The following is a 144,179-nucleotide window of genomic DNA, read 5'->3' as shown; positions in this document are numbered from 1 at the left end:
AAACCAAGATAAAAAAAATCTTCTATAATAAGACCAGTCAAATATCCTATATATACACACATAACATCCTTCCTCGAGGATGGTTTCTGGCCTACAAAAAAATAATATATTCATACCTTCCAGCAAATGCTACTGGGGGACCATACACCATTGCCTGGGTAACTGCAGCTCTTCCAAAAAAATCTAACCTAATGCACACTAAACAAACCCCTCTTGGTGGGAGGTTTAAACAAACATACACTACTCTCACTGCTTATTATAACAAAAATAATTCCCCTGGACTATTATCTAAGACAAAATACATAGCATTAGCTGCATCTATGGTGGGGGTTCCGGGTCTTGCTATAAATAATAACAAAAATCTTAATACAATGGCCTGTGTTTTAGCAAAAGGACTAAATGAAACATCTCGAGCGCTCTCAGCCTTAAATGCTAAACAAAAACAACTAAAAAACGCTGTCTTAAAAAATAGAGCCGCTATTAATTATCTCTTATTGTGACACAATCTAAAATATAAAACCTTAAAAAAAATATACTGCTTCAACCTCACTGATAATTCTGTGGTAATTAAAGACAAAATTAGTGCCTTACAACGATTGACACAGACATTAAAAAAATCATCTGGCTTAAACTTGTCCTGATTAACTTCCTGGCTTCCCAATTTTAGATAGTTAAAACAATTATTTTATATGATTGTTCTGTTTTATTTTATAGGGATTATGGTTTGTTTCTATATTCAATATATACCGGTTTATATCGCATCTATCTTCAGGCCTAAGATAAATCAAATAATTTTACAAACAAAAAAAGCTAAAAATACTAAATTTGTGTTAAGTCAAATTAAATGGAGCAATCATAATTAATAATAATTATGAATGCTCCAGAGGAGGGAAATGTAAGGTTCGACCTAAAAACTACTATGCAAAGCCTAAGCAAAAGTGAATGTTATGTGACGAATGTCCATCTGCAATGATAAGGAGCAGACAGTCTTAGATAAAAAAAAGCTTAAAAACAAAAACAGAATCAGAGGTACTAAAACAAAGACCTCATTAAAATACTAAAAATCACACCCCTAGATAAAAAAGATATATGCTAATAAAACATATATATATGTTAATAAGATACATAGCTAAAACACAGATATAGAGACATGCTCAATAAAAAACTCCTTGCGTCACTCCTTTATAACCAATTAACAAACAAAGATACATATAAAAATTCAAACCCTTATATATAAAAGGCTTAATATTACATATCTAGTGTGCTTGTTCAGTGAGATTATCCCACTTACACCTTTTATTGCTAGCAATAAATCTTTTTTATACTTTCACCCCTAATATCTTTATTGGCCTTTACATACCAGACACAAACCCAGACTTGAGCTGGGGCCTAACAGTTTCATTTGGAAATTTTCAAAATAAAACATTTGGATTGTTTGTAACAATATTCTGTTGTTTTACCTTCTGCAGAACATTTCCAAATGTCTATTTTTATTCCAAAACAAAGTAACATTCTTTTAGAATGAGATCTTATGTAATGATTTGGAGCTGTTCTAAGACTAAGCTCGTCCAAAGGAATAAGTTGTTTTTACTTTTTGTATGATACAGCAACAAGGAACATAGAAAGGGCTACATGGATGCTGGGACTTTGCCTTCCTTGACTGCCCATGAACAAGCTGTGTACCTATTTCATCCAAGCTTGTGACCACCTGCATGTAATTGCATCTTGTAGCCACTACTCAAGTATCATTGAGTCCTAAAGATATTGAATCCCATCAGTTAAGGTTCCACTTTCTTCTCATTTCCTTTCCCAGTGCCCACCCCTTCTGTGCTTCTCACTCCTTGAAAGAATATTTAATACTAGCTACAGTCTGCCTCCTAAGACAGTAATGGTCTTGGCTCTCTGCCCTCTTCAGAAATCAGTGAAGAAGCAGAATGTATTATTTCAAAAGCTGTAGAGATGTTCTTAAAGCTCTGCCTGGCAGTTCCTGGGCAGTATACATTTAGGCATTAATCTGTTCTATCTCCTATATAAAAGATTCCTGCCAATGTCAGAGTGGGATTCAGACCTATCAGAGTATACCATAATGTAGAAGCAAAGGTGGGGTTGTAAAAGTATCCTTACCCCATCTCTAGTCTGTGTACTGATCTAGATAACCAAATGGAAGTATTCAACTTTTTCTTCCTTTAAAAAAACTGTTTGCTCTAAAGAGTAAGAACACTTTTTGACTGCAAATTTGAAACACACCAAACATCCTTTCTAATCAAAGGTACAAAAGCCCATGGAATTTGCTGTCACAGATTGTTACAGAAGCAAATACTTTAATAAATTTTTAAAGCATTGATCTCTCTGGCTAAGAATCATATCTGCTATTTTATACAGCTAGTGTGAAACTAGTCCCCTGCATCAGGTATAAACTCAGCTGGGGTCAGAAGAATACCAACCCCCTTCCCTCCTGACTTATGCATAGTACAATTAGGTGCATGATGAAAGGGGATGTTTTTATTCTTTTTGGAGCAATCAATATTGGCCACCATCCAGAACGTCAAGTGATCTGTTCCAGTTTAGAAGCCTTTACATTATTCCCCATTTAAACATCATGGTTCTTGTAAACAGAAGAGGAAAAATTATAGCTCCATGTTTCATGTATCTCTCTTAATATCTTCATAGTTTCATAGTTGGTAGGGTCAGAAGGGACCTGAGCAGATCATCAAGTCTGACCCCCTGCCATGGGCAGGAAAGAATGCTGGGGTCAAATGACCCCGGCTAGGTGATTGTCTAGCCTCCTTTTAAACACCCTCAGGTTAGGAGTGTGCACCACTTCCCTTGGAAGTTGGTTCCAGATCCTAGCCACTTGATCTTTTCATGTTAAGATACTGAAGAGGTTGGTCCACTTCACTTAGCTATGTATGAACTTTTTAATAGGTATTGCTGAACCCTTTCAATATTACAGAGGCATTTTTTCTTTTCTCCAACTCTATTCTAGTCCATTCCATTTTGGATGCATCTGCATGTCACCCTACATCGCTGTAGCGATGCGCTACAGTGACATAGCAATCACGTGCATCTACATGTCACTGGCAGCTACTTTATCGTAGCAGCACACTCTCATTTTAGCATGCCACTACAGCAAAGTAGCGGCTAAAACTAACTGTGCGCCATGCATACAGCACAGTATGGACAATTACTGTGCCATGTTTTAGTACTTCCAAAGTGAGTACTAAAGCATGGTGCAGTAACACCATCACCATAGGGCAATGTGTAGATGCACCCTCCAGTTCTTAAACCAAACTGATCACACTAATATCTGAGCACCTCTGAGATTAAGCCGTGAAAACAGGCATGGCTGTATGTTTATTTATATGGATTAAACAACATGACATTTATCACACGTTTGTTTTCTCGTCGTCTTCCTAAGGGAGATGGGTTTTCACAAGAGTCAATGACATTAATGGGCATTTCTGTGAAACTGGGATTTTACCCCATGATTCTGCAAGAATATCGATGAATACATTTTTCTGTGCTCAGGTACCTGTCCTTATCAAAGTGATTTGTTCCAATTCACACATTTAAGAATCAGTGTTTAAATGCAACATGAGCAAATCATTCTACATGTGTTCACTTTGGGCCATGAGCAATGTGTATCAACAAAATATTTGACTACCATACACTTGAAGCTTTCTTTGACATCCCTTTTGTTTCTTCTGCTATTGCCAAATGGGGGCTTCCAAGACCTCAAAAGGATGTGCAACTGTGACCTGTCTGGAATAGCAAGGTAGTATAACTAAATGGTACAACAAAAATGTTTTTAAAAGTGCGTGCGTGCGTGCGTGTGTGCGCATGCGCACAGGTATGCATGTCTGTGCACATACGCAGTTCTTGGCTATGCATACATACTTTTCAGCTAGCTTGGGTGCAAATGTATATCTTTGGAGAAAAGACCCAACCTGGTATTCCTTGAAGAGTGCCCACCTATAAATTACAATATAATTAGCTCCCCTATACAGAATATAGTGCATACATTTTTTTAATATTATTCTTACAAGATAGAAATTCAGTTAATGATATTGTGTAAAATCTGGAATTGGAGAATAATTTAAATCAGTCCAACCTAAACACAGGAAATCAAACATATGGGCAGGTACAATTTATTATTATATCAGTGAATTGCTTTTCTAAATTATCAAGGTATTGCTTACAGAGAAAGCCACTGTTACATTCTCCAGGGTCCTCTTTGGAAAGTCTGATTCTTTTAGTTAGTTTTATTCTGTTTGTTTTTACTTGTTTTCATTATTTTTTGTCCCTGTGAGTAATGTTGAATGTTTATCAACAATAAATTTTATTTCCCTCAAGTCATCCCAGTTACAAAGCTGATACAAATCCCTCTAAATCTTTCTTGCCACTTGATGTGCATTCATTACTCTTCCCAATGCTCTGTCACCAGCCAACCATTTAACTAGTTTACAGTCAGTTCGAGTAATTTATGCAGATTGGAAATTGCCAAAGTAGTTCAAAAGCCTGCAGGCATCCCACCTGATACTACCTCAAATAAATGTGGTCCTTTCCCTGTCAAATAAACTTGTGTTGTGAATTTACCGTTTCCATCTGCAACCCCTGCTTTTATTTTGCCTCTAATTCAAGAATTAGTTGTTTGTAAAGATCCTCATCAATCACCCAAGTATTCCATTGTAGTTTATACAGTGCTTCAGATGAGCATATTCTTGCAAAATAAATAAATAAAATAAAACCAGTAATTATGGCAAATGATGAAAATGTGGCAGTAAATAGGCGATTTTTAGGACTTAATTAAGAAAAGCCCTAACCTGTGACAGAACTGACTGTCACATGGGAGTGATAAATTCAGCAATAAATCTAAGAGAAAATATTCAGGCATAACTCGGTGAACATTCAGCATTCCTGCAAGCTTTTTATCAGTGGGTAGCTCTGAGTTGCCTATATGGGATGTGTTTGATTTCAGTCAAGTTCCTAGCAAACAAGCATTCCCAATAAAAGAGTGTTATTATTACCTGGTGTTGATTGGCAAACTTGTTAGCAAATTGGCAATGAGTCTCTTAGATTAACAGGACAGATAAAAGCACAGGTTGAGATCAAGAACTGTCCAAGTTGAGATCAAGAACTTTGGTTTGGCAGAGTGACAGGTTTGGAATAACCAATTCAATGGATAGCTGTAGATGGCTTTTTTCTCTAGGGCTTTTCACATGACACCAGCACTAAATATAGAGGTAAAAGATATTAACAAGACAGAACAAGGAAAAATAATAATTACTACATTGGTCATTTGAATTCAAGTGGTGTTTTTAGTATAATAATCAGTTTGTATATAAGCAGCAAACAGACATGCAGATGAGCTAATCTATAAATAGAGCTCAGTGTGACATTGCTGAGAATGAGGAGTTATGACTTAAAAATATAATATACACTTGCTTAACTGTGTGATATTATCCTTCTCAAGGGGAAATAGAACATCAAAACAGTGACTTGAATATGAAGAATCTCTGCAAGGGCTCAGATGCAATAGCCAGATAAGTAGCCATAGAGGAGCTACTAATTTGGTAACAAATAATACGGCAAAATCTACACTTCCCAAATATTGGAATACCTTAAATCCTAAAGCTACTGGTCTAAGAGAAGAAAGAGCAGGGACTGGCCTACCAGCACTCAATAGCTCTTTGTCTGGCTGCAGCAAGAAAGCATGTCCCTACCTTTTGAGAGATGCAAATAAGATGAACCTATTGAGTTGTTTTTTTCAGTTTTTTGGAGGGTGTGTGGGAGGGAAGGCAGAGAGAGAAAATAAATATAGGTAATACTGTTGTCTTAATCCATTTTCCTAGATGCTGTGTTCCGTTTTGGCAAATAAATGCTGTTTTGATCAAGCTGTTTTGAATCATTTTAGTCAGCTACTGTTATACGTCCGCGGAACAAAAAGTCAAAAAAGGCCATAGCTCCATTGCAAACATCAGGGTCCCATCAGGCTAGTACAGTTAATGTATACCAGTTTATGCAATCCATAGTATACCAGCAAGTGGTACGATTAGTATCATACCTGGCCAACATTGATTCCACAGCCTGAAGAACCAGGTACCTGTGTGGATACCTTTAGAAGTGTTATATATAAATTGATACATTTGCCCGGGCATTAGAGAAAGGAACAGCAGATCAGTAGATTAAGAAGGGTCTATAAATAAACAAGATTTAACCTATTATAGTTTAACTCTTTGTTCTTTTGAGACTAACACAGTACCCGTTACAGCTAGGTCAACTGGGTGGCCTCCATCTTTGGAACACAGTGAAGTACCTCAGCCACTGCCCTGCTGAAGCAGAAGGACACTAGACACATATGAACCTATTGGATTAATACAGATGGTAAACAGCAGGGCCACAATGTAGTGATCCAGCCTGAACCTGATAGGACTGTGCGATTCTGCTCAGAGAGGAAGAAGGTATAAAAATTGGTCACCAGTGAGGTATGTTTAAGAGGGACAAAGGGGAAACTAAGGTATGGCTTGCCAAGCATCTGTGGAAAGCAAATTGCTTCTGTAATGGCATTTTAGTACTTTACTTGGAGGCCAAAATTGTAAAGTAAAGCTTATAAGGACAAGGAATGATAGTTTACCACTTGCCACCTTTCAAGTTATCCTTGAAACTAGTGGTTTTCAACTTGTGGTCCTCAGACCCCTGGGGGTTTACAGTCTATGTCTAAGGAGTCTGCAAAAGATTACTATGATTAATCAAAAGTATGTGAATACCCATCCTTACAATCCAAAGGGGTCCATTCAAAATTTCCAAAGGGGTCTGCACATCCATTCAAAATTTTTAGGGGTCCACAAATGAAAAAAGGTTGAAAACCACTGCTTTAAACAGAGCCAACCTAAGGAAAAATGTCACCCTGCGTGAACTATATTTTGGGGCCTCCCCGGTGCACTATTGGTGTCCCATGCCGGTTGGTGGTGCTGCTGCAGGCAGAGGCAGGCAGGCAGAGACACAGAATGCAGTCTGGCAGGGAAGCAGAGTGACAAGGCACACCAGGCAGGCAGGCAGGCAATGTTGCTGCCACTGCATGACCCAGTTCTTCCTGAGCAGTGACTGGAGGCAGGAGGTAGGCTGGGCTGGGCACTGCTCCTCCTGCCTGGGGTGGAGATTGCCAGCTTGGGACAGGGTAGAGAGAGAGCACTGCTGTGAGCACAGGCTGCTCACACATGTGTGTGCATGTGTCTGTGCGTGTGGTGTCCCCCTGCCCACAGTGCCCTGGGCAGCCACAAAACACCCACCCTTAAGGGCAACTCTGCCTCTAAATACTAGCTCTTCTCCCAGAATCATAGTTGTAGCCCAGAAAATACCTTTGGTCATTTCCAGTCCTCTACCTTATACAGTCTCTCAGAAAGCTATTAATCTGGAGAAACAGAAATAAGAGAAAATCGTTTCCTCTTCAGATCGTTAAGAAGTAACACCCTCAGGAAACAAGTCATCATTGTAAATTAACCTTGCCTTGTTTGTTCCCCTATCCCAATCAAGCTTAACGTATGTTTAATACAAATGTTTACATTATATTAGATTTTCTAAAAAATACTTGATAAGCATTAAGGACTCTTGATATTAAGGAGGTAATACCCCCCACATTTGGAATGTCTTTTTAAACAAAGGAAACACCAAATTATAGCCTTCAGAGTCAGTAAAGTGCTATAAAGATGATGAGAGAGCTGACAACAAACCAAAGTGGTCCGGGGCAGGGCGGGGGTGTCTCAAACCTATGTAAGACATAGGGCCTCTTTAGGGAAATGGGATGAGCAGCAGCAATGCTCCATGTGTCTGCGTAAAGAGTATTGTGTAAAGAGTATGTGTCCGTGTAAAGAGTAAAGAGTATTGTACTCTTCCCTTTACCATGCACTGCCAATATGAACTCATATGCAAAAGCTTAGAGCCAGGACTTCCTCCTTAGAATATTGGTACTGAGTGAACCTCTCACCCACTGTGATCCAAGCAACATCCAAGCAGCTGTTTCTACTGCATGTTTGCTGTGTCCTGTTCATAAATACTACTAAGTAACCCCATACAGCGAAGGCACCCATTAAAATATAGGGATGTCTCGGGAATATAGGGAAGTCATTGGTTGCAGTCTGGAGTCATGGAGGTGCTGTACTACTCCAGTGGGAGCTCTTGTAGCCATAATGCTTTTGACAGTGCTTGGGTATTCAGGGAAGGAACAGTAAATGCTGCATCTCTTATATAATTGTGCATGCTGTCTTCTCTACAACTAGCTATACTCAGCCCTCCTTTCTTCAGGATCACATTAAACCTATATACAACATTTCCTTGCATGCCATCCACACACGCCTTTTTCCCAAAATTGGATGTGTGTCATAAGTGGTAGGGGAGAGGGGTAGAAGGGAAGCATGTGACTAGGATGGTAAATGATCTAACCTACAGGAAACCAGATACGCAACTTCCTGCCTTGTAGGTCAGGACAACAGAAAGGGTCTGGGAATCTGTATTGTGGGTATCTTTATCACAGCCTGGAAAGTCTATTGCAACCCCTGTCTTCCCCCCCTGAAATTGGACACAAGCTATAAAAGATTTGGATGTATCTGTGTGAATTTATAAAGTTCCACTACATCATGAATATACAGGATAAGAAAATACAGGAAAATACAGGATAAGAAATTGTATAACAACTCTTAACAGCTAATTTGCAGTATTCTGAGTTTGTTTTCTCATATTTTGGAACTCTTGTTCAAAAAATAAAGCCAGTTCTCAGTCAAAGGCCTTGCCTGTATGGTGACGGAGAGATGTATTCAACCTTTCCTGGACCCTGAGTTTGCTCACTGGCTTGCATACCTCCCTTGAAACCTTACTTGTCCAACCAGGAAGTCATCACACACTGACTCAAAGCAAATTTTAATCCACATATTTTTCCTTTTTCATGTAGTTTGTAATCACTAGACATTATTTTATAAGCAATCTAATTAATTAGGCCTTTGTGTGCTAGTACAGACCTATTAAACCATATGATTTTCAGGATTTCAATAGTCATTTTTACTACTGGTTATAAAAATTCCATGCCATAATCATTTTTAAATTCACATTAACTTGAATGTCTGGGAAAGAAGCTAAAGTTCAGGCTAACAGGGCTAAAATAAAAAAATACTTCCTCCTATCCTTATAGGCCTAGATATTAGGGCTGTGTGAGGCTTCGGACCGTGCTTCGGAACCAGAGACGTTTCGGATGCTTCAGCGTCTGAAGCAGCACGTCTAGATCGAAATGCTGGCTTCTTTAGGCTTTCTGAAGTGGTTTGGAGCTTCCGAACTGCTTCGGAAAAGCTTTGGAGCCACCTTGGAGATCCGACCATAGGGTATAATGGGGAATCAATGCAATATCTATAACTTTGTTGTTTTTTGTCTGATTTGGATGAAACTTGTAGGAGTGTTAGCCTCTGTTAAGAGCATAAAGCATGCCAAGTTTCAAGAAGATCAGTATAGGGCTACGGGGGACACTGCACCCCAAATTCTTGAAAGCAAAACTCATGTCACGTGTATGTGTTTGTCCAATAGTGGGCTTTCACCCCAAAAGTCCCGCCCCTATCTGTGGTAGAGGCTTGTCTCTATTGATCTAGGTGTCATCAATCCTTGGAGCTCATCATTTGTCTAAGCAGGTTTTTTTTTTCTTTATCTTCTACACCAAGACAACTTTAGCACCTTGGCTAGCAAGCCGAAGTCCACCATGACATCTTGCTGGCCCCTCCCACATGCCCGTGATCTCTCCTGCCATGACTTTTTGTCATGGGAGAAAATAGGATGCCAGTGTGTGCGGGTCTTGATGCTTTGGCTCTTGCAATTTGTCTTAGTGTAGTGATGGCTCCTCCAACCCCTACATCTTCGCCCATTCCACCGGGTGGTAATTCAGTTGTCTCCACAATCTGCCTTTGAGCAGTACAAAAAACCCACTCCTTGGGTCTCTAGGACTGGTCAATCAGTATCCCCAATGGGCCTGGTTGTACCTTGCCTGGCTGTAACCTGGCACAGACCTGGCCAGTAATCCTAGCCATTCTTTTTTCCTGTCTTAGTGTGTTTATAGCTATCAGGGCAATATCTGGGGTGACTTTCTTCCCACCCTAATGAAAAGGAGAACAAAAAAAAAACACACTGGCACTTCTTCTGCCCTTATAGTCCCGACTTTGCGGTACCCTTTTTCTTCAGCACTGCTATTAGGGTCTTTACGGTACCTTCTAACTGACTCCCAGCAGTTTTTCTCTGGGGGCATTTCCTTCAGAGCACTCTTCCCTGGCAGCTCCCTCCACAGAGTTGCTTCCCTTAAGCCCGGTCTCCCATGCTTCCTCAGCACCTCCAGCTCTCCCTCCTGTCTTGCTGCCTGAGTCAGTCTCTTCTGGTTTCCTGTGTCCCTCTTTTGCCTGCCCCACATCTCCTTTTATCGTGAAGTTCCAGCTGACTCCCCCTCCCCTCCTGAAACACCAGGTGAAGAAGGAGCCCTGTGATGTCCTTTGCAATACAGGTGGGGCCATTTTATTTCTCTGGGGCTCTTCCCTCCTCACAGTGTTACACCAATGGGGGAGGGGTTGAAAACTGCAGGGGAAGTATCCCCTGGTGGGACCACAAAGCCTGCCAAGTTTCAAGAAGATTGGTGCAGGGGTTTGGGGGGAACTGCACCCCAAATTCTTGAAAGTATAACTCATGTCACATGTATGTTTTAAGCCACAGTGGGGTCAAAACTGCAGAGGTGGTGGCCCCTGCTCAGGCCACAAAGCTTTCTAAGTTTCAAAGAAATAAGTGTAGCGGTTTGGAGGGAACTTCACCTCAAGGTGCAGACAAGGAAAACTCGTGACATGGGTGACACTGTGTGTGTTAAGGCACAGCGGGGTGAAAGCTGCAGGGGTGGTAGCCCCTGCTGCAGCCACGAAGCCTGCCAGCTGTTGAGGAGATAGATGCTGGGGCTTCTGGGTTCTGGGGTCCTGCACCTTAATCTGCTGACAGGCAAAACTCATGACATGGGTGCTTGTGCAATTGTGTCTGTCTCTGTCTTGGGGCAGTTGATTGTCTGTATTGATTATTTCCTCTCCTTAGTCTGTGGTTTTGTAGGTGTTAATGAGTTAAAGAGCAATGATTAACACCTACAAAACCACAAACTAAGGAGAGGAAATAATCAGTACAGACAATCAACTGCCCCAAGACAGAGACAGACACAATTGCACAAGCATCCATGTCACGAGTTTTGCTTGTCCACAGCTTGAGGTGCAGTTTCCCCCCAAGCCCCTGGACCTATCTTCTTGAAACTTGGCAGGCTTTGTGGCCTCACCAGGGGCCACCACTCCTGCAGTTTTCACCCCACTGGGCTTAACACATACACGTGACATGAGTTTTGCTTTCAAGAATTTAGGGTGTAGTTCCTCCCGAACCCCTGCACCGATCTTCTTGAAACTTGCCAGGCTCCATGCTCTCAACACAGGTTGCCACCCCTGTAAGGTTCATCCAAATAAGACAAAAAAAAGTTATAGATATTTCATTGATTTAATCTGAAGCAGCTGGATCCAAAGCCGGATCGAATAGCTGCCTACTTGCACTAGATATATGCATGAGTAGATAATCTTTCATTAGCTACTCAATTTTTAAAAACCAGATTAATATCACCTATTAGCACCTCAGCCCCATTTTGCCTTTACCAGACCTCCATTAAAAGACCCATTATTAAGTCAGTCACAAAACTCAGCAAGAAGTTAGTTTTTCTTTCTATGCATATGGAATTATTTGAGAAAGCAGACTTGCCTGCTTTGTTTAAAGTGGAACCTTGACACTAACTAACAACATTTATTTTAACAATCTTTAATATGTATCAAAGGGTGCTGACAGACATGCAGGCTCCCACTCTATCTCATGGCACTTCACATATAGCTGCATGAGTTACAGTGGCCCCGCTGGCCAAATAGATATTCACCTGTTGGGTCAGGGGGGAGGAGGAGTGGGAAATTGAGCTCCACTTTGGATCCAATCAAGGTGAGGAGTCTGCCTGCAACCCCTCTTCCTTAGCCCTGTCCCCCACCTCCCCACTCCCAACTCTGTGGCTCTCTACAGGAAGAGAAGGGGGAGAGGGGAAGAGTCAGCTGTGGGCTGGGGTTTGCCCAGCCTCAGCTGCTGCAGGTGTGGGAGGGGGCTGAGGGGAGCCTTGAGATGGACAGCTCCTATCCACCCCTCCCCACTCCCCGCAGCTCAAACTGGGCAAACCCCAACCTACAGCTCAATCCCCCAGCCTTCTCCTCCCTCCCTTCCTGCAGGCAGCACCAAGGGCAGGGCTGGGCTGCTGCAGTCCAGCCCCGATCACGCAACGGGTTCACTTTAGGGAAAAGAGTTCTCTAAGGTGCTCCAAAGTGGAGCACCTGCATCTGATCTCTAATTTGATGAGGATTAATTTCTTGTGTAATGTTCACTTTAAAAGTGCTCTGCAGCCATGCACGTGTGTCATGGCAGAGCTATAGAGCACTTTCAGAGGACCACTCGGGTGACAAATGTAACTTCTGCCTGTGCCCATAGGGACTACCAATGATTCTGGTTTTCTCTGATTAAAAAAACCAAAACCCCACATTTTTCTGTGATTAAAACAAAATGCCATATGAATCCAAATAATATATAGTGGTGTTTTGTTTTAATCATGGAAAACTGTGGATTTTGGGGAGGAGGGGTTTAAATCAGAGAATGTTGGGGGGGCGGGGGTTTAATCAGAGAAAACCATGACCCATGGTGGCTACTCTGGACTTAGAGTAATACAATTGAAAGCCAAATCAGTTCAGTCATATCAAAGGACTTTTGGGTGTACAAAAAGTATAAGATTGGATCCTATATTGGAGGGTGGGGGAGGGGGGGTTGCTTCAAAGCAGCAGTGTAATGTGAAAAGTTTCCACAAACATTTCCTTCTTTTGTGGAAAAACCCACTCAGACCCCCTTCTTCAGCAACGTAGTCAATGGAACTCTGCATGCATGGACTAAAATAGGAATGGGTCTAAAAGCTCTGGCCCTACAGACATCTCCCCCAACACAATGACTGTATGTTAGCCCCACCCACACAGAACTCTTCACAGGATCAAAGTCTAAGAAAAAAATTGTACCTGTATTGTCCAATGCTTTCAACACCAAGCTAATCATTTCTCTTAGTATGCTGAACAAAGCATTTACTCTGTTTAAACAAAGTAGAAAATATAATTAAAGTTAAAAACACAATAAAAACCATTAAAATAAGAGATCCAAATGAGGGAGGGAGGCTTTCCCTTGAAACAAGCTCTTTTCAGCATTGGCAGGAATTTTAAGCCAGTGGTTAATAGGTTAATTTCAAATTCTTGCAGTCTAGCAGTATGAACACATATTTTATTCATCCTATATTTTGCTGGTCCATGCTTTAGGTTGATAATTACCTTGTTTTTACCTAGAGTTGATTTTCCAAGCTCTTAATGATGTTTCCAACTTGTGATAAGGTTTTGAAAGGAGACCCTAGCTTTAATACTCCAAAACACTAAGTCATAATTCACCCTTCATTAATAAACATATTATAAATTTCCAAGTTGGCTTTCTATCCTCCTCATTAGTAATAGCTTAGGGGCAACACAGTCAGAATGTGTGTAATCTATCTTCAGGTCCTTGTGCTTTGATGGTGATGATGAGGCATACAAAGTCTCTTGGCTAGTTTGCATGGTAAAGGGCACTGCTGGCAGGTGGCTGGTTGAAGATCAGAAACCTCCTTTCCAGAGTCAGCAAGGGCAAACACTTCTCAGTGACATGAATAGGCAATGAGAGATATATTAAATATACTTAAATAATCCTTTATTCTCTTTTGAAAATAAGTTTCAAATTCTGTACTAGCCAGTTTTGGGGCATAGCATTTCTCATTGTGTTATTTTGTCCTGATTCCTTGCAAACTGAATGTTTAACACATCACTACTCTTAAAAATTCTAGCAGTGCACAACAGAAAGTTTCAAAGCTGTTCAAAAAAAACCAATTAATTTTCTTTAAATTCTTTTCAGTTTTAGATTCTACCTGCATATCATTTACCTACTGTATTTCCTGTGCAAAATGGAACAAAAGTATTTGAATTATGCATAAATCTTCTTAAAATGCATTTTGTGATAAAATGTTTTATATTATTAAGCATTGTAAAGTTATTACTGCACATCACTTTTATTATGTAGCTCATTTTAAATGGGGCAGAATATTTTAATAGTCTAAGAAAAGTCATAGTTTATAGCTTAAACTGGAGATCTATGTGTAATTTTTTTCCATAAAATATGCATGAATGATTTTCAGCCCCATTTAACTAATGTGTTTTGGAAAGACTTTACAATAGTAAATGCAACAAACTTCAGTCAAGACAGAAAGTAATACATAAGTGTGATTAATAGCAACCTTTTCTTCGTTTTACAGAAGTTCAGATTTTGAAACATCAATCACTTTAGGTAGATAGCCTTGATATTATCATGCAGTGTAACATAGCTATATCCATTAGAAGGTTAAGTGTAGAACTGCAAATTATGTCAGAAAATGAAACTGTCAAAACATCATAAACTACGGACAGTTTGTTTACCAAAGGCAAAAAAAATTGCAAGCGCTCTTAAATTAACTAGAAGAGTAATCAGGAATTGGCTATCAGCTGCTGTATAGATGAGTATAGAATTAAGTGTTCTCTCTCTCTGTCTTTCTCTCTCTAGGTCTTACAGGCCTAGATTTCTTCCTGCACCAAGCTCTATTAAGTGCCGAATACCAATTATGAAAGGCTCTAAAGAACTTACTTATGTTTCCCTTATTCTCTGTGCCAGTATCTACTAGGTCCTGTTTTCTACGCCCCTTCGTACTGCGCACACTGTAAAAGAGTAACTAACCCACAGAAAGCATGGGCTTGCTTCTGCTTTCATTGGAGCCAGTACAAACAATTAAGTTGCCACTTTGCAAATAATGAATTAGACAGACAGAAAGGATCATAAAAATAACACTAGTTTTAAATTTTTCTGGTCAGAATTGTCAAGGTGTTTTCACTTAGGAAGCAGGTGTCTAAAAATCTGCATCACAAATAAAAGAGGTGTTGAAAAGAAGTGTCTTAATAAGTGTTAATAATATGTTAGTTTCTCAGTTCCTTAATTACAGTTATCCTTTAGAATTGCCATCTTTCACAGCAGACATGGGGCCAAATACTGCTCATCTGTCTTATGCTTGAACCACTATGTTTAAATAAAATCCCAGGGTAAGGCTAGGAAGATTTGCTCCCTTTTAGTGTAGTGAATAACAGTTTCTGTAAGCAAACACTATATAAAATCACTAAGCAAAATTATGTATTTGTTGACACACATATGTAAGGATATCCTGACATTCTTGGTTTCCATTCTTTACAATAAGAAGTGAAAACACCATATTGTGAAGTTAATGCTATAGTTTGTTTAATGGGAGCCAAAACTTCATTTAAAAAACAAAACATTACTTCTCATAAAGAGGTAGAAGGAAAAAAGGTGAAGTCCTGTGTCATGGAAGGAATCTAACTCGCACAATGACAGTGCATAATGTAATATGTATTAATTTGTCCCATATTCATGACTTTATCTTGACCTTGATACATCACCCTAAGGGCACTGGGTAGTGATGTCATCATACCTGTTTGATTTTTGCACTCCCACAAGCAGTTTGATAATGGTCCCCTGTGGCCTTGGACTGGAACTATTGAAACAAATATGAATTAAAGTATATATATCTAAAATAGTTATTAGATAAATAACATGCTGGAGTACAATCTACCAAGTAGCATTTGAATAGGTAGGGCTAGAGTTCAGATCTGAGATTCAATTTCATAAGACCAGGAAGAAGGATTTTGGATTAAAGGAATATAAATTAAAGGCTTTGGTTATGTCCAACATCTACCACAAATCTATGATACAAGATGTAGAATTTTAAATTTTGACTCCAAAAGCAGATGTCTTTTCTATGTGCTCTGTAAAGTTTCTATTTGCTCCCAGCTAGTAAACCCAGAACTCAGCCCCAACTGGGATGCACTGGTATGACATACCAGCACCTATGTCAGGTATCTTTCTTGACATAGATGAGAATAGGATGGGATTCAATACTGACAAGTGTGAGGTACTGCACCTAGGGAGAAAGCACCAGCAGCATACCTATAGGCTGGGGAACTCTCTTTTTATCAGCACAGATGAAGAAAAGGATCTTGGAGTCATTATTGATTCCAAGGTGAACATGGGCTGCCAATGTGAGGACGCAGTCAGTACGGCTAAGTGCACCTTGTGATGTATCCACAGATGCGTCACGAGCAGGTCCAAGGAGGTGATCCTCCCCCTCTATGCGACATTGGTCAGGCTGCAGTTGGAGTACTGCATCCAGTTCTGGGCACCGCACTTAAGGAGGGATGTGGACAACATCAAGAGGGTCCAGAGGAGGGCCACTTGCATGGTCAGGGGGCAGCAGGGCAGGCCCTATGAAGAGAGGCTACGGGACCTGAACCTGTTCAGCCTCCACAAGAGAAGGCTGAGAGGGGATCTGGTGGCCGTCTATAAACTTACCAAGGGAGACCAGGGGAGAATGGGAGAGAGTCTCTGTTTCCCCGAGCACTACCAGGAGTAACTAGGAATAACGGCCACAAGTTGATTAAGAGTAGGTTCAGGCTAGACATCAGAAAGCACTACTTCACAGTCAGGGTGCCTAGGATCTGGAACCAACTTCCAAGGAAAGTGGTGCTTGCTCCTACCCTGGGGGTCTTCAAAAGGAGGCTACATAGACACCTAGCCGGGGTCATTTGACCCCAGCATTCTTTCCTGCCCATGGCAGGGGGTTGGACTTGATGATCTGATTAGGTCCCTTCTAACCCTACCAACTATGAAACTATAAGTTTTGCACTTTACTCTAAGCACCCTAGGTTAGGTCGGGAGTGAACAGAACATAAGTTTGCCTGGGGAGGGAGAGGGGGGAAACATAGGCTGTATTCACTGGCCAAGGCTAGCAGATTGGGGGTACCCTCACATGCATCCCAGGAGGCTGCCAATGAATGCCAAGCCCAGCTGAACAGCCAAGCAGCTGGGCTACCCCTAATTGGCCAATGTGGCCCCTCTCCTCAGCCCTGCCCTGCCCCCACCAGTGGTCAGCTGCCAGCAGCAGCTGGGTAAAAGGGGTTCCCCCCAAAATGTGCTGGTTCAGGTCTATGGGAACAGAGCTGGGCCCATGTGGCAGTGGCCTCTGCTCCCTCCCTGCCCATCCTGACTGATAGGGGTAGGCAGAAGCCAGGAGCTGCACAGCTGTCAGCTGAGCCAGGCAGTGGTAGTGGGGAATGAGGGAGTGGAGTATTTTATTCGGGTGTTTGACTCTGATCCAAGCAGGTGTGTTTGAACTAAGTGGAATGTTGGAAGGATAGTAAATGACTACTAAAAAGAATCAGTAAGCAAAACTGTTCTAATTAGGGAGCTGACAAATCTGGACTACCTCCACCATATACCAGACATCAGTAATATCTACTGAAAGGATATGTGAATCTCAGGTCTGGGGGACCCACGCAGTGGGAGCCTCTCAGGGGCTGAGGCTGGGCTCATGCAGTGGGGGCCTCTGCTCCCTCCCCCCTGCCCCCTGCTCAGCCTGGCTGACAACCCCGGCTCCTGCCTGCTCCTGTCAGTGGTGGCTGGGCAGTGAGGGATGGGTGAGGAAGCAGAGGCCCCTGCCACATGGTCCCAGCCCCAGTCCCCCCAAATCTGAGCCAACACACCTGGAGGGGCCTTCATGGCAGGGGCCTCTGCTCCCCAATCCTGCCACACCACTTGGCCATGGCTAACAGGGACAAAATGGGAAGATACTCTTTTAGCATTTGTGTACATGATCCATTGCTAACAGTATATTGGGCAGATGCCTGTTAAATTTACTCTGTAAAATTTGCTCCAAAAGCTGCATTATTGCTTTTATAAGCTATCATGTTAGGGAGGGTCCATTATTCCAGTATTTTATTAAGAATTTAAGTAATGTATCTATTAGTTCTTAATATATTCCATATATAATAAATATATTAATTTGATATGGCCATGTTATATTTTAATATATGTACACGCATTACATGTGAATAATACATATATCCACACTAAAGGACAATTTAAAATGCATCATATAGTGCAACCGATTTCAAAGTCTGAAGTACTCCTTAAAAATCTGTGGTAGAGAATGGCTTGATAGAAACACCAAATGAGCATAGATCAAAAAATAAGATCTGATTAAAAAAAATCTCATAGCAAGAAGTCTCATTTAAATTTGAATTATATTCCCTAAGATAATTGTTTAAATTTTGCACTAAAGAAAAAGAAATACTGGGATGGAATTAGTGGGAACATATTTTTGCAATGAGTTTTTGACAGCTTTTTACAGTGAGTCTGAAAGGCTATTAAAGATATTAATTATCTTCAGATTAAGATATGAATTTATAATATGTATAAAGTCTATTTGATGAGAAAGTATAAGCATTGTAGAATGCATGTCCTTAAATTATGCCTTTTTAACTGTCTTCAGTATTACCTGAAAATATAAGACTTGCATCTTTATATCCAACAATAGCAGTGTTTTGTTAACCTTAAAACTGATAATAAGATAAAATTATTATTACTGAATTATTGGGTACTCAGGCTCATGGCACTATTAAAGTCCTTGGAAATGTCACCATTACTCTTACTCAGAGTCAGAAAATCACCTGTGCAATTAGTATACTGCTGATTTAAAAAGTTATCAGTGGGCAAGTCTACACATGAAATCTAATTCAACACAATAAACTTCAGTGTAGTTCATGCCAGAGTTTATTGCTCCTGGATTCAGCATTTACATGTGCACCTGGGATTGAGGCATGTTGAGCTGGGGCGGAGCAGCCCTGGCTGTCTGGAGGCCCCAGGGGTCAGCCTGCCAGCCCAGGGCTGCTCTGACTTTACTACAGAGCTGTTACTTTACTACAGAGCTAATTAGTCAGCTCCTCAGTAAATATCTCATGTAGATGTGCCCACGGATACCATTTTTTTCAGTCACTGTATATGCTAATGTAATGTTTCTGCATATAATTTTGTCCTTGTCTTCCCACTTCCACTTTAAATATTTCAAGTTCCTTAAACTGCATATACTTACCCACATGAGTAACTTTCTACAGTCTCAGGGAATTCCATGGGATGATAAAGTAGATCTTGGCCCCAGGATGGAATAAGATGTGAATTAAATACTCATTCACTGTCACAACATTAACTGGTATGTGTAGTCCAGAATTTCATCTTAAATTATCCCTTGCTTATACCCACTGTAATATGCAGCACTAAAAATAACTTGTTGAATGCACATGCTTCATATTTGAATCTTAATCCCAGAGAGATTTCCATCTTAAACACTTTGTAGCTATATCACTATTGAAAATTTTAATTTTACCCTGTGTGAAACTATCAGTTCCTAGGGGCCTGTATGCCAGATGAGTACACTAATCTAATAAACCTTTACTGAGCTTTAGTAAGCATTTAAATAATGAAGGTTTTAATACCCACTAAACATAGCCCACCTCTTTCTTGTACTGTGATAGAAGTAGAACCATGTTGGCACTTATTTTCTCATAGGTTGTTAAGCTTGTTCTATGAATACATTGCAAATTATGTAACATCAGCAGGACAACATTTGCTATGAAAGAAAATAAAAAGGACCGTTGCATCTTCATGAAATGTACTACTTGTATCTTTTCATGATACTGTGATATTGAAAAATTAAAATGCTACACCCAATTCTTTCTAATTATGCAGCAGTTACTATGAAATGTTACTATGTCTAAAATACACTGTATAAAAGCTTATTCTTCTGTGCTAAAACATTTATTCTCTGTATGTACGCTTATCTAATTATTACACAGTGCTTAACCAAAACACAATTGATTGCATTCTTTATGTATGCAGTGGGGTTTTTAAAATGTTTGGGGACTGTTTTAAAAAATATGGCAAGAGATTTTTCCCATAAGCAATCTGGGTGAATTTGGTTGTGTGCATCCATTAACTGAATATTAGAATCATTGGGCACCTATACACAAGTGTAGAGGCTGCTCTGAAATTCCAGCGCATCGGAACAAACTCGACTAATCGAGTCTGCTGGAGCATGGCAACAGCTGTACTCCAGCAGTCTCCCGCATGTCATGTATCAGCATCCTTGCACTTAAAAATGGCAGCGGTGCCATTTGACCTAAAGCTCATCAAATGAGCTCATCAAATGAGCTTTAGGTCAAGTGCCCCCACCATCATTTTTAAGTGCAGGGATGCTGATACAGGAAATGCAAGGGCGCTTTAATTAGAGAGACTCTCGGGGCTTTAATTAAAGCACCATACCCTCCACCCTCGAAGCACATGTAAAAATGCCCATTTTTGTCACGTTACATCTTGTTACATCAATCCTGCCAAGATTTTATAGAAAATGTACATTGTCTCAGTAAATTAATATGGTTAATGCAACTGTATAACAATCTGTCAAGTAGTAAGATAGCAGAACATTCAGCTGATATGTTTTCCTCCTATAGTATGGTTACTGAATGCCTTCTAGCAGTGGGAAGGAACATCTTTTAAAAGTAATATATTTTTACTATTAATGGACTTATTTAATTTACTAATATACATATAAAAATAAAAATGTATTAATTATATATAGGACCTACTTAAATTGTGGTTTTGTGATTTTTGTGGTGGTTTCCATAATCACTGGAAAAATGGTATTTCCTACAACTTTGTATGGAATCACCCCCCAAAAAATTTAAGCTTACCAGACTATAAAGAAGGAGTGGCAATCCCTGCAGCCATACAGTATGTGTTTTGAGAGAGACCTACTGAGAGGCTGAGCTAGTGACATAGGCTCAGTGAAGGCACTAGTCAGGAAAGTGAAAAAGTTTCAGTGCCAGCTCTTAAGCCAGAAGCAATACTCTAGCAATGCCACAGTCTGAAGATGAGTTAAAAGAAATCCAAGAAAGCTAAATACATTTCAGCTCAGGATCACATAAGGCAGCTCCTTGTAGGAACCTTGCATGCAGATGGTGGTAAATTGTTTTGTTCATCGTGCAGTGTGGCTTTGGATATGTCAAAAAAAAACACCCCAGCATTAATTGCTGGGGTTTTGGTTGTAGCTGTGTTGGTCTAAGGACATAAACAAGCAAGGTTCTTTGAGCAGATGTAATATCTTTTATTAGACCAACTGAGGCCTAATAAAAGATATCACATCGACTCAAAGAACCTTGCCTGCCCAGCATTAATTGGGCATTTAGAGTGAAAGGCTGCTGCAGAGGCTGAAGGTCAGAGCAAGAAACAAGCGACTATGTCCTCAATCTTGAAAAGAACCACTGAAAGCAGTTTGACAAGAAGAGAGGCTACATTTGCACTAGAGAAGGCATTCATGGCCACCAACATTCCTCTGGAGAAAATGGCTAACTCTAAATTAAGGGACTTCTTGAACAATTACATACCAAATGCTGGCATTTTCCTATGTGCAAACCATCTTTGCCAAGATACCTACCAGAAGTAATTTCTTCACATGTTAAGGCTGCAAAACCTCCAGTGGCAGAATATGAATCAATCTTGATTGTAGCAGACAAAGCAACAGATGCACAAGATAACTATGTCCTGCACATTTTATTTGTACCTGGGAGCTGGACAGACTGCAACCTGGCTGTTTTTCAAACAGAGTCGGTTCATCTCACATCTGTCAATTTTTCTACCATGGCACAAGCTGTAGTGAAGGCTGTTGTAAACTATGTCTTAGAATTTAACAAGATCTCAGCATTTCTGACTGATAACGCAATGTATATGTGCAAAGCTTTCTCTAACGTGCTTGATAGAATGATGCCCAATGCAATTCATGTCACCTGCAATGCACACATCCTTTCTGGCCCCCAGGCACAAGGGGGAATGGCCCAAGGCTCAGGTGGTAGCCACCTGCCCTCTGGGCTCTGCCCCCTAGATGCCCCCACCCCACAGCCACCCTCTCTGGGGCAATAACAGACTGAGTATATAGTCTGAGCATTGGGGAAGCAGGTTTTTTATTGTTGGATGGTGGGGAGGGTGGTGGAGGGTTGTGAGGGCAATAATTTTTTTTTTGGTTTCACCCATGTGCATTTCCTGAGAGTGGTGCTGGGAGTAGGCAGGGGTAGGGGGTGTGTGGATGGTGGGGCAGGTGGGCTTGAGTGGGGAGTTCAGGAGGGGAGGCTTGGGCCACACCTAGTGCCTTGGCCCCCACTGGTGGGTACACATCTGTCCTGGGGGCTGGGCAGGAGGTGGGGGAAGCATGCTGGGGCCAGCAGGCCCGGCACCATGGCAGGGTGCTGGTTCCTGCTGGCAGGGGCCTGGCTGGAGCAGTGGGGGTGCTGGGCACCACTGGCAGGGGCAGGGCTAGGGGCAGCCATGGCACAGGGAGGTAGGATGGGCAGGGAGGGAGCTGGCACATGTTGCCCCTGCATTGGGCACTTGGCTCCTGGGCAGGGAAGGGACTGGCTAGAGATCAGAGCTTCCAAGATGCTAAGTGCTGGCAACTGGCCTTTGCTTCAACATGACTGCCTAGTGTTGGCAGCCATGTGGCTGGAGGCTGGAGCTCCCCTGATTGTCCACAAGGGCAAATGGCAAGGCTGAAGGGATTTGGAACTAACTTCAGTGCCAAGTGCGCTAACTTCAGATCCAAGTCCATGCACATATAGACACCGGCCAAAACTTGCTTAGTGCACAGTAAATTTAGTCATGCTTTAATACACGTGTAGATGCCCCCAAAGAGTATGAAGTACTATCAGCAGTTTGTGTGCAAGGAGCTTGAAACCATACCAAGCACACAGCACATGCTTAAACTACGTGATCTCTTAACTAACACAGGGCAACATTGAAGATCAAGGTAAATTTGTGGCTAAAAATGTTATCCAGTTCACGGAGCTTCTAATGTGGTTTGAAAATCAGAATGTTTTGACCTACCAAGCATGCAACAAGCTGGTGGATTTGATAAGCTGTGCCAAAGACATGGCATCTCAACAACTTTCAAATTGTCAACGTGAAAACCAGCAGACAAGAACTGTTCCAGGCAATAGCTACAAAGTTGAATCAGTACTACAAGTACAATCAGTCACTACCAACAACTGGCTGCCTCCTTTCTTAGTTCACATTTTGATCCAAATCAGGTACCTTATATGAGTTTTGACTCTCAGCTACTAAAATCAATCCCTCAATGGCAGAAAGAGCATGACAGGGAATGTGCTGCTTACATTAACTTTGTCAAAGGCTGCCAGATGCCTTTGACTGTGACTGTTTTTGGAGTCTGTGTCTGATCAGTTTCTACATCTATACAACTTGGCAAAACACTGCCTTACCATTCAACCAATTCTTTGGACACAGAATGTGCAATCTCAGTGTATGGACAAGTGTTCACACCACAGAGCCAAGTATGTCAGCTGCAACTGCTGGTGAAGGCTGCCTTGAACAACTAACAGGGATTGTTTCTATCAAGGTTAGTATTATTTAGCATTACTAAACTTTTTGTAGAACATTAATAATAAATTATGATCATATAGTTACGATGCATATTGTGTATGCGCCCGTCTGACTTCGAATGCCCGCTCGCGTGCCGCCTTGGTCCGGGCAGTACAGGGTGTACGCTCTCTAGTGTCGTGGGTTCCCTGAGGTGGGAATCGGTTGTTCCTCTGGCCTTCCCCGAACTCCCCTGCCACATCTTTGAATGTTATATCAGTGTGGGGTTTGGCCTCAAAGTTTCCCTCAGGGATGACCATGCCACTTGCGGGATGTTCATGGGGCTCCACCTCCCCTACACCCCAGTCTTATGTCAACCTCTGGTGTGGTGCCAGATCTTGACATGGCAGCCTCTCCAGTGCAGATATTCCTGCCCAGTCGTATCCTCCTATGTTCTTGGGGAAAGATAATTAGCTGACCCGGGCTCTAGGCCTGCGATCCTCTTGAGCCAGTTGGCTCTCCTCTTGGGGTCCGAGGTTACCCCTGTCAACCAGGGGTAAAGGAATAAAACAAAAAAAGAAACTAAAAGAAGGGACCCAAAAGGTCTCCCTATCCAGCATCTCAACGGTTGGCTTTCTCAGCCTTCTTGCTTGAATTTGGCAGTGCTCCCCTGATGCTGGTCCCCCAGGGCTCCCCTCTCTTCTCCACCCCTAGCCCAGCTCCCCAACCTGGTACCTGGGAGCAGTCAAGTGCGGACACCTTTGCTTCCACAAGGTTGGCTTCAGCCTCTCCCTTGAGCTAATTGTCCTGGTTGCGCCACTACTCGGCGCTTCCTGCGATGCACCCCCTCAGCAGCACTAAGGGGAAGTCCCTCCCAGCACTCTGCCCCTCCTGGGGCTCGATCTTAGTGCCCCCAGTGTGAGGAGCTCACGGTGCTCCTCCAGCTGCCTGTCGCTCAGGCATTTCAAATTCGCACCGGTCCCGCCTACTACCGGCACAGAGAGTCTCTGCCTCCTCATTGGCTCTCCCTTCCCTTCTGCCATCAGCCATTTTTATTCCTGCCAGCCAATGCATCCTCCCGCCGGCCTTAATTGCATAAACGTGTGGCTTGTAAACCACGCGGACTTTTCTTTTAGATCTTCTAGCACCGCTCCTCTTGCAGGTAAGTAACTGTTTTATATTTCTTTCTTTATTTCACCGTTTCTCCCTGCGTCGAGTCCCACAAGTGGGACTTCCTGGCCCCTCCTCTCACTATCTGTGGGACAGTGTATAAATTTATATTCATAATATATTTCAATTTAGATTTAAATTTAATACTTAGATTTAAATTTAGTATTTAGATACTTCATAATTTATAATTATAAGATAATTTATTTGATATTCCCATGGCTATTTAATTATGCCATGGTTTTTGTCTCTTGGTCAATCAGTAGCAAGGTGCAGCGTTGCTGGGCTCCCTTAGCAAATCAGTAGTGAGAAGTGAGGGCTCACCACAAAAAAACCACAACATTGGCTCCATACACCTTGAGTGACCCACAAAGATCCCTTTGTCTTGCTGCAATTTAGGTAGGTCCCTACTTATATAGTGTTCTTCATCTACAGGTGAAAAGGTATTTTATCTATGTGGGTAAGTACTACAGATACTTAAGCATTATAGATTAATCAGTTTTGTAGGTGAGGAGTGGAGTTATGGAGAAGCTATCTAGCTTGCCCAGTACTAAAGAGCAAGTCAATGGTGGAGTGAATGGAGGAATTTACAACAACTTCTGAGGAGAAATAGTGATTCTGTTCTGTCACACCGTACTCCCCAGCCTGCTGCTGAGGTGATACAGCTAAAAAAGGCATAAGCCCTTATTTAGGGCATATTGTAAAATTACAGGCTAGCATTTATTGAACAATATAATTTTAAATAAAATCTTATATTCATTTACTGTCTCGAGCTATTATACTGTCTCAAGCTCTATCACAGTAAAATAGTACTTCAAAATTAAACAGGTACAACAAATGCTGAGATAAATTCTACTGTAAGATACTCAGGCACAATTCCCCCTGGCTGCAATTGGAGTCAATCACAGATGTTTTGGGCTAAATCTACACTACATCTATGCCACACTAAAGAGAGAACGCCTAAGACCCTTCCAGATATTAAAGCAATGACGTAATTGAGATTGAAGGCATTTTATGCCCCATGCCAACATCTTGCCTCTTGTCATGCCAGCTGTGCATGGCAAGAGGCATGATGTTTGGGGTGGGACATAAAATTCCTCCAGTCTCAATCATGACATTGCAGGGCTACCCCAGCACTGTTCTGCAGAATGGACAACAGGTGTCTCTGTCCTGGACCCAGGGCTGCCGTCAGCCTGAACCCAAGTGATTCTTGGGCTCAGGCTGAGGGGTAGCCCTGGGACCTCGGGCTGTTTGGTATCAGTGCTGACAATTAGCTGATGGTCAGCCCTGCCCTGGACAGCCCTGGGTTCATTTTCAGGCCTGGACCTGGTGTTAACAATCAAATGATTGTAAGCACTGCCCCATGACAGCCCCAAGCCAGTTCAAGATCCACAGCTGTCCAGGGCCTGGGCCAACAAACAGCTGATTGTCACCCCCAACCCCTGAGTGTGGTATAAGGGCTCCCAGCTCCAGGGATTTGAAATCTGTGTCCAGCAGCTCTGGCAGAGTTTAAAGTCCTCAGGACATGAAGTCCTTCAGCTTTGCCCATCAGGAGCCTCATCCTCTATGCCAGGCAGCCCTGGTGAGTGCAGGATTTAAACTCCTTGTGGTGGGAATCCCCTTAACCCCCCCAGCTAGGAGCCTGCAGGTCAGACCTACAGCCAGTCAGAGAATGAAAGCTGTCTTGGGGCTCGTGCTCAGTACTGGCCCTGAGGCTGCCCTGGGCCAGCTGAAGATAGGCCAGTGCTAACAATCTTCTCAGTGTAGGGTGACCATATGTCCTGGTTTAGCCAATACAGTCCCAGATTTCAGAGGCTGGTCCTGGGTGGCTCTTGATAATTATAATGGGAGTCCCAGAAGTGCAGGGTGTAATCTGGCCAGGAGCTGGAACGTGATGGAGCACCTTACAGGCAGGCCTGCCACCACCGCTGTCTGCCTGGCATGCCACCCTGCCCCCACTGACTTGTGAGAGTATGTGGGCAGGGGGTAGGAAGGGAGGGGGCAGTGTCCTACATGTCCTGGATTTCCTTATGGTCAGCCTATGTCAGCACCACCAATTGGAGACCAAGGGCTGTCCAGGGCTGATTCTAACAATCAGCTGGTTGTCAAGTATCTACCCCCAACAGCCCTGGTGTGTGGACATGCCACACATTTAATTTAAGGGACCATACAAACTAGCCATAAAAAAATGTTCTACATTATATCTGTAACATTTTTATGGCTAGTTTGATATTTTATAGTGTCTTAAATTGGTTGCACATGCACACATTCACCATTTATGGTGCAATTAACACTTTAATCATGTCATAAGTGTAATGTGCTAGGAACCTAGGAGTGTTTCTGGGCATGTGCTGACAGCTGCTTAGATGACTATATTGGCTCATTCCATGCATATAGCTTGGAAGTGAGTTAAGTGGAATCAGATTCATAGAGATGCTCCCAAGTGTGGCATAGAATTAGTGAAGACATGCCCTAAGTGAAGAATTTTGTGTATTTTCTCTCATTGTCACCCAAGGTATTGTTTATGACATCCATGGGAATGTTTCACCCTTTCAACTTAGTTTTATAATTTTACCTCATGATAACCATGATATAGCAGAAGGTCGATGGTCATAATATATTTCTCAGATGTTTATTCTTATTCCCAATTTTCCCGACCCATGTAACTATACTAGGTAATACACTGTAGGCATCATCACACTCTGCACTTCATAACAATCTGAAGAAACACAAAGCTGTGGAAAGCAAAATTTCTTCTGGCCACAAGCAACATCAGACGTTCTCCCAAGCAATATGTTGCCTATGACCCACAGGCTGGAGACTGCTTCCCAGAATCACTCAAGTCATGGGAGGCTTTGCTACATACTTTAGTAGAAGCACAACTGTGCCTGCAAACTGGAAGAAATAACTACCCATTAAATAATACACTAGCATATACAACCAGTACCTATTTGCTGCATAATTACATAGTGCATAAATGTAATTAAAGAGACACTACAAATTGTCAATCTAAAGAAACAATACCCATTTTTAAACTGCATGCAGATTTAAAGTTTATCTCAATAGGCTATCAACAGATGGAGTGTTGTGTTTAGCACATTACTTTAGAGTTTCTAAATTTGCCTGATGGGAATTCCATTACCTGCACCAGCTGTACAGGTGACCTCTCTGACTCCAGCTTGCCAGGCTCTGAATATATGAGGCAGCCCTGGCATGTTTTAAAATACAGTATATGCAAATAGGGAAATATTTGACACATCACTATAGTGCCTATTTAAAATGCATGCTATCTATTTTAGCCGATTCACCTGTATTTTTAAAGTGTCTTACAATACCTATGCAGTACAGTGCCTTAATATGTTTTTTTTTATTTGAATTTAAATGCTCTTTTTTTGGTCATTAAATTCTGAAATAAGCATTGGGAAAAGTATACATGTATTGATTTAGGGCCTAATCTTGCAAAGCATCAAGCTCTTGACTCCTAACCTAACTCCCAGATGAGGCAAAGGTATTCAGCAGCAGTGGAAAAACTCAACATCTGGCAAGTTTAGGGCTTTATTATGCAAGAAATATGAAAGATCAATTTCTCTAATGCCATCCGACATATTATAATCTGAACCCTGCATAAATTTCATTTACAAATGTATGTGCCCTAGATTGTGACAAGGTTTGTCTGACCAGCATGTAAAGCATTTCCTGATCTAACACACCTCCTTGGTGCCAAGATCTGCCTCTGGTATGCCTTCTGCAAGTGACCTGCTTCCCTGCTGTCCTATCAGTTGGTTCTGGAAATACTCAGGGGCCGCGTCTATATGAGATGTTGACTGTGCAGTAGCCTGTGACTACTGGGCAGTACCATCGCGTGGCAGGAAGCATGACGCAATGGTACTGCACAGTAGTCATGAGCTACTGCGTAGACACCGTCACAAAATAGTCATTTCTTGGCACGACTGCATAGTAGATCTAGTTACTGCACAGTCATTTAGTACTTGTTCATACAAGTTTACAATGTTTATACAAGTACTAAATGACTGTGCAGTGATGACTGCATCTCATGTAAATATGGGCAGGGTGTTAGGAAAGAAATGAACCTGGAGCACAAGGGGCACCAACCAACCCAAGGGAGAGAATTGTGGGATAGAACTATGAGAGGATTAGGAGCTGGCAGAAGGTCACATCGCTTTGTGGGGTAAGAGATCAGCAAATAGAAAGTTGTTGAATCTCTGTTGCATAAGAGAGTAAGGACTGACAAATTTAGAATAAATAAGGACTTCATTTTCAGAGGGGGCATCACTGTGAGAAGTATAGGGTTAATTTAAGCACCAGATGCCTAAATACCATTTCACTGAACTGCTAGATGAAATGCCAGTTTTACTGTTAACACTAACCTCAACAGACTCCAAAGATCTTCCCAGTCTCTGAGATGTAATAGATATCCCCTGGCTAGTCTTGTCCCTTCTTTATTACTCTCAGTATTGGGGAATTTAAAAAAATGCATTTACAATCACTCTTAAAAGTGTCATGCTGTAATAATTCTAATCTAAATTTATAAGGATCAAGTGACTACTTAAGGAAAGTATTCTATGGACATGGCTGAAACAGTTCATAGTTTACAATGGTCCAGAAAATGTAATGAGAGATTGTGCTTGCAGACTGTAAAAATGAAGTAAAAACTTGTGATAACTACTGTCAGTTTGAAATATCAATATCAAATCTTGAATTTAGCACCATCCAGGAAGTGGCTACAACATTTTTTACTATGAAATCTGGAGCTGGAGAAAGTTTTAAGCACTTTCAGAACTTTGATATTTATATGTGGAAAAAAAACCTATTCCTATTTGATTCATTCTGAACAATATTTTTGGTTTATGCTAAAAACCCATTAAAATGGACACAGGTTTATCTGCCTTTAAAAATACCTTTTGGTGCTAGTGGTTTAATCCCTACTCAGACAAAGAATGGTGAAGCTACCTGTACACCAAATTGCATTCTTAACACATGACAAGGCAAACACAAGATAATGGAACCCAGGTGTTAGACTAATTTCTAATTTAACCATAAATGAAGAAAAGAGAAATATTAATCTTCAGTGCAAGTTGTTGTGGTATTACAGAATCCATCATAATGAAGAAGTGACCCCACTTTGCACAAAGGTTAACTGTACAAATGGTACTGCATTGACAAAAATGTTAATGAGTTTGTGTGGCAGCAGGTAAGCAAGAGCTGGCAGAAGGAAACTATTGTGATAGGCAGATAATTACAATGGAAGTCATGTCTTGGGTAATGACTAGGATTCACATCACATATCTTTTCAGTCACAGTACAATTTCTCTAGCTCTGTTTATGGTAATCTATGGGATTATTTGACAGCAAGGTGACATTTTGACTTTGGAACAAATTTCTTTCATAGACAGCGCAATTACTCACTGATATGGTGACATTCAATTAGACACAGCACTGCTGTGTAATTTAGATTTTAGAAAATATACAAATATTTGGTATATTTTTCATTAATACATGAGGTCCTTTCATTCTTAACATTCTGTTCTCCTTATGCTAAAAGCTTTGATCTTTTTAATATGCAGTGTTTGAGAGAAATTAAACAATTATGAATGTTTAACCATTTGACTACTATGAGGAAAGAAAAAAAATTACAAGAGGAATCAAGAAGGAGGAAACAATAATATACATTACCTGGGAACCTGTATCAGAGTTTTAAACTTTCTGAAGTAGTAATAAATATATCACATACTTTTCAAAAGAGTGCTCTTTTTTATTTAATTCTAGATTCAATGTGTTAGATTCTTAGCTATAACTCCAGCCAGTGTTCTTTGTCTCAGCACCACGGATCAGCCTGGATTCTCTGACACAGAGGAAGCCTCAGGTGGTGAAACAAATCTATGCCACCAATCCTTCCCCTTACAAGGGAGTTTTCAAGAGCAGGAATGGAGTATAAATGGCATGAACCTCTGATGCTTCCCCAGATTTTTGGTATTATGGGAAACTTACGGTGTGACTGTGTATGTTTCATTCTAGGAACAGAATTTAAAGGTAATGCTGTAGTGAAAAGTCAGCACTTCATATGTAAGTAGGGTGGCCATCATAGAGGACATTCCAGTTTTCTGCTACTCTGCCCTCTGTTCTCTATTCATACAAAACCTGACACCTTTATCTCCTCTATTTTTCTCTTTCCTGCCATGTTTTCTCTTCAAGAGAAAAATAGAGGACATAAAGGCATCCGGTTTCATATCTATAGAGGACAGAGGAGAACCAGACTGTCCTCCCTGATGGCTACCCAATATGTAAGTAAAGCATGGTAACCCAATTCAGTGAATTAATTGCTCATAAGTGGGTGCAGATACACATGCAATTCATTCAAAGCAAAAAACTCTGGAGCAGTTTAAGCCAGAGTAAACTACTTCTGGGTATAGCATCTCCACGTGCACTGGGGACAGCAGCAATTTGAGCTGGGGTAAAGCCAGGGCTGCTCCTGCCCTGCTCTGCCCCAGGCTCTGGGTGGCAGCATCAGGCAATGGAGGGGCTGGCTTGTGCATGGGGCTAATGAAAGTGTGGAGCTGTGTGGCAGACAGGAGTCTGGCCCCCTGCTGGCTAAGCTTATCAGGCTTAATTTATGCCAATTGTCAGCGTCTACACATGTTTAATCACAGTTAATTACTTCTGTAATTAACTTCTGTAATTAACTGTCAGGGACAGTACCATTTTACAGAGGTGTTAATTAGTTCACTGTGGCCTAATACCATTGTACATATAGATAGTGATGCCTTACCCTGCAGCTAATTAGTCTATTCTGGAGTAAAGTGCATGTAATGACATGGCCAGTGATAAACACTATTTTGGCACATAGGCTGCAGTTTTTAAGAACTGTATTTGCCCTTTGATATTGTCTGAGAAATGCTGCATACAAACAAATTTCACTATCTTGGTTATTCAACATTCATTCTTCTCACATCATTTGACTCTGATGTTAGTTGCTCCTTTTCCCTTAGTCAAAACTGTGGCAACCCAAAATTTGTTTTGTATGGTAGTGTTACATCTCTGGAATGTAAAAAACTGGAAGAAACAAAACTATATAAAAGGACATTGTTTTCAAAAAGAAGTTTGAAAGGAAGTGTAACTACAGTGGGAGCAAAAATCTGCTTAGAAGTCACCAAAAGGTTCACAAGTAATTAGCCCAACTCTTTGTAGTGTTGATTTTTTACCATATGTTTTATTATATGTTCAACTGTTTCATATATCTATTATATGTTCAACTATGTTTCATATAAATGACCATTATTTTAAGATACCAAATGCAACCATAAATCAGCAATCAGTACAAAGAAAAAGTAACTGCTTTTAACAGTGTCTGCATTATTCTTTGTATTGAATGTAGGTTTAAGCTGTTATAGTGGAATGGCTTAGAAAGTTGGCTTAGGTAACTTATTTATAATCATGATGCAGAAAAACACAGTTTGCTATTGGTATGCTATTATTTCTACTTCTGCTTGGTAATTTGTGACTTGAATGAATAAAGCCTAAAGTTTTAATAGGATAGGATAATATCTCACTATATTTTTCTCTCCAAGTAGACAAGTTAGGTTAGTTAGTTAGTAGACTGAGTACAGCCTACATGTGCTCTTACCCTGCTCTGACCACCTGCAGCAGCCGGGGGAAGCTGTAGGAGTTGGCAAGGGGCATGGGGCCAGTCTCAATGCACACAGGGCCAGGAGAGCTATGCCAGCTGCAGCAGCATCTGTTTCCTGGCTCCATGCACAGGGCTGGGAGACAGCTGCCCCTGCAGCAGGCAGAGCTCTCCTGGCCCTGTGCCCAACAGGACACACAGCTCCCAGCAAGCCCCCTGCCAGGTGGGTCTTCCCTGCCCTACAGGGGGTTCACTGGGAGTTGTTCCAGGTGTGGCTCACTGGCAGCTGCCTCCTCTGGTGAGGAGGAGGCTTCTGCAGGGAACAGGCAGGAGCTGGAAACCCAAGCCCTTCCCACTCCCTGGAGCAGCCATCTCCAGGCTGTGCAGAGCTGCTCCAAGTGGCAGGGTTGCCTTCAAGAGCTGCCAGCTCTGTGCTAGGAGCCAGGAGAGGGAACAGAGAGCTCCCCAGTCCTGGTGCTGATCAGCCCTTCCCCCTGCAACCCTGCTCCTTGGGGGAGCCAGGAGCTGAACAGTGCCAGGACCAGGGACAGAGAGCTCCTTGTCTTCTGTGACCCCCTGCTGCCTAGGCTGACTGGGAGAAAATTTGCTCCTTGCTCCCTGTCAGTTTCTACACAAGTGCTACTGCACAGTTAATCTAGTACCTGTATTTACGGGTACTATCTTACTGTGCAGTAGCCTAATTTAGTACTCAGTAAATGCACCACACGTGTAGATGTTGACAATTTACTGTGTAGTAGATTAGTCTACTGCACAGTAAAGCATCTCATGTAGACATGCCCAGCGTGTAACACCTTGATGAGCACTCAATCCCTAATGTCTTTGACCAATAGAAAGCTTATGTAGCTGGCTGCCCTAAAACTTAAGTTTTAAGGCTGTAAACAGACATCCTGTTTAGGGGCATCCTGGTTGCTCCAAGTCAAAATCCAAGAGAAAAGAGGATTCAGCCTTTTACACATCTTTCAAGCTGCATTTCTGACCTTCTGTCAGCAGGTGGCCAGAGTGAGCACTCAGCCTGACAGGTTTATTCCTGAAACAACTGGCAGTTAACTTAAATGACCCATGAATAATTTACAGAATTGCACAGCATTGTTCCAGGGGAAAAAAAAAATACTTTTTATCTTGCATACTTTACTGGCACTTGAAGTGGGACAATGGACTGGTACGTCTGTAGATTCCTAGGGCAGAAGTTTTTCTCCTGGGAGAAATGCTACATCTATTGACACTCAAAGACTACAGGGCTAAGTCTAGGGTCTCCTTGCCTACTTTCTCAAGTTATATGGCCCCCAACCAGTGGAAAGCCACTGATAGGTCAGATCTCGGTAGTGCAGTCTGAGCAAGATTTTGTCTCAGAGTGAGAGTTGGCTTCTTAACTAATTCTTGGCAGATCAGATCTTTACATTTCTGTTAGATTACATATATGCTTTAAAAAAAAGCATTTATAACTGTAAACATAGACCTCCTGTAGCCTAATGCACAAGCTTGCATTAGGCAAGAAAGAAAAAACAAAGTCAAGGGTAGATTAATTTGGGTGACAAATAGCTGGTATACCTGTCAGAGATCAGAAGAGACAAATCCCCTCAGTTCTGTAATCTCTGCTTGAGAAAGTCAATCTTATGATAAGGAAGGACTCAGGCTGAAAAAAAAAGGCACCTGAAGTAGGACTTGGATGGATTGAGTGACCTAAAGTGATCAAAATCAGGTGTGTATCCTGACAACCTCTAAAGCTCTGATCTGCTGCTGTTTAACCCTAGAATTGCCTAAAATCCAGAGATGACCTTGTTTCTTACTTTTATGTTCCTTTAGCTGCTATGCGCATGCAGACATTTCAATCTCAACTGGCCTAAGCAGCTCAGAACCTCCTTACTAGGATCTATTAATCTCCTCGCTGGGATCTATGAATTAGGCCCTTTTCCACTTAGGCTCCTCCACTGAGGAGTTTTATCTGTCAAATGTCCTCTGAGCATCCCTGTTACACTCCTAGCAGATCAAATCTACTTAAAATGCAGCAGCAGCAATTTTAAGTGGTAATGATCTTACTGTGTTTTTACTGCATGAAAGCAGGGCAGCTTTCTTTGAAATAGTTCAGTAGTTAGAGCACTCACGCAGAATGTAGAAACCCCAGCTTCAGTCCCATGATGGGCTGAAGGGATACAAACACACAGGTTCTACTTTTGAGGTTCTTGGTCCCTTAGTGGGACCCAGAATTTTGTATAAGGTGCCGAAGCTCCCTCCATAATATATGGGGACAATGACGTGCCTCAGAATAAGATCCATGGAAGTCAGCTTCTGAGTGGTCAACTCAGCATGCCAGGTGGATGAGTGAAAAGTCATGTAAAGATGACAAAGATGTAAATGCTGAGAATGAAGCTTTATCTTAAACTCACAGTATCCAAGTTAGATGCTTAGGCTCCCTGCACAATGGATAGGGACAAGTAGCATGGGCACCACAAGAGTGCACAGAGTAGGGAGCCACCTAAGGTGATCTGTTGGCAATAGGGAATGCTTAGGAGAATTTCTTAAACTCAAGCCCTCTCTATGACTCCACTGCCTCTTGTTGGCTTTCTCTCTATGAATCTACGCACTCTGCATTCACAGCCACGAACCATATCCTAGAGTTAGATGCCTTTATTTCCCATACAGTGCAGAGATCAGTCATTTCTTTCAAAGAGCATACAGAAAAGGAGCTCCCAGTCTCCCAATAGCAAAGTGTTTAAAATCCTCAACCACTATGTGGAAGACATGATCATAATTGTTCCTTCTGCCAGAAGGATTTTGGACCCACATCTTCCAGAAGACTGCCTTAAACACCAAACTATATTATAGTCCAGAGGAAAGTGGAGGGGGCAATTCCAATCTCTCCTGTTGAATCTGTTCCACTTTGCATGAATTAAAATCAAATTTCCAGTGGGCTAGAAAGAGATGGCTTTATAGTCTAGTTCTCAGGGCATTCAGTTTGCTGGGGGAGAAAGGAAAGGTTCTAGGTTCAGTCCTATGAATATGTCAGCATTTTATATTAAGTATTCATTGGAGAAAGGACTGGAACAAAGACCCCCTCCCTCCCAGGTTAGGGCCCCAGCCACTAAGTTGTAGGAAAGTAGAGCTTTTCCTTTTAAAGTGGCAAGCTAGGTATTTGCAACCTGGCTGCACTATGGGCTATCACCCTCTGGCAGAGGAGGTGGGGAAAGGGAGGTGGTTGCCAGTGTTAGAGGAGAGGAGGGAGAGAGAAAGAGAGCAGAGCAGAGAGGGCTGCAGAGGGAATCAGCAGCATAGGGAGTGCACCTTGCCAAGCTGCTTGTTGCTGATCACTGCCATGCCACAGGCTAGATCCAGTCATTTGGAGGCCAGATCTGACCCACAGGTTATAGGTTAATCACCACTATTACCAAGCCATGCTACCTTTTGTGTGTATTATCACTGTCTCTGACCCAAGAAATATTTCAGTATTCCATGGATGGCAAAACGGCTTCAGTAAGAGCTAAGGACTGGGAGCTGTGGGAGCTCTGAGAGAGAACATAACCACATCCTGGGTGAGTGCATTAACTACTGAGTTATTGGGTAAAGGGAGGCCAGCACAACCATTTCTGTCTGAGTTTTGTGAAGAAGTTTATCTGCTAGATGTATTCTGGGAATACCTATTGGATCAGGTCCCACAGGCAAGAATGCCTGTTTCTGAGTCTTAAGGGGGCTGTGGTAAGAAAAGGAGTGGTCAGCTACTCGGCAATGTCAAGGTTGTTTTGCCTCTAGACATGTCCAGAAACAGATGTCTCGATGCCTAGGAACTATTAATGCCAATAACTTGGCTGCCTACTGACTGTAAGTACTTCCTGGCTTAGGTACAGTTGAGCTTGGGTTTTGAAAATCTAAGGGCCTTTTTACAGGTTACACTGTGAGCTGCTCAAATGTTGATCAGTGTTAGTGCTAGCTCAAGTTTGAAGCAGTCACACATCCAGGCCAGTAGGGGGCCTGGAGGACAGAAAAATAAGAATCCCCCCTACCACTCCCATTCTGGGATTCCCCCCTGCACCCTGGGGCTTCCCCAGTTCCCCCTACCCCTGGAACTATCCCCTGACCTTGGGATTCCCCCCTGCCCTTTCTCGCCCAGGGCCCTCTGCCTCCACCCCTCCCCCTGCTTACTTGTGTCTGCCTGTGTTGTCTGTCCCAGGGGAGCAGGCAGGGAAAGATTAACCTGCCTACCCACCCCCTGCCATAGCTACTGGGCTGCCATTCTTCTCCAGGCTAAGTCTGGCCTAGAGAGCAGCAGCTGTGGGGACAGCAGTCAGGTTAGCTCTTCCTGCCTGCTCCCCTGTAGTAAGGCAACCAAAAGCAAGTGGGTGGGGAGAGTGAGGAAGAGTTAGTGAGCAGGGATCTGGGGTTCTGTGGAGGGGAGGCAATGAGATCAATCCAGGCCAGCAAGGAGGGTGCGTGGGGAGGGAGGTATTCACACTAATGTGTAGTTTAGAGTGGAGCTAAACCTAAAGTGGAGTTGTATAACTTTAAGCTGCTTAAAGAGTGCTTAAAACTAGTTTCAGGTGTTAATGTGTGGACAATCCATGGGTTAAGAGTTTCAGGAGCCACCTAAAATTAACGTGTAACAAGGCCCTAACTGCTGGACTTACCCACTTAGTGCTAGTTTTTATTTGACTTATTAAGTCAAGGGTGGACAAAATATGGCCTATCAACAGGTTCCATCTGGCCCACGGGTAGATGGCTGCCAACTCATTGGATCTAGTTTATGAGTGGCCGGTGGCTCTGGCCACTATGTGGTGTGCAGTGGGTGGGCACGATTGTTTCTACCCAGCACCATCAGGCATTAGATTTGGACCCAGGCAGGGCTTCCTGCTTTCGCCGTAGTGGGTGGGTGGCAACATCCATTGTGGATGCCATGGGCACGTTTAGGAGCCCAAATGCAGAACCTACTGATGGCATCCACAAATGACCTACTGCCCTCCCAGTGCAGTGGAAGCTCCTGCCTGGAGCCCTGACCCAGAACCTGCCAGCGGCATCAGCTGTGGACCCAGGCAGGAGCTGCTACCACACTGGGTGGGTACCAGCATCTTTCTCTGTCTCTTCTCTCTGCCTCTCTCCCTCTCCTTCCCTCCTTCCCTCTCCCTCCTCCAGGACCCAGCCAAAGCTGACTCCACCAGCCACCCAGTGCAGCAGAAGCTGCTGCCTGAGTCCACAGCTCAACGTTGGGGCTCCTGGCAAACTACAGCTATGGCCAGGTTCTGGAGAGAGGGGAAAAGAGGGAAGGAAGAGGAGGGAGGGAAGGAAGGATGGGGAGAGGGACGGAGAGAAGATAAGAGAGACAGCAAGACAGAGGAAGAAAGAGAGAAGAGTGACAGAGAGAGAGGCAAGGAGAGGAGAGGAGAGAGACAGAAAGAAGAGAAGAAGAGAGACAGAGACAAAGACAAAGAGATGGACAGAGAGGTGAAGAAAAGGAGTGCGAGAGAGATTAATGTGGTCCTTCACAGATCCCACAAACTTATTAAGTGCTGCTAAAATAATTGCCTATTCCTGGATTAAGTGGATTTAGGTAGTTGGGCATGAATCTATTATACCCTGCTTGAGTCCCAGAAAAAAAGTTAATACAAAAGGTTGGGGGGAGCTCCTTTTCCTTGCCTATTTTCTGTGACTCCATCTTAACAGTAAAATGACTGTATGTTACAAAAGTAGACACATTAGAGGACTGCCAGGGATTTGACATCCACAAAGCACCTAAGAGATTAAATGGAATCTGATCTCTAAAGCTCTCCTTAAGTTTCTAAGTCACACATTATGCCTTTTTGTAGATGTAACAGTTAAGTGCCTCTGAGGATCCAGCCCTTTGTCTCTCTTGCTTCCTGTTCTCTATAGTTTTGAACAACCACAAGAATCCTCCTTATGCTGTTAGCATAACTTGTCATATTTAGCTTTGTTGCATCTGCTTGAGTGGTGAATTAAAGTATTATTTAAACTTTTCTTTTATATTCAGCCTTATTTAAACATTGCTTATGTTTTTGTATAGCCTCATTATTATTTGAACTTCTATTTTGTATTTTGTATCTGCACTATCAGCTAACCTTGAGTTTGCTTTCAAAGGAGCTTATGTTCCAGCGTTATCAACATATACATGTGAAATATAGGCCTTGTTACTAGCTCAAATGAACTGAACTTGGCACTAACTGAATCAGAGGGATGACATGATTGGATATATTAATGAAAGGTGAGAAGAGGGAGCCAATCAGACAGTGCCCAATACAGAGCCCTGGAATTTCTGGAGTTGATGGACAGACCAAATTAGGAGTCTGAAATTAGAAGTCCAGGACATGCCCAAATTAAGACACTCATTAAAGACCAAATTAAGATGTGTGCATTTGATGGGTTTGTTGGAACAAAAGAATATTCTGACAGGAAAAGAACATGAACAGTATGATGATCACAGGGAAACCAATCAATAGTTCCCAGAAATGAAGAGTCATCAGAGGAGTAGAGTTAAAGAAAAAGGATAAAAGGGTGAAAATTAGGTGCGTGTCACCAGCCAACAACATATGGACTGAAAAAACAGCCATTACCCACAGATGACCACCTCTACTTTCAGGAATTGATTTGCCACCTTTTCTGTGAAGTGAAGTAACAACTGGGATTGGGTGAGACCACTGCACAAAGTGTTTTTCTCTCTATAGATATGGAAACTATTAATGCATTTTAAAGTTAGATTTTAGTTAAGTTGAATTGTGTGAGGCATATTCCGTGTTCAGTCTGGGTTGATTATGCTTTAGCGATCCTTTAATGCCATGGGTGTGTAACAGTGCCTCCAACATGTGCCACACAACTAAGAACTGAATAACAAAAAATCCACCAGTAGTGCATCTCTGTAAAAAGATATCAGAGCTACTACTCTGTCTGTAGGAAGAAACTCACACTGCTAACAAATTATTCTTTAGCCACATTGTTATGTGAACAGTACACTTCTCAATAAATCCTTGTCCTTCATTTGGTTTTGTTCATTTAGAAAGCATATCAAACAAGCAGATGAAACAATGTGTGTGCTGGTATGTTTCAAAAGCAAGAATGCTTCCTCAAGACAACAGAGACATGGTTATAATAAAATATAGTTATGATAAAAATTGTATATGTTTAAAGTATTTTTATCCCAAATTTCCAAAACGTCCAAAAAGAGAAGAAAAAAGTGCAATTGACCTTTAGTTATGGTGATTAAAGTATTGGGTAAAATGTAAGCCAGTGATTCTTAGTGATGGATCTTTGTAGCTCTAGGGTGTGTTGTGGCCATATTCACAGCAGCATTTCTCCTATCTCTTTGACAGTCCTCTCACAAACATACATGCTCTAAAATGCCACAGATGGCAAAATATATTCCTCTTGCTCATGATGATCATTCAAGGAAAGTAAATATTCTATTTTGGGCTATGCCAAAGCTGGACAATGCAATGGAAATGTGTTTAATTTCTAATCTATTTCAATGTTAGGGTTATGTAAATTTGATTAACATGCAGATTTAAATAAAAACAGAATTGCACACTGAAGAACTTCACATCTTTGCACTTGCTTCCATTTAGCTGAACTGATCAGTGGTACTCTGGCTCCCTCTGCTGTTCTGCTGATTGCTTTTTGTTTCAGATTGGCAATGAGTTTTACCTTATTTTTTATCTCTGTGTTCTGATGAGGAAAAAATTATAAAGATTAAAATTGTACCCAAAGCAATGAAATGATTGCTTGAACTGATAAACAGTGTGTGCAAAGTTTTGTATAATTACTGTCCCTCATCTTTTCAGGGAAGGGCAAGAAGCCCATCAGAGTGTTCTGATTGCTTTTCAATGACTTGCAATGAATATTTTCTTCTCATTTGAGCCTGATTTGGCATAACAGGAATGTATCTGTAGTTTATATCACATTACCTGTATGTAAATGTTTATCATATTGATTATTTTTAATAATTATTCCTTCCTGTAAGTCGGTGTACTATATTATTCCCAAGTCTCTCTTTTGGCTCTATGCCTTGAATACTTAAATAATTACAGTGCTTATCCACCAGAAATGCTAAATAACATTTAAAGGGAAAAAGGCAATTTGCTCTCTGGGCATTCACTGTTGATCTTGCATTTTGTTATAGGTTCAATTATTTTTTCCCACTATAATACAACATTAAATACTCTAAACAATATATTTTGCTGATAAAATATAAAATCAAAATGACTATAGATATAAATATACTTAGTATGGTAGACCTGTTAAGCAAGGTGTAAGATGAAGGGGAGAAATTATTTGAATTAATGCCTGTTATACATATCATGAAAAATGCAGCATCATGCATCCTACTGACTAAAATGGGGATTTGAAAGAGAAGCAAAGGTTAAGGGAATATTAACATGCAAGATTATGCTGTTCCAAGGCATCTCTGATCCACAGGGGATTTTAGAAAATACAAAAGATCTAGGTAGATTACATCAAAGTTAGGGAGCTTAGACTTCAATGTGTAATTTTCTCTATAGGTGCGTAGGTTATTATGTCCTTTCTTTAACTATTTTTTTCTGCTGGATATTCAGCCACTGTGAAACCTGTGACTGTGCAACAGCAAGTTGCCGATAGAATTATCCCAGGAAATAAGATTAGTAAATTTCTACATAAACTCCTGCAAAATAATTGAAAACACAGGTTTGCAACTGTAAGGCAACATGTTGTCTTCTCCAAGAAAACTAGGATGTGCACTCAGAAGGGCCACATTAATGGACAATTCCTGCAGCATTGCTGTAAACTAACCAGGTTATGTCACTTTGGGGAATATAGGGCAGCTTCTCTAAAGTTCCTTTGTTTGTGCAGTTCAGAGTGCATGGATAAAGTCCACAAAACCCCTGTGGCCCTGTGGTGGGGAGGAGAGAATCCCCTTGGGCTGAGGCAGGGTTAAACCTGAGCCTTCTGCTTTCAAGCAAATACTTTAACTGTTTAGCTATTATGTAAAAGGCGGGTGGCTCATTCTATTTAAAGGAAAAAAGGGAACCCCAGGGTCCTTTTGAGCCCTATTCAACCAGGAGAGGATTCTAGGCTCTGATCCCTGGCTGGATGGAGGTACTTTCCTGCCTGACTCAAACCCCTAAACAGTGGAGAAGGGTTTTATGCTATTATCCAGTTTAGCAGGTTTTCCTATTGGGAAAGAGCTTTTATAAGCAGTGAACCAAGATGCTCTGATACTTTGTCAGTTATGTTGCATGCCTACTTAAACTTCTGTATGGCCCTTGGTTAGCAGACTATTGTTAAGAACTGTTAAGTTAAGGTTTTCCTCTCTATTGAATTAGATGAATTGTGCATTTTGCTCTTTCTATGGCTCCCCTTTTAAAAACAGTGGTGGTTACCAGAAGGAATGAGCTCATGCTTGGTACTGCAACATGTCCAGTGAGACATGGTGGCTCAGCAGAAAAAAACAGCTTGCTACAGCTCTGAAAATAGGCATTGAGTTCTGCTCTGGACTCATGCCAAAGGCTGTGTCCCACTCAGTCCAGCTATAAATGAGTATTTGCTCATTCAGACTCAGGAGCCAATGGTGCCAGATGTGATGCAAGCCACCTCTTTCCCTTATATGCCATTAGCTTTAGAAATTGGTGTGCATTAGAGCTTTGTTACACATTAATTTTAGGTGGTTCCTGGAGCTCTTAACCCCTTGTGTTGTATACACATCAACACCTTAAATTAGTTTTAAGCACACCTGGGAGGGAGCAGGTTTTGTCTCTGATCCGTGTTACCCAGCTTGCTTCCCATTAATGTGTGGCCACTCCCCACAGATAAGCAGGGATCCTGGTTTTCTCTGATAGAAAACAAATTCTCTGATAAAAAATTACAACTTATCTGATTAAAAAACCCCAAATCCACAATTGAAATGAAACACCACTATATATATATATATATATATATATATATATATATATATATATATATATACACACACAGAGAGAGAGAGAGAGAAAGGTATTAACTGAACAGAATGTGTGTTATTGATATATTTAGAATTTTAAAGCAATTTAGAGGCCTACCAGTGCCTCAATCACTATAATAAAATAAATTCTAAATACCGATAAACTTTGGTATTTGATTTTGTGTTTTTTATCATAGAAAATTAGAGCTCTTCTTAACTCAACAGGGGGCAGATTTAGGCCCCTCACTCCCAAGCCACAGCTCCCCCAGCCCTGCTGGTGCCCCTCACGCTCCACCTGCAGCCCCCCCTCCCCCTCCCCCTGCCCTTCTGGTGTCCCTCACTCCTCACCCCCAGCCCCCCAGCCCCCCAGCCCTTCTGGTGCCCCTTGCTCCCAACTCACAGCCCCCTGCCCCCCCAGCCCTGTCAGAGGGGGCCTCCAGCTGCCAGGACTATGGGGCCAGGGACACCGGACCGCAGCCCCTTGCCCCCCACAGCAGTGCCTGAGTCCCAGCTGCCACCCATGGGAGGCAGTGTCTGCTGCAGTATAGCAGGGTGTGGAACCTGGATCCCCCTCTTCCATGGGCTGCAAGGCCAGAGCAGAGCCCATAGTGGAAGCAATGCAGAATACCTGCTGTGGGCTTGGGTGGAGGGGGCCAGCTGCCTGTTGCTGTGTGCACTCCGGTGGGAGAACAGGGGGCACATGCCCCCCAAATCTGTGTGTGGGGTAGGGGCAGGTGTGCTCCCCTTTCTGCTGCCCTCCCCCAGGGCATTCATGGCCCAGTGGGTGGGACATGGCATGGCAGGGCAGAGTGGGGCTGGGTGGGAAGCTCGTTGCTGCCACTGGGAGCTCCGTGCCACCATGGTGAGGCACCCCCTGCCCACCTGACAGTAGCAGGGGGCACAACTCCACACTGCCACTGCCACTACTGCTGGGCAGGTAGGGTGCACCTCACTAGAGTGGTGCAGGGCTCACAGTGGTGGCAAGGAGTTTCCCCACCTATACAGGGCCTCAATCCCTACCCCCCCCCCCCCCACCTGCACCACACTAGCTGCAGGAACTGCTTTCCAGGCACTGTAGCAAAACCCCCCGCCCCGTTTTTCTTTTTTTTATTTTGGAATACATTCCCTCCCCTTCCCCTAACCATTTCTGACTTTCTCTCTGCCTTCTTTATCCCTTATAAGTGATTACAAGTAGTACTAGGTAAGCTAAAATAAGTTCTTGTATGCTATTATTGTAATAAGCCCCCTTTTTTTATATTGTAAATAGCGTTATATTATGTTTGTGTTGATTTTACTGATTAATAGAGTATTATATTGCATTTCTATAATTTTTTGCATTGATTTTTATTGTTTCATATTAATACCGTATGGTTTAGGCCTGTGTCTGTAATGTCAAGTTTCCATTTTGTATGTCAAGCCTCCACCTTGTGTCCCTTGCCTTATACAATATGTTGCAACTACGACTCATACCTACCCTTCCTATGTAAATTGGGTTTCCTTGAATGCCTGAAACAAAAGAGTGAATGGATGAGTGAAACACAACGATAGCAGGACCCCGGGCTGACCTTGCCTGGACATGCTCTCCCCATAGGAGATCTTAGGTAGTCTGCCCCATAAAAAGGGGTAGTGAAGACTGACTCCTTGGAATGCCTTCTCCATCTGGACCAGCACCATGCCACACCACCTATCCACCCAGAGGCCCTGCCACCAACCCATCTCTGGACAACACCCTGTTGGAGAAGACCCCAACTGGCCATCGAGGACTCCCCTCCCAACCTGGATAGGTAGCTATCAACCCCATCCTCTCTTCAACTAAGGACTTGGACTCTGTTTCTCTTCCCTACCTGAACTCCAACCCTTCCACTGAATCTCTTTCTTCTGCTACCATTGCGTGTGGGGGGGGGGGGAGGAGGGGAGTGCTTGTGTGAGTGTGTGTGGGAACCAAGCTGTACAGTATAGTGTTCATTTAATAAAACTCTTATTTGGAACCCTGAATTGGGTTTTGCTTTACTACAGTTCCAGCCCTGCTCCAATCTCTGCTCCTCGCCCGTCTAACTTCTGCCTCATTTCTCCCTCTCCTGCTTCTGGCTCACTGCCACCTCCAACATCTGTCCCATGCTCCTGTGGCTCCAGCCATCCTGAACTCTTCTCTGCCTGCAAACCCATTTCTTTGCTATTGCCTCATCCCCACTGCCTTTTTCCCTGATCTCTGCCACTTGCTCTTTGGTTACCAAGTACCCCAAGCGCACACATACACACCATACTACCCAAGTTAGGAACTCACCTGTGTGTATGTATAGGTGGGTGGTATGTGTGTGAACTGGCAAATATATATATCTCATTGTGTGTGTGATATACAAATTAGTGATCTGTGTATGTGTATTGAGTGTGTGGGTATTGACCACTGATTGTTGTCTAATTTTCGGTGTGTATAGCGTGTATGTGCTTAAATTGGTGATAGGTGTGTGTAACAGGGTCTTTGTTAAGAGCCCTGTTACTTGAGGAAAATCCCAGACAGCTGGGGTAAGACTCCCCACCCCCCGCAAGGTCGGCCAGTGGGATGCCGCCTCTGGGAATAAAAGAAAGGGGAGGTCCAGAAGAAAATGCCTTCAGGCACCACAGATGGGAAAAGGGGCTGCTTGAAACCCCAGAGATAGAGGATCCAGCGGAGGGATCCAAGGCCTAAGAGAAGCACTGAGACCAAGGGATCCCGGAGGTGGCTAGTCGGCAACACCGCCAACTACTTACAGTGGAACTCCAGAGGCTGCAGTGAGTCCAGGGAAAAGCTGAGGCTTTACACTGGGATGAGGCGAGGCATCCCTAATTTGAAAGAGGGTCGCAGGGCGAGACCCGAGAAGGGACACTGACAACTACCCCAGAGTTCGAGGGGGGGGGGGAGATGATTCTAGGTCCTGCTGCCAGGATTATGGGGCATTAACGGCGAGAAGACTTCCAGACCTGAGCCTGCACAGATCGCAGAGGGAGAGGCAGGGAGGTGCTCATAACAAGCTGCTAATGAGGCAATTAGTAATGATAAGCTGAGACACGGGCGGGGGAACTCCTTATCCCCCTTTGACTCACAAGTGACTGAGATGGGGTTGTGAATGATTACCCCGTACTGAGGGAAGCAGCCGGGGACATCCTCCACACGAGTAGCCATCTGTAAAAGAAAAGATAAGAAAAAAAAAATACCTAGAATAACCTAACGGGTCAGGAGTAGTCATTCTGTGGGTACCAATTAACACCCCATCAATCTCTTTCCTCCCCTCATAAGATCCAAGTCATGGCAGGAAAGAACCAGAGGAATGGGCGGTATCCCGCTAACCCCATAACTAAGTGGTGCATTGGCCTGGAACCAAAGACTCTATAATGGAAATTATGGATACCCAGGTCCCCACCGATTGGCAGCGAGCCCACAACCTTACGTTGAGACTCCTCCAAGGCCAGCAGGCACTGTTAGAGGAGACGGTACAGATGCGGACCCAAGAGGCTAGAATACGATTTTTTCGTGCCAGCAAGATTTGTGCAAGAAAATCGAGGCATGACAGATGCTACTTGGGAGAGAAGGCAGAGGGACCGGGCTGCCCTGCATGTCCACCGAAGGCGATGTGGAGGCCTATTTGGAGTCTATTGAGAGAGTGGTGATGGCCGCTAAGTGGGATCCTGGAAGTTGGGCAGCCAGGCTGGGACCACTCCTGATCAGGCCAGCACAAGCCGCCTACTGAGCCCTCAGCAGGGTGGAAGCTCAAGATTACAAAAATGTTAAAGAAGCTATCCTATACCATTTACAGGTCTCCCTGGAGACCTATCGACACAAATTCCGAGTTCAGAAGGGCTCCGAAGGACCACAGCCTCGATTACTGGCTCAGATGCTGCAGGATTTGGCCGAACTCTGGTTACAGTCGGAGACATACACCACCCAGGAGATAATAGATTTGATCATCTTGGAACAGTTCCTGATGGACCTCAGTGGCAGCTCTCAAAGATGGGTGCAGCACCATCAGCCTAAAACCTTGGAGGAAGCATTACGGCTAGCAGAGAACTACACATCAGCTGAAGAAGGGGAAATCCCCAAACAAGACCGGGCAGGTGGCCCAACACTGGGGACCCAGCAGAGCAGCCCTATTCAGCCACAATGTGGTGAGACCACATAGAAGGAGAGGCGTGTATGGAACCCCCGCGAGCTAGCATGCTATCGTTGTGGAGAGAAGGGACATACGTCTCGGTTTTGTCCCAGGCAGTCCCAGACCCCAACTCCCACGAATGACACACACGACAAGAAGATGGACTGTAGTTTTGGATGACATAAAGGACAGGGCCAGAAAGCCAAGCCCGTGGTGGAAGTGAAAATAGGCGACACGAAAATACCCGCTGTTGTAGACATGGGTTGCTCCCAATCAGTGGTTAGCAAGGAGTTGTTCCCCCCCGTGGGGAGCCCCAAAAGCCCAGTGTGCATGATCTGCATATATGGTGTTGCCTATACATATGAGCGGAAGAGGGTAAAACTCTCGGTACTAGGGCAGACTGAAGAGATCCCAGTAGGTTTGGCTGAAACATTGCCCTGTCCCATGTTGTTGGGGTAGATTGGCCACACCTTGAAGAGGTTATCCAACAACTGTTTACGAAAATGAATGATGGCAAAGAAAGAAGCCCTTGGGCCAGCTGTTTTGGGGACCCAGAAGAAGACCTGGACCTAGACCAAATCATAGGAAAAGGACACTTCCGAGAGGAACAACGACAGGAACCCCTGTTCCAGAACATATGGCAGTCCCAGCTCGCCCGAGAGGAAGAAGGAACCCTAGATCCACAGAGAATCGCACAGAACCCATGGTATGAGGTAAGGAAAGGCATCCTTTCTTAGGTGGAGAATCAAGAGGAGGAAAGAGAGAGGCCCCAGATTTTGGTACCCCACAAGTACTGGGAGGCTCTGCTAAGGGTGGCCCATACTTTGCCCATGGGTGGGCACCTTGGAAGGGACAAGACGGAAGCAAGGTTAAAACAGTCTTCTGGCCGGGCATGTATAGGATGGTATAAAAATTCTGTGCTGAGTGCCCCGAATGTCAGAAAATCGGGGGGGGATAAGGTCATCGAAGGTCCCTCTGATATCAATGCCCCTTATCGGGTGTCCTTTTGATCAAATTGCTCTCGATATAGCTGGACCCTTTCCTCATAGCTGGGCTGGGTACCAATTCATTCTTGTAATCACTGACTACGCCACCTGATTCCCCAAAACAGTACCGTTGAAGTCAGTGACAGCTACAGCCATAACGGGGGCTCTTCTGAAATGGATTGCCTGGGTAGGCATCCCTCGCGAAATCCTGACCGACCAAGGAAAATTTTTATGTCGAAAATTTTAAAGGGGGTCTGCCAGGTGCTGTGAATTAAACAGCTATGCATCTCCAACTATCATCCACAAACCGATGGACTAGTAGAACCGGAGATCCACTCTTGAGCCCAGGGGTGATCCAGGGGGCAACCTGATAGCAGTGTGCATGTGTCTAGGCTGGTAATTCTGGATATGTGTGTGCCTGAGTTGGTGGTGGGGGCGTATGTGCCTAGTGTATGTATGTGCACCTAATTGATTTTTGTGTGTGCATATGTGAAATTGTGTCACACCCTCCTGTCTAACAGCACAATTTTGAGATCCTGAGAGTTGGCCTGGCCCTACAGGACAATAGCACCACCGCTCTCCCATCTTGATGGCACCTTCTTCCCTGGACAGATCCAGACCCAACTTAACTGCCTGTCCAACTGCCACCCCCAGCAGGGCACAGCAGGGATCAAAGGTTGTGGGAGAGAAGCTGAGTCTGAGCCAGCCCTGGCTGAATCAGATTCTCAGGCCCTGCCCCCGCCCCCTCTACAGCCTGCCACCTGCAGAGCTGTGTGCAAAATGGTAATCCTGCAGTTTCCCTCTTCAATGAGGAAAATCCATGTTTTTCTCCTTTAAAGGGGAAAATCCCATGTTTTTCCAAGGAAAATGGAAAACTCAGATCCCTCCTACAAACATAAACAGTAATCTAGTTGATCTGAACTATAAACTTAAATTCATATTAAAATACTATATTTTTCTCATATGCAACATATCCCAGAACATAATTCACACCTCATTTTCAGGAGGACAGACTGAAGAAAAGATTTTTTCTGGGGTTATGGCTCTACAGAGCAGGGACAGAGCCTAGTCTTCAGCTCACTCACCCTCTCTTCCCTACTTAACGAAAGCTGAAATTCTTGTTGCTGAAGACTGATCTCCATGAGTGGATTTATGATATTGAAGAGCTAAAACATGCACGGCACGTGAAGGCATTTTGCTTGACACTCGCACCTCAGGGAAGGGGCTGGGACTCAGGCTAGGGCTGTGCTGCCAAAACAAGGATCAGGCCCTGTGATGCTCCCCCTGCTACCTGCCCATAGCACACCAACATCTTACAGGTCAAGGTTGTGGTTGTTTTTGGCACTCTGTACAAAAACATTCCTGACCCCTGAACTAAGGAGTCTCCCAGGCTATGAAGCAGAAGACACCAACCAGGAATAGCAGAAGTCAGCAATATTTCCCTAAGAAATGTTGGCTTGATTAGTAGAACATTAACCTCATTAAAAAGGAGAGATAATTACCACCTCTGGAATAAAGAACAATGAGCTCTTAATTGATTTCCTCAGATGCCTGAATAGTAATGCAACAGCTGCTGTGCCGTGGACCAGGAATTAAAACAGGGTGCTTCTATCCTAGGCAGAAAATCAGCTTCCCTGCTTAATGTATGTACCCCCACATTGCTTTTTGGGGACTGGGTGATTTTTGGGGGAAAAGATGCATTGCATGTAAGGAAATAGTCCCGGAAGGTGGGATCTGATGATAGCATAGTCCCTATACTCAGCACTTCCTTATTATTGGCTGCTCTCAGTATACTTGTGAATGCCCTTGGTACTTAGCTCTCCCTGTACATTGTACAGGGAGTGCAAATACCTTGCACAAGGTGTGGGATTCACACTGGGGTCTGGGCAACTAAAAGGACTTAAACTGCCTAAGTTGTAGGCACTTAAAACCTTTCTTAGACATTGCCCTTAGTGTTTCATGGGATACTTAATGACAAACTGCTTGAGCTCCCTACCCCATGTGTGTAAGCATTTTTTGTGGAGATTTACTAACTTACAAATTGTTCAACCATCTGCAGCAGTCTGTTTGAAGCCAGAATCTCTACAGCCTTGCTCCGCATGTGGTTGTTTGAAACAGGACTAAGTCAGAAAGGTAGCATTTTACAACCACTTAACAGAGTTGCAAATGATCATATTGATTACAAGGCCTGAGGTTGCATGGTCTACATGTGCTGCAATGGTGTTTCCCAGATGGTTGAAAACAATACTCATTTCAAAACATGAGTATTAAATTTAAAAATGAGCAGGTTGCATTTTCTTAACTTTATAAACAGTTATAAAAAAGGGCAAAGTTGTCAGTGCCTAAGATGAGGTTGAAAAAAAAAGTTGATCTTGAAAACATTTGAGCGCCTGAAACTTTCCCTGACATTAGCAAGTGGTTAGTGCTCAGCTCATTTCAAAGTGTAAGCCACTTATTTTGGGCTGAGATTTTCCAACAAGCTTTAAGGTTCAGAAAGTGAAAATATTTAGATACCATTTTCTTCCTCTTCCAAAGCCAAACTTTTAAGCCTTCTACCACCTTCTGGATTCCCTAGTTGAAGTGCTGAGACTTGATATACAATGCATGCAGAAATGTATGCACTGAAGAACAGGATTTATAGACACCAGAAAGCTAAGCAGGGAGCCACCGAAGGTAACCAGTAGGAAATGCTAAGTAGATGTGTTAGGGTAGCTTGTCACACATATGCGTAAGGTTCCACCTGCCCGAGTGGTGAATTATAGTATTTTTTAACTTTTCTTTTATATTCAGCCTTATTTAACCGTTGCTTACATTTATGTATAACCTCATTATTCTTTGAACTTTTCATTTTACTTGTGCATGTATTATCAGCTGACTATGAACTGTTCTCATAGGCAGCTCATAACCTTGAGCTTGCTCATCTGTTCTATCCTTTTTTATCACTGTGAGAAGTTTTTTCTAACATAACATAGTAATAGCCTTGTTACCTGCTCAAAATAACTGAACTTGGCACTAACCGGCTGAATGCTCAGGTTAAGACACCAGCAAAGGACCAAATTAGGAGGTGTACTTGTAATGGGTCTGAACAAAGGAATATGCTGACAGGATAAAATATGGACAGTATGCTAACTGTAGGAAAACCAATCAACGATATCTAGAAGCAGAGAGTCATCAGAGGTGTGAAGTTGAAGAAAAACATAAAAGGAAGCAGCAAGAAAGGTGTGCCATCATAAATCCAGCCTTCAACACCTGTCTGGATTTTGCCATAAAGACTTTCCACTGTCACATCCTCTGCTTTCAGGAACTGATTGCCCACCTTTTCTATTGTGCAAAGTTAGCACCTGGAAATTAGGTGAGATCATTGAACTAAATGTTTTTTTTCTCTGTATGTAGACACTGCTAAGATAATATTTGTTGTATGGATAAAGCGGTTTTGTTTTCGTATTTCACTCCCACTTAAGGGTTAATTGTGCTTTAATGATCCCTTAGCGCTGTCTGGTGGACAGTGGACCTAAAACTTATGTCTATAAGGTGCTATCTACTAACAGATGGGCCTAAAGCTTATGTTTATAAGGTAAATGGCCAACTTCAGGATATAAGGAAGATTTCTATTCACAACTATGAAATTTTCCTAGAGCTCTACACTAGGGTTCTTGTGAAGGTCCTCAGAGGCAGAAAGAATCATACCAGAACACAGCATGGTGGTTAGAAAATTCTAGGTTCAAATCCCTACTTCAAATCAAAAGGATAAGAGATGCGAGTTGGAGTCTCCTCCTCTGCCAAACTTTCTCTCTACTCTACTGCTGCCACACAGGCTCTCTGCATAAGGCAAGCAGGTGTTGCTGCCACTGCTGTAGCAGTACCAGTTGCCTTACCTGTGCAGAGAGCCTAGGCAGGCAAGACTTCCCAGGTACTGAATGAGCTTGCTAATGCCTCTGCTCAGTGGCATTTAGATGCTGGATGCCAAATACCTAAGTTCTTTTGTGGACTTATTCTTATGTGTTCACATGTGGATTCAAAAATCTGATTTAGGATAGTCACTTTAGAAAAGAAATGCACGACTCAAATTTTTATGTGCACAAGTACAAACTGTAAAACTCTAAAGGCTTTAAGATATCAGTTTATTCAGTAATGGCATAAGACAAACATTTTGAAAATGAATTCTTGGTTGGTCCAAAACAAATTTACATATGCACCAAAATGTGTAGTTTAAAAATTCCTGTTAAGTCTTTTGAAATACTGAAACACCAAAAACTAGATGAGGAATCCATGGTTCACAGCTCTGATCATCTCTCAAACACCAGTGAAACTTGGCTCTTGGGCAAGGAGATGATACAAAGTCGTGAGTAATTTTATTTTCCCTCTCCATCAGCACAAGATGCCTGCGTTCCGTTTCCAGTATTACAACCAAGAGATTAACAGTCTTTTAAATATTTGCATAATATTGGTCTCTGTTCTGAAAATCCTTGTGAGCGTATTTTGCGTCTTTTTTATTGTGTGGTATTCTTCCAAATGGTTCCTGATCATTGAAACAGGTGTCAAAAACTTCATCCACGGCTTTTTCTGCTGTTTCTTTGCTGACTTTCCTAACAGCCAAAATGGAACGAACAGCTCTGTCTCGTACACAGGTCTGAGAAAAATGGAATAATAATAATAAAAAGCCCTTATAATTGTAATGCAAGAACAAATTACAAAATAACAAATAACCAGTTACAGGTAACAATTTACAAAAGTATTGTGGCTAGGTCTAACTTTTTTTTTTTTTTGGTTCTGCTATGCATCCATCAATTTGTAAATCAAAGATTTTAAAATAAAGTATATGATCATAATTTTGAATACAGGAAACCTTGAACAGAGACACCAGGGAAAGCTGGGAAATATGAAGAACTGGTGAAATGATAATGTAGGAGAGAGAGTGAATGAGCGCACACTAGAAAAGACAGAGAACAGAAGGACTGGGTTTCAGGGTGTGGTAGGTCAATATAAATTTATACAAAGGCTCAAAATGATTGCTAGTCATCTACACATTTCAGTGGTAACGTTTTGGCTGGGCATTCACTGAGAGTTGATCTGTGGTGTAGCAGCCTATTGGATCATTACTGATCTTTAATATAAATTAGTACTATTTACAATGCAGTTTCTTTACCTGATGATGCCCTTTTAATCCAAATTTAAATCTGGCTATTTCATTCATTAGTGAGCAATCTCCACTGAGGTTAGCAGCTCGAATCTAGTACAGAAACACAGAAGCAAAGAAAATAAATGGAAAACTCAGTGTTACAAATTTAAGTGTAGCATACTGAAGTAGTTTCCAACACTTTTCTGTTGAAGTCCTCTATCATGATGGATAGTGAAGAATGCGTAGGTGGATTCTGTTTCCATATACCAGTGGGTCTCAACCTTTTTAGCCTCAATGCACGCCCCCACACTCTTTAGATTCAAGGAACCCTTTGGAAAATGCCGCTTTTAGTTTTCACTCATTTCTTGAAAATTGTTTCAAAGAACTCAGAAACGTCACTACAGGTTTTTTTAACAATATGAACTGCTACTTGGAATCACTGAGTTAATCTTGTGAATCATGCCTGAACATTTAACAATGCTAGTATTGTGCAGCACCCTGCAGCACCCCTGAAAGAATCTCAAGACAGCTCAGAGTGCTGTGGCATCCAGGCTGAGAATCACTCTTATGCCAATACTGATGAATAGCTGGTGTCATATTTTTCCTGACTTCACTCTCCATCTTTTTTTTTTGCCTCCATTTTTCCCCTCCTTTTTTGTTCTATTTTTGCCCATCTTGTTTTGTAGTTCCCCATATTCTTGCCCCCTCAGCAAAAGACTTTACATGGAGGAAGGGGCAACCTTTTGTAGGTGTGAGGTGGAATGACCCACTACAGGTCAGTAGCGGGTGGGCAATTGTTCCCATAGCAGCACAAGGAGACTGCCCGCAGCCAAAGTCCCCTCCACTCCTGCCACTACAGCCACACATCTGCAGGCCGGATCCAATGTTCTGTGGGCTGCATCTAACCAGTGGGCTGTAGGTTGCCAACCCCTGCTTTACATTGTTCAGGAAGATATATCTGCTTGTGGTTCCAAAGAGCCAAGTTACACATTTCTGCACGTAAAATGAAAGAATACTGAAGAGCATTTGGGACCTACAGTTGAACCTGAAAACTTGGCAAAATGTTTCTATTGTCATCCGCATGAGGGCTGATGAAAGAGCAGGGAAAGCAAATAGGTATTCAAAGAACCACCTACTGTATTACCCAAAGAAACAAGAACACATCTGCTGTAGAGAAAAATACACTTGAATTGATCTCTCTGTCTCTTCTAACAGTTCTTTTTCCCTTGCCCTTCACTTTTCATTTTTCCTTATACCCAATTTTTAAGCTTTCTGGCTTGAGCATAAGTCCTCGATTGAGAGACAGCAAAGAAATTAGATTATTTGAAACCACATGCAGAAAAAATGGTTTTCTCCTAAAAGAAAATGAATATATATAGCTGTGAATAAAGGAAAACATTTGTTGAACTAAAAAGGAAGCCCCATGATGACACATAATAATTAAAAAGTACAAGTTACTATAGACTAAATCAAAGGAAATGGGAAAGTAAATGCAGACAGGATTAAACTGAATACAGAATACAGTTTAAATGGTTGTATGCTTGGTTACATATCAGGATGGATACAAATCAATGATTTTTTTAAAATAAAACAAATTGGATTTTTTTATTTAAATCAGACTTTTTTATTTAATCGTATTTTTTTGTTCAAAAGCTTTAAAAAAATAAACTTATGTAAAGATAGTTTTAATTTAAGATCTGTTAAAGCTCAAAGATATCATCATGGAATAGGAATTATAACTTCTAATTATAAGCTATTTGAGACAATATATTTATGTAACCTTTTTCAGAAGTTTTATAAATAGGTCACAACAGGCCATGGACTATAGAAGGAGCCCAATCTTATGTGGTTTCTAGAAGCTCCTCTATAGATTAGTAAAGATTAAAGAAAACCACTCTACCCAATGGGACGCAGTGCTCACTCTACTCTAGAAGATCCTATTAAGCATCTTTGTGCTCCTTAGTTTCAGTTCTCAAACTGTGGATTTGTATCTCCATAGATCAGACAGACAAGGTTCTTTGGATAAATGATTATTTTAATCATTTACTCAAATAGTTGGAAAATTTGTTCTTTACAAGCTTTCAGGCACAAACCCCCTTTTTCAGGCAAAGGGAGAGTTTGTTGTCTCCAGAGATAACATCTTTGTTAACAGCAGTATAGAGATGTCAGATGACAGATCTGTTTACCCATCCATTAGCCCTATTGTCTCTCTACAAGTTTGTGTACACACAGTCAAGCCCTTACCTTTCTCTAAAAGTGTGAAGTTTCAAAAAGTCAAATGAATAAAGGATATCAAATAACAACAATGCACTTTTTGTAGAAAACAGTGATTAAATTGAGGCTTCCTGACCAGTGATTTAAATCATGATTTAAATAGATCTGATTTAAATTGAACCCATCCTGTTACACACAAATCATTTTCTGTTAGTATGTTAATTTTAATGGTTATTAAACCATTAAACCAATGGTTCAAGATTTACTCCTATATACCATTTTTTTTTTACTTACCTCTGAACAGGCTAGATGTTTCACATTGCTTAACCAATTAACATGGGCACGACAGTGATCAAAAGCATGAATCAGTTCATGTGTAACCACTCGGTTCATAAGAGACTGACGGTGAATACTGTTCTGACACAAAACAATCTGTAGAGTAAACATGGGAAATAAGTTAAAGGACTTGTCACTGAAAAATGTAGGTATTTGGTGTCCTAGCTAAATAGTCCTATTAGATTTCCACTTCTTCTAATCTCTCAAAGATCCAGAATAAGTCATCTCTCTTATCAAGAACCTTGAGGATGTTCAAAATCTTTGTTCAGCAGTTGCCATTCCAGTCTGTTCTATGCTAGTACCTCTATAGTTCACATGACTATATGTACTATAAATGTTGCACTGTCCAGATTTTAAAATGACCTTTCTTTTGTGGACTTAAGATCATCAATATCTGCCTTTGATTATAATGGTATTTTCTTTTTAATTTTTCTTTTTTAATTAATAGTAAAGTCCTAAGACTTTCAAACGCTTTGACACAGGACTTTCCAACTGGCAGCCCATGGGCCACATGTCACCTGTAAGAGGTTAATTTGTGGCCCTTTTGCTTCTATCTGGCTGATACCCCCCTCAGGGACACAAAGTAGGATGGAACAGCCTGTCATGCAGGGAAAGCTTGTGGCCTAGGTGGCATGGTGCAGTAGGGGAGCCCAGAGCTGAGGGTGAGGCTGAAGCATGGGCAGCAAGGTGGGGGCAGAACACCCATGTCATGTGCAGGCCAGGGGGCCCATGGCTTGCACTTGCGTGGCCCTTGGTTGCTTCAAAGTTGGACAGTCCCACTTAGACACAAAATTCAGTGCCCACCTGTGAGGTAGCAGCATCAAAGCCTCCAACGGCAAGGCCATCACAGGTCTCACATGCAAAATGCCGATCTTTGAAAGCAATGCTGGAAGGCCAAAAAGCAAGAAGTGAGATTTAAAGAAGGACTAAGAAATCCCTGTAAGTCCATATATGAGATAGCATTGGTTAGAGGTTAACTTACCAGCCAGACTGCTTCATAGCATCAAGAAGCAGCTTAGCGTATGGACCTAGAAAAACAATGCTGCAATCAATTTCTCTAGATAAGAATTTTATACAGAAAGCAAAAGTTGTCTGTGACTTATTTCATGGAAGGAAATCAAAAGCGAGCTCTATATACTACATACATAACATGTTAGAAAAGTAAGGCCATTTTACATCTTTTGTATCATCTGTATCATCCTGCATCTGTAATCATGCAGTTTGATATAACATAGTATTCAAAGCTATTCACTGCTCAATCTAAGGTTGAGGTCAGCAACCTACAAGCCAGATCTGGTCCATGGAGCCTTTTGGTCCAATTTGTGGATGTGGGGTTTCAGTATTCAGCAGCAGGAACTGTCCCTATGCCACTATAGGGATAAGCAGTAGTAGTGGCTGGGTCCTAGCATCTCCCTTCCTGCCTCTGACCTGAGCTGGGTCATTGTGGCTTACAGCCCATGTTGCTGACCACTGACTTAAGACATGTTTGAGGATAAATGTTTGAGTAGAGGCCAAAAACTACTTTCAAATTTTGTACAGAACTTAGTGTAGCTGGTGCACAATAGCTGGGGTCTGCTTAACTCATGATGAGAGACAGAAATTTTCATGGCTTGGTCTTGGCATGAATAACTTATTTAATGGGCGTATCCTGGCAGCCCAGCCCCTTGCCTCTGATTGGCAGAGGTGCCCAGGGGGTAAGCAGGGAACACAGCAGCCACCATCTTGACTGCTGTCTGCCCTTCATGCAGCCCTGCCCCTTGGCGCTAATCAGAGGACAGGCCCGGGGAGGGGAAGGGAGTGGTGGCCATCTTTTCTGCTGTACTTCACTCAGCCCTGCCACCTGGTGCCTTTCCCTCCACTTGGCTGTAAGTCTGGACTGCAGCAGCAGGGAGGACCACTAACCACTGGGGAGCCAGCATAATGTTTTGTTGCTGACTTTGTGGACAGTCCCAGATTTCATGGTTTCTGTGAAATCCGTGAAACTGCAATTTAAATAGACCCCTAATAATAACAGAAAGGTCAGTGTATGCCTTATTATCTGGAGAGGGGAGAATAGAGCTGTCAAAAGAACAAGGAAGGGGAGGGGGAATATGTATGAGCCATTTTTGTAAAGAGATTTTCTTTCCTGCTTTAACCAGGATGCAAGCACTCACTGAGCAGATACATCTGAATAAAGCAGCCTTGAGATTTACTATTCAGCTTCCTGAGCATGGCATTTTAGAAATGATCACTTTAATGGAAATGTCCACTTGTCACAGGCCACTTCCTGGGTCTCCAAACACAAATGGCAGGTGTAAGCAAGAGACGCTGCTGCTATCGCTGTGTTACTGAGTCCTGTGTTTCAGTTAGTAAAGGTGCCCCTGCTGGACTGGGACGGGCTTCCCACAGCTGCCTGCCTCTCTGCAGCCTTTGGGGGCTTCACAGCCAAGTGGCAAAGGGAAGGAAATGACTCCTTGCATGCCACAAAGTCAGTTCTGGCCTATGAAAATTCATGCCTTGCTCAAGGTTTCACAGGAGCGGGCAGGGTGGGGCTTGGGTCCAGTACTGCCAGGTGTATGATAATTATCAAAATAAAGGCTGCGGCTGGGGAGTGCTCAGCCTTGAGGCTGCACTGTCTTTTTTAATGTTCAAAAAACAAGGTGGCGATGGGAATTTAAGTCTTCAGAGTAACAGGCAGGGTTGGGGTGGAGGGCAGGGCCTAGCTACTTGCTGGTCAAATTTCAGATGCCCAGTCTAGCTCCGCCCTGTCCATCTTGCTTTATATGATCATTTCAACCCCTGTCTACTGTACAATCAATAATAGTAAAAGTGCTCAAAACATACAGTACTTTTTGAGGCAGCTAATTGATACAGCATATGCAAAACCCAGGTCACTCTCAGGGTGTCTTAACAGCCTTCTGGCTTTGCTATCAGCACTCTCATGACTGCTCGCCTCAACCTAAAGAAATGCTTCAGCTTTGATGGCCCAGTCCCCACTCTCTCACTGAGTGTTACAGTGAGCAATACAAAGTAAATAAGACACATTTGCATACTTATTCGCATATCTTTTTTCAGTGCACAGTAATTTTTCAGTAAATACGGTCATTTCGAGCTTCCAATACTATAACTTCTTATTTAAAACCTGTCAGCACTACTCGGGTCTGAGGTGCGCTTGTACTTCCAACCCGCCTGCTGCCACCATGCTTCACCCAGGATGTGAGGGGGGGGGGGGGGTTGCCCGCCCCCGGGGGCAGCCGGGAGAAGCAACAGCCGGCTCCAGTAGCTGCAGGGCTGTTGCTAGCGCCCCGCTCCGACCTCCCTCCTCGCGCTGAACGCACTCAGAAGGCGGCGCTTGGCCCGAGAGCGCCCCGCCGCCCCGGCCCCCGGCCCGGCACGCACTGGTCTCGAGCGCGAGCTGCAGCCGCATGCGGCACCGGTTATGGTCCTGCAAAATGCTCAGGCTGAGGGACTGCTGCGGCGCCTTGTGCCGGTCGGGGAACAACTTGTAGCCGAAATCCCCGTCCTCCTCGGCGGCCTGCGGTGGCTCGGGCGCCTCCATGAGCCCGGTGGCGGGACAAAGGTCAGGGGGCACCGCTTGTCACGTGACGCGTTGGGAGCCGCGAGGCGACGGCGCGTTCCTATTGGCCGAGGCGGCTGCAAGCTCCGTTCCTTGCACCTCCCCTGCCCCGAGCGCGGGGCACGCTGGGAAGGGCCGTGGGGCGCTGAAGAGCGGCGGCAGTGGTGATAGCGGTAGGTGGCGTAGGTGAGTGCAGTGCGGGCGCGGGCGCGGGGGACACGCGGGGTGTGACGGCCGCTCCCCACCCCCGGGGCGGCCTGTGGCCGTGTCCCTACGCCGCCCGCTGCAGGGGGCGGGCCCGTGCGGGCGGGCCCTGCGGCCGCCGTGGGCAGGCCGAAGCGGCTGCGGGTCCCGCGGGCAGGCTGTGAGCAGGGCCGGGGGGGGGGTGCCTGTCGCCGCCTCAGCGCCGCGGTCCGTTCCGCCTCCCCCCCCTCCCTGAACGGGGACCGCTCGGGCCTGGGGCTGCGCTGTCTGCTTCAACTGCACAAAACCCGGCGGTGACGGGAATTTAGAAGTCTTTAGGAAAAGGGGGTTCAGGGACTCGGAGCTGCCGGGCTGGGCGTCCTGTGGTCAAATGAAAGACGCCGGATCTAGTCTGTCCTATCCATCTTGCTTGTTTTCCCTATAAACATCCAAGGCCAAGAACTTGGAAACACTAAAAAAAGATACACCCGCATGCACACAAAAGACTGTACCAGTATAGTGTGCATGTATGTATACACGTACTATCCATATATATATACTATATGTGTTGAAGACTATATCATAGAAAATTAGAGTTCGAAGGGACCTTGGGAGGTCATCTAATTCAACCCCCTGCTCAAAACAGAACGTGGCCCAACTGGATCATTCCAGCCAGGGCTCTGTCAAGCCTGGTCTTACAAACCTCCAAGATGAAGACTCTACAGTCTCTCTGGGTAACGTGTTCCAGCGTTTTACTATGCCCCTAGTCAAAAAAATTATTCCCAGTATCTAACCTAAACTTCCCTTGCTGCAACTTGAGACCATCACTCTTCCTTCTGTCGTTTGCCACCACTGAGAACCGTCTAGCTCCATCCTCTTTTGAACCCTCCTTCAGGTAGTTGAAGGCTGCTATTAAATCCCCCCTCAGTCTTCTCTTCTCTAGACTAAATAATAATCACTTTCCTCAATCTACTGGCAGTGCTTCTACAAATGCAGCCCTGTATACTGTTAGCCGTCTTGGCAACAAGGGCACACTGCTCAAGTCCTTTTGTGCAGAGCTGCTGCCCAGGCTGTACTGGTGCATGGGATTGTTCCATCCTAAGTGCAAGACTTAGCACTTGTCCTTGTTGAACCTCGTGAGATTTCTTTTGACCCAATCCTCCGATTTGCCTAGGTCACTCTGAATCCTAGCCCTATTTTCCAGGATATCTACTACTTACTCCAGTTTGGTTTATCTGCAGACTTGCTGAGGGTGCGCTCTATGCCATCTTCCAGGTCCTTGATGAAAATATTGAACAAAACTGGCCCCAGGACTGACCCCTGTGGCACTCCACTTTATACCGGCTGTCAACTAGATATCTAGCTGTTGATTATTACCCTCTGAGCCCAAGATCCAACCAGTTTTCTATCCACCTTATAGTCCATCCAGCCCATACTTCCTTAGCTTGCTTGCAAGAGTGTAGTAAGAGGAATGTTGTTAACCTTTGCTAAAGTCAAGATATATCATGTCCAGGGTACAAATTACAGGGGAGCATGGGGGGGCTGAGCCCCCCCCCCCCCATAAGAGTTGAGAGCTCCCCCGCAGGCTGGTCAGCACTTCTTTCATGCCCCTGCAACAGCCCAGAGCCCATGTGCAACCATGCACAGCCCCCAGCCCGCCCCATGTCTTTCTAAGCAGCCCAGGTGGCGGCAGTGACTCCTTTCAGCTGCCACCACCACTGGCCTCAGCCCCTCATACTGGCGGGGACCTGTGCACACAGCCCTGAACCTGGCCAGTTTTTGGTAGGCCCCCTGAAGAGTTGAAGTATAATTTGAACCCTGCCATGTCCACTGGTCTCCCTGCATCCACATAGAAGGCAGGCAGAGTGGATAAAAATCAATTATTGGGGTTTTTTTTCATTAAATCAATCTTTTAAATTTAAATCAGATTTTTTTTATTTAATCGTATTTTTCTGTTAGGATGTTTTTTAAGAAAACTTTAATGTAAAGATGCGTTTAATTAGGTTATGTTAAAACTCAAGATATCATCATGGAATAGGGATTGTAACTTCTAATTATATACTACTTGAAACAGTATATTCATGCAACCTTTTTACAAGTTTTATAAATAGTTCACAACAGGCCATATTAAGGGCCCAATCTTACAGGATTCTCAGAAGCTTCTCTGTAGATTAGTTAAGATTAAAGAAAACCACTCTACCCAGTGGGACCCAGTGCTCAGTCAGAAGATCGCATTAAGCATCTCTTAATGCTTAGTTTCAGTTCTCAAACTGTGGATTTGTGTCTTCAGAGATCATAGGCAAACAAGGTTCTTTGGGTAGATGTGATATCTTTTTACTAGACCAGCTAAATAATTGGAAAAATTGTTTTTTGCATGCTTTTGGGCACAAACGCCCTTTTTCAGGCAAAGGGAGAGTTTGCTGTCTCCAGAGAGAACATCCTTGTTAATAGCAGTCTATGGAGATGAGAGAGAGCAGACCTGAATACCCATCCATCAGCCCCATTTTCTGTTTGTGTTTGTGTACACACAGTCAAGCCCTTACCTTTCTCTAAATGTGCAAAGTTTGAAGAAGTTAAATGAATAAAGGATATCCAACAACAAGAATGCACTTTTTATAGAAAACAGTGATTAAATTGAGGCTTCTTGAATGACCAGTGATTTTTAAATCATGATTTAAATTGATTTGATTTAAATTAAATCCACACTGATAGGAGGCAATCAGGTTGGTCAGGCATGGTGACTTCATACTGACTGTTCCTAATCGCCTTCTTCTCCTCCATGTGCTTAAAAATGGACCTGTTTCATGATTTTTCCAGGGACAGAGGTGAGGGTGGCTGGTCTATAGTTCCCTGGATCTTCCTTAAAGATTTTTTCTTAAAGATGAGCACTATATTTGCCCTTTTCCAATCCAGGACCTCTCCCAACCACCATGAGTTTTCAAAGATAATGGCCAGTGGCTCTGCAGTAACATTCGCCAACTCCCTCAGCACCCTTGGGTGCATCACCTTCAGCTCCCACTTGTGCATCATCTTCTGTTCTTATATATATGTATATAGCAGTGATTCCCAAACTCTGACAGATTGCGCACCACTAATTTACAATGATACAGCCTTAAGTACCACCAGCAAATTTTTCAGGTCAACCTTAAGTACCGCTAGCAAATTTTTGTCATATAAAGTAATTATAATAAATCTGTTAATGTTTACCACTGACAGGTTGTCTGCATACCACTGGTGGTATGTGTACAACAGATTGGGAACCGCTTTTATATATATATAGCCTTAATATATATAATCTTTTATTTATATGTGTATATATATGTGTGTGTATTTTTACAGTGTGTGTGTGTGTATGTATATATAAATACATATGTATTTATATGTGTACATGTATGCTATATGTATGTATGTCTACGTATATGTATGTGTATATATGCTATCACAGGATGGCTCCACTCTCCTCGAAAACAAGGTATCCAGACTAGATGGAAATAACACCATGAAACACTCTTAAACCATGAGTCAACTGGCTGTTCTACCATCAAGTCCATCTCCCCCAGCACCCTGAAATGGGATGCTTTGCCACCCTCCTAGCCTAGAAGTAGTCTGGCATGTCATCAAGGAAACCAAGAACAACAAGGCTACTGGACCGGGTGGCATACCTGCTGAAATCCAGTGACTGGTACTGAGACTCCATAAATTTATTCCATGAATTTGGAACAACATAGAGATCCCTGGGGACTTCAGGAATGCTAACATCATGACCATCTTTAAGAACAAAGTAAGTGTGTGTGTGTGTGTGTGTGTGTGTGTGTGGGAATTATCAAGGTATTGTCCTCCTTTCCACAGCAAGGAAAATCCTTGCCCACATCTTGCTGAACCATCTTCTACCTCTTACCAAGGAGCTCCTGCCAAAATCTCAGCATGCTTTCAGACTATCCCATGAGGCAGCTGACATGATCTCTGTTGCTCACCAGATCCCAAAAAAGTGTTGGAAACAACATCAGGACCTGTATATGGCCTTTGTTGGCCTCACTACTGCCTCTGATTCATTAATGCCAACAGGGAATGCAGTCATTCTTCTGACAATCTGGTTCTTAATGGTGAAACCAACGCCATGTATTCAGCTGTTGTTTGCAGGTTTCCCTTTCCAGAAGAATATATAGCCACCCTCCTTCTCCCTCAGATAGTCTTCATCTGCATGTCCGCTCTCGCTGAGAGCGGCAATGTCAGTGTTATATCCCAAGAGTTCTCAGGCAACAAGAGCTCTTCTGTGTTTGGGTCTGTCACTGTTTGGGTTCATATATTCCAGGATGCTAAGGACATTTTTGCATTTTGACCAGAATTTGAGTGATTTTCCTGGAAGCGGCTATCCAACTGGGTAAACACTGTATACAGGCTTTATTGTTTTAACCAAAGCCTTTGACTCTGTTCACTATGAGGCCCTATGGAAGGTCTTTTCAAACTTTGGCTGCCCAGGGAAATTTATCACCATCCTAAGATTCCTTCATGACCAGATGACTGCTTCCATCCTATGCAGTGGCTCCGCTATGGAGCCCTTTGCCCTTCAAACTGGCATTAGGCAGGGCCGCATTTCTGTTTTCTATCTTTCTTGCAGTCATCAAGATGCTCATCCATGACCATCTGCCACATGGCATCGGCAGAGTACAGGATGGATGGGAATATTTTCAATCTCTCCCACCTTCGTGCCAAAACTACAGTTACTTTGGCTTCGATTGTGGAGCTTCAGTATGCTGATGATTGTGCTGTTGTTGCACATACTGAGGAGGACCTACAAACTGCTTCTCTCAAGTATACCAGTGCCTGGGACTGACCCTTAATATCAGGAAAGCAAAGGTGCTTCCCCAACCTGCTCCAGACCAATCAAACCTTCCCCCCCCCCCCCACAAGATCCTCACTGACAGAAAGGAGCTGGAGAATGTTGAATACTTTACATACCTTGCCAGCCATCTTTCAAAGAAGGCCAGCATTGGTGAGGAGATTCAGTATAGGATCTGATGTGCCAGCTCTGGCTTTGGAAGACTGAATTATCACGTGTTCAACGATCACAACATCAGGACTCAAACAAAGTTCCTACTATATAAGGCTGTGATAATCCCAACTCTTCTCTATGGCTGTGAAACTTGGGTGATGTACAGGAACTACTTGATATACCGGGACTACTTGAAAACGCCATCACTAGTGCTGCTTCTGGAAGATCCTTGGCATAAAGTGAGAGGATCGTTGCACAAATGTCAATGTCCTCACTGATGCTAACACTACCAGTATGGAAGTATTGATTATTCAATGTCAGTTGCAGTGGACACAGCATTGTGTGTGCTTGTCTGGTGTATGTTTACTGAAACAACTGTTATACTCTTAGCCAGGATCAAAGACATGTGGGGGCCAGAGGAAATGCTCAGAGGACACTCTCAAGGCGAACAGTAAAAAGTGTGGCGCTGACACCACAAATTGGGAAAAACGATCCTGGGACAGGGCTACAGGGTAATGCCTGGTGAGAGAAGGTACATCTTACTTTAAGGAAAACAGTCTCGTCCTAGAGGCAGAGTAATGAAAGAAATGGGAGGAAAGGAAACAAGACCCGTTTAACCTGTGGAATTTGCCAGAGAGTCTGTGGCTCTAGAATTGGCCATCAATGGAGTCATCTACAACCCTTTATTTGACCCATGAGAGTGATTATCCTCAACTGTGGGGGATTACCACGTCCAACATGTATATATGCAGTCTTTGTATGTGTATATGTACGTGTGTATTCTTTTTTCTTTGTTTGTATGTATGTATGTATGTACATACATATAGTATTTTTCAGTGCTTCTGAATTCTTGGCCTTGGATGTTTATATGGAAAACAAATTGTGTGTATATATGTATTCATGTAAGAATATCTATGGTTATGGGACAGAGTAAGCAACTAGGTGTAGTAACAGACAAAACAGCATGTTTTGTGGTGTAAACCAGCTGCTCGTAGATAAAGGTTGGAAAAATGCTTCCTCGGTAGAATCTACTGATCATTTTCCTATCTTTTTCCCTTGGCCTCCTTTCTGGTCAGATAGATGTCCATCTAGTTTAGTTAGAGCTGGGAGGACTATCACAGGCCAGATGCCAGAATAGCTGGCTTGTTGATTTGATTCAGTCTAGAAATTTCTCTATTCCTGTTACATCTTTTGCCTTGCTGGATGATATATTCTGTATAAATATACCTCTTCTGAAGTACTTTTTATGCATAATTTAAATATGACTATCTCTTGTTTATGGCAAAATTACAACTGGTTCTAGAAATGCTTTGGTGTAGTCCTTTTTCAACAGCAACTCTAGTGCTGGCTTTGTTCTTCATTTTTAATACTTGCATTATGATTGTGTTTTTAAGATGTCTATATTTAGTCTTTTGACCATGAATCTATACCATTTAACTATTCCAGTATTTTTAAAATAAGACAGTATATATATTCTTGATTCTTTCTTGGTTTTCATTTAAAGAAATACCCAAAGGCTTCAATATTTCTGTGAAAGAGAAAGTAGCAAAGGATACTTGTATGGATAATAAATTAACAAGGTTAATGGGGGCGTAACTAGATCATACATTTCACATTTTTACAAGGCACTTGGTGAGAGGAGAGTGGGTAGAAAGATATAGAAGGAGAACGTTTTAAAGAGCATAGCTGAGGAACTGGAATTTATTTAACTTCAGGTACAAAATGTCCTGTAAGCTAACTAAGCATGACTTTATTTTTTTTCTTTAAATCAGATGTCTTATTCTAAATGTAACCAAAGCAGTCTTGTCCAACATGCAGCCTGCCAAGGCATTTTCTGAGGCCTGCGGTGCTGCGATGGGAAATGAAAGTAAACACTGTTTACTTTCATTCCCACCCCTTGTCCCTCCCCCAGGCCCTCAGCAGCTTTCTAAATGGCTGCTGAAGGGCTGGCAAAGGAACAAGGCTCCCACACGCACCGCGTCAGCTTGACGTTGCCGACGCAGCGTGTGTAGGAAGGAGTAGCCATGTAGCTCATCGTGACAGGATGAGCCCAGCTGGAGCAGCAGGGGGCTCAGCTGCACTTTCCCCCTACGTGCGCTGGTCAGTCCCAAGCGGCACATGGCTCCACCACCACCTCTGCTGGCTGGTGCCGACCCAGGTGGGTCTGTTCCATCTGGAGCAGCATGCAGCTGAAGCCGGATTTCCACGTGCTGCTGGGGACGGGAGGAGGCCGGCCAGATCCTGCCTGCACCGATCAGTCCCAAGCAGCACATGGCTCTGCCGCCAATTCTGCTAGCTGGTGCTAACCTGGCCGGTCTCCTCCTGTCCCCAGCAGCATGTGGGAAGCCAGCATGGGGAGGCCTTGGCAGGGGGGTCCTGGTGTGACCTGCAGGGTGAGGCAGCGGGAGCTGGTGTCTGCCAGACCCTGCGCTCCAGGCTTGCAGCGCTGAGGCCAGCAGGGCTACGTGCACGGGCGGCCAGGCACCATGATGAGCAGGGCCATGAGGGCGGGCGGGTGAGGGGCTGCGGTGCAATGACCACTTCACTCCAGCTCCCCTCAGGCAGCGCCGGCTCGTGGGGCTGCGCTGCTCGGGGGATGGAGATGTGGAGCTGTTTATTTCTCCCCTTCAGTTTCTGGGGCAGTAGCTGGCTGGATGCAGAATGGGTCCCTTCTGCCCCTGCCCACCAGCAGCTACCATGAACCTTGCAGTAACAGGCAGGTGCAGTAGGGCTACACAGGCAGGGTCTCTCTGACCCAGGACAGAGGGTGTTTGAATATGGCTCGCCGGCCCACTGGGTGATAAAAAGTTCATGATCCAGCCCCACATTCAAAAGGTTGGACACCCCTGAACTAAAGTATTGATGGGAATTTAAACTTTACCCAGACTATTAAATGTTAAGGTAAAGAAGGGTCCTCCCTGCCCATTTCATTTAATTTTCTGCTTCTACAGGGAAACATGAGAGGGTGAGTTTTGTAGCTGAACTTTATGTTAAATGTTAATATTTTAAAGACAGCCCCTTTTGGTTTAAATCACAGGACTGTATAGCTAAAACATTCTGAAAAAATCCCTGAAGAAAAGTTTTCTTTAATCTGGATTTAGTGTTTGCATATTTGTCAACTTCTGGATGCTTCTTCCTTGACTTATTTCAGGAAAGGCTCCACATTCCAAAATCATGCAAATGTGACTTGTTTAATTCTTCTGAAATATTTTCATTCAGAGTTGAACCGTTATAATTTCTTTTCTTTTTTTTTTTAAGAGACATTTTAACTTATTTGTTTCTCATCCTTTTCATACTTAATGGGCTTTTTCTGATAATGGTGGGGAAAAATGAATAGTGCCTGCCAAGTAATTCAGTCTAGTTCAACTATGACTCCTTATGTTGTGCCCCAGCTCAAGTCTGGGATCGTGCCCGGTATGCAAAGGCCAATAAAGATACCAGGGGTGAAAGTACAAAGAAGGTTTATTGCTAGCAATAAAAGGTGCAAGCGGAATAATTCACGTAACAAGCACACCAGATCACTATTTCTAAGCATCTTTTATACAGGAGTTTTCAATGCCTTCGCAAGTGTGCTTGTTTAATGATTGGTTATAAGTGAGTGACGCAAGAAGTTCTTTACTGAGCATGTCTCTATACCTGTGTTTTAGCCATGTATCTCATTTACATACATATGTGTTTCATTAGCATACTTCTTCCCCACCTAGGGGTGTGACTTTTAGTATTTTAATGAGCCCTTTAACCCAGTACTCTGTTTCTTCTTTTGTTTTCAAGCCCCCTTTATCTAGGACTGTCTCCTCCTTATCATTGCAGATGGGCATTCTTCACATAGCATTCTCTTCTGCTTCGTCTTTGAGTAGAGGTTTCTAGGTCACTCCTTACACTTATATTAATGAAGCTAGCCTCCAATAAATGCTGTAATTCTCATCAGACTTGTTTTTATTCCCCCAATTCAGAAGGTAATAATGACTTCTCCAAATAAAGCACTAGAGGTACAGCTACAAATGAAACAAAATGCCGAAGAGCTGCATGATTTTATGAAGGAATTGGAGAGCTGGGAAAAAGATATAAAGCAGGTGGATTCTGAACTAAGAAAACAGAGTGGTGCCCCAGAGGAGGTAAATTCAAGAATCCAATCTGTAAATGAATATGCCTGTTCATAAAAGTGGTATTTATTAGATTTATATTAGATTTACATGGTGCACTATCCAAAGAAAGGTAGGGTAGTTTGCTTAATAACTGCTTGTTTGGTATTCAAGTTTTTGTTTTTGGAGGCTTTTTGTTTTGGGTGTGTGTACGCACGTGTGCTTACCTGCAAATAGGCCAATTTTTTTCTCTGTCTTTTTTTCCGTACAATTTACATGGCAGAGCAAGTAATCCATTATTTAAGATATTTAATTTTGATGGCCCAAATCCTGGGTGTTTACATTAACTTGTTAGTCCTTTTGACTTCAGTGGGTCTACTTGCATGAGAAGTGCAAATAGGATTCAAAGGAAATCTGTTGCATCTGAAGGAGTTCACAAATTGCAGAAAATGTTTTGGAAGTAGATGGGCTTATTTAAGTACAAATAAACTTGATGTAGATTCCTATTGAAATAAATGGCAAAACATCTATTGACTTCAGTGGTACCAGAATTTCACTGCCTGTGCACAAATAGATAACTGGTATTGGTGAGGAATATGCAAATGGTTGCCATGAAATATGCCAATGGGTTTTTTCATGTTAACTCTTTCCGAGTAAGAAAAAAAAAGAAATACAGAATCAACCCACTAAATTATTAGTCACACATGCACATTTATCAATTATTTACCCATCTTTTTATCAGCTTGTAGAGCAGCACCAACATGAACATTATTTCACTGAAGCTGTGTTTTATATGTTACCAGGGAATAAATACAGTTTCCTTTAAAAAGTTTAAGAATCAGAAGCCAAAAGTGAACTTGAATATAAATTACCTCAGAATTGTGATGCTGAAATGACTTGTACATATAATTTCATTTTCTGAAAAATTTTGAGGCAAGGGTTTCTTGGGATAATATCTATTATTGGACCAACTGTCATTAGGATAGAGTTAGACAAGCTTTTGAATGCATTCTGCATTAGGTTCCTAAACTCTTTGTCTTCACCTCCTGAGTCATGTATTGGTTTGGTGTTTTGGGGGATATATACCCTCAATATTGCTGTTAATAAAAACTGAAAACTAAATTGAAGTAATATTTTTTTTCTATCTAGAATTTACCACCAATTCGAAATGAGGCATATAGGAAAAAGAAAAAAAGCAAAACTAAAGTTCCTTCTAAGAAAACGACTGAAGAAAACCAAAAAAACAAGATAAAGTCTTATGACTATGAAGCATGGGGAAAGCTTGATGTGGTAAATAATTAATGAGAATGTACTCCTTCTCTAGATCATCTTGATCCTCTGCCTAGTAATTTATTTGCATTTGTGTAGAGTTATAGATTTTAATGAATGCAAATTAATAGCTGACTTAATTTTCTGTCATTTCAGGATAGGATACTTGAAGAACTGGATAAAGAAGATAGCACCCATGATTCTGTATCTCCAGACTCTGATTCTGAAGAGGATGGAATTCGTATAGATCAAGAGAAAGCTATTGCTGAGAAAGAAAAGGTTATTACAGCACTAAATGATTTCTTTAATGCAATAATACTTAAACAGTATCTTTGAGCAATTGTCTGCATGACTTAACTTTTGATGAGTGCATGCCTAAGATTGTGTGTGTGTATGGGGCTATAGGAGCTGTCCCTGACTGTAGACATTCTTGTGCCTCTTTGTGTATGCCCAAGACTATAAAGTGTGGCATTGGCCCAGCAATCTTTCAGTTCCTTCTCTAATGCTCAGAACAGTGAGACCAGACACTTTAAACTCTCATGATACAATATGTGCTTCAAATGAGTATTGAGATAACAAGTGTAGTTTTTAATTTGTGTGGTTTGTTGGTAGTTGCTTTATTATACCTTTTTGCTAAAGAATTAGGCGTTATGCCTAGACTTCCATGTTCTAGCTTTTATGGCTAAAACTAAATCCCTGGAATTAAAGATTGTGAGGTTGTTATAACTCTGAATAACACTCAGAATTTTTTATGCTTTCAGGGGAGAGAGATCCCTTCCTTTTCCAAAAATCTTTCCTTTTCTAAATCAAGGTGGTTTCATAGGGTCAGAAGGGACCTGAGCAGATCATCAAGTCCGACCCCCTGCCATGGCAGGAAAGAGTACTGGGATCAAACGACCCCGGCAAGGTGTTCATCTATCCTCCTCTTAAAGACCCCCAGAGTAGGAGCCAGCACCACTTCTCTTGGAAGATGGTTCCAGATCCTACCCGCCCTGATGGTGAAGTAGCACCTCCTGATGTCTAGTCTGAATCTACCCTCTGCCAGCTTGTGACCGTTATTTCTAGTCACTCCTGGTAGTGCTTGGGGGAACAGGGACTCCCCCAATGCCTGCTGGTCCCCTCTGACTTGTTTGTAAACATCCACTAGATCCCCCCTCAGCCTTCTCTTGTGGAGGCTGAATAGGTTCAGGTCCCATAGCCTCCACTTGTAGGACCTGCCTTGCTGCCCCCTGATCATGCAAGTGGCCCTCCTCTGGACCCTCTCCATGTTGTCCACATCCCTCCTGAAGTGTGGCGCCCAGAACTGGACACAGTACTCCAACTGCAGAGTAAGAGTTTTGAAGAGATGGGAGCCCAGGAAGGGTGGCTGTGCCTTAAGGAAATGATCCTTCGGGCACAGTGGGATGCAATCCCGATGCAGGGAAGAAGGGGGAAAGGGGCCAAGAGGCTTCCTTGGCCGTCCAGAGAAATCCAGAGCAGCCTACGGGCAAAAAGGGGGGCATATAAAAAGTGGAAATGGGGAGAGATTACCAAAGAGGAGTATACCTCCTCTGCTCGCACTTGTAGGGAGGCAGTTAGACAGGCCAAAGCTACCATGGAGCTGAGGATGGCATCCCAAGTTAACAATAACAAAAAATTGTTTTTTTAGATATATAGGGAGTAAAAGGAAGGCCCAGTGTGGAATAGGACCTCTACCAAATGGGCATAAGCAATTGGTGACGGACAGGGGGGACAAGGCTGAACTCCTCAATGAGTTCTTTGCCTCAGTATTCCTAAGCGAGGGGCAAGACAAGTCTCTCACTGGGATTGTAGAGAGGCAGCAGCAGGGTGCCAGACTACCATGCGTAGACCCTGAGATGGTACAGAGGCACTTCGAGGAACTGGATGCCTTTAAGTCGGCAGGCCCGGATGAGCTCCATCCGAAGGTACTGAAGGCACTGGCCGACATCATTGCACAGCCACTGGCGGGAATATTTGAACACGTATGGCATACGGGCCAGGTCCCGGAGGACTGGAAAAGACCCAGTGCGGTCCCCATTTTCAAGAAGGGGAGGAAGGAGGACCCAGGCAACTATAGGCCAGTCAGTCTCACCTCCATCCTTGGCAAAGTCTTTGAAAAAATTATCAAGGCTCACATTTGTGAGAGCCCGGCAGGAAAAATTATGCTGAGGGGAAACCAGCACGGGTTCGTAGCAGGTAGATCATGCCTGACTAATCTAGTCTCTTTTTATGACCAGGTTACAAAACGCCTGGATGCAGGAGTAGGGGTTGACGTTGTTTACTTAGACTTCAGGAAGGCCTTCGATACGGTATCCTGCACCATACTGGTGAACAAGTTAAGAGTCTGTGACTTGGATGACTACACAGTCCGGTGGGTGGCGAATTGGCTAGAGGGTCATACCTAGAGGGTGGTGGATGGGTCAGTAGCGACTTGGAAGGGTGTGGGCAGTGGAGTCCCGCAGGGCTTGGTCCTTGGACCGATACTCTTCAATGTCTTCATCAGCAACTTGGATGAGGGAGTGGAGTGTACTGTGTCCGAGTTTGCAGATGACACAAAACTATGGGGAGAAGTGGACACACCAGAGGGCAGGGAACAACTACAAGCAGACCTGGACAGGTTGGACATATGGGCAGAAAACAACAGAATGCAATTCAACAAGGAGAAATGCAAAGTGCTGCATCTAGGGAGGAAAAATGTCCAGCATACCTACTGCCTAGGAAATGACCTGCTTGGTGGCACGGAAGCAGAAAAGGATCTTGGAGTCCTAGTGGATTCCCAACATGAACGTGAGTCATCAGTGTGACGAAGTCATCAGAAAAGCTAATGGCACTTTATCGTGCATCAGCAGATGCATGACAAACAGAACCAAGGAGGTGATACTTCCTCTCTATCAGGCTGGTCAGACCGCAGTTGGAATACTGCGTGCAATTTTGGGTGCCACACTTCAAGAGGGATGTGGATAACCTGGAGAGGGTCCAGAGAAATGCCACTCGGATGGTTAAGGGCTTGCAGGCCAAGCCGTATGAGGAGACTGGGGCACCTGGACCTCTTCAGCCTCTGCAAGAGAAGGTTGAGAGGCGACCTTGTGGCTGCCTATAAGTTCATCATGGGGGCACAGAAGGGAATTGGTGAGGCTTTATTCGCCATGGCGCCCCTGGGGGTTACAAGAAATAATGGCCATAAGCTAGCAGAGAGCAGATTTAGACTAGATATTAGGAAGAACTTCTTCACAGTTAGAGTGGCCAAAGTCTGGAATGGGCTCCCAAGGGAGGTGGTGCTCTCCCCTACCCTGGGGGTCTTCAAGAGGAGGTTAGATAGGCATCTAGCTGGGGTCATCTAAACCCAGCACTCTTTCCTGCCTATGCTCGATGATCTATTGAGGTCCCTTCCGACCCTAGCATATATGAATCTGTGAACTGAGGCCTGACCAGTATCGCATAGGGGGGAGGATTACCTCCTTGGAACTGCTTGAGGTTCATCTGTGGATGCATGACCAGGTGCGGTTGGCCTTCCTGACCGTGTCCGTACACTGTCGGCCCATTTTCATTTTGGCGTCAATAATGACTCCAAGATCCTTTTCTGCCTCTGCACTGCTGAGAAGGGAGTTCCCTAGCCTGTAGGTATGCTGCTGGTTCTTCCCCCCCAGGTCAGTGTTCTTCCCCTGCACTTGTCAGTGTTGAAACCCATCCTGTTCTCATCCACTCACCCCTATAACCTGTCTAGTTCCAATTGCAGCCTATTCCTCCCTTCTAGCGTGCCCACTTCCCCTCACATTTTGGTGTTGTCTGCGAATTTGAACAGGGTGCTTTTTACCCCCTCGTCCAAGTTGCTGATTAACATGTTGAACAGTGCAGGCCCAAGGACCGAGCCCTGCGGAGCCCCACTGCCCACGTCCCTCCAGGTCAAATAAGACCCGTCCACCACCACTCTCAGGGTGCAGCCTTCCTGCCAGTTAGTGACCCATTTGACTGTGTAGGTGTCGACGCCACAGTCCCCTGGTTTGTTAATGAGAATGGGGTGAGAGACGGTGTCGAAGGCCTTCCTAAAGTCCAGAAAGACTATGTCCACTACTACCTCTGCAGCTAAGGATTTTGTGACCTGGTCATAGAAGGCCACCAGGTTGGTCTGACAGGACCTGCCTCTAATGAACCTGTTCTGGTTGCCCCTAAGCATCATCTCCCCTGCTGGCCCCTAGTGGACATGTGCCAGGATAATTCTCTCAAAAAGCTTACCCAGAATCGAGGTAAGACTAACTGGCCTATAGTTTCCCGGGTCCTCCTTCCTCCCTTTTTGAAAATGGGAACCACATTGGCCCTTTTCCAGTCCTCTGGCACCATGAGTGCTCATAAAGCCGTGCCAGGGGTCCCACAATGATCTCTGCTAATTCCCTCAGCACTCTGGGGTGGAGATAGTCAGGACTAGCTGATTTAAATACATCCAGTCCCTCCAGAAGTTCCCTGACTAGGTCCTCACTGATCCTAGGCCTGGGTGCGCCTCCCCTGGGGCCTATGGGGATCCCGGTGCGGGGGTGACTGAGTCCCTGCTCAGAAAAATGGAGGCAAAGAAATTGTTAAATAGGTTAGCTTTATCATCTGATGTGACATCCAGATTTCCTAGCGTGTCTTGCAGAGGCCCCACATTACCCAGTACCTTCTTTTTACCCCCTATGTATTTAAAAAAGGACTTCTTGTTGTCCTTGATCCGGCTAGCTAGTCCCAGTTCCATCTCCGCTTTGACCTTCCTGACCACCCCCCTGCAGCCCCGAGCAACCGAGGTATAGTCCTCCCTGGTGATGGCCCCTCCCTTCCATTGGGTGTACGCCTCCTTTTTAGCTAGGAGATTTTCCCGTATGCTTTTGGTGAGCCATGGGGGCTTTTGCGCTGTCGTGCCCCCTTTGATCCGTATTGGGATTACCTCCCTTTGGGCTTGGAGGATCGTCTCCTTAAGAAATGACCACTCTTCTTGGACACCTGACTCCTCTCCCCTCCAGGACCTCAGTACTCCTCCCCCCCCCCCACTATTCTCCTCACCTCATTGAAGTCTGCCTTCCTGAAGTCCAGGGCTGCTGCCTTGCTGCAGGCCTTAGCCACCTTGCGCTGGATGGTGAATTCCAGCAGGTGATAATCACTGTTGCCCAGGTGGTTGAGCACCCGTAGACCCCTCACCAGGTCGTCGCCCATGGCCAGGACCAGGTCCAACTAGGCGTCTCCCCTGGTGGGGCTGTGCACCTCCTGGGGTTAGATGGAGGTCCTGTATCTCGGCTAGGAACCTATGTGAGCAGTCAGACCTGGCTGACTGCTCTTCCCAGCAGATGTCTGGAAAGTTCAGGTCACCTATGATGACCATGTCCTTTGACCTAATTACCTCCGTGAGCTGACTTAAGAATTCCCAGTCTAGGCTTGTCTTAGGCTCCTTTCTTTAAGAGCACTCAGACATCTTCAGAACATGAGGTTAAAAATCTTGCTAAATTTTCATGGTCTCTTTCAAATGTCCTAATGAGCTGTCAAGGTTCTTTGGGTAAATCCATTATCAAATGAGCTGTGGCATTCATTTGAGTTCCTGGGCACTTTCTTCAAAAGCACATAAGAACTTTTGACACAAGTCCCACTTGAATTTCTTGTGAACAGATTTGAGAAACATGGGCTAAACAACTACAAGATGGACATAAAACCAACTCAATAGCCATAAGCTAAGAGTAATTACAAATGGATCTATGTTGGATACAAATGGATCTAAGCTGGAATGGCAGGAGGTTTCAAGTTGAGTTCCACAGTGGTCTGTCCTCAGTCTAGTGCAGTTCAATATGTTTGTTAATGATTTGTATGCTGGAATAGAGAATTTTTAAAGTGGGAAATAATTCACTGCCTTTACCATCATAACCCTAAGAGAAGTTGCACAAATTACTAGAGATTCTACATGCCTTCATACCTGCTAGAACTAACATGCCAATTAATTAAATCTTGTTAGATCTATGACAGATCTGTGACAAATCCCAGCAGTTATGGCACCTTCTTCCATCAAGTTAAAAAGTGATCAGGTTCCTGACCACAGCAGTTCTTAGTCTTTTTTTTTTCCCCCCAAAAAACAGACCCACATACCATTCGCACCCCCTACTTTGGGATTTGTTCTAAGGGATTTGATTGACTTTACACCGATCCAGTCCCTATTTTCAGTCAATGATATAGGACTACTTGTTCTTAAAAAATTACAAATGAGGTGTACTCTTATTATTTATTTCAGTCATTTTTGGTCCCTTGGTTATTTTCTCCACTTTCTTCAGGATCTTCTTTCATGACATACTGTTAAAAAAAAATCAGACTCCCTACTGGATCTCAAAGCATGAAAGGGCCCTTGAAATTCAGAGGAAAAGCTTTTTTTTTTTTCTTCTCCTGTTTTTTTTCCCCTGCCTTTCTAACCTCAACAAGGGAAAAAAGAAGAGTCAGTTCATATTTCGAATCAGGTACCATCTCAACAAATTAATTTGGCATTTAAAATTCAGGATGATGACCTTAGTTTTTATATTTCCTTTACTGGGTTTATTCATGCTTGTCAACATTTAAGATACCTACTGTTACATATCAGTTCACCATACACACAGAGAATCCTGTGGCAGAACCAGCTCATCTAATGTGACAATTCCTGTACAGCACAACTGAAACTTTGTATTTGGAAGATGTTCATCTGCTGTCTTCAGTGGAAGCCTCTGTTTTTGGATTGTCTCTAAGCAACTGTTCATCTTCCTATTCGGGATCATGATACATTTTCCCACACTATAGTTGCTAGATGCTCCTTAAAAGCTTCATTCATGCATTTTTGAAAGTCTAGGAACCCATTCCTTGCAACATCTGTGGATTCATGAGACTGATCTCTCTTTAGGAATCTGGCTCTCTATACCACCTTTTCATGAAGACATATTTTTAATATCCATAACTCAAGTGTAGTGGCATTTCAGGTTCTTATAGGTGACCTACCCTGTAATGTTCTTACTTAAGTGTCTTTTGCTTCCCCCTAAATAAAACTAATCAGCTTTCTTCCAAGGTGCAATCAAATCAAAAGGAGGACAAACTACATACCCTTTATATACTAACACAACTGCTTTCTTATACGGCTTTGATGGAGGAAGTCCCTTTAGGACCTTCCCCAGACTGTTTATAGCATCTTTCAAATAAGTGAACAGTTGAGCAAAAACTATATAAATGGAGTTTAAGTAAATTATGAGGTGAAACAAATTTTTAAGGTCTACCAGTAGGTCATCCTATTGGAAAACTCACAGAAGCTTTGAAAGACACCCCATTGAAGATATTTACAAGATGGGAGAAGTCCACACTTAGCTATCATTGTTTTTAATTGAGGGCTTAAGATTGAACTCCTGCTTTGGCAGATCTCTCCTGCCATCCTCGGTTAGAGTTTCCAGCACCTGTCTCCTGACTGTGAGGTTACTGCTTGCTTGCCAGAAATAGACTACATGTCAATAACATGGATAGTTTTGCCACCGACTATCACTGTAAAATCTTGTACCATCTGAATTCTCTATATGTGAAGATGAAAAATGGTTGTGCCCATTCGCCTTTAATGTGCTTGAGTGGAGAGATGGGGTTTGAGAGTATATTAGACACCAAAAAGTGTCACATCTTGTGTTCATGGGAGGCCCGTGTATCAAGTAGAACTCATGTAGACAGCACCTCTTGAAGAACCACAGTTACTTTGGGGCATAAACTGAGTATGTAGGGGCCCAAGGGCCCTGGTCCCCCTTGGGAAGGATGACCACCTGTCCCTAATTGGGCAGGACAGTCCCAAAATGAGAACATCAGGTCCCGGTCCCAGGCTGCATGACTCCAGGACAGCATTTGTTCCAAATTCCCAGTATCGTGCTGGGATCTGGGTTTACCATTCACTGTGGAAAAAAGGCAGGAAATGGTGGGTTTCTCCTTGGAGGCTGGCAGAGTTCCAGCCTGCAGGGGGCTTCAGAGAACATGATGGAGGGAGCACCATGTGCATATGCACATGTACATGGCTAGCAATACAGCCCCAGGCAGTGGTGGAGAGCAGTTCCCCCAACTGCCTGCAGGTAAGTCAGGCGGGGGCAGATTGAGGCCCCCACAGTGAGGGAGGAAGGGAAGAAGGTGTAGGGGCTAGACCTGGGTCACTGCATAGCCAGGGTAGTTCATAGAGCTGGGACCAGGGCAGGGAGCAGGACAGAGCAGCAGGTGGCTCATCTTGGGGGGTGACTCCCTGCCGCTGCTGCATGCACTGCCAGGGAGAGGGGCATGGGAGGGCACGTGCCCCAGATTTGTGCACGGAGCAGATGCAGGCTGCCTGCTGTGGCCTCAGAGCTCTGTGCCTTGCTGCCCTCCCCACTAGGAGCCCCACACTAGCTATGTTGCCATGGCGAGGTGCCCCTTGCCCACCTGGCAGCAGGGGGGGGGGGGGGAGACAACATCCCCGTGGCAGGGCTTCCGGGGGGAAGGGAACAGGATGGGGGGCCCTGAGGCTGCAGGGGAAGCCTGCATCAACCCCTACCATGGACTCTGGTCAGCTGAGCTCTGCTCTGGCTTTGCTGCCAAGGCAGGGAAGGAGGGCCATCAGATTCCCCCTGCCCCCCTGCAAAAATAAGTTGGCATCTATGCTTCAGGGTAAGTAACTGGTCTTTTTTTCCTGCTGAAGTCTGAGCTACAATATGTGATGGGATTTGTTCTAAACTTCCTCAAAGCCAGTGATGCTTTATAATATTTTAGATGAGAATTTTCCCTCTTGCTTTCCACACAATGTTTTAAGTCTTTCTGTTAGAGGTGCTAGGTTGTTAAGACTGCACCTCCATATATTTGTCTTCCTTTTCCGCTTTGTCAATATTCTTCACCCTGGACTTGAACCAAAATCTAGCAGTGGCAAAAGAAGTTCAGTCTTTTTGTCTACTGTTTAGTGTGAGTAGAATGACTAAGGATACTAGAAATGGTGCAAATTACAATGGGACTAGCCTGCTATATCTGCCTCTCCCTTGATGCATAGGGGTCAAGAATCTGTATGACTGAGTGCAAGCAGCTGGATGCTCCAAAGGGGTGAGACTGTTTGGATAGTCACAGCCATTTTAGAACATGAGAAGAATTAGAACATTTTAAGGCATTAGTAACTGACTAATTTTGGGATGAGGCAGCATTTGGATATAGGCAGTGAAATATTTGACAAAAATTAATTAGTAAAGATGCTGTAAAGAGCTGAAAGCATTTGTCACATTACAGTGTATATTAAATTGACAAAAAGCATATTTTTTACAGGGCAATAAGTATTTCAAACAAGGAATCTATGATGAAGCAATCGAATGTTACACACGAGGGATGCATGCTGATCCGTACAATCCAGTCTTGCCCACAAACAGAGCATCATCTTTCTTTAGAATGAAAAAGTAAGGTCTATGTTGTGAATATATCTTTTTAATTTTTTTAATAAAATTTTCCTTCAGATTTTAGTTATGGGACTATTCATTCTAAGACCCATGGGTCTGTTTATTATACACATCAGCCTGCTTTGCAACTTTATCTCGAGTTAATGACACCAGTTCCTCGTAAATAAACAGTAGGGGTATACCGATAAAGATTTTCTTGGTTGATACCAATAGCCAATTTATTAACCAGTCATATTGCCGATACCGAGCCGATAGCCAATATACAGGAATGCAGCTGGGCAGCCTGGAGAGCAGTGTCCTGCTGGTAAGTCTGTGGTGGGCAGGGGTGAGGGGGAGGGAAGGGATGGGGCAACTTGAGGCCCCCATGGTGAGGGAAGGAGAGGGGCTAGGGCAGGGACAGGTGCTGCCCAGTCAGGGTGATGAATGGGACCCCGGGCAGGGCGTGGGATGGAGCTGTGGGCAGCTTATCCAGGGAGGGGGGCGGGGATGGTTCCACACTGCTGCACACACTTCTGGAGGAGGCATGGAGCAGGGGTATGTGCCCCCTGTATTTGTGTGCAGGTCAGAGGTGGGCTGTCTGCTACGAGCTCAGGGCTAGGGGCAGTGCCGGCCTCTTCCCGGCATGGGGGCTGGGCTCAGGGTGGGTGGAGGTATGGCAGGCTCAGCTGCGTGGGGTGGGCAGCTGGCCCTGGGAGGCATGGCTATGTGGGGGGGGGCCCTACCGAGAATTTTAGAGTAGCTATAGCCCCGCAACCCTCCCCCACAGTGCCACCTCTGTTCGAGGCACACACTCTGCTTTGCTGCCTTTACTTCAGGAGTCCCCTGCTGTGGGGCAGGCAGGGGTCACATGGCTGAAATAAGGCTCCTGGGGGAAAAGTAGAATGGACTGTCCCAAGCAGGATCGGCATTGGGAAAGGTTTGGGGGGGGAGGGGAGGGGGACCAGGCTATATCCACCCCAGAATTCCCCATAGGCCTCCCACAGCCACCCCTTCCAGTGCCACCACCAGCTGCCTGGCATAGCTGAGCCCACCCCACCCCTGCCTCCCCTGGGCCATCTTTCTACCGGGTAGAGGCTGGCGCTGCCTCTGCCCCACACAGAAATCCAGGAGGGGCATATGCCCCCCATGCCTCCCCCAAGGGTTCATGCAGCAGCGGGGAGCTGCCCCAGCCTTCCACTGTGCCCCCTGATGAACCACCCACAGCTCTGTCCTGTACCCTGCCCTGGGGTCCCATTCACACCCTTGGCTGGGCAGCGCCTGCCCCGGCCCTGCTCCCTCCCTCACCATAAGGGCCTTGATTCCCCTCATAGACTTACTGGCAGGACGCTGTTTTCCAAGCTACCAGGCTGCATTCCTGCCCACATGCATGTGTGCAGCTTGGAGCATGCACACAGCATTTATCAGTGACATTAATCGGCTGCATTGGCCAAAAAAAGCCAATAATGTTAATTTTCCTTTCATTGGTGCTGATCTGATATGTGACCGATATATCAGTGCATCTCTAATGAACAGTGTAGTGTCCTTCATGATTTGATTAAATCTGTTAACTTAACGGAGAACCATATTTAATTTTTAATTTGAATATATTCAAAGTAACTGATTTACATTGTTGACACAGGTATTCTGTTGCTGAATCTGACTGCAATTTAGCACTTGCACTAGATAAGAATTATACAAAGGCTTATGCCAGAAGAGGAGCTGCTCGCTTTGCTTTGAAAAATCTTCAGGGTGCCAAAGAAGGTTGGTGAGTTTTTTTGGATACATTCCTTAAAATGCAAGTAAGTGATTTATGTGCTTACTGATTAAAGCTTCCTTTTTGAGGATTTATTTTTATACTTTCTGATTTTATACTTGCTGAATTTTTAACTTCCATTTTCAAGAAATGATGAAAATGAAATTCAGATTGTTCTTCTATCAGCATGTAAAATAATAGCATCTGTCAAATGACTGTGACCTGGGAAACCAGAATCGAACCTTTTAGTGCACTATATTGAGCTTGCTATTCTAAGCCATTTAAAACATAAAGGACTTGGAATTACTGAACTTATTTGGATCTGCCTTCTCCACTTTAACTTCCCAGTTAAAGGCACAGTAGCTTAAAACTTGTCACCCGATATGGTATATAAAAATATGGAATTTTGATGTCTCCCTATCTTCTGGTTTTAGATTATCAAAAGGTTTTAGAATTGGATCCAAATAACTTTGAAGCGAAAAATGAACTGAGAAAAATAGATCAGGTAAGAAATAATGGTGGTTACTCGCATAGTCTAATAAACATATGTTAAACTAAAACACATAGAGAAAGAAAATCGCATATACGGGTACTCTGATGCATAATATATGCATATAATATATATTATTATATATGCATATAATACATTTGCGAAAGCCCGGCAGGAAAAGTTATGCTGAAGGGAAACCAGCATGGGTTCATAGCAGGTAGATCATGCCCGACTAATCTAGTCTGTTTTTATGACCAGGTTACAAAATGCCTGGATGCAGGAGTAGGGGTTGATGTCATATACTTAGACTTCAGGAAGGCCTTCAATATGGTATCCCACACTATACTGGTGAACAAGTTAAGAGGCTGTGATTTGGATGACTACACAGTCCAGTGGGTGGAGAATTGGCTAGAGGGTCGCACCCAGAGAGTCGTAGTGGATGGGTTGTTATCAACCTGGAAGGGTGTGGGCAGTGGAGTCCCGCAGGGCTCGGTCCTAGGACCGATACTCTTCAATGTATTCATCAGCGACTTGGACGAGGGAGTGAAGCGTACTCTGTCCAAGTTTGGGGATGACACAAAAATGTGGGGAGAAGTAGACACACCGGAGGGCAGAGAACAACTACAAGCAGACCTGGACAAGTTGGACAAATGGGCAGAAAACAACAAAATGCAATTCAACAAGGAGAAATGCAAAGTGCTGCACCTAGGGAGGAAAAATGTCCAGCATACCTACTGCCTAGGAAATGACCTGCTTGGTGGCACGGAAGCAGAAAGGGATCTTGGAGTCCTAGTGGACTCCAAGATGAACATGAGTCGGCAGTGTGACGAAGCCATCAGAAAAGCTAATGGTACGTTATCATGCATCAGCAGATGCATGACGAACAGATCCAAGGAGGTGATATTTCCCCTCTATCGGGCACTGGTTAGACTGCAGTTGGAATACTGCGTTCAATTTTGGGCACCACAATTCAAGAGGGATGTGGATAACCTGGAGAGGATCCAGAGAAGGGCCACACTTATGGTTAAGGGCTTGTAGGCCAAGCCCTATGAGGAGAGACTGGGGCACCTGGACCTCTTCAGCCTCCACAAGAGAAGGTTGAGGGGCGAGCTTGTGGCTGCCTATAAGTTCATCATGGGGGCACAGAAGGGAATTGGTGAGGTTTTATTCACCAAGGCGCCTCTGGGGGTTACAAGAAATAATGGCCACAAGCTAGCAGAGAGCAAATTTAGACTGGATGTTAGGAAGAACTTCTTCACTGTTAGAGTGGCCAAAGTCTGTAATGGGCTCCCAAGGGAGGTGGTGCTCTCCCCTACCCTGGGGGTCTTCAAGAGGAGGTTAGATAGGCATCTGGCTGGGGTCATCTAGAGCCAGCACTCTTTCCTGCCTATGCAGGGGGTTGGACTCGATGAACTATTGAGGTCCCTTCCAACCCTAGAATCTATGAATCTATATACATAAAGTGGATAAATGCAAAATTTAATTGCATAACCCACAAGAAGTGTGGATTGGAACAGTATATTCTCATAAATATGGTTACTTGCATATTGGTTAAGTGCATGACATCTTTCATCCCTTCTGTCTATTCTGTAGTTTAATTGTTGGCTATTTACTTGCACCAGAAACATTGAAGAATAAGCTTTTGTCAATGAGCTTCTATTAGAAGCTTTGAAAATGACAGGAGGTAATAGCATTCCTAAGGGTCGTTTCCCCTGACTTTAAAGACCTCTAATAGCAGCCCCAACTTAAAAGTGAGAAAACTAGGCAGTTACGTGACTGCTAATAGCATGGCACCAAGCGTTCTGGGTCCCTAATAAGCACTGCTTACAGCACTGTCAGTGCTGTGTCCCCAGACTGAGTAGCTCCCTCTCACTTTAGAAATTTCTAACAATCACTGTCCAGGGCAGCTATTGGAAGCCTTCAAAACGAAAGGAGTAATTCAGTTTCAGGACTGCTAATATCACAGCACTGACAGACCTTTTATTATTAAAAACAGTTTACATTGGGTTTGGATAAATGAATGCTCCAGGTAAGTGCATAACCTTTTTTCATTTCTAAAACTATGCATGTAAATAGAGGACATGGTACGTCTCTTTATGTATGGAAGAGATGTATATGTTCTCTTGGCTACAGAGTAGTACTAGCTCATATAATCCTTACAGCTCTGCTTAAAGGTGGGATTCAGAGATGCAATCATTCAGTGTGAATAGGGGGCTTAAATACTGCAAAAGGTCAAATATCCATGGCATCTTCACACATTTAGTGTAAAAGAGACAACACGTGTCTGAAATCTATATCTCTTTAGTGAGAGGCAAGTAGTTGGAATCATATAAAATTAGTGTTCAAAGGGACCTCAGGAGGTCATCTAGTCCAACCCCCCTAAAAGAAGGACCATCCATAGTTAGATCATCCCAGCCAAGGCTTTGTCTAGCTGGGTCTTAGAAACCTCCAAGGATGGAGATTCCACAACCTCTGGGTAGCCTGTTTCAGTGCTTTACCCCCCTCCTATTGAGAACGTTCTTTCTAATACTGAACCTAATTTCCTTTGCTGCAACTTGAAACCATTGCTCCTTGTTCTGTCATCTGCTACCACTGAGAACAATCTAGCTCCATCCTCTTTGGAACCACCGTTCAGGTAGTCGAAGACTATTATTAAATCTCCCCCCAGTCTTCTCCAAATTAAATAAATCCAGTTCCTTCAGCCTCTCTTCAGAAGTCATGTGCCCCAGACTTTGTGGGGATCTTTTATTGCATAGTTGGGAGAGATTCCTCAGGAAACCTTACACCCAAAAGCACATATAATGTCTCTCCAGGCTACATAGGTGGTTCAATAAAAGCCATCACCTCAAAAAGGTCTTTCCCTCACATACTGGTATTTCCTGGTTCATCGTGGCTACAGCATCACTGCAGTGTACTACCTCCTTAGGTATAATTTTGGAAGCATTTGAAAGTTACTTTCAAACCAATCCCCATTGCTATAAACTACATAATGAATTCTGTAAGTTTCTGATGTTAAGTCTTTTTGTTGTACAGGTACCATTGTTATTAGCTAGCATTGTGCTTTAGAAACCAGCATATCAGAATTAAAATTTACTGTACTGATAACTAAGTTTATATGTTTATATAACATACATATACACACATATATAGATATTAATAAAACCTAATGTGTTGCACAGAGAAAATGTTCATAAAAAGTTTGAGCCCTTTTTAAAATCATTTTAACAGAAAAATTTCATTATATGCATTCAAACAATAACTAAGAGGTTTATATTAAAAAAATAAAGTGAAATAAAAGAATGCATCACTTAGATATCAGCAGAGAAACCATGATTTATTCTAATCAAAGAAAACTCGGGGCAGGAGAGGAGGGAACGGGTATTTCAGTTGAGTGATATTGCTAATGTTCTTCATTGCAGGCTGTAATGTCAAAAGACGATTCAAAACCAACAGAACATGAAGAAGTTGTCAAAAAGCATGAATTAACAGAACAAGAAAAGCAGCAAATTGAACAGCAGCAGCTCAAACAGAAGGCTATTGCAGAAAAGGACTTGGTAAATCGTGAAACCTTTACCTATAGGAGAAAAATTACATGAACTTATTTAATTTATAGGATGACTTACTATTCAAATATGGAAAAATGCGAAGTGCACATTGTATCTTATTTAACTCTGTAGTCATTCATTTGCTTAGCTTTATAGGGTGCATTTATATTTAAGGGTGTGAAGCAGGGTTTAAACTGACTAAAATCTGTTGTTGACAGTTCCAGAAATTCAAAATCAGGATAATCCTTTGTTGTGCAAGCAGTTGTACCAATATAAAGATGATAAGTTTTGGAGTAAGAACCATTAGTCTAACCCCTGATCTTCCAATGTGGTGCAGCTGCAAGGTCTAAGCAGGGAATGAGACTAGTAAACGAAGAAGGATGTAGGTAATGCCAACAGTTCATGGCTTCACTCTATTGACTTTTTTTTAAATGATCAAGAAGCAAAATAGACACCTGTGATGCCTACAGGCCACCCACCAAGTAATTTGTTTTGGTTTTGTTGTTTCTTGTAGATATTCATAAGAATTGGACCTTTATGGGATTTTCAGGAGAGAGAAATAATTTGTTACATTAATTGAGAGAAGGGCCTCTGCTTCAGGGCCAATGGGAAGAAAATAAGAATACGTTGTGGGATTAAGAGTTATCTTTGATTAAAGCGGTTTTAATTGAAACAGTAATAGGTGGTGTAGATAGATAAAAAAAAGGTGCAGTTCTGAAGGGCCTTGAATGTGAAGATGGGAAACCTGAATGTGATTCCTGGAAAAGTAGGAGTCAGTAAGGACTAGGCTGGGTTAGGATATGGGGAGACCTTCATATGAAGATGCTAGAGAGATGTACTGAGTGGTAAGATTTAGATTCAGAGAGGTAGTCTTGTTATTTGTTAATGTAGCTGAAGGAGTTAAGATAATCCAAAGTAAGTGCACAGGCAGAAGTGTGTCTTTGTGGCAGGGGAATATATTTTCTAATAAGGAGATACTAGAGGAATAAAAATGTTGGTGGACAGAGCTGTAGAAAGACAGGAGGAACATTGCACTGTCCTTGAAATAATCAGCTTGAAAAAGCAGCTAAGAGGCTGAGGAGGATGAGGGTGAAATAGAGATCCTGAGACAGCTTTAAATTAATTAGGGACTTTGTGAGCTGCTATGCAGCAGAAAGGAAGATTGGAAAGAGAGCTAATAGGGTGGATTTAATTTAAATCATGATTTATATCACTGGGCAGGGAAGCTTTGATTTAATCATTGTTTTCTACAAAAAGTGCATTCTTGTTGGATATACCCTATTCATTTAATCTCTTGAAACTTTGCACCTTTAGAGGAAGGTAAGGGTGTGACTGTGTATATGCACATGCAGAGAGACAGTAGGACTGTTGGGTGGGTAATCAGGTCTGTTCTCTCTCATCTCCATATACTGCTGTTAACAAGGAGACAACAAATTCTCCCTATGCCTGAAGAAAGGCATTTGTGCCCAAAAGCTTGCAAAGAACAAATTTTCCAACTATTTAGTTGGTCTGATAAGAGATCACTTCTATCCAAAGAATCTTGTCTGTTTGTAATCTCTGGAGACACAAATCCACACTTTGAGAACTGAAATTAAGTATCATAGAGATGCTTAATGAGTTCTAGACAGAGCACTAAGTCCCATTCGGTAGAGTGGTCCTTTAATCTTTACTAATCTATAGAGGAGCCTCTGGGAGCCCCATAAGATTGGGCCCTTAATATAGTCCATGGCCTGCTGTGACCTATTTATAAAACTTCTAAAAAGGTTATGTGAATATATAGTCTCAAATAGTATATCATTAGAAGTTATAATCGCTATTCCATGATAATATCTTTGAGCTTTAACATATCCTAAATTAAAACTATAAATGTTTACTTTTTTTTAAAGTATCTTAAAAAAATAAGAAATATGATTAAATCAAAAACATCTTTAAAATAAGAAAAACAATCTTTTTTATTTTAAAAAAATAATTGATTTTTATCCACCCTGACATCTAAAGATACCTAAATGTAAAGTGGAGGAACTTGAAGCATTGAGTTAAAAAATTAGGAATAAAATGGGAATGGGGAAATAAGTAAAGTTAGGAGTTACAGTAGTCTTTAAGGATACGGAAAGCCATTGCCTGCTTATGCTGAACATGAGGAAAGTGAGAGGTTGAGAGGAAAAGTAAAAGAAGTGGTGAGGAATAGGTATCAGGAGATGAGTGCATGAGGTAATCATGGCAGAAATAAGAAATAAAGGAAAAGGAGCATAAGAAAGAAAACTTGAAGGCCTTGATCTTGAGTTTAAAATATAGGATTGATATTTGAGACAGATGAATTTAGACCTTGGGTCATTACATACCTTGGATAAGTCTCTCTCTCTCAATTTTCCTGCGCATCAGTTTCCCAGATATAAAAAGGAGTTAATAGTTTCTAGCGGTGTACCAGTACATTGGTCCATATTGTATAGGCATTGATAAAAGGAAAATTGACGTTATCAGCAATCAGCTTCTTTTGACTGATGTGGCCAATAATGTTGCCAATAAATGCTGTGTCCTTGCGTGCAGCCATAGTATGCATGCTGCCAGGAGTACATTCTGGCAGCTTGGAGAGCAGTGTCCGGCCAGTAAGTCTCTGGGGGGCAAAGAGGCATGGGGGGGTGGCAGAGGCAGGGTGGGGGCAGATTGAGGCCCCTGCAGTGAGGGAGGGAGTGGGGTTGAGGCTGCGTCCAAGGGCAGGAGTAGGCACTGCACAGTCAAGGAGAAACGAAGCCACAGCTCTTCCAGGGGGCAGGGAGGGAGGGGTGTGACAGAGGGCCCACTCAGGGCTGGATCTCAACATTGGTCGGCCCTCTGTCTAGGACAGTCTGCTCTATCTTCCTGCCATGACTTGTTTAATAAGTTTCATGTAAATATGCAGGAGGCTGCCTATTTAATGCCCCGATGCCTAAGGTATTATATATGGCTCCAACCTTCCCTACACCATGTCCCATGCCTTTCAGATGGCATTGCAAATTGGTAACAGCTCCGGGCTGTGGCCGGGCTGAACTCTGCCCCTTGCTGGGCCTTTAACATTCTACTCTCGCAGTCTGCCCCCTCTCACAAGGCCTCATTCACACGGTCACTCTCAACCTGCCATGGATCCGTGCAACCCCTTCAGGTCCACCTTGGGCCCTACCCTACATGGCCCTTCCAGCTGTCCTACTTGCACTCTGGCTGGCCGCCACACTGCCCTCCAGACCCTGTGGCCACTAGCCTTATGCCTCACGCTGGGCCTCAACCACTAGTCCCTCTCCAGGAAACTTGCTCATGATGTCACTCTTGTGGGGTTTGGCCCACATGCAGCCCTTCAGGTTGCCTGAGCAACCTTACTCTACAAACCCCCTGGTGCAGCCCTTCAGGCCCACCTATGGAGACCCTACTCTACACCTCTCATGCACAGCCCTTCAAGCATCACCATGAACCCTGCTCTGTGCAGGCCTCTACACATACTTCTGCCCCCTCACTGGCGCCCTTTTCTTCCCACTCACTGGGGCTCAGAGTCTTACACCCCACGGGCTCAGGTGTCTGCATATGTGCCTGATTCCACTGCCTGGCCCTGCTCTAAAATTATCCACTGGGAGTGGGAGCTGGGGTTATAAGGCTCCTCTACCCACTTTTCACTGGGGAGGCAACTGGTGTGCCATTTCTGGGGAACTACCCCACCATGTGTAGTCCCACCAGACCATCCTTCCCCAGCAGGTTGTAGTTTCCAGTCATGCCCCAGAAGCAGAAGCTTCCTACCATCCCCAGAGTTCCTGCCTTTACCTCCAAGGTGTTCATAGCAGCTCCAGCTGGGCAGTGTTCTTTCCCCAGCTGTTTACAACAACTGCTGGCTCTGCCCTGAGGGCCTGAGCTAAAATAGAGGCCGCTCAGCCCTCTCCTCCAATCCCTTGGTCCTCCTGCAGAAATGTGACCGCTTCATCGGGGCTGGCCTGCACCTGCCAGCTGCCCTGCTGCCTGCTCTCAGCCTTTAAAGTGGCAGGTACCAAAGGAACTTTGCCACAGGGGGGCGGTTCCTGCTGCTGCATGCACCCCTGGGGGAGGCATAGGCCCTCCAGATCTGTGCACAGGGCAAGGGCAGGCTGCCCACTGTATGCTCAGGGCCAGCCAGGGGCTGCACCAGTCTCTTCCTGGCAGAGGGGGCTGGGCTTAGGCTGTGATCGTGGTAGGTGGGGCGGGGCAGCTGGCCAGCGGAGAGGCGGGGTAGGTGGCAGCAGTGCTGGGGGACTACTTTGAATTTTGGTGTGGCTGTAGCCCCCCCTTGTAATCCCCCTTCCCAGTGCTGCTGCCACCCACCCAGCCTGGCCCAAGTGCAGCCCGGGCCCAGCCCCCCCTTTGGGAAGACACTGGCACAACCTCCAGCCCCAAGTGTGCAGTGGCAGCCCGCCCATACACAGATCCAGGGGGCATATGCCCCTCCCATGCCTCCCCCAGGGTGTGCACAGTGGTGGGAGCCGCTCCCTCCCACCAATGAGCCATGGCTCTGTTCTGTGACCCACCCTGCCCCAGCTGTGCAGTGCCTTCCCCAGCCCCACTCCCTCCCTCACCATGGGGGCTTTGATCTTCCCCCCACCCCTTTCCCCCAGCAGACTTACCAGCTAGATGCTGTTCTCCAAGCTGTTGGGCTGCACATTGGCAGTCAGATCAGTATCAGCCCAAAAAATCTTTATCGGTGCACCCCTAATAGTTTCCTACCATATAGTGGAGTTGTGAAGATAAGTAAAAAAAAACTTGTGGGAAATATTTGGCTATTGAGGTGGTTCAGTGAATGCCTGACAGGGCTTTTTAAGGATATAAAGTAGGAGAAGGCAGCTGCAGATAGTTGTACTGGAATAGGACTTTTTTTTTTTTTTTTTTTTTTACTTTGAGTATATGTGAATACTTAAGGTATCAGAATCAGCTCTGCCTCCTTGCCATTGTTTGGGGTTCCAAGAAATTTGGAGAGTGCAGTCTTTGGAGCCAACTATTAAAGAAAGGACAGGCAGCTGAGTCAGTCGTTCTTTTCTCCCAGCTTGAGAGAGGCAGTTGGAAAGAAACTTTTTACTGCTTTAGGAGTAGAACTTAAACAATGGTCTCAACTTCGTTTCTCTTTTTTTCAGGGTTGGGGAGGTGTATCCACAAATAGACTTACTAAATTTTAAATCTTGAGGCCAGGAGTGCTAGCAATATTTTTCAAACTATTACTTAGAAAATGTATATGTGATTATGCAACTTTATTTGAAATAGACACAATAATTAGAGATGTTGGTTCTTGGATTCAAGACGAGGAATGACGCACTGATAAATTATTTTGTGGCCTGAAAAAGTTGTAACCCGTATTGGTATCTGGAATACAAGTAAGATTCTTTGGCTGCTTTGGTAGACTCAGACTTTAAAGACTTATTTATGCTGAAATCCATCTGCTTGTATTTTTCTATGTGCTTGAGCGTCCGTCCTTCCTCCTCGCTTGTGTCTTACATTACACTATATATTAATGTTTAATCATATGGTCCCATTTTATTTGTAGTACCAGATTTAGCTTTAGGAAAGTTTATAATATCACCAGTGTAGACTTGTAGCACAGAACAATAGAACGTTTGATTCATGTGCATTATTTTTTATGCTAGATTAATAATTACAAATATCCAATGTATATTAGAACTTCTTTATTATCATACAATTATTCCAAAATGACAGGGTAATGGATATTTCAAAGAAGGGAAATATGAAGCAGCGATAGAATGCTATACACGGGGTATAACAGCAGATGGCACCAACGCAATTCTGCCAGCTAACAGAGCTATGGCCTATCTAAAGATTCAGAAGTAAGTGGTGGTCGGTGTACAATGCTGCTTTTCTATTCTTTGTAAACTGGAAAAAAATATATATCAGGGTTTCATTGAAAGTTGTCCTGCTACTGCCATCATTCTCACTCAATAGAAAATATAATTAAAAGCATGTGTGTAATCTCTTTATTTGATAATGAAAACATGTTGAAAGGGAGTACAAAGCAATTAGGTTGAAATTAGTGTGAAACGTGAATAGCTCTTTGAAAATTTGACTAAGTTTATATTATTTCTAAAATTCTATGCAGTTATTCTTCCCTTTTCCAAGGATCTCAACCATTGCTGTTTTAGTAGAAGAAAGAAAAAATATATTGTATGCAGAATAAAGGAGAACTATTTTTGATAAAGGAATTTTCTCTGACTTCAGACTTCTAAGTGGATTGTTATAAATAGCTAATAAAAGCAAAACACTAACTACAGTAAAAGCTGTGTTAACTACCATGAGTGGAGAATGCAGTGTGCCGGCTATATAAAAATCCCAGTTACTTGAGGCAGGGGTTTTCAGCAAGATTGGGGGGGCGGGCAGGGGAGGGTGCAGACATGGAGCAGTGGTAGCACAGGGTGGTGGGTGGCAGCGGTGGGTGCTGTGCATGAGCTTCCCTCCCCCCACCCAATCCGGTTAATAGAAATGCCGGTTAACACATTGCACGAAATGCATTGTGGTACGTTTTCATTGAGTATTAACCAAACCCTGCAATTGTTAATCAACATGACATGTCTCTGGGATTTCATTTTTAAATAAAATGGGATAGTACTGGTTGACCATTTTTCAAAGGTTCTTTCTATTTGACATGCATTCTATGTGGCTGTCAAAATGTTTTAAGTGCAAGACAAAATAAAAAAAAATCTTTAGAACAATGCAAAAAAGCTTTAGAAGTTTGTCAAGCAGCACTACTTTTGGGAGGGGAGAGAGAGTGGTGTTTTCAAAATACTTAGCAACTTTAATTTTTTCTTTAAAACAAAAACTAGAAATAAACTACTTTTGTAAATGTTCCAATTGAGACAAATTCATGCTTTAGGTGTAGATATGATGAAAAATTTGGCATAATGTAAATTAAAGCTAAAATATTGCAAACTAAGGGTCTAAAGTTAAACTCTTGAATTGGTATCTATTTACTAAATACAAGGGGCATGATTTTCAAGGGGCTGTCTACTTGGAATCTCCCACTGACATGACTGATATTGCTTAATTTTTAATCAAGACATTTTATTTAGGTATCAAAATTCATATTTAAGGATTTAATTTTTAGCAGTCAGTATGAAGACTTTGGTTCAGTTTATTATAGAACTAAATAAACTTTACACACACACACACACACACACACACACACACACACACCTTCCTATAATTAATATAATCTTTCAAAATTTCTTTTCTGCTGAGATATGAAGAGGCAGAAGATGACTGTACTCAAGCTTTACTGTTAGATGCATCCTATTCCAAAGCTTTTGCCAGAAGAGGGACTGCTCGAGTAGCACTAGGAAAGCTAAGAGAAGCTATGCAAGGTGAGACCTTGAATGAAAGTAAATGTGATGGGTTAGGTACTACATGTAGATTTGCTCCCCACCTCTTCCATATTTGCTTCTTTAAATTTTCAATAAATATTAAAGCCAATTTGGAGTAGAACGTTTCTGCAATAAAATGCATGTAGTCTCTTAATTCTCTGCCTCCGTGCACATGCAACTGATTTTAAGTTAGAGTATTTTAAGTTAGACTGCATTTGAGTAATTTATGTGAAAATTAATTAAAGCAAGTCACAATTATTCAAGAATATGTACATTTTAAAGCTAGGAAATTTGGAAGTAAGGTTATATTTAAAGAAATTCATGAATGTTAAATACATGAAACTTGCACTTAAATAATCCTGTCTTCTACTGATAAATATTTTGGTCTTGTTTAGTGTAAGTAACTTTTGCTGTTTGCAGTTCTCCTTTGGCTAAAAAAACCCCAACAAAACAGCTATTATCTCAAATCCCATTTGTTGTTTCTTTTAAAGTTTTACGGGGGTTTTTTTAGATTTTGTTTTATATATACTTTTTATATTTCTCTCCCCTCTTCCCTCTGGCCCCTTTTCCTGGCCCCTCACCACAGAATAGTTGCAACAATTTGGATACACTAACTGTGCTTTTCCTCTTAAGTTTAAGTGTAAAATTTTATTCATACTTAAGGGAGAAATTCTGATTTGCTACCTAACTGAAAAGTAGAATGGAAAATGAAAAAACAATCATGTTAAAAATAATTCCTGACAATTTTTAATTTGACATTTTGTGTATATTATTTTTATTCAATTAGATTTTGAAACTGTTTTGAAGCTTGAACCTGGCAATAAGCAAGCAATAAGTGAACTAAGTAAAATACAGAACGTATGTATACTTGTTAATAATTTTCTATTTTGTAACCATTATTTACAATATGATTTTTACTTTGTATCCATGAGTTTCATAGTTGGTAGGGTCGGAAGGGACCTGAGCAGATCATCAAGTCCGACCCCCTGCCATGGCAGGAAAAAGTACTGGGGTCAAATGACCCCAGCGAGGTGTTCATCTAACCTCCTCTTAAAGACCCCAAGGGTAGGAGCCAGCACCACTTCTCTTGGAAGCTGGTTCCAGATCTTAGCTGCCCTGACTGTGAAGTAGATCCTCCTGATGTCTAGTCTGAATCTACCCTCTGCCAGCTTGTGACCGTTATTTTTAGTCACTCCTGGTAGTGCTCGGGGGAACAGGGACTCCCCCAATGCCTGCTGGTGCCCTCTGACTAGTTTGTAACAGGCCACTAGATCCCCCCTCATCCTTCTGTTGTGGAAGCTGAACAGGTTCAGGTCCCTTAGCCTCTCCTCGTAATATTAGCCTCTCCTTAGTAATATTTAATAACTTAACTTGAAATTTTGATCACCTGAACACTTACCTTTAAGGAACTGGTTGAAAAAGGGCTATGCACCCAACTGGAATGTCCTGGAACATCAGCAACAGAAATCCCAAACCTGGTGAAACCCATTGATAAACCTTTACATCTTAGATCAACTGTAAGTAGAAAATAATACTTGCAAAATGGTGTATGTGGAATAAAGTGTCATATCTCACCTGTTCTTATGTTGTAGATGATTCTGACATAGTTTTATGAGAATTCCTGAATTTACAAATGCCTGTCTCTCTTTTTTAACTTAATAAAATATGCTTTTTGCATTAGGTATATTCTTTTGATAAACTTTTTGTCTCCAGTTTTGAAGGCAAGAGTTTTTACAGCAGTTTGTACAAATGCAGAACATACAGATATTAAATGCACTTATTCTAATTTAGCAAATAATATTTTTGATTCCATTAGAACACATTTCAGACTAATTGTAATTTAAAATTTGATAATATCTTTTCAATTTAAGTATTGGATTAATCCAGATGTTATAGAAAGTATCCTTTTATCATTGTAAATTACAGTTCATTTTCACAGTAAAATGGTGTGTTGACTTCTTTTTTTAGCTCAAAAGCTACGTTGCTTGAATTTATTAAATCGGTGGTCCTCAGCCTTTTTTAGACTTAAGGCACCTCACTTTTTTTTTTACTATAGAAAAATAATAGAGCAATTCTTTTTTAATAACTCATTCTAACTTGTTACGGTCCTGTTCTTGATACTGTGGAGTCCTACTGACATGTCTGTGTTTATCTTGTGAATTATGTTTGCACACTTAACAGTGCTAATGCTGCATAGCACCCCGCGGCGCCCTTGAAAGGATCTCAAGGCAACCTAAAGTACTGTGTCACCCTGTGTGAGAATCACCATACTAGATATAAAATAATTTGGCCTTCATAGTTCTATTATGATTAAACAAATAAAATTCATAATCCCATTCTGCTTTCTTTTCATTGTGCCAGCAGTGCAGAGTGTAGAAACCATCTGCAGGTAATTAGAACCAGGCAGGTAGGTCTGGAGACTGGTAGCTGACATTTTAATTTAATCCAATGGTGAGACTAGATCTTAAATGTTGAGACCAGAAATATTTGTAGCTTTGAAAGCAGAACAAAGACTGGTCAAGTCTTATATTTTTGCTGCTTTCTCCATTAGTCAGAATATAGAATTTGATTGGCTGATTGCCTGATAGTATATAGGTTAGATTAGAAATCAAAGGATAAAATATTTCACAAAATATTAGAAGTATAATGTAAAAGTATGAAACCAGAATAAAGAAAGTAAGCAAGTTTGAGGGAAGGATGCACCGCGATACAGAGTAGCTCTCAGTTGTTTAACAGCAGAATTATTACAAGTGGATTGCACTGAAAAGTTGGAGACGGGATAGGGGTGTGGAGCAGTTAATCTTACCTCCCTTCCCCAAACTTTCAAAGCAGCATGCTGTTGTCTTACCTTAGTTCTATAGGCAGGCTGACTACCATATTTACTTGAATACGAAACAAGACTTTTTCCCCCAATCAACATGGGGAAGGAGAGAGCCGCTTCTTTTACATTTGCATATAAGAAAACCTCATTAAATATGTTGTCTATCATTAAACTGCTACCAGTAGCAGCATGCGCTCAGTAATGGAAGCCAACTTTGAAGCTGATTAAATGCAGTCAGCACTGAACATGACTGTAAAACACGTGGCCCATATTGGGCAAACATATAATTTTGTCTTCCTTCTTTTGACCAGGGAGTCTCCCCCATAGAAAGCAAAGTCCTCCAGCCTGGGGTCAACCTCCATCTCCCGGAGGCGTTGCCAGAAATGTACTCCCCTCAGATCCTCTAGCGGGTGTGTGGGATGTTAGTTTCTGGATTCCTCATTGTTCAAACAAGAAGTCCAAGGTTATTCCTGTCTCCCCAGGGTGGCAATATAGAACACATACATGTTCCTTTGTTTGTCCATCATTTTTGTAACTTCTCTCATCCCAAATTGTCCAATCCTCTGTCTCTGTGCCAAGCATTCCTCTTATGGTGCACCAATCCCCTGGCACTGTCAGCCACATTCCTTATAGGGAAGTTGCTGTCTTTTGCTCACCTAGTGCCCAGTCACAACACTCACATCTCCCAGTGCCACAGAAGGTGTTCTGTTCAATGTTGTTGCTTATTTCTGGGAAGACCTGGACAGTGTTTAGCATAACTCAGTTTGTCCACTACACTGCCCTCTTCGCAACATCAGTGCAGCTTTCCATGTTCCGGATTTCCTGGGTGACCTCAGGCACCCAGAGTCCAAAACTAAGATTGCTGTCCCCGCTGCTGCGGGTCTTCCATTCTGGTAAGAACAGCCCCTCAATCCCACACTTGATCTTAGTCAACAAGAGCCCAGGAAACATACCTTTTATTTAAAAAAATAAATACATTTTTCGTGTTCCAAGCCAAATCAAGTGCAAATCCATGAGTCAGTCCAGAACCATAAGTGGCCCTACAACTGGCAAACATCCTCCACCCCCACCAAGGGCTTCAGATCTTTCCAACATCTTATGGCAGGCATCCTACATGCAGGCCCAAGCCCGGAGACTTGGGGTTCAGATGCCCCCAAGTTTTGCCAGCCCTCAGCCATATGGCTGCAGGGGCAAGCTAGGAAAGAGACTCCCATTTCTATAAAATGGGCTTTAAGCCCCAACACCTCGGTGGGTACTAAACCATGCCAGAAGACCCATTATTCTGGAGAGGGCTTACCTACCAAAAGGATAGGTTAGTGCAGTCCATCTGAATAAGATGTATGTTAGTGCCCGTTGCGCTTCACCCCCCTCAGCAGTGACCTTTTCTAGTCGGTGAGCCACAACATTGAATACATTTTAACTTCTTTGTTCCCACAGCTGAGCTGTACCTTTCTTTCTCCTTTCCAATTATTCCTGTTTCTTCACCAGCATTAAATGTCTGGTAAACCTCACCAAACAGGGCCCCAAACAGTTCACCCAGAATCCCTCTATCACTCTGTCGCATATGGTTAACATGGCCCTGCCCTCCAAGAGGTGAAGCCGGACCAGGTTGCCCTGTGCCTCATTTTCATACACATTTTTGGAGGATCCCAGGACTCATGACAAGAACAGAGAGTTCCAGTCATGCATGGGGGCTAATTAGCACAAAGATCCTTTGTAGGGGATATCTGGAGTACACACACAGTGAGCAGGGCTGAGCTGTAGGGTCACCATGTCTTGAAAAAATAGACTGCTGGGGCCCAGCCCAGTGAAGTATATTGTAGATTTTAAGCCTTTTGGCTTTGGACTAATATCATGTATAGTTGTAAGTAGGATGCCCGCCAAAGGTTTTGGAAACATCTGAAGCCCCAGGTGCAGGTGGAGGATGTTTGCCAGTAGTAGGGCCACTTATGGTTCTGGACTCTTGGATTCGGAGCTAGTTTTGCCTAATCTGGCCTCAGGTACAAATTAAATAAAAAAGAAAAGTTTGTACTGTATATAAGTAGGTACAAAAGAGTTGCTTAAAAGTGTGTTTAAGGAGTACCTGTCTTAAAACTTGCAGCAGTTTCAAGAAAGGCAAAATGCATCAATTCTGGATGAACTAAATCTATGTGTATCTGGAGTAATATTATGCAAATTACTACAGATAAATTTATTTCAAGGTCAGTGTTTTCAAATTTGCGCCTCACTTCCACATGCTCAGGGAAAGCAGGGTTTGACAGTAAGGGATGCAGATTGGGGGGAAAAGGCTGCAGAAGGAAGAAGTTGGGGGGTGGGGGGTGGCAGAGGGCAAAAGGGATACCTGACCCTTTAGATTATTTTTTTTTTCCTTGCTATAGCAGTGGGAAGAGGACAAATTCAAGGCAAGCCTCCAATAATTAGATTTTATACCTGGAAACTTACAACAAATGTTATAAATGTTCTATATGTAGAATCTAATTATTTGGGGGTTGTCTTATATTTAGGATCATCTTATATTTGAGTAAATGTGGTAGCTCTTCTCAGGTAGAGCTAACATGCCCAGGTGCAGTGCTGTATGCACATGGCTGTGCTGCTTTCGATCTGAAGTCAGTGTGTACATAGCTAGTTTTGGTATCACTGGAACACATGCTAGTTGAACCACAAGTGAGGAAGGTTGTGAGGCTGTGCTGGTGGAGGAGTCAGACTGTGGGATTAGAAACATTTAAGAACCGGTGATCTAAGGTAGGGAAATCATAGCAGGAAGAAGAAAACTAAATGTAAGAAAATATTGATTTTCATTTTATGATGTTATAGCTGCATATTATAGTATAAAAAACAAATTCTCAGAACATATTTGTAAGGCATCATTTAGCCCCAGTCCACACCAAGTCATAGTTCTGGGATTTTTATCATTATTTACAGCTTTTGAAGCTTTGCTTGGAATGAAGTAGAATGTGTTACTGATTTTAGGTATATTTGTTCTGTTTAGAAACCTTTGAGAAGGATAGTCATTGAAGAAGTTGATGATAGTGATAGTGATTTACCTAATACTACTTCTGTAGTCAGTAATCGGATTAACTCTACATGTGTAGAAACAACAAAGAGTTCATACCAAGATGATCTCTTAACCACAACTGATACTCCAAAAGCAAAACAGCTGAAAATAGAAGAAATTAGTGATACACCAGCCATCCAGTGAGTATAACAACTTGTTAGTAGTCTCACATTTGATAATTATACATGGGTAACCTTCCTTTTTGAATGTATACTTGCTTTTTTTTTGCCTGTGACTGAGTAACTTATTAGAGCCTCTACTCAGAGGTAGTCATAATTGAAATTTGACAGCTTAACTCCTTTCCTATTAGTGAGTAATCTGTGTACAATCATTGGAATTTGCTTGCCAGTACATTATAAAAGGCAGTATGGGCTGGAGGTACCTGAACTAGCTCTAAAACCAGAAGCAGCATAGCCCTGTTAGCACAATGCTACAGCCTGCCCTATAAGCTTAACTTCTAGCAGAACCAATTATTCTCGGTGGAGATTGTACTAATGTGGTTATGCTTCCGGTTCTAGAACTGGTATATGCAGAGCTAACTTGTCTATCTCTGCATGGTGCTTTTTGGGTCATGTAGAGTTGGTACAACAGCTAGCACATTCATTACTAGCTTGGAGTCTCTTTGCACAGGCAGCCACCGTGTGTGACTTAGGCTGTAAACAGACATTGTCCTTGCCATGCCAGAAAAATTTGCATGGCGGCATAAAACCTGAGCAAACAGACATCCCTGTTCCTTACTGAACCTCAAATGTCCAATAATGGCGGCATGAACAATTTCTAGTAAGAGTTTATGCAGCTTTATCTGGGGAAAAATCTATTTGCTTACGGTACAATTTCCAGGCAGCCCAGGGATGCCTGTGTTCTCCAGCTGCCCCAGGCAGGCACTTTCCAGGTTTCAGGAACCCAAACCTGCAGAACAGTGGCCGATGGCAACCTGAGGGTGGCTTGGGTCCCATGCATTGGAGTCAGGAACCCAGGGCTGTTGTCCTGCAGTACCAGACCCCCAAAGTCCTGGGAGTGGCAGAGGCCCAATCCTGCAAGACAACAGCCCTGGATAATGTTTGTCTTTACTAGTCAGTCTGATCATCTGTACCAGGACAGATACCAACACAGCTGGTTCTGCCACAAAAACAACACCTGGTTGTAGCCCTAGTGATTCAAGGGGAAATGTGAGCCTTTGAGATTCAGGTTGACAAACAAACTTCTTTAATTTTTTTTTCTCAGGTGTATCTGAGAAGTTTATATGCAATATGTTTCATTTTCTCCATTTTAACTGAGTGATGGGTTCTAGGTAAGGTTCTGAAGTGCTGGGTTTCTCCTTAGCACAGCTGGAGAAAGAAAGGGACCTAACAAAGATATTGCTGTCTTTTTTTTAAAACCACTGTTTCTCCAGTTATGGAAGCAGCTGGTAGTTTCAGGTCTATTCAAATTTCAGTTTACAGCTAAGAACTCTGGAAAGGGTTGCATGTTGACTAGACTGTTTGCTGGAATATCTCCAGAGCTGGCTGTAGGCAAAACTGGGTGGCAGAGAACCAGCTATCCATACCAGCTTTATTCCACCCACGTGCTGAGACTTCCAGATTGGCTGTTCAAGACAGCTTTTGATTGGCTTTGCCTCGTGAACATATGTTAGTACGATGACAATACTGCTTCTCCTTTCTTATGTTATTTAACTGCCAGGAAGATTTTTTGTGAACTTTTTTCCTCTCTAGAAGAGCCAAATGGATTTAGTAGGCAGTGTTTAAGACCCAAGTGTGTTGTTATGGCCATGTTTTAACCTCTGAAAATAAGCTGATTGAAATGACAGATAAATTGTAGGATAACAAATGACTACCTTGTAATCAGTGTTGAAAATGTTTTACATTTGAAAGGCCTATTGTTTTGTATTATGAAATTGCCAAGCAAGTTATTTTTTTGTGCGGCTGTGGGAGGTGCCAGTGTATTTTCAATGGTAGAAGATTCTATTGTAAACATTTTAAGTTATTTCTGGAAACAGCACAGATGTAGCATGCTTAACACACATCTGTAGACCAGGAATATCATGTTTTAACAAATTACTTGCAGAACTATTTTCTTTGTTTGTTTATTTAGAATAAACACATTAAGTATTTTCAGTTTTGCTTTTACTGTACAGTTTTGGGAATGTTTTCTTTACTATCTCTTTGCAGACTTGTTAATGAGGTGAAAGAAATTACATCACCTCCACCTCAGTTTTTCAATCTCAAAAACCACATAGAAAAGGAAAATGAAACATTACCTCCTATATCCACATCTCCTGTTCCTGCAATCCCAGCAAATTCATTTCAGCTCGAATCTGATTTCAGAAAATTGAAAGGCTGTCCAGATAAGATGTACTTGTACCTTAAGGTAAGAGAAGAATTCTTTGAGTGCAATGGTACTTGAAGGAATAGCCCATATTTATGTTGGTAGAATGAGCAATCAACGTCTTGAGTGACTTGTTTTTTGTAGAAGTTAAAATACTTTTATTTTAAATGCTGTTTTCACAGTTCAGAGTGCTTTGGACTCCATGTGAAACTTATTTCCATTCTAAGTTTAACTGTTTCATTTGACATTTTTGGTGTAGTGTGGAAGAATTTTATTTTTTATCCTTCTCTTCTAATTAAGCCTTAGTTGTGTAAATACATTCAATGTGAATTACTGCAGTTCAAGTAAATTACTCATATATATTTGTAGTCTCAGGATGGCAGTAGGAAGAGTGGATCTAGGGTTTATAAAAAAGAGGTGTGCAGTCGCACAGTGGGGTATCCAAGTCATTTGGCTTTGTAGACCAGATCCAGACCATGGGGCTTCTTGCAGGCCAGATGACACCTTTGGCAGCAGCTTGTCATTGTGGCTGCTGGAGTTGCTATGTTGGCTTAGATCTGAAACCCAGGTACTAAACATCACAGTAACTCACACCTTTCTGACTCCCAGCCCACTTATCCCCTGCTACTGATTTTAGTTGTCAGTGGTAACTGAAAGTCTGTCCTTGAACAGTGCTAAGGAATACCAGCATTCTAATCCTTAGGTTAGCTGAGCACACATTTAAATGTGTTTTAGTATTTTTATTTTTTTTTTTACACAAAAAAAAGTCTAGGTGTTTTGTATTTAAAAGAGGATGTTTAACAATTATGTATCTTGAAAAAAGTTAAACAGAAACAGGATTAGGCAGACATGTATACTAGTTAAGATGTTCTTGTTTTGTTTGCTTGCAGCAGTATCTATGATGTGGTAGGCACTAAAAAATATTAGAGAGAAATGGATCTTGCTGGAAGAGCTTTATATTTATTCTAATTCTTACAATTGCTTTATACTTTATTCCTCTAAATAACTATATGTTTTTCTTCCAAAGCAAATAGAGCCTTCGCTTTATCCAAAACTGTTCCAGAAATCATTAGATCCAGATGTATTTAACCAGATTTTGAAAATTCTGCATGATTTTTACATTGAGTAAGTTCAATTCCTCCCTCATTCTCCTAGCAATTTATATTGCTTACTATTTATAGGTATTAACCACACTATAGCATGTAGTACCAGTTTACTAGGGCATGGTTATCTAAACGGTTTAAATAATTATTTTTCAAGAAACTAAAAGCATGTTTCAGAAAGACTAGAAAATGAAGACTAAGAATGAAAATAGACAATGAAATAAAAAGCTTTTGTGACTAATTTTAAGTTCTATCAGTAAGGAGCTGTACCTATGAAATTACATTTTTGTCTGATGTTTATTGGACAGAAAACTAGACATTTGTACCCACCACATTTCATGAGTATGAACTAAATTACTTTATGGGCCCCTTGTGATGTGTACGATGTTTTGGAATTCAGTTTATTTACTTTTTAATCATACTGTGATCTGCACAGAACACTTGATTGTAGCAATTATGCAAATTTAGGAATGGACATGTTAACAGCTAAGTACTTATCTGTCGGGAATTTAACATTTTTTGCATGTTAAATAATCTGACACTCCCCTAAATTACTGTGGCCCCAGGTCACAAACTTTTAAAACTAGGCATTTTGTTCTCCTATATAGAAAAGCAAGTGAAAACTAAATGAGATTGCAGGAGGCAGGGCAGGGGGAAGAGTTCAATAGCAAAAATATGGCCTAAACCAACAATAAATGATGTGAGAAATTGTTCCACAAAAGGAGTCGTGTCCTTCATTCATTGGAACTGCCTATAAAACAGCTATTGTATAGACCTGATGAGGCAGAGAATTAAAATCAGTGTGTAAAGGATGAGAAAGAAAAGATGGTCTAAAGGAAAATAGAATCTGTAGGCAGTATTGTTGAAGGAGGAAGTATATGTAAGCACCTTTTATGACCAAAAATCTTATAAAACAAAATCAAAATCATGGGATTTTCCTTACAATTGGTAATGACTGCAACCATGCAGGCTAAGTACAGACAGTCAGAAAGCTCCAGGCTGAATCCATTCAATCTTTGTAGGTTTCTCTAAACTGCGTAGATTGAACCAGTAAGCAAATGAACTCACATTCACTTTTGAAGCCAGAAAGGCAGGCAGACTTCTGCAATGGCCTATACCAGTAGCCAGGGGGCTACAGAGCATGTCCCCCAGCCTGCTGACCGTTACCAAAGGCATCCAAATGCAGCCAAGCAGGGCTCATCTTTGATTGGCTGCAAACCCTAGTGTGCCCTGCTCCCCTGGGGATCTGGGACAGAAGTTCCATTAACCAGTTTCATCTCAGTCATTTAAATCTGATACTACATCCAACCAGGATTGTCTTAAATCAGTTTCTGATCATTTAAACTGGTTTATTTTTATATTTACTGAATCATTTAAACTTCTGCACCTAGCCACAGTCAGCTCGCTGTTCATATAGCTGCACTCATACTGGCAGATGGTTACCATACACCTTTTTCCTACTGCTAGAATAGCCTGGATTTACAAATTATATAGCTCATTTTATGTAGATGTCAGTAGCAGCAAATCATATTCTTTTCTTCCCAAGAAGGCACCATAATTAACACTTCTTATCCTAACATGAGTGTCTTAGCAAAGCTGTAGCTAGTATTTTAAGTGAAGTTACACATTGCTTCCTTTCTTTGGTTGAAAAGAAAAACAGCTTGATTTTTCTTTTCAATTTTGAGTGAAGAATGACCTCTCAAAGATGCTTACTCCAGAAAGATTCACAGAGAAAACTGCCACCAGTGTTTTGGGTAGTGAAATTCAGAAACCCGTGACAGAGTGTATAACTTATGCATAATCATTTTCTTTTAAACTGTAACAAGATCAGGTCCTCAACTTCTATCCATCTGTCCTTTGTATACCTTCGCTCTTATTCTCTACCACCAGTGCTTATATACAAAGTAGTTTTTTACAGTTATCTGGTCTTGTAATTTGACAGTCCTTGTCACTTTTGAATCTTTCTGATCAAGAGTAACTTTTATGTATTTAATAATCCATCGGTTATTTTAGGAAAGAAGAGCCATCCATCACACTTGACATTCTCCAGCGGCTGTCTGAATTAAAAAGATTTGATATGGCAGTGATGTTTATGTCAGACTCTGAGAAAAAAAGTAAGTACAGAATAGTAAAGGATTGTTTTTGTCAAAGTTGAACCCTTATTGTAGAATCTAATAACAAAAGCAGAGACACTAGTACAGAAGATCAGTTTTATTAGGCAGCCTCTTGTCTAGTGAAATTCCATTCAGCGATTCCCAATCCTAAATTAATTGTGCTCTACCTTTGTTTAGGACATAATCACCTTTTAAGCAACCATTTTTACAATATGCTGCACTTAAGACAAGTTTGTTTATACAATGAATTGCTTTTGAATTTATTTAAACAAAAAAGGTTAATGTGTAGATGTCTGCTCCTCTTCCCATTGCTGTTTGGGGTTTTTTTTTTACATTAAATAGTCATTGGATAAATTGTATAAGCAACTTTGGAAGCTGAGGACAGAGGCTAAAACCAAACTTTTCCTTCTTCCCCAGGCAGTATGCACATCACTGGGCTAGTGTCAGGCTCCTTCTTGTTTTTTCCCTTTGTCCCCTCATCTTTTTCCCTCTTGACTCCTCAATGGGTCAGCTTCAAGATGAGGATGAAAGAAGAATTTGTTTCTGCCTAGCCCATGGTCTGGTACTTGAGCACTCTCCTAGGAAGTGGAAGATATGGGTTAAAATCCCCAAAAGTTTGAACCCAAGTGTCCCACTCCCTCGTTCCTTGACCACTAGGTGGTTGTGCTAAAAGGTGAATGGACCTTCCATCTTTGCACAGAGCAGATTAAGACCCCAAAATTGCATAAGTGCCCCTTACTGCAACTTCATGCATCCTAAATAGGATCTAGCCTCAGTATTTAACATCTTAATGTCCAAAATAACCATGAGGCTTTATTCTGGTTATTACAACTAACTTTTTCATTGTTCAAAACATTTTTACTGTTAAATATACTCCAAGTGTTGTGACAACTGCAACTGAAACACAAAGCAGTTGTACTTAGTAATCAGATTGGGGAAGAAACCTTCACAATCTTGGAGATACTTAGCTACTACTTTGAATATGAAGTATAGCTTTAAATATTACTTATTACTGTAATATCAAAGCCATAAAAGCTTGATTTGGAATAGTTTAGAGCAGGGGCAGGCAAAATATGGCCCGCGGGCCGCATTCGGCCCACCAGGCCATTCTATCTAGCCTGCGGAGCCCCTAAAAAATTTAGTAAAATAATATTTATTTGCCCCGACTCCCTGTCAAAGCTGCCTGGAGCCAGGGTCAGTAGGACCCAGAGGGAGCCCTCAGCAGGCTTGAGCAGCCCAGCCCTGTCCACATCCAGTCAGTTCCCTGCTTTCCTGCCCCCGCCCTGTTCTAGCACCATGTGGCTGTGGCTCCCAGCTGCATCCCCAGAGCATGGGACCCTGCTGGTAGGGGTGTGTATGTGTGTGTGCGCACGTCTGCAGGCACAGGGGCAGAGTGTGTGTGTGTGTGTTCATAGGGTGAGTCCACATGCACACCCCTTCATACACATGTACCTGTGCCTCCCCTTGCACTGTCATACACAAACCCCAGCCATCCTCCCCCCATACCCACCCACACCCCACATACCCATAGCCCCCACAAACCTGTACCCATCCCCCACAATATACAAAAATAAGACTTCATTTTAAGCTATTGTGCAGTCACCTCTGTGTACCCTACAAAAACACATGTAAATCGGAACAAAATATTTTTTGAAATCAAATTAATGAATGTTGTAGATGATCACTTTTTAGAATATAATTTGGTATTTTTCTGGTTCTGAGATAGCAAAACCCCTTGCTGAAAGGAGTACTTCAGGGGGCAAGGGGAGGGACTTCTGGTGGCAAAGGTCAGGGGTGGGACTTCTGGTCACAAGATGATGACCAGGGGGCATGTGGCCCTTGACCACTTGCCAAAACTCAGTAAGCAGCCCTCTGCCTGAAATAATTGCCTGCCCCTGGTTTAGAGGGCTGTGTTGGGGACCTGGGCTTATCATTATAGTTAGTAGCACCATCACAATTTGGAGCCACTTCTTGACAGCTGTAATTTTGTACCATTAACATAGGATTTGTAACATATCCTATACTAGTGGATGGTTGCTGCAGTGAAGCAGAGCTCTTCCCTATCCCAGACTTGAGTGTTATTATACCTATTATATTTTTACATCTTAACAAAAATACAAGTATGTTTGAATAAAATTTCCTTCTTAGAGGCACTTGTTTTCAGTTTTTTTTAGTTCTGTTAACTGTTATTTGGCTTGTTTTTGTAATCTTTTTTTAGTATATTTTCTCTCTCATATTTTGTATACATCTTTATTTTGTGCCAGTTTTGTCATCTGATACAAACTTATTACCTTCTGTATTTAATGGCACGGAGCGGAAAACAGTGTCTGCATTGCTTATTTTCTGTCATCAAGAATTAGGTTTGGCCGACTACTTGTTGTAGGACTGTTCACTGCATGATGTACTGTTTCAAACAAAGTTCTTAGCTACTACTGTTAGGTGTTTCTCTTTCAGTTTATGAGAATATTTAATTTTAGAAGCACTATTTCAGATCTAGAATTCAAACCTCATCCCTCAAAACTACTGTTTTAAGAGTGATTGACTGTTAACCTTTAGCCCATGAGTTACAAAGTAGGAAGTCTGAAAAATAGAAGATCATGTTAATTCTTTTTTCTTCATTACAGCTGCACATGTATTGTTCAGTCACTTGAACCAGTCAGGATTGAAGGATAATTCTGTTGAAGAACTGAAGAAGAAATACGATCTTGACTAGTAGTAGGCTTACTAATGTTACATATTTTTATATGTAGTTTAGAGTAATTCTCCACGTTTTTTTGTGAGCACCCATGTAGAAATTGGTGGGGAGTTGCATCCATAAAGACTCGAGTTGTGTTTTATAATAAAATCCTTAAACCTGCTTTAGCCAAATGGCAAGTGCCTGAAGAGGATAATGACCTGGGTCCTGATTCTGCAATTATGTCTTCTTGTTGACCTTTCACCCATACAGGAATCCATTGGCTTCACTGGGACTCTGCCCAACAGAAGGGTCTGCTTGTATGGATGGTCTTTCACAATCAGGGCCATCAACTGAGTTGTTGCTGAAAAATGCATTTGTGTCCCTTTTTGTAAGAATCAAATGATTTTTTGATTATTATTAAAGATCAGCATGAGTTAATTTCGAAAATATACTAAATGCTTAATTGACGTTACCAACAATGTTGACATTCTTTAACAAATGCTTAGATCTATAACATTTTTCTCAAAGATGAGCTATTAGTATTTCAGTATTTCTGTGACGTATGTATTTACAGAAGTGTGTGTTTTCACTAATGCTATGTGGCAAATATGATTTTCAGTCTGCTTAGCATCTGAGGACCAGCAAATGCCAAAGCTATCTTTTTGATGATCTCAAAGGCTTAGTTTCAGGAACCAACAACCAGGGTGCTACCAGTGAATCTCAGCTGGTATAGCAAAACAGAAGGAAATACTCTCAAATGAGCAATTCATAGATGTTAGGGTCGGAAGGGACCTCAATAGATCATTGAGTCCGACCCCCTGCATAAGCAGGAAAGAGTGCTGGGTCTAGATGATCCCAGCTAGATACTCATCTAACCTCCTCTTGAAGACCCCCAGGGTAGGGGAGAGCACCACCTCCCTTGGGAGCCCATTCCAGACCTTGGCCACTCGAACTGTGAAGAAGTTCTTCCTAATGTCCAATCTAAATCTGCTGTCTGCTAGCTTGTGGCCATTGTTTCTTGTGACCCCCAGGGGCGCCATGGTGAATAAATACTCACCAATTCCCTTCTGTGCCCCTGTGATGAACTTATAGGCAGCCACAAGGTCGCCTCTCAACCTTCTCTTGCGGAGGCTGAAAAGGTCCAGTTTCTCTAGTCTCTCCTCCTAGGGCTTGGTCTGCAGGCCCTTGACCATACGAGTTGCCCTTCTCTGGACCCTCTCCAGGTTATCCGCATCCTTCTTGAAGTGTGGTGCCCAGAATTGCACGCAGTACTCCAACTGCGGTCTGACCAGCACCCTATAGAGGGGAAGTATCACCTCCCTGGACCTATTCGTCATGCATCTGCTGATGCACGATAAAGTGCCATTGGCTTTTCTGATGGCTTCGTCACACTGCCGGCTCATGTTCATCTTGGAGTCCACTAGGACTCCAAGATCCCTTTCCACCTCTGTGCCACCCAGCAGGTCATTCCCTAGGCTGTAGGTGTGCTGGACATTTTTCCTCCCTAGGTGCAGCACTTTGCATTTCTCCTTGTTGAACTGCATCCTGTTGTTTTCTGCCCACTTGTCCAACCTATCCAGGTCTGCCTGCAGCTGTTCCCTGCCCTCCGGCATGTCCACTTCTCCCCATAGCTTCGTGTCATCTGCAAACTTGGACAGAGTACATTTGACTCCCTCGTCCAAGTCACTGATGAAGACATTAAAGAGTATCGGTCCAAGGACCGAGCCCTGCGGGACCCCACTGCCCACACCCTTCCAGGTCGAGACCGACCCATCCACCACGACTCTTTGGGTGCGACCCTCTAGCCAATTCGCCACCCACCGGACTGTGTGGTCATCCACATCACAGCCTCTTAACTTGTTCACCAGTATGGGGTGGGATACCGTATCGAAGGCCTTCCTGAAGTCTAAGTATACGACATCCACCCCTCCTCCTGTGTCCAGGCGTTTCGTAACCTGGTCATAGAAGGAGACTAGATTAGTCAGGCGTGATCTGCCCGCCACAAACCCGTGCTGGTTTCCCCTCAGCATACTTTGCCCTGCCAGGCTCTCACAAATGTGAGCCTTGATAATTTTTTCAAAGACTTTACCAAGGATGGAGGTGAGACTGACTGGCCTATAGTTGCCCGGGTCCTCCTTCCTCCCCTTCTTGAAAATGGGGACCACGTTAGCCCTTTTCCAATCCTCTGGGACTTGGCCCGTGCGCCATGAGCGTTCAAATATTCCCGCCAGCGGCTCTGCAGTGATGTCGGCCAGTGCCTTCAGCACCCTCAGATGGAGCTCATCCGGGCCTGCCGACTTAAAGGCATCCAGTTCTTCCAAATGACTCTGCACCACCTCAGGATCTACGTATGGAAGTCTGGCACCTTGCTGCTGCCTCTCTACAACCCCAGTGAGAGACTTGTTGTGCCCCTCACTTAGGAACACTGAGGCAGGAAGCAGCAGGTGAAGGAGGGAGGGGAAACCTAGAGATGCTGACTGCACAACATAAAGATTTTAAAGACATTAGCACTTTGATTTGCATATGAAGCTGAATATGTACATGGGGGAGCTCCCAATCTTTTAAACCTATTAATCCATCCCACTTATAAGCTGAACTGCTGCATTTATGAGGCTTGTCAAGGGCTGTTATAATAGTAATCCAGTATAGGAAAACCTGACATTTAGTGAGATATACATGAGAAAGTGGGACAAAGCAGAATGGCTTGTAGTGCCTATACTGCTTGCTTGCAATAAAAAATATATATATAAAAAGTTAGGTGATGAATAGCATAAAATGGCTTCATTACAGCCCAGTGATAGATGCTGGCATACTTCTGCAAAATTAGTCCATACTTGTTTAGTACTGCTTCCCTTGTGGCATTCTCTAAGCCAATTCTTGTCCTGGTCCAAATTTAGGTAAGTGCACAGAACAGAATTGGTCTAGGAAAGAATGCAGAGATAATGAAGATTCTGTATTCATCACTACCATTTTACAGAGAGAGAAATTGATTTGCTCAAAATTAAGGAGGAAGAGTCATAGTGTTTCTTCTAAACTCAGATGTCCACATCAAATTTAACTATAACATTTTCTTCTCCCACCAAGTCTGATTTCCCAAGAAGCCTAAACTCAGCTATATGGAACCTGTAGAAGAGAGTAGTAACAGATGTTGTGGTCCAGGTCATACATGAGCTAAAGAATAGCAACTAAGATGGATCCTCAATATGGCCCAGGCACCACCTGACACTGTTGAGGGATCAGGATACAATGGTGGATACATCACACTGCTTGATTCTAGAGCTTGCAGTCACTTGTGTAGCTTATGCCAAAGAGCCCTCTCAAAGCAGTAAATGTGTATCTTCTCTACAAGCTTAATGGACCCCATGTGCTTGTCTATATTATGAGTAAGTTTTATCATTATCTGCTATCCTTCCTATAGGATCTCATCTTTTACCAGCACTCTTCAACTGGTGACCCCTGGCCTTCTGCCTGGCCACCACTTTCACAAGACTGACTGCAACAGCAGTCAGCGTCTCTAGGTTTCCCCTCCCTCCTTCACCTGCTGCTTCCCGCCTCTGTTCCAGGGGATGGGACAATGTGGGGCACTATGTAAGACCACATTGTGGTGGAGGAGAAGGGGTGCAAGGGTGCCTATGTGGTGTTGCCGGGGGGGGCGTTGTTCCCCCCTGCTGCCCCGCCTTTACTGTGTGGTCCCAGGCCTTATTTGCAAAACACTTTCAGTGCAAATTGTGCTCTGAGGTTACTTACATATGACAGATTACCAGCATAACACATGGGGGCAAATTAAAAAGTTGCACAGCCAAGCTTAATTTTGACATTTCTGAACTTATAAGTGGTTGACCTTTATATTTTTCAGTTAACAAATAAGCAACACATTGAATATAGATGGGTAATGACTTGATTTCTTCACTTTTTTTGCTGCATTCATGTAAACTAGGATAATCAGATTATATCAATAGCAAACGTTACAGTTACTGCTTTTGCTCTAGCTAACCATTACTTGAAGGTATGGTTGTTACAATCCTTTAATGCAGTGCAGGCCAACAAATTCAGCTCTGCCCTTTCCCCAAGTGTCTTCCTGATTCTCCTCTTTTATGTGATTTGCTGCTGCACCTTCTGTTCCTGATTTAGTGCTCTCTGCCCAATCTACTCTGCTTTCTGCCCTATCTGCTACTGCACTTTCTGTCCCCTCCCTGATCTGATGCATTCCACAGAAGCTGCCTTTGTCACCTGTGGGACTTGTGACACAGGCTGGTCATCCCTGCTTTAATGTTAGATGTCTTGCCTGCTTGGTTGAGCTTTGATGAATGTTCCTTTTCTGACAAGTGTACATTACTACATTGTAGGAAATACAGCATTGTCAGTTTGTGTACAACAGGCAGAAAAGGCTAATATATTCTTATGTAGCACCATTCACTAGAGCTTTGTAAGTAAGAGAGATGCTCTATATCCCTGAAAGAACTGTACTGATGCTTCTGCTATCATTGCTTCTGCTTCCAAGGGATATAGCTGGGTTGTGATTATCATGTGCATTCATCTCCTGGTGGATGTGACTACTGCACTGCAGTGCCATGTGTGAGTGCTACCACTCCCACAATTTCCATGAAAATACCCTTTATTTGCTCCTGCACAACATTCAGAGGCACAAGATTTTTTTCTCAGGGCCACTAGACTACTATCAAGTAGGGTTACACACCAGTTGTAATACCTTCTTCTCCCGCTCCCCCCCCCCAAAACAGATGTATGTGCGTGCACACACACAGCTTTGCATCTGCATGTCAATATCAGGCACTGCTCACTTTTAACAGTGACGCAACTGTGTGTATACGTCCTTTCTACTTTACATAGATATTGTACAGCAGTAGTACTCAACCTTTTGATGTTGTGGGCAAGATTATTGGCGTGGGGCCAATCCATGTGCCCAACTTGGCCTGTCTGCCATGATCTAGGACTTGCTGCTTCCCTTGGCCTTATGCAGTCAGCTGGACTGAGCTCGGCTCTGTACCATCTCCACCTGGCCCTCATGCTGCAGGATCAGGCCGTGCACTAATGTATAGTGGCTGTGGGTCTGGAAATTTGGCAGCATGGGAAAAGTAATTGTTGCCTCTGCTTCCCCCACCACCAAATTTGCAGACCCTTGGGGATTCTGCAGGTCAGAGGGATGCCATCACTCCTCAGGCCAGAGTTTGAGCATCCTTGCTTTACAACAATGAAGAAGAAACAATACAACATGCCAACAAGGCTATGAGCATGCCCATCTTGATGTATGTGGTCTCAGAACATCATGATCCTGATGCCCTCGCTAAAAAGCAATTACTGAACAAGGTGATAGCTCTCAGAGGTGATGGGTGTTGCCTCACTCCCCCACACCCAGTGCCCCTGTAATATGTTTGCATTCCTATGCTCAATGGGAGGTGATACAGCAGGGCTTTCATAGTTGAAGGAAAAGGTGATAGCTCTGGCTAACCATATGTTAACCCATTCCTGATCTTGTATATGTCCACCAATACCCCTTTCCCATAGGGCCCACCTAAAGAAGGACACAGATCTGGTCATACGCTTTGGGACAACTAAGTGACAGCCTAGTTATGAAGGATCATGCTCTTGGTGGGTCTGTTATAGCACCTCTTCTTTTTTAAAAGTTCCATGGGTAAGAAACTATTGCTTTATTGTTACCTCCTCCTCCTACATAGGTAGCAGTCAGTACTGTGACCATAGAGTGTACAGTGACTTCATATTGTCAGAGTTAGACAAAGATGGACTGGTTGGCTGTTATTCCCCATGCTCATGCAGTGCATGCTACTAATGCTAACACAAAGCCACCATCCACACACAGTCTGTAAGTGTAAGTCCTTCCCTAATCTCAAATCTTTTTAAATCTACAAGCAACTGATTGTTGAGCATCTGCCCTGGAGAGCCCCAGTGCATGGACATGCCATGTATTCAATTCAAAGCACCACACATACTGACCATAAAAATGTTTTACATTATTTGTTGGATCATTTTTATGTCAGGTTTGCCATTTTATGGTGCAGCACCCTTGCCGTTTCATAGTTGGTAGGGTCGGAAGGGACCTGAGCAGATCATGAAGTCCGACCCCCTGCCATGGCAGGAAAAAGTACTGGGGTCAAACGACCCCAGCGAGGTGTTCGTCTAACCTCCTCTTAAAGACCCCTAGGTTAGGAGCCAGCACCACTTCTCTTGGAAGTTTGTTCCAGGTCCTAGCCACCCTGACAGTGAAGTAGTGCCTCCTGATGTCTAGTCTGAATCTACCCTCTGCCAGCTTGTGACCGTTATTTCTAGTCACTCCTGGGAGTGCTCGGGGGAACGGACTCCCCCAGTGCCTGCTGGTCCCCTCTGACTAGCTTGTAACAGACCACTAGATCCCCCCTCAGCCTTCTTTTGTGGAGGCTGAACAGGTTCGGGTCCCTTAGCCTCTCCTCGTAGGGCCTGCCCTGCTGACTCCTGATCATGCGGGTGGCCCTCCTCTGGACCCTCTCCATGCTGTCCACATCGCTCCTGAAGTGCGGCACCCAGAACTAGATGCAGTACTCCAACTGCGGCCTGACCAGTGCCACATAGAGGGCGAGGATCACCTCCTTGGACCTGCTTGAGATGCATCTGTGGAGGCATGACAAGGTGTGGATGGCCTTCCTGACCACGTCCCCCCACTGTCAGCCCATGTTCATTTTGGCACCAATAATGATTTATGCCACGATTAACATGTTAATCAAGTAGCATGCACATTAGCAATCCTCCACCATAGCTCTGCAGAGATATCCTGGAATGCTGTCCAGTTTAGCCTGAGCTTTGCGTGCCATTGTTGTTCTTCCCAAAACTGAAGCCTGACTCTCCCATATTTGTGCTTAACTTTTTGTCCCAGAAATGTCAATGCACACTGAGTGTAAATTCAAATCTGAATTGTACCAGTTCCCATACAAATCCAAGGTGCAAGCCATTCCTCTCAAAAGTAAAAGAGACTGTCTACATATGGCTTTAAAAAGAGTTTTCTGGCCTCGAAAAACTACCTGGCACAAATGGGTCATAATGTGGACTAGGTAGGTAAGACCCATCATCATTTGATGCAGTGAAAGGCTGAGCAGCACCAGTTTACTCTGGTAGTTCCAGCCCTTTACTTTCACTCCTCAGTTGCTGGGAGAAGACCAAACACCTAGGTCTCAAACTCCTAGAGCAGAGGTTCCCAAATGTTTTCTTATCCTGTACACCCCCCTTCCAGCCCATGTACCCCTACCACCATACAATTTCTATTTTAATCCCTTAAATGCCAATTATAATGAAAATTAAATCGTCATTACAGATTTCTGCATACCTCCCCGCCTCCAAAGATATCATGCATACCCCAAGGGGTACACGTACCACAGTTTGGGACCCCCCCTGTCCTAGAGTACATGGCCTCAGTCTCAGCAGGCTCCCAACATTGCCATTGGCTATAGAACAGCTGCTCACTGAGCACCTAATGACAAGGTACTGTACTAGCAAGAGCCTATTAGAGTTCCAACAAGTACCTAGTACCTAAGAGGTAACTTTCATGGATCAGCAAACATAGAAACTTTAACCTAGAGCTACTCATGCACTTTCCTGAATGATATACTTTGTCATTTTCTACGTACTCTTGCTGTTATCAGCTATTACCATGAAGCAGGCCTCAGGAAAAGTGGCTAGGTCCCTACTAGCTACCAAATTCTTGATCCACATCTGGACTTTCTCCCTTCTGTGCCTGGAACAGCTGCCAATATAGAAAGTTTCTTTTCTGTAATGTTCCTAGTTTGGATATGGGCTTAGAGAAACAGCAGAAATGAGATAATGTTATTGATGTGGTTTATAAATGTTAAAATGCTCCCTCTCTTTAGTTCCATCCCATTGCACATCGGTTAAAGGAGAGACAAAATAGCCCCCTGCCCCCTATTTCCAACAAATTTTAAAAGAAAATCTTTGAACATAACTGCAACAAATTAACAAAAATCATTCTTCTGTAGTTCTGTGAACTCACAATCAGAAACATGCTTTTAGCTGTTAGGCAGTTCAGTGACCCATCATTTAGTAGGTCCCGGTTGTGACACAAGTCACTACCCATTGCTTTCCTTTTTTTCCCCCCCATATTCTTGCTGAGAGAAAGCATAGAGGTTAGTCTGACATCTAAGCCACAAAACAAATTGGGGAGTAATTTTTTTTTTTTCAGAGCTACACAAGAAAGATCTTGTAGGACACAAAATATATGCAATGTGAAATTCTCAGGATTGTAAGTTTAACTTCCTCCAGGAGATGGCAGTATTTTTTTTTTCCTTGTTGCTTGTAGCTAACTTTGCTCTCAACTTCAAATCTTAATGCAATGAGGAGAAACTTTTTATACAGAGTTGGTCAAGAGTTTTTGAAAACCGTTAGAAAAGTCCACTTCATCGAAACCAAAAATGTGTGTGGTACCAGCTTTAATGCTGCTAATGTCCAGGATAAGTGAGAAGGGCAAATAAGTCCTTTTTGTCCCCAGAACAGGAAACAGCATAGTGATCATGGCAGTCCTCTGGGCATCCCACAGTCTGGAGGACTGCTCTGACCACTTATTTACACTTCTAGATTTGAGCAGCTTCATTTTGTTTAGCGATCAAGACAACCACATCAGAGTAGCCATTTCAGAAGATCCATGGTCAGAATTCAAAGCCACGTTTGAATGGCATCAGCTCCACTGGACAGGGCATGTCATAAGGATGCCTGGCAACTGGCTCCCAAAACAGGCTGTACAGTCCCAACTCACTGATGATCACTGCTCCAGTATCTGGGAGACTTGAGCTCTGAACTATCCCCAGTAGTGCTGTGATATGTGACAAGGGATAGGCCCAGGGGCCTATCAGAAATAAGGATTATAAATATGAAACACTACACCAGACCTTTAGCTCTGCTAGAATAAATACAGATGGATGGGGAAGTGTATGCAAAGGAACCTATAGTTGTCTTTTCAATACCATGATCCTTGGGCTGCTGCATACCTAGCTGATGCCCAGGCAGCTGTTGAGTAACATGACAGCAACTCATGTTACCACACAACACTATTTACATCCCTCACAGCCTGATATGGCAACCAAAGCCATGTCTGTATTACTTCCCTGACAAGCCCAGAACGGCTGCTGAGAAAAACTCACTCCTGCTCCACACATACCCAGACTCAGCCATTAGGCAGCAGATACAGCTCAGAAGGGTCCTCATCATGTGCTCCATCGCTGCTCGGAGGCTCTCTGACCTCATGTTACTCAGCTCTGTCTTTGAGGAGCTTGATAGCAGTGCTGGGACGTACTCCCCAACCCGCCTATGCCACCTAATTGCTGGGGTCAGGCACACACAGAACAGAAGTGAGGTTTGTATCTCAGCAGTTATTCCAGGCTTAGCTGGGAGGGAACACAGATGGTGCCAAGAATTTGACATCTTGTAGGGACAATCCATGCATCTACCCTTCCTGTACATCACATTCAAGTGGCAGTGAGTAGCAGCAAAAGTGTTTGAGCCAGTCCTGCACAACCAAACTGTCCTTGGTAAACCAAAAATGTCAGTTTTGTGGCCAGAATATCCCAGCAAAGTGACATCAACAGCAGTCTCAAATGTACTAGAACAAAGGTGCTCAATCCCCAAGCCATGGGCCAGATCTGGCCCACAGAGTCATATCTGGTGCACACAGCTTCTCCCGAGTCCAAAAATTTGGTAGGGGAGCGGTGGCAGCATTAGTTCCTGTTGATCAGGTGTTCAGGGGCTTGGCAGAGATGGCGCAGGACCTGATCCAACAGTGTGGGGTAAAGTGGAGCTGGAACAGGACCCAATCTCGCAATGCAGGACCCGATCCAACACTAATACCAAGAAGAGATAGCACAGGGCCTGATTTGGAGTCTCAGGCTCACAGGGCCCAATCCAGCCTGCAGACTGGTCCTGTGCCACTCATCCAACCTGTGGGACCAAATGAGCACCACTGTAGTAGAGGAACTGGCCCACTAAATTCAGTTACTTCCTCTCACAGGGGTCAGCAACGTTTTTGGGCAGTGTGCCAAAAACACCTGCAACCTCAACTTGTAAGATGTTGGTGTGCCAGGGGTAGACAGTGGGGGAGCCATGAGTGGCCCAATTCTTGTTATGGCAGCACAGCCCAGACCCCTTCCCTGCTGTCCAAACCAAGGCATGAGTGCCAAGCAAAATGCCTTTGAGAGCCACAGTGGCACCCATGCCAGGGGTTGCCTACCCCTGCAATAGCGCATACAATGGTATTGGGCATTGACTTTCAGGTTCCCCTGCTAAAAATTGCTCCATTTGCACATAAGTATAACTTTTCCTCTCCTGGGCCTGACAAAACCTGGGTTCTTCTCCCTCACAGATCATCCCAGTCAGACATTCTGCATACCAGATTATCACTTACACCTGTTCAACTTCATTAGATGATGCCTGAGGAACCTTAATATCCTGGCATGTGTAAAATACCACTAAGGACAAAATTTGGCCTGCTGAACATTATCTTGCTCTTGATAGTCCCCGAGACAGGTCACTGGATTCTTGCTCTTCTCCAAGAGCTGGTGTTGGATAACATAGCACAAATCCAGCCTTCAGGTAAGCACTAACAACTCTACTGAAGATATTGGTGTTGCACCAGTAGCGAATTTGACCCTATGTTTTTTTCCTGGGTGATGCTTAGACTCATGGAAATTACAGCTCCTGGAATAAAAAGGATACAGTTAGCTATACTTCTCCTTTCCCTCTGTCCCTCTAATCACATTCATTTCAATTTCACTGCAGCAGGGAAGTGCTCTCTTTTGCTGCCTTTCCCTATTATCCTTCCTTTCCTTCCTCACCCTATTTCACCAGGAACTTTTTGTATCAGATCCTTCCTATTACTTCTTTCACCTTCAGCTAGACCCCTCTTTTGAATCTCACTCTCTCTTCTCTTGCTGTGCCCTTTCTACTACCCATCAAGTTCAAGACACATTTTATTTTTTACTTCTCTCTACTGTAATTAGTAGCAGGGAGCTGAACCTCTAAAAGTGTCAAGTGAGGACTCTTTGTTTTCTAAAGTTTTTTCTCAAGCTTTTATATGTTCTAAAAGCTCTTTCCAAAGGCTATGCCTTTTAGGGTTCATTTTACAGCTATCTTTATTTTCTTCTGATGTCTAGATTTATAAACTGAAGTAAGAGCACATATACACTAGGGAATTCTTTTCCTTGCCCACTATTAAGGTTGGTCACCACATTCCCTTGTGGTTGACAACCTCACTTTGCAATCCATTCCTTTCAAAAGCTAGCATCAAGTATTGTTTCCTTTTCAGACTTATTCTGTATTCAGACCCTTGATTCCCACTTACAACAGCTGTTTGTGATTGAGTTTGTATAGGTTAGATTTAAAAAGTGAGTCTGGTTCCCTGCTGCCTCGTATCTGTATAACCTTCCTGAAGTTATCACAGAATGAAGACTCAGGCCCCAACATGACTCAAAATATACTCCCAACATACCAAGCTCTCCTTATCCTGTACTGAGGCTTGGGAGGCCCATTCAAGATAGCTGTCATTGGAAAACTGGCAAATAGGACCCTTGCTAGAAAATGGATCCACACAAGAAGTCTACCTCAAAGCTCTGAATGCCAGATCAGGCCTCAGTAAAAATAAATAAATGCAATACACATAGGAAGAGAGACTGAGTAAACAATCCATATGTATAACCAAAATGCCACATTATGCCTATTTATCTTTGGAACTGCTTAGTTACATTCCCAAAGACTGTCCCTTCTCTGAAGAGTCTGAGTAGATAAGGCCAAGAGTTGGTGGCAGGATGACTTGTCTAAGACCATAATGCAGCTCAGTGGAGTAGAACCCACCAAGGGTTCAATTCCCCTTTAGGATTTTTAAAGCATGGCTGCAGATGGTGTGGTGCCTCGTCACAATACGACATATTTTTGTCCATTTGAAACTAGAAGCTTTACTAATAAACTAGGGGCTCAAGTCTATATTAATCAATTTAAGATTCAAGCAAAAACAAATCTATATTGAACTGTGTATTAAAATTTGCTATGTCATACATTATGTATAAAAAAAATGCATGAAACTAGGCAAAGGTAATCAAAATATGTTGTTTCCTTAGTCCTGTAGTCATTATAATGAGACATACACCTCTTTTTCAGATTCTTAAAACAAAATCTAGCTTTCTTGAGCATCCTGACAGTGCATCCAATGCGTCTCAGACAGTTACTTCTACACCTGAGTTAATGTTTCTAGCTAGAGTTAAAACCAGTCTGCAGAGCTGTGAAATAGGAATTACATTACTAGTAGCAGCTAACAGACAGCAGAATCACAGAAGAAAGGACAGCTCAATTAGTGGAACATTAAAGTCATTAAAAAGGAGAGAGGTTCATTAACATCCATGGAATGAAGAATTTAGAAGCAACAGGTAGATTATAACGAACCATGCAATCAATAAATTCCCTCACTCCTGCCTGAATAGAAATGCTGCTGCTGCTGCCGCCATTGCCAGGCAGTTATCTTTAAAATTTGAGTGGAACAGGAATCAAAGCAGCATGTGACTACATCTCTACACCCCTCTGGATCCATCCCTGCAACCTAGGAATCCTAAATCCTAGACCAGTGCCCTAACCACTGAACCATACTAATTGCTTATTTTGGCAAATAGATGTTAATTTTATTTATAAATAACCCTTATGTAAGATGCCATCCATTTTGGACAAGTAGACTCATCTAATAAATTACTATCCTCATGTACAATCTTGGCTGAGAAGTAAAGAGGAAATGATTTTTTTTTTTTTAATTAGGCTTGAAGTGGGATGAGGTTTTACTATGTGACTTTCATTGCACTGTATATTCAGCTGGAAGTGTGGTTGCTTTAAAATTTCTCTCCACTTTTATTTTTCTTTTTATTCCGAGACAGAATTTCAGGGTTTCTGAAAATTACATTAGATAGTACATGGTTACAACTTTGAAGTACTGTTAGGAAATTAATTATAAAGGTACTAGATTAATTTAACTGAAATGAGAAAATATGCCACAAGAAAACTTTACTGGTGTGTGTTTTTTCTATACATTGTAGCTGTATCAATTTTAGTGGAAAGCCTAAAACAGAATAACTTTAAACTTGATGAGTGTTTTAAGAGGTGTTCCATTTCAATTTTCATGCTCTCATATATTTCATGTTTGAGTTGTTTCTTTGATTAGGAAAACTGTTTCTGTTAGAGAATTTGAAGTTTTATGATATCTTTCAACTCAAATTTTCAAGGGTTTTGCAAACATTAAATAAGTTTCCAAGAGTAGAATGCAGAAATGAAATTCGGTAAATAGAGCAAGAAGGGATGAGTTTGGAAAACAGTATTTGGCCACAATTATCTTCCATTAGAATTATACCCCTCCAAACTTAAAAATTAATGCAAAGGATTGTGTCTCTGGGCTCAAACACCCTGCATAATTTAACCTTCATCTGTTCCCATGGGGGTCATTTCCTACCCCAGACGCATATTTTGTGCAGTATCTTAAAGTTAATTAATTCTAAAAAAAATAGGACATTGTCACTAGCACTGTAATGCACAATATCTCCAAAGAACAGCCAGCTTACATTAATGGTTTGCTCTCTGTGGATGAAGAACTGCCCAGGGGAATGTCACCCCCAGCATTAATGTTTTTCCATATGGGGTAACAACTTACGCCAAGCCCATGTTAACGCAATTTCTGTATAAATGACAGGCCTAGACCTGTTTGGCCACTTTGGGTGGATGCATCTGAAAGGTCAGCATTCATTTACACCTCATTCATGTCCACTTCAGGTATCCATGGTAACTAATGGATGGCCACCCTCCACTCTGCTTTTGCAGATGATTTGGTAATCCCTTTTGCTAAGCACTTTGTTTGCAGGCTGCAAGGTCATCAAAACATCCTGTCCTTTGCCAAAACAAACAAGCAAATAAAAAGAAAAAACAAAAAAACCTTTGTCACACTCAAATCCACCTCTGCTCTCTTTTCTCATGGAAAAACTCCATCTCACCTGCCCCTTTCATAAACATACAAGCTAGTTTGCCCTGCCTTTGTTGGAAGTGAGGACAGGGAGCAAAGGGACAGCAGAGAAGAAATAGAACAACATAATACTGCAATACAGCATACACTATGGAGTACCCTTCAATGGTAAGGGCTTGACACCCCTATGCCCTTTTTATCTGCTTTCAATAAGCCCCTGCATATGTGCTTTCCAAACAGCATCCACCCACATTTGGCTTGCCTGCAAAGGGTGGATGCTGATTTGAGCTGTGGTAGAGAAGCCCTGGGCTGGCAGCAGGGTTGGAGGGGTGGGGAAGAGGGGTGTCAGCCCCAGGACCCAAGTGGTGGAGGGCTGGCTGGGGCACGAGAGTGATAAGGTGTGGAGCTGTGCAGCAGGCAGCCCCCAAACTTTATCACCCATCTACACATGCATTTTGTTGCACTTAATTACTCTGCCATATAATAATACTGTCCCTGACCATACTTTCTTACAGCAGAGTTAATTTACTTCACCCTAATACCAGAGCATGTATAAACAATGACACTTTGCTGCAGAGCTAATCAGTCAACTCTGCAGGAAAGCACACATTTGGATGCACCCAGTGGGTGCATCCAGATGAACGTGGTCATGCATTATGTGGTGCTGCAAATGTGTTTGCAGCACCACATACCACGCAGACCGGAGTTCTCTGCACTGCAAGGGCATGCTGCCCAAGTGTGCACTGCTCTGTTTCTTTCCCCGACCCCACTTTTGACCCCTGGATATCCAGGGGTCCAAAAAAAAAAAAAAAAGGGGAGGGACCCCAAAGCAGTCCATTAAAAAATGGACCTGGGCCACTTGGATCCATGCTGCGGCTGCCAGCCAGGCTTTGCCTGGTAGAATCACCGTGGCTGCAGTTCTGGGAGGCCCCCAAGACCCCAGGTAAGACTGCTGTGCTGGCCCCAGCCTCCCTTATGCCACCTGGGGCAGCTTGCCATGTGCCAGAGCACATGTGGCACTGGCGTTCCCCAGGGACAAGAAGCATTAGTGCAAGATGCAACACTGCTACTTTTCCCAGGGAACCAAACATCCACAAATCTGGATGCGTCCAGTGAGTCTCAACATGCAAATGCAGCAAGATCAAGTGCTCATACAGTGTAATAAAACACTCCATGCCTGGGCATAAAACATATTTACATGAGTGTAAAATAAAAAAGGAGGGGTATACCAGTGCAACTCACATGATTCTGTTGTGAATCAATGGTAATACTACACTAAAGCATGTTACAGTGAAGAACATGTGTCCACAACTACTACTTTTCATGTGATACATTACATCTGACCATTTTGTTACACATGCTTGTCCTTGTTTCTCGTACTTTGCGAGGTCTTTCATTGTACATGTGCCTTCAAGCACCAGGCATTGCAGCAGGTGTTGCATAGTCTGGGACTCTGTGGTGCAACCACAGGTAATTGAACTAATTGTGTAGCCCCACTTCTTCATTACTGTTTTGGAACGTGCAGCTCTGGTGCATAGGCGGTTGAGACATCACCACCATTGCCATGGTTTGTAAGCCCCGGTGGTAAAGGCTCAGCTGCTGGAATGTCCATTTTTTGGCTGTCAGGTATTTTCTTTAGCTTCTCATTCCACATCTAGAGTCATGTCTCCTTGGGTGCAACATTGAGAGGTTGGGTGCTGGTGAGGAAGCTCCTACATAATTTCAGACATTTGTGTGATGAGAGATGGTCGTACAGTGGGTGTCTCTCACATCTTCCGTTTATCTCAATCATTTTATCCTGCTCTTCTGATGTCAGGTGGAGTGATGCCAACCAGCAGCAGGTACATAATGTTTAGGCTGGTAGGCTTCAGACATCCTGTGATGTATCGGCAGCTCTCATTCAGGGTGAGGTCAGGGTGCTTTGTATGTACACATCTCTCCCATACAGGGCATGCATACGTGGTAGAGGAGAAGCTGAGAGCCAGAGTAGTGGTTCACATGGTTAAGAGGCTAGCTCCCCATTTTGAGTTGGTGAGCATATATAAAATGTTGTTCTGCGTGCTTACCTTTACTTTCATCTTCATGATGTGTTCTTTGCATGAGAGGGTTCAATAAAGGGTGACTCCAAGGTAAACTGGGTTTGGACAGTGAGATAGCAGGGTCCCAGACCAAGTAATGTTGAGCTGGCAGTTGATCTCATCATTTTTCAGAAGGAAGGCACATACTTGTGTTTTTGCTAAGTTGGTGCATAATTGATTTTCTATATAGTGTGAGGTTAGGCCAATTAGGGCCTTGCTTAGGGATTTTTCAACACCAAAGCCAGTGTTTTAGGCTGTTGTTATCTGAATAGGTGAACTTTTTTGGTTCCAAATCAGTTGGTTGGTCATTCGTATAGATGTTATATAACAGTGCAAGTATGCTTCCTTGGGGGAGGCCATTAATCTGTTGCCTCCATCTGCTTCATTTCTCATCCAGTTTGGCAAAAAAAAGTCTGTTTTCAAGCAGGGTTTGTATTAGCTCTATAAAGTGTAGATCTTTTGTCATTTCCAGGGTCTTTTGGAGGAGTCGTCAGTGGTTAACTGTATCCTAGATGGCTGTTAGGTTGATGAGCACAGCTCCAGTGATTTGGTCTCTCTTTCAAATCATCCTCAGTATGTTGAGTTAGATTGAGCAGCTGGCTTATTGTTGATTTTCCAGAGTGAAAGCTGCCCTGTTTAGGAATCAGTGTTTATCCACATATGGGGCAAGCCAGTTCAATATCAGTGGTTTGTAAAGTTTATGTGGCATGGCAGGGAGATAGGTCTGAAGCTCTTTGGGTCAGATGGATCTTTCCCTGGCTTTAGACGTGCCACTACCTGAGCATATCACCATATCTTTACACATTTTTCACTGGCTATGCATGTGTTATATAGGTAGAGGGACCATTCCCAAGTCATCAAGGCCAGCTGCTTTCCCGGTCTTCAGTGCATTAATACCAGCATTCAACTCAGTCATTAAGGGACTTACAATACCCAGGTCTTTAGGGTACTTGTCCATCACTTATCCCAAAGTAGCCAATAGCTCAAGCTGTTGCTAGCACCCCCATCACCCAGTCAGAAAGCACTCTATTAGCAGCTTACTGAATACAGCTACTACAGCATGGCTACACATCAGTCACTCAACAATTCTCTAACTACAATGTCTTTTAATGTTTGTTATTAAATCCTACTAGAGATGTCAGATGCTTGCACCCTGCAGTCAAAGCATGCCAGTAAAGAAGCCATCCACACTGTTTTCCCCCAGCATCATTACAACAATGCCTGTGCTACATAGTGTTATGCAGATCTTCTGTGAAAATCTGCAAGAGTCATAGAGTACAATGATTGGTGGTATAAGGTTCTCTCCTTTTGAGGTACCAGGAATAATACAGGGCTCTGTCTCCAAACACTGTTTAGCCTTGGAGCATAATAGACAAATATGTTAGTATTCAATGGCGACGTGTAGGGGGTGCACAGGGGTGCATGTGAACCCCCCCAAGAGCACTGGTGCACCCCCTGACAGGCAGTGCTCCCTGCTTAGGTGACAGGCAGAGGGGCAGGTGAGAGCCCCAGTGCCCCCCTGCGGGTGCTGGCTGTGGAGTGGGGACACCAGGTGAAGCACTGCTGGCACTTTCGGGAGTGCCACTTGTACTTCCCAGTCAGTGCAATTGGCCATGGGGGGACCCCCACCCCGGTCCATGAGATTGGCCGTGGGGAGACCCGCCCCCGCCTCCAGTCACTGACTGGCCGCTGGAGGGAGGGGCATGTGCCCCCCCCCACCCCGACTCAGCTGGCATCAGTTGCCCATGCTATTATTACTTATTTCCACCTGCCCAATAAACAGAACTAAGACCATTTGAAAAATTTTCACTCTTCTTTCCACACCACATTATTTCATCCATCTCTCCTGTAGCATTTTTCACTGCTTCCCAAAACATTCCCCACCTGCTTCCAGGTTGACACACACAGACTGCCAACCTTCCTCTGCTTCCCACCAGTGTCACCTTTGTCCTTATGTGGCTTATGCATGACCTACATATTTATGAATTTGAGATCCAGCTCTTGTACCAACCATGAGTAGGGTGATGGGTTAAATCTAACGAGACAGATTGACAGTCTCATAGTAGACTGGATTCACCCAAATTGTTGGGATTGATCCTTCCAAAAAACAAAAAACAATAACAACAACAAAAAACCCAGTATGGCCCACCTCCCTCCCTTCAGAAACCTTTAGTCCTTCCCAGCACAGCACCAACATGATTAGACTAGTTAGGGGCCTGGCTATCATTTACTTTTAAAAGAAACTGTCCCTTTGTATTCCTGAAAAATGGAACCTGGGAGATTAGCCATTGACCATAGAGTGTGAAAATTTGGTTGTTTGTGAAATTATATGTAAGGTACATCTATACTGTTTTGAGGTTTAGTGGGTATGGGGGTCATTTTGCTTATTTTCCTCAGTATTCTCTAGCTTCTGCATATAAAATTATAAAAAAGATCAAAGAAGGTACTGTGTAATTGGAAAATTAAACAAAAGCCTTGTAAAGTTTTAAGGGGGGGGGGGGGGGGAGAGTCACAAAATCTCTAGCTTTTAACAGGAGCTTCCCTTTGCCTTTCTAGCTATTTACATGTACATTATTTCTCCATAATGTGTAAATAAATCACTCTCGCTTTCAAAGTTACATAGTGCAAACCCTGATAGCTTTTATTTTGGAATGACTAGCCTGTTCTGTCACTCAGTACAAAAATTAAGTGGAGGAAATTCCATGTATCAGCTTTTACTCCAGGGTACATAGAGAATTTTTTTATTTACCTCAGGAAGTATTTTTCAAGGCACTCAGTCTAAGGACAAATTGATCTGAAAAGGGTTTTTTGTCTTCCTCAGATTCTCATAAATTCTCTCTTCCCAGGAGATCAGACATAGGAAAATAACTGAGTCACAGTTTTTAGGTATAGGTATATGGCTTTGTTTTTTTCCTCAACATCTAAAGGACATATATGGCTAGGATGAAGGTGAAACACACCAAAACAGTGATTTATGGAAGACAATTGTATTATTTTCTAACCTCAGTAAAAGCACTTTGGACACATTTTCAGGGTTAATAACCTTGTCACAACAGCTCTGGTCAGACACCAGAGCTTCCTGTTATAATAGTATATTACTCAAGTGAAAAATGGTAGGCGTTTTTTCTGACATTGTGCTTTATCTCACTGAGGTGACTCTCTCCACAATTGCAGTCTACTCCAATTGCCATATTCTGTTTAGAAGAATAACCATATATATATATATATATATATATATATATATATATATATATATATATATATATATATATATAAAATAAGAACAAATGCTGTGGATCCAGTTACTTGTATTCAAAGTTACCTGAACCATTGCACTGCATAACCAATCTTGCCACCCTCTAGTATTCGGAAGTCATGCATTATGCCTGTCTCAAACCCATAAGATTTTTAAATGATTAGGTTTTTTTTCACTGGTCCTCAGAATGTCTAGTGGCAGTTCTGACTGAGCTTTCCTCTGCAACTAAGAGAGCTAGACAGTCTTTTAATGAAAATTGCAGCTTCTTGTGAAAGTTGAAATGAAATGAATGAAAATTGCAGTTTCATTTAACTCCAGAATCTGGGATTTTAGAAAGAATGCCAAATAGCATAAGCCTTACAATAAACTCTTGAATACTGACAACACTGCATAACCATAGGGCATTTTTACATGTGCTGTGGGATGCAGCACTGGGCACTTTAAATAGTGAGCTGTGCTAATGAAAAGTGCCCTCACATCACATGTATCAGCATTACCATGCATCCCCATGGTGAAAAAGGTAGCAGGGCACTTTGAACTAAAGCTCATTGAATGTGTTTTATTTCAAAGCACACTGCCACCATTTTTTCAGCGCAGAGACATGCAGCAACGCTGATACATGTGATACGGAAGGCAGCAAGAGCACGTCAATTTCTGTGCTCCAGCAGACTCAATTAATCAGATTTCCAGTGCATTGGAGCCCTTGGGCATAGTGAGTCACATGATTCTTTATCCCTATCCAACTAGTGAGATGGAGTAGAAGGGACAAGAGCAAATAAAAGGTGGAAGGAGAAAACAGATGACAGAAAACATGGATGAAGGGAGGTAACAAGAGGTAGCAAATGTAGAAAAGGTGTTAAAAAAAATCAGAAAGGAGAAACAGGAAATAACAAAAAGAATCAAGAAAATCCCACACTCCTAAAATGTGCAATACTTGCCAGTCAACTACTGTTTTGCTGTATTGCTTCAAGCATTTCCATTTGTCCCCTCCATGCTTTGTGTTCCTTCCCTTTCTCTATCACATCACATAAAAGCTGCTTGTGTTCACTCAAGAGCCTCTGCAGCCTATACCCTCATCTCATATTCAAGCATCAAGATGTCACTTCTTGCTTCCAATCCCCTCTATTACACATTTGTTAAATTTTCAAACAAGGCTTTTTCTGCATTTGTATTCAGAATTCTTAGCCATGAAACCTCTCCTGGAGTTAGGGCCCTACATCAGGCCAGTCCCATCTCATTAAAAAAAGTGGTAGTGGCTTTACAATTCTCTACTCCCTTATAGCTGATCACCAGGGATCCAGGTTTCCTGTTTCCCATGGAAAAATGGGGGAAAAGTGGGTTTTCCCTTTTACCAGAGAAAAACATAGATTTTTCATTTTAACAGAGAACCGTGGATTTTGCTTTTTGGCAAAGAGCCCTCTACAGGCTGGCAGATTTCCAACCTGCAAATGGCTGTGGGGAGCAGGAGGGGGGCAGTCAGGCAGGGGGCGCCACCAGGCAGCCTGGAGAATAGCTCCTGAAGGCAACTTTGGTGGAGGAGTGAGGAAGGGGGCATTGAGGCCCCCATAAGGAGTGAGGGACAAAGGGAGGGAGGGAATGAGTTAGGCAGGGCTGGGGCTACTGCCAAGCCAGGCGATGCATGCGACTTGGGGCTGCAATGCATGGCCTCAGGGCCTGAACGGGGAGTGGGACGGAGCTGTGGGCAGTTTGTCTGGGGGGCAGTGGGTCCATCTCTCCTTTCAATTGATACCTACATATATATAGCGGTGTTTCATTTTTATTGTGAATTTGGGGGTTTTATCAGAGAATTTGTGATTTTTTTTTTAATCAGAGAATACCAGGATGTCTGCTGATCATACAGTGATGAGAACATTCACTTCAGGTGTGGGACACACAGATTCAAATACATCTAGTTTGAAGTTACCACCTCCTATCAAGGGTTCCCACCTCTCAGGAATGCTTTAGCTAATCAAGGTATCTTGGGTGTCACCCATTCTCTTCTGAAAAGTCGTTTCACTTGATACTTTTTACACTTTATATGTATATTTTTAGATATAGACTTTCTCTGACTCCGTGAATAATTTCCATTCAAGAGAACCTCATCTCAGACTACCAAAGAGCCTAGTGATTATTGGTAAGTACAGACAGTCAAAAAGACCTAGGCTGAATCAGTTCAGTATTTGTAGGTTATTCTAAGATGTGTAGATTGAACCGATAAACAAGAGAACAGACATTCACTTTTGATTCCAGAAATGCAGCCACATGACTGCAGTGGCCCAGGCCAGAGGCTGGCGGGGCACTAGAGCATACTTCCCTGATTAGCTAGAGCAGACAGTTTGGACCAAGGCTGCAAGGGGTGGAGGTTAGGGGAAGGTACAAAGCATCCTGGGATGCTGAAGGACTATGAGTTAACATGAATCTGGAGGGGATCAGGGACAGAAGTTCAATAAACTGATTTAACCTAAATCAATTAAGTCTGATACGACATCTATACATAGTCTATAGGTTTATCTTAAGCTGGTTTCAGCCATTTTGAAACTGGTTTATATGCACTGAACGTCTTTTGTATTACAGATTTGAGCCAGTCTCTGATTACTTATACCAGTTTATGTGCAACTGACCCTAGCCTCTGGCACTCTTCTGGGAGGTAGGAGTCCTGTATTTTGCCCTGTTCCACATCAGGCAAAAGAGATGGGATTTGAACTGCTAGATCCCTGATGAACATTTTAACTAAGAAGCACATCCTCCTGGCAGCATTATGTGCAAGGCCCAAGCCAGTGGGAGTATTCTGAAGATGCCTATGAGCCCTGTATACAGCAAAGGTGGAGGAAAACCAACTGTGAGAATCCTATAGTGTTCTAGATGCTGGGTTGTTCTGTACCACCATGTGGCAAAGTGGGAACTCCCTGACCAGTGCTGGTTTCCCCACTGCCTCTGGGCACGCCACCCACCTGTCTTTCCTGCTGTGCCTAGTTGTAATTAATTATGTTGTTAATTAAGGTGGGAGACTGCCCATTTCTTGCCCTGATACCAGGGAGCGCCATCTGCGGTTCCATTCCTCCCCTACACCGCAGCCCAAGCATTGCAGATGGCATCCAGATGATAATGCTCCCAGCCTATAGCCGGACCAAGTTTAGGCCTCTTTGTCAGGCCTCAGATGCACACACATTCACACCGCCCTCTTCTCACTAGGGCCTCTCATACTCCACCCCCTCTCACAGGCTCTCTTTCAAGCCTCGACAACTTGTACTTCCTTGCTCCCTCTTGGAGCAGGCCCCTTAGGCCATAGGCTTTAGCTAGCTCATACCTTGGGTGGCAAACGTACTGTCTTTTGCGCCTCTCCCATGACCCTCACCGGGGTAGTGGCCAGTCAATTACCTGACCGGGTCTAAGCTTGCCCTGGCCCCTTCAGGGGCAACTCTATACACTCATACATACTGGGCTCCCAGTCCTCTGGTTTTCCCCTCACTGGGGCCACAGGGCTTCCCTCCCCTTTGGGGCTCAGGTGGCCATAGCCATGCTTGGCCTTTTCTAGGTTTTGTACCCTCCTTGGGCTCAGGTGGCTCCAGCCATGGCTGGCCCCCTCTCTCACTCCTCAGGGTCTTGCACCCCACAGGGCTCAGGTGGCCATAGCCATGCCTGGCCCCCAACTACCTCTGATGATAAATGACCCACCCAAAGGTGAGAGCTGGGGTTAAGGAACCCCTACCCACCTTTCACCGGGGTGGTAACTGGCCTGGTATTTCCTGTGGGCTCCCATACCACCGAGAGCCCCAACAGGCCACCCACTCCCATTTGGGTGCAGTTTTAGGTCATGCCCAGGACCAGGAGCCTCCAAACCATCCCCTACAGCTCCTGCCCTTACCTCCAGGATGTTTCATGAAGTCTTGCAGCCAGGTGATGTTACTGCAAGCCCTGCCAGTAGGAAACTGCTCTGTTTATATAGGCAGCCACAGATCTAAAATGGCCATCACAATCAAGCACCTGCTGGCTGCTTGGCTCAGCTCTTAAAGTGGTCTAAGCTTGGTGCCTGCCACTCACCTCCTCCCCTAATATAGTTCCTGGGGGAGGTTTTCCCTGCTGGTCCACCAAAGCAAGCTCCCCTCAGAGTCTGTGAAAACCCTTGAGTGGCAAACACCCCCAAAAGTGCTCCGCCACACACCTCCCCCCCCTTAAAATTGACATTCAGGGGTTTCGCATGGCTGCCTGCTCTGCTGGCTTTGTCCCAGCCTACTGCAGCCCCTGCCACATGGCAAGCACCCCAAAGGTGTTCCGCCACACACCAAGACTTGAGTAGTTTGTATAAATGCCCAGCATCTGGACACCTTTACTGACAGAAGCTTAGAAACCTAGAAAATGTGACAGCTGATTGGAGATTTTGAGGATCGAAATTGTGGATTTAAGTGCCTATCACTGTACATGCCTAAACCCCTTTGGAGTTCTAAACCTGAGAATCTGAGCTTGACAACAGGTCTGATGTGCAGACAAGATCCAATGTTGCTTAGGAAAGGTGTTGCATTAGAAGGTTCATAAACTAAATTAAGTCTCCTACTTATGCCTGTAGTTTACACCACTTAAAAAAATATAAACATTCACAAAGCCTATGAATAATTCTGGAACAATGAATTTATGCAATTCTTCTGTCACATAACCATACTTACATCTCTGTTATATCTCTTCACTCCTGTGCTGTGTCACAGCAAAAGCAATTGTGTGAAACTGAAATGGAGAGATGGAGCAGTTGCAACACACACAAAAAAGTCAGACTGAGACTATCGGAAATAATTTGGAGGTATTGCCAGACCGTAACAAGGACAGACACAAAGGTTGCCACAAAGGTGTCAAGGCTCTCTCCTGAACAGAGAAACTACTACACGTGTCAGGGAAAAAGGCCATGAAGGAAATCTGACTGGAGTGCAATGACCCCCAATTGACAATGTAGAGACTTGGGCTGGGGAGGTGGGGAATGAAACATAGTATGAGTCAGAATGGAGCTGATGATTGGATGATAATCATTGAATAATTTATTCACAGATATTCTCCCTATTGTTTGAGTTAAATTTTTATTCCTACCAATAAATCTAGGCTAGCAATCTGATGTATTCTGAATAATGTATGCAATGAATTTTGTGAAGGGAGGGATATAAAACAAATCTGACCTTGTTAAAATTACTTGTGCATGCTTCAAGTCTGACCCAGTATTGGGATGGGAAAGTGCTGGCTGAGAAAGAGAGCAACCTTTGTTTTCACTGATTTATTTCTGTTAGGAAAGATCTCCTTTTGCTCTTCATTTATTTCAATCCTAGCTGATGTTTGTTTCTTTGCCCCCAGACTTGGATCACCTGACCTGTGACAGGGAATCATGGTGAGTTTTTTTTTTCAGCTTAATTCTAAAAATTAGAAGCTTCATGCCTCCTCTTGCTTTCACAGCCTAGCAACAAGCCACATTTTGACAGGAAGTTTTGGAACAGAACAGAATTTACCATGAAATCCAATTCAGTGTTTAACATCAGCAGCAGAATAATAACCTCTGACAGCTAGGGCTTGAATTGGAAATAGGTCTTCCAGTCTAAAGCTTCTTAGAATTTCATTACCTCTATTAAAAAGCTTATTTGAACCTGTTATGCAGACAGAGGGCTGTGTGAAAAGCCTGGTACATATAGAGAAACTAGTGAATTTAGGCTCATCCTTATTTTCAGCATGAGAGTAAATCAGATTTCTCCCATGAATCTTTGATCTGCCACTGCAGGGAGGTTTCTTTCAGTGAAAACTGATTATTTTACTCTGAATACATAAATTTTATGTATCACAGCAACAGAGGAAGTAGAATTGACTGGCTGCACTGTGCCTTCCTGAGCCTAATTTTACTGAATAAGCGCACACCCAAAAACTATATTAAAACAACACTATTAAGATTGCAAAAATCTAGAACTCTTGGCTTCAAAATGATACCTTTTATTAGACCAACTGAGAAATTGAAAAAAAAAAATCTTTTTCTGCAAACTATCAGGCTCATGAGCCCTTTATCAGGGTCAGAGAAAGAAATTGCCCTGACCTTGATGAAGGGCGCATGAGCCTGAAAGCTTGCTGAAGATTTTTTTTTTTTTTGCAATTTCTCAGTTGGTCTAATAAAAGGTATCATTTTGGACCCAAGAGTTCTAGATTTTTGCATTTATTTTTGTCTCAAACCAACACAGCTACCACATACATCCCTGAAACTATTAAGACTGCAAATTCCAGTGTTCAAAAGTTACCAAATACTCAAATGCTCATGCAACCTTAATCCAGCCCAGGTGTCTTAATTGCAGGATCTCGCCTTTTACACACCAGCAGCAAAGGCCTCAATGTATTTTTCTTCATTCACTAAACAGACTATGTTATTTTAGAGGTAAATTAGGAATTTTTAACTAGTAGTACAGATGGAGACCTACTGCCTTACAGTATAATTTGTGCCTTTTAGATTGTTATTGTACAGTCAGGAAGAAAGGCAATGAGTGAATCTAACAGTGTGCTGCAGCAGAGTCAAGGGAAATCAAATTGAAAATTGTGGCTGCAGTTTATTCATGGATTGGTTGTTTGAAAAAAAAGTTGTGGTAGTAACAATAAAATAAATAAATGGGCACACTGGCCGAATTGTAAGGTATCCTGCAAGGTATGATTTTGAACCTTGTGCTCCTCCCAAGTTAACTCAACTGTAAATCGATACCTAGTCATTTAGCTGGGGAAGTGAAAAATGGCCAGAAGTGATATTAGCCACATTTCTCCCTGGTGTGCTGTTATGTACAGAAAGTGGCCTGCCTTACTATGCTATCTTATAGGCTGCTAAGGTGAGGAAGACCTTTGGTCAGTGAAACACACGTGCTATTCTCTCTGTTGTAGATGATCTGAAATAATTAATCATGGGTACTGGATCTGGCCTATGAAGAGTTTATATGTAGCAGTACACAGTGGTGGGGGCAGTGTAGAGAGACTGTCCCCAGGGTCTTCCTGCCTGCTTGCATGCTATTCATCCCCATACATTCCTATGGCACACTCCACCTCTTGCCTGTGCAGCCTCTGGTAATGCCCCAACCATACCCGCTCTCTACCCTCATCACCAAATTTGCCCCTCAGTGTGGTCGTTGGTAATGAAAATTTGTGGAACTTAGTGGTAACAGTCAATAAAGACTGTGGTAGGTGGAAGGGGGTGGAGAAATGAGAGCAGGAAAGCAGGGAATGCTAGGGCAGCAGCAGGAGACTGCCAGCCCGCAGTACTGGCCAATTCACGAGCTGCAGCCTGCCATTTGTAATGGCTACCAACCCCTGATCTACCATATATAGCTGTCTGACTAGCTGTCTGTGTGGACTGATCTGGGGACAGAGCTTACCATTTGGCTTCTGCTTTTCACTGGACGGGTTGAGAAGGAAAATCATTTGAAAGTCTTTAATCTAATTATACACTCTTTTTTTTTTTGCCTAACTGCTTTGCTCTTGTGGCCTTTTTTTCCCCCTCTAGTTTATTTTTGTTGATGCTGCTGCTCTAATTTATCTCTCCATTTTTAATGTATTCATTAATGTTAATTAATTATGCTTGTGAGCTGTCATAGCTTTTTTAATGAGTACATCAAGTGGGTTTTCTAAAATTACCTCTAAAGATATGTAAGGAACTGTTTCCAGCTGAGAGAAACTGAGCACATGTTCTAAGGTAGAGGCTACTCTCATTGTTTTATAGCATTTGAATCTCAACTGTCTAGAATATTATGGTTAAGGGCTAGCTCAAAGCTGTCCTAGCAACGGGCAATGAATACGTGCAAACACAGCTGTTTCTCTAGTTAACAAAACCAGTGAGGCCACCTGAATAAAGGGTGGGACTTACTTTGAGCTTGCAGAAACTGAGTAATTTAGGATTCATGACCCAATATTTCAATTACATATGAGAGACAAGAGCACAAGTAGGAGAATTGTATTTATTTATTTACTTTACAGAAATACTAGTTCCCATCTGATCTCACAATTCTCCTGCTCAAGGGAAAATTTACGAAACACCTTCAAAAGATAAGCCTTGGAACAAAAATTCATGGGACTATTAGACACTAATGGCGCTGACATGAGTGATATTTTGTTGCACGATCAGCCCCCTGAATTGCTCTACAGCCATGTCCTTACAGAAGTACATGGCTGCAGAATGCTTTGAAAGTGCTCCATCACACAACAATCTGAACCCTCCTTACATAAGGGTTCAACTGAAGGTGCTTCGAAGTGGAGCACCTTCATTAACTTGTGTCAGTATGTGCCAGGAAGAGGGCTGGGCTAATGCAGACCAGCCTAGCTCAGGTGCTATCTTTAAAATGGGAGGGGGAGAGGAGAGGGGAGGGGAGGGAGCTCAGTCTGGGGTTTGCCCAGTCTACATTGGAGGGTAGAGTGGGTAGATTGGAGACCGTGCTTGAGGGCCCTCTCAGGGGGGCTCCAATCCACCCACTCCACCTTCTAGCACAAGCTAGGCAAAGCCCAGAACCTGCTCTGGCACTGTCTTCAGAATGGGAGGGGGAGAAGCTTGGAGGCAGAGGGAGCAGCTGCAGACACATAGCCACTCCAAACTGGAGCTCAACCTTTCATCCCCCCCGAACCCAACAGCAAACATCTGTTGGGTCAGGAGGATTGCTGTAACTTATGGTGCTTCCTGAAAAGCACCATAAGTTACAGCAGGGAGCTAGCTGTGTGTCTGCCCATGCCCTAAGTACCAGGGACTTAACACAAACAGTGACTTCATGGCTTATTGCAATCTACCTCATACTCCCTAATACCTGTACTTCAAGGTAATAATGGCCCTCCCGATTGGTTTTGCTCTTTCACTTATCAGGTTTCTTCTACACTTCTCTTGTCTGATGCCTACCTGATAATTTATCTGATATCGTGTTTTTATTTACACAAGCCCTTGTCTCAGCTGCTGTTTACTTTAGCTTATCTGTTTCTTTCTCAGAGATCTGGGGAAGGGTACTATGGTATCCAAAAAGCTTGTTTAAGTTGCTTAAGTCTATCCCAACCGTGCAATTGGTCCAATAAAAGGTATCAGTCATAAAAGTCATTGTCCCTAGCTTATTTCCTGGATCATCATGGCTACAACATCACTTATATGTTACCAATCTTGTCTGAAGATGTACCAGTTTGAGAAACCAAAAATAACAACTTAGAATTAAATAAAAGGAAGATATTCCAAAAGCTCTAGCTTTTCCCTGTGATGAATATATATATATATCATATGTCACTAGGAACACCTGCTTATTTGGTACTGAAAACTTATATGTAGAAAGAAGATTCCCCCTGTCCTGGAAAATACCAGATGAAGAAAATGTTGTGGTTTACCGCACTTCAGATAACATTAAAGTAGATGAACCCATGCTTTCATCACTTATTTCTTCAACAACCCACAGTGCAAAAGCTGTGTGAAAATGAGACTTGCTGCTCTCACCCTTCATAGTCTGCCACACAGCAGAGAAGAGAATTGCAAGCAAAGCAAATAGAATTATTTGACTGCCTGAAAAAGCTTCAACTATGTTGGCACTGGCAGTAGTGTAACTACAGGAGGTGTGAAGGGCTGATCAGGGGATCAGCCCTGGGCACGGACTTAGAACACATGCAAAAATAGCAGCTGTCACTGGTGCTGGCCTGGTGCCATTACCATCAGCAGCAACCCAGTCACTGTCTTGTGCATTGCTGCCCATTTATACCTTGGAATATAATCTATTTCAATCACTCCAGTGGGATAATTAGAAGTTTAATGAGTAATACAACACATAAATTGAGAGGAAAAAGTGCCAAATTGAATGTTTATTAAAATGGCTCTGCTAACTTTTTAAAAGCTCCTCCCATCCCTTCCATTTTGTCAGACCCCAGAGAACACTAGGTAGAAAAATGCAACAACATAATTTCACATGTTTTGTACAGCAAGTTGGACACTCCAGTTGTACATGCTCCAAAGGGAAGTGGAAGTACTGGTGTGGCTTATGCAGATACCATATATTCCAGTTTGGAGGTGGTTCAATATTCAGTTATGCAATTCTGGTGCTGCCTCATTAAAATTAAAGTTTCTTTACAAAAACGAGGGACATTTGCTAAATTTAAAGGTGCAGTTCACAAAAGAGAATGACAGCATGTGCATTCAGCTACATAATTATGCACAAGACATTTGAGAATTTCAAATAATGTATAGAATATACCTGTCCCTTCTGTGGTTTCAAATATATGATCCCTCAGTCAAATCTACCTCTTGCAAACAAGATGCATGTGAAATCTGTCCCTACTCTTCAGTCTTTCCTTAGACCCTACATCATACTGTTATCCCTATATGAAACAAAACTGAATCAGAGCAAAGCTGTATACATGATAGTCTTATCTTTGATCACAAAAGAAAAGAATAAATGTCCTGATTGCACAGAAAAACAAAGATGTATCTTTTCTGAAAAGGAAAATGGAAGTGAAAAGACGTTTATATCCATATAAGAATGTGCATTACTTTATCCCTGACAACAGGCTGGACTTTCCACTTGATTTCCTACAGAAATCATCTGGCACGAAATCTTACTATAATAGCAATAATGCACTGAAGAACATGTAATCTAAAAAACCACTGCTGCTGGCCTCAACGTGACAGGTCCTGTAAGGAACTTTCCTAAATACATTTTGGCTCCGTAGGGATACAAAATGTCTTAACAAGTAATTCAACAGGTAAAGCTGAATAAAAGGGACCAAAATGAGTCATAATGAAAAATTAAGTTTGTGTTTTTTATATATACACACATATATACACACACATGTACATGTACATATTTACATATTTATTTTTAAGTCTAGGCTTTAATTTTCACTGAGTGATTGTCCATTTTTTTACTTATACTTCTGATACAATGAGTTCTCACAATTCTCATTATTTTACATCTTTATTTAATAAGGTTATATCCCAAGGCATTAAAATTCCAATATTCAGATTGTTGTCTCACAAGCCATTTTAATATTTCTCCGGTATTAATTACTGAAATAATTATAATTTGCACTCACCAAGTGCTGTAGTGTGATTTTGATTTAGAAGGTGTGGGAGAAAGTGTGTTCCCACTGGGAACTTCCCAGCATTGGAGGAAAAATAAACAGTCATCAGTCATGTTGCATGCACCACACGGTTAAGTCAAATCATATTGGAAGTAGAAATATTTCAAGGAATTGCTAGCTTTACAAGAGGGAATTTGGAACCTTATTTAGTTGTCGCTATCATTCACACTGCCACCCCCAACACTGGAGGCACCTAAAGTGCGTACCTGTACTTTCTGTGGTAGGTGCCTAGGTTATTGGTTCCGGATGCGTGTACAGCTGCCCAAATCTTTGCTGCACTGAGTTCAGAGCTTACCTCACAGCTATGTTCTACCAAGATTCACCAAGTACGTAGTTCCCAGCCTCTCACCTCTAGTCCTAATCCAGCAGGCATGCTCAGCGCATATCTATCTAACCCCATATAAAACACAGTCAGAAGAGAAGCCTTTCTCTTGCCCCACTTTTTAATATCATAGGGGTTAGGGATACCATGCTGGAAACCCAGAGACAAGTCTCTCCTCTGACTGAGAAGATTTGAACCTACATTTTTATGTTCCACTGTTACAATGCTAACTACCAAGTCATAGGATAGCCTGGGGCAGAACTCCCCAAACTATCTCTTGTTCAAGCTGCTCCAGCATTCATAACATAATGAACTATACATTGGAGCCAGGACTGGAACCTAAGTCTCCCTTCTGTGATGTGAAAGCCAAAGTGAACTACAGACCTCGTTCACACATACATTTGCTCTGCCTTTATCCAATAAATATTAATTATTCCAAGTAGAATAACTTCAACTGAAAAGTTTAAGAGGGGAACTGCCTTCTCTATCTTCTCTACCAGTTGCAGAATTCCATGTAACCTGATAGGTAGCCATTTGGGGTGGGGGAGAAAAGGATAGACAGAGGACATAAGAGACACTCATACCCAGGTCTACAGCATCTCTGCTGAGTACTCCAGTGACTGGTTTATTGGGCAAAAGAATGGTATATACTGTACATAACAGCATTAGGCACTTAAGCCCAACCCACTCTCCTAAAAAAGTTCTAAAGCCTTCTTTGCAGCCCCTTTGCTTATCATTCTAGGTTATGTGAATCCTATGTTTAGGTGTCTCACCCTCCCCAAACAGTTTATAGGGAGCTTTGGGCAACTAACTTGGTATTCTGTTTAGTACCAGGGTTCCAAAAAGTGAGGTGTTATTACGCCCAGCCTTCTAACATGTTGGTACTCATTGTGAATCTGGCCAAACTGCCTTTACCTTCTTGTGTTGATCTTTTTGCAGACATTAATGAAGGCAGAAATGAATGAACCAAATGCTAAGGCATTGATCATTTTAAACATTGCAAAATCTCTACAGAAATAACTAAAAATCACCTTTATTGCATCTTCATGCCATCTAAAATTTCTTAATACAAAATTGAGCTCATAATAATAATGCTCCCATTATTGTTTTCACTTGAAGATGTGGAATTGCAGACTTCATCTTATTAATTCTCACAGTGTCCAAGAAAGGGCATCTAAAAAATGCAGCAGATAGGGCCCGAGACAGAACAAATGTCATGTGTCCTAAAATCTGATGAGGAAGTAGAAGAATTTGTGGGCACATCAAGTTCAAGTCACCATAAATTCTTGACTAGGGGTGTCTTAGTGTCTACTTCCAAAACCTACAGATTAAGCAGGCAATAGGAGAGAAGTTGACCTTTCCAAAGAATAAAAATGTTAGAATCACACTCATTAAAAACACACACCATTGCAGATATGCTAAATTGCCTACAGCATTTCAGAGATCAGTGGCTCTAGAAAATAAAGGTTGGATACTGCCTATCTAAAAAGACATTGGACAAGAGCTGCATGTAGGCAACTAAGTTCCAATCAATTGCTCCAGAAGTTGCCTGGGTTCAATCCTTAGGAAAAAAAGTCTCAGTAAGAGGGAAAGTTCCTGAAAGAGAGGACAGTGAAAATTACAATTAGTAGGTATGAAAATATATCTGAATTGCTGCAGGTGAAGAACCAGAATGAAAGCATATGGCAAATCTTGCTTCCCTCACTGTTGATGCACACTTCCCAGCAATTTATATTGATTTTATACTGAAACAAGATAGAGTGTATGTTGTAACAGAAAATAGTACTATTCTTTCACCCCCTGTTTCTGCTTCTTTAAATGTAGAGTCTCATCCTGCCACAGGGGAAGCTGTGAGGCAGCCTCTCACATGAAGAAGGTTTCAGAGTGAGTCACCATGGTGCCTCTCTTTCTGTCACTGAAAATTTATCTTCTTCTTTTTTATTCCTCCCTGTTTTCCATAATCTACAGAGACATCATCTAGGCTGGGAATGGCATGCTTTGCTCTCTGAAAAAATGAAGCAGGCTCAATTTTGAGCTGTGGAATGAAGCCAATGGAATCCAATATTTACCCCTTTTTTTCCTTGTTACAGAGATGAGGATGATGGAAGCAGACAGAAAGAGGACGTGGCATTGGGGACAGTGGCATGTTATGCCTGCTGATCTCAAAATAACAGAAACCCATGGAAGTGCATAAATCCTTGTAAGCAGGATTTCTTCACTTCAACTGTGCATTGGAAATATGTGACAGTCTCAGTGCTATCTCAAGTTTTGCACAGCCTGGTTATGTCTAAGCTGAACTCATAGGTGTGACTGTCATTTGTGTAAGCATACTGGAGTTAGCTGTAAACTAACTTGCATGGGTACTGGTTAACAGCATAGCCACAATTGCAGCAGGCATTGACCTAGGTGCTAAGCTGCCCCAGGATCCCAGGGTAAATAGGCTGGTCGCATGTGTCAGGCTCTGTGCTGCTGCAACAATTCTTCTGTGATAGTTCAAACTCACAAATTTAAACCTAGTGTGGCTATACCTACATGAGCGGGCACACCTTTTGCAATACTGTACTCTAAAGATAGGATACTAAGAGAAGCAGGATCGGAGTCAGAAAGAAAACCAGAACTTTTTATCCTACGGCACTGACAAGGAACACACGGGTGACAGATCTCTTAGTGCCCTGGCAGATGCTGTTTATAGCACTACAAAAAATGGTGCACTATGGGCAGGCACACATATACAGCCCACTGGGCAGAGCACAAGAGTAAGAGACTTTGTTGGGCCAGGACCAGGGCTGGCTGCTCCTCAGTTCCCCCCACCTCCAGCAAAGCCTGTCAGTGACCCAAACAGGCCCACTGTCCTGCTCTCCTAATCACCTATTGCTGCTGTGGTGACTGCAGCAGCCAAAAGACTGATTCATCAGGCTCTGGTCTAGAGCTGCCTGCCATCTGGGCACTTTAAAGGGCAAGCTGCCCTGGGGCAAGGTTGTGAGGGGCAGGGAAATCACCTGGTCAGCCCCTGCTGCCACTATACCCCTGTCCTCATTACCACCATGGGGCAATGGAGATGGGGAAAGACTGGAAGCCTTCTTGATAGTTCTCCTTCCATCCTGTCCCTCTGCCCTGAGGGGTCCAAGACATGGCCACACATTAAATATGTCCTGGTCAGACATAGAAGCTGCTATCTGAAACAGCAATTTCTTTGTTTGTGGGTCTGACATTTTGTGGCAAATCAGTCATTGTAATAATGCAACTAACACCACGAAGGTGTGGCCATTCACATTTTTGTCATGCTAATCTCTCATATGAAGCAGGATAAATGTAATGTCTACCAGGGCCCTTCCTGGAATGCCAGGCTCTTGCAGCTGAGGAGAGCGAGAGAACTAACTACAGCACCAGGAACCCCACACATACGCCTGCCTTCCCAGATCAAGCCTCTGATTTGACAAATCCACTGCTGCAGGCCAAGGAATGAAGCTGCAATTTTACCCCAACACTGTAATAGAGAGTTCTGTGTTAGACAGAGGCATGAATCTGACCCAAACTAATTACAGCACTTTATATGCTCCAGAGCACCTGGCATCCAAAAAGTGACAATATGTTTAACAGGCACTTAAACCTGTGGTAGAATAACTGGGGGTTGCACATTTTGATCTCTCCATAGGCCAAGCTCTTTATACCCATGAGGGGTGCACTGCAGACCTCTCAACAAGGTCCCTGGTTGACCCTGTTCCATACATTGCTATTTGAAAGACTCCCTAAAACTGCTTCCGTCATGCCTGGGACTCTGTACATCCCTCATCTCTCCCTTTGCCACTTTTCTCACCCACTCAGAGGCTGTGTGTTCATGCCCCATTACCTCCTTCCCCTTGCTAAGGACTGTGGGCAGGTCTACATTGCATTCCTGGCATGTCCAGGGAGAGCCTGAGCATGCCCTTGGCACCTGCTCCTGCTTACACCTGCCAAACCTGAAAGTAAGCTGGGGAAGCAACTCTAGGATTGTCTCCAGAAATTTGTAGGGACCCCTGTGGGCTGTGGTCCTCTGTGATCGGTCAGGGGCACATGGTGGCCTGGGGCCCAATCCCAGTGCACAGGGCCCAGGTGGGGGCAGCACAAGCCCCAACAACCAATTCCAGCCAGGTTGGGACTGGGCCTGGGTGGCATGGCGTGGGGCCTCGGGGCCCAATGCTAGCACACCAGGGTAGCACAGGGCCCAATCCAGCTCAAGGATTGGCCATGCATCATTCATCCGTCTCACAGGGCTTATACCTTGACCACCTGGTTCTAGAATAGGGGTGTCAAATGTACAACCTGCAGATCAGATCCATTCCATGGAGATGTGTCATCTGGCCCATGGGTCTCCTAAAAAAGGCAAGAATTTGGTGGCAGGGTAAGCAGGAACAGACCACGCTGCCAAAATCTAGGTTATAGAGCCTCACTGGGGAGGCATGTAGGTGGCGAGGGGGAGGAGAGAGGTTGAGTGATGACTGTGTTAACTCTCATGGCCACTGCCACTTGCCCTACCACCACATCCTGATCCAGCCCCAGAGGAGCCCCATGGTCTAGATCTGTCCTGCAAGAAGGAATGAGTTTCTAGACCATGACAAAAAGTCATGTCATAGAATTTTAGAAAACAGGTCTGGGAGGGGCCTCAAGCACTCACCTAGTTCATCTGCCACCTTCAAGGCAGGATCAACTATACCTACACCATGCCTGACAGATATTTGTTCATCCTATCCTTAAAATCCCCTGGTATGTTAGAAGATGGAGATTCCCTAGGTAATTCCCAGTGCTTAGCTATCCTTACAGTTAGAAAGTTTTTCCTTAATGTTTGATCTAAATCTCCTGGTTACCATTTAAGCCCATTCCTTAATCTGTTTTAAGGTTAAGATATGCTTTCCTGGCCTTAAGTCACTATTTTTACTCTATGACCTTATCCTGTTTTTCAATATTTTTTTGGAAGTTTTGATACCAGAATTAGACACAGCAGTTTAGTAAATGTTTCACTATTGTCATATTCAGAAGTAATATCACTTTCCAGCTCCTCTGTACTATTCCCCTCATGATAAGATCTGACAATAATGGTTGATGGGCCTTGTTACACATTAACTTTGGGCAGCTCCTGGGCTCTCACACAACTGGCTGCTTAGTGGAGCAGCCCAGAAACTGGAGTCACAGCTTTTCTATTCCCCGCAGCCTCCAGATCCCTGGTTAAGGAATGGCAGCTCAGGGCACCTTTCCCCACCAGCACTAAGCCTGTTTGGGTGGGTGGTCACTGCTGAACCCCATGCCTCTCAAGCCTCGCCAAGCTCTGGGGAGCAGAGGATATCACAGACAGCTCCAGAGAGCCCCCAGACCTGGCCAGACTCCTGCAGGCTCCAAGATTCAGCCCTGCAGTGCCAGCAGCGCCCTGCAACATGTACCTGATCCACACATAGCCCAGCAAGAGCTGGAGCCATGTGCTATAGGGTGGGGGGCAGCCTGCTTCCAGGGAAACTGCTGCTTCAAGGCTGGGAAGCTGTGGGCAGATTTGGGCCGTGGGTGGACTCCACTCCCAGCTGCAGAATGAAACTAACTTGGGGGGAGCTGGCTGCACCAGCCTTACCACATGCCTCCATCCCAGCCCTAGCCCAGTGCCAACCACTGCCACTTCTGCCGCTGTTGCCAGCTTCCTGGGGCCACTAACTGGGGCACCAAGGCCCTGGGCTACCAAGGAGGGGTAGGGCAGCAAGACTGGAGCACATGGGCGCTGCAAGCCAGGAGCAGGGTGGGCAGCAACCTCCCCATGCAGCCCCCTATCGAGGGAACCCACCACCTCCCTCCCCTCCCCACATGCTGGGCTGGGTGAAACAGAGAAGTAGGGCTGGAAGGGGCATCCATGCTCACTAGACCTCTAGTGGCAAGTCACAGCTGTGCAGGTGGGGGACCGTCAGAAAAGGTTTCTAGACTGCTAGGCGTGATGGCTCCAAACCCCAGCTGATCAATATGTGTGCATTTCAAAGTACAATGTGTAACATGGTCCTATGAGTACCTACTAGGGAAGGTTTTGGAGGCTGGCTGTGTTCAGTTTCTTATCGGAGACATCTAGATAACGTTGTTAAAGGGGCATTAGCATTCTTTGTCTTCCTTCCCCTAAAGAGATTATTGGGACTCTACAGCTCATCTCAGAGTGTTTGTTTCTTTCAACTATAAAATCAGAGACATGTTGTTAAGTTCACAAGAGGCATTACTCTAGCCCAATCCTTCCTTGCTTTGAGATATCATGTGAGATGTATGGCTTGGAAGAGAAAGGAATTAATAAATACATGGTATCAGCTCTTATTATGAATATGAGGGAAAACAGGAGGAAAATAAATCATTGTGCTTTATTCCCCCACTCTCACCTTCATCTGCTGAAAGCACTGTAACATATACTGTCCAAATGGCTGATTGGCATCCCTTCATCAACTTCTTCTGTAAACATTATCTAAAGCCTCACTAGATACTGTTATTACTGGTATAAAGGCTTTGTAAGTCTGATTTGAGATAGTGGAATCCTTGGTGGATTACCTTAATTGAAAAAACTGATTGCACATAATCTGTTGATGGTTTTACAAATCTATTATTGCATAACTTTTAAACACAGGATGGTAGCTTAAATGTCTTAACTGTAGCATTTAAGATAACTTCTTATCAACTCATTATACAGTAGAATTGCTATAAAAATAGTGCCAAGGCTTGTAATATTTGTGTGTTATGATTTCCTGAATATTTGGAATTAGTTTCTTCAGACATGTTGATTATTTATAGTTAGATTTAATAGTTTATACTGAATTTGCAGTTACAATAAGAACTTAAATTCATGCTATTATTCTAGTGGTAGCATACAAAGCAGTAATTATGTCCAAAGAGAAGACCATTCTGAAAACTTAGCCTGCAATACAAAGTAAACTAAAAAAATATGGACAATAATATGGATTTACAAAAAATGTTAGGTACATCAGTTAAGTACAATGGCTTCTGCTATGAAGAAATACATTCATATTTATAAGAAAGCAACAACAACCAAAAAGCTAAATTGATTAAGCAATGTATTTGTGCTATCCTTACCCATTTTATACAATGGGTCTCTCATATATGTTTTAAAGAATGTAGATAAAAAATAAGTGATGGCAAATACAGAATCTAACAAACAAGGATCCCAAATTACTTAAGCTTCTTGATAAAATTCCTACTTAAAATATAGTACAAATATATACATGCAACTAAGTGGAAATCTAAACTAGTCTTACTAGTAGTTACAGATACCAGTCAGTCAGTTATGGGTTTCTGATCACAGATTGTCCAAATGTAAAGTTAGTTACACCCTTGCATTTTTTAGATGTAATAAGAACTTGAAGATCCCCCTTAGGGAGGTCAGTCCAAGGGAGTTTTTTCATGGATTGTATAGACCAGAGTAACACAACATCCAGTTGGACCTGCATGATGAAGACCATAGGATTTTTCCCAGTTTCCCCTAACTGAGCCCAAAATTAATTCAGGTAAAACACAGAAAGACAGCCAGATATGTTTTGAACACATGAAGAGAGAGGGAGAACTCACCACTTGGGATAGTTTTTCCAAAGTTTAATCACATTAACTATTAAATGTTTTTGTGTTACTTTAAAAATTTAAATTTTCCTAACTTGAACTACCAGCAATTAATTTTTGTCATGCCTTCTCAGCTAGATTAAATAGCACTTTAGCATCAATTATTTTCTCACTATAAAAGGTACTTTTAGTCACCTCTCAATCT

General features: G+C 43.0%; 2 protein-coding genes and 1 long non-coding RNA gene across 5 annotated transcripts; 1 reads left to right on the top strand and 2 right to left on the bottom strand.

Moving 5' to 3' along the window:
• Nucleotides 1-51,418: 51,418 nt before the first annotated feature.
• On the bottom strand, nucleotides 51,419-58,563 carry ATP23 (ATP23 metallopeptidase and ATP synthase assembly factor homolog). Its single transcript, XM_006278810.4, has 6 exons — nucleotides 58,364-58,563; nucleotides 55,968-56,013; nucleotides 55,790-55,871; nucleotides 54,944-55,081; nucleotides 52,463-52,546; nucleotides 51,419-51,946 (listed from the first exon to the last, which is right to left on the bottom strand). The coding sequence occupies exons 1-6, from the start codon at nucleotides 58,521-58,523 to the stop codon at nucleotides 51,743-51,745; spliced, it is 714 nt and encodes a 237-aa protein (XP_006278872.1). The 5' UTR covers nucleotides 58,524-58,563; the 3' UTR covers nucleotides 51,419-51,742.
• A 65-nt stretch (nucleotides 58,564-58,628) lies between these two features.
• On the top strand, nucleotides 58,629-106,130 carry RPAP3 (RNA polymerase II associated protein 3). 3 transcript variants are annotated; one of them, XM_019492910.2, is made up of 18 exons: nucleotides 58,651-58,727; nucleotides 62,170-62,505; nucleotides 67,671-67,832; nucleotides 68,949-69,089; nucleotides 69,225-69,347; nucleotides 78,342-78,469; nucleotides 80,088-80,209; nucleotides 80,636-80,706; nucleotides 84,111-84,245; nucleotides 89,934-90,061; nucleotides 91,467-91,588; nucleotides 92,376-92,446; nucleotides 92,995-93,105; nucleotides 97,399-97,604; nucleotides 99,633-99,831; nucleotides 100,817-100,914; nucleotides 102,906-103,006; nucleotides 105,631-106,130. In XM_019492910.2, the coding sequence occupies exons 2-18, from the start codon at nucleotides 62,485-62,487 to the stop codon at nucleotides 105,717-105,719; spliced, it is 2,028 nt and encodes a 675-aa protein (XP_019348455.1). In that variant the 5' UTR covers nucleotides 58,651-58,727; nucleotides 62,170-62,484; the 3' UTR covers nucleotides 105,720-106,130. The 3 variants fall into 3 exon arrangements, with proteins under 3 accessions (XP_019348463.1, XP_019348458.1, XP_019348455.1); XM_019492918.2 differs by lacking the exon at nucleotides 62,170-62,505 and having other exon boundaries at nucleotides 58,629-58,714; XM_019492913.2 differs by lacking the exon at nucleotides 62,170-62,505 and having other exon boundaries at nucleotides 58,641-58,727.
• Nucleotides 102,897-128,972, bottom strand: LOC132250015 (uncharacterized). Its single transcript, XR_009461593.1, has 2 exons — nucleotides 128,876-128,972; nucleotides 102,897-103,584 (listed from the first exon to the last, which is right to left on the bottom strand). It is a non-coding gene; the product is annotated as an uncharacterized LOC132250015 (long non-coding RNA).
• Between the last annotated feature and the right edge of the window lie 15,207 nt (nucleotides 128,973-144,179).

The sequence above is a fragment of the Alligator mississippiensis genome, chromosome 4 (genome assembly GCF_030867095.1).
Source record: "Alligator mississippiensis isolate rAllMis1 chromosome 4, rAllMis1, whole genome shotgun sequence".
Taxonomy (NCBI): Eukaryota; Metazoa; Chordata; order Crocodylia; family Alligatoridae; genus Alligator; species Alligator mississippiensis.
This window is presented reverse-complemented; position numbering and strand designations above follow the sequence as displayed.

What these genes read in the sequence shown, in the direction of transcription:
- ATP23 (XM_006278810.4), bottom strand. Translation starts at nt 58,523, where the DNA reads ATGGAGGCGCCCGAGCCACCGCAGGCCGCCGAGGAGGACGGGGATTTC. An exon ending in GCAGCTCGCGCTCGAGACCA is followed by an intron (nt 56,014 to 58,363) that starts GTGCGTGCCGGG and finishes TTGTTTTTCTAG; the next exon opens with GTCCATACGCTAAGCTGCTT. An exon ending in TTGATGCTGCTACCTCACAG is followed by an intron (nt 55,082 to 55,789) that starts GTGGGCACTGAA and finishes TTTACTCTACAG; the next exon opens with ATTGTTTTGTGTCAGAACAG.
- RPAP3 (XM_019492910.2), top strand. Translation starts at nt 62,485, where the DNA reads ATGACCATCTTTAAGAACAAA. An exon ending in TCTTCAGGGTGCCAAAGAAG is followed by an intron (nt 80,210 to 80,635) that starts GTTGGTGAGTTT and finishes TTCTGGTTTTAG; the next exon opens with ATTATCAAAAGGTTTTAGAA. An exon ending in GTCAGACTCTGAGAAAAAAA is followed by an intron (nt 103,007 to 105,630) that starts GTAAGTACAGAA and finishes TCTTCATTACAG; the next exon opens with CTGCACATGTATTGTTCAGT.